Source organism: Oryx dammah, unplaced genomic scaffold (genome assembly GCF_014754425.2).
Source record: "Oryx dammah isolate SB20612 unplaced genomic scaffold, SCBI_Odam_1.1 HiC_scaffold_29, whole genome shotgun sequence".
In the NCBI taxonomy this organism is placed as follows: domain Eukaryota; kingdom Metazoa; phylum Chordata; class Mammalia; order Artiodactyla; family Bovidae; genus Oryx; species Oryx dammah.
Window position 1 is genome coordinate 19,837,069 of NW_024070213.1, and position 144,179 is coordinate 19,981,247.

Below are 144,179 nucleotides of genomic sequence, written 5' to 3' on the forward strand. Positions count from 1 at the left end.
CAGCACAAAATAACAGCAGTAACTTCAGGTGGGACTCACTGAAACTCCTAGCATTGTCCTTCAATCAAAGAAGCCCAAGATGGACACACTAAACTTCATTACACCCACTCCTTAAGAAAACAGAATAAAAAAAAGATTAAAGAACAAACACACATAACACATACACAGCATGAATACATAAAGCGTTTATTTATTTACTTCCTGGCTGCTTAAAGGTGTTACTTAGGAAACCACACATTTTACCCATCCGTTCCTGACGATATTAATTTCGTCAGCTAGAGGCTTAGCACACAGCTGCTAGTCACACCTTCAAACCTCAATGGCTTATCTTTTCACAGCAGCAGGCTGTTCTTCCTGTCCCAGCCTAAAGTGAAGGTTTCAGGAATAACCACCAGCTCCCAGGAAAAGATGTTCTGCATCACTCTTATGGGAGGAGTAACTTCACCTGGCCATGTTCCCCCTTCCATGGTTATTTGTCCTAATGCCTAAACTTTATGCCACTGAGCCATATGACATTTCCTGGCTCTTACAGTAAAAACTCAAAAGTTTCCTGTTTCCCTAACTAGCTACTTTATTAGTCCTTCTTATCTTTACAGTAAAAGCTATTCTGAGTTAAAATCTTCTATTGTCCCAGCTAGGTTCCAGCCATGAACTGAACAGAAATTTTCCTTCCTCCAACTGCTAACAAAATGAGAGGAACACCTCACGAAATTAAGCATGAAAAAATCATGGCCAAAAAAAGAAAACCCAAAAGACGGATTTTGGATAACTATTCAGATTCTTTGCCACTTATGACCAACCTAGATAGCATATTCAAAAGCAGAGACATTACTTTGCCGACTAAGGTCCATCAAGTCAAGGCTATGCTTTTTCCAGTAGTCATGTATGGATGTGAGAGTTGGACTGTGAAGAAGGCTGAGAGCCAAAGAATTGATGCTTTTGAACTGTGGTGTTGGAGAAGACTCTTGAGAGTCCCTTGGACTGAAAGGAGATCCAACCAGTCCATTCTGAAGGAGATCAACCCTGGGATTTCTTTGGAAGGAATGATGCTAAAGCCAAAACTCCAATACTTTGGCCACCTCATGAGAAGAGTTGACTCATTGGAAAAGACTTTGACGCTGGGAGGGATTGGGGGCAGGAGAAGGGGACGACCGAGGATGAGATGGCTGGATGGCATCACTGACTCAAAGGATGCGAGTCTGAGTGAACTCCAGGAGTTTGGTGATGGACAGGGAGGCCTGGCGTGCTGCGATTCATGGGATTGCAGAGAGTCGGACAAGACTGGGTACTGAACTGAACTGAACTGAACTGAAGGGATTAAAGTCTATTCACAAGTTGAAAGGGAAAATAGTTCCATGAAGCAGTGCCATAATAAAGAACTTTAATTCTTCAGTGTTCTTGCTACTCTATTACATGGCTTGGACTATAGGCTCACCCTCAAGTCATTTGTTTATTTAATCTCATTGTCATATAATGCTGCATGTGTGGTAAGTTACCTCAGTTGTGTCAATTCTTTGCGATCCTATGGCTAGTAGTCCATCTGTCCATGGGAATTTCCAGGCAAGAATACTGGAATGGGTTGCCATTTCTTTTTCCAGGGGATCTTCCCAACCCAGGGGTCAAACCCACACGTCCTGTATTGACAGGCGGATTCTTTACCACTGAGCAACCAGGGAAGCCTGGGGGAAGTTATGAATGAGGACAGAGTTAACACGTTAAAGACTTTCTCATCCAAGGACTAATTCTCCCCAGTCTTGCTCAGTCCTGAGTGGATTGCCTTATTCAACAGGACCCACAGAGTGAATATTTTGAGGAGCAACCAAAAATTGTGGGCCCACAGGAGTTTTCTCCTTTTCTCCTTGAAGTTGACACCCAGTGTAACATGGTTTTATACTGCACATTCATCAGGGTCTATACCTTGAATAGAAATGCTTGTTTTCATCTAAGCAACCTGAAGGGGATGACAGCACAGTCTTTCACAGTGGTGGTTTGGAGACCAGGTGACTTTCCAAGGCAAACCAGAAGAGGATACGCATTTTAATGCACTCCACAGTAAACAAGCTACCAAGCCGTGCTCCAGAGCTACACTATCCAAAGGGTGGCCACCAGCCTCATTTGGCTATCTCAATCTATTAAAAATTAAATAGCACCAATTATGCCTGTTATTTCACCTGTAAATGGAAAATCCAACAAGAGGACATGACACATACTTATTACAGTAAAGGGAAAATGTTATAGAACCTAAATTGGCATATATGGGTCTTTTAAGTTTTCTATGTTTGAAATTTTTCATAATAAAACGTTGGAAAACATTACTTTTAATTAACATGACTCTAAATTCAGTCATGTTAGCCACATCTCAACTACTCAGTAGCCACGTGTAGTATCCAGTGGCTACCCTACTGGACTGCTCATATTGAGAGCATCTCTATTATTGCACAGAAGTTTACCAGAGTTGCTCTAGTCTAGCTGCTCCAGAGCCCTGGCGAGCTGTCAGACCCCAGTTCTTCCACCCAAAGGTCCCTAGAGGGGACCTGACTCATCTTTGGGCAAACTGGATGATGACTGCCAGGACTGCATCCTTTCGGAGTGAAGGTGCAGATGGAAAAGTAACAGAATACCAGGTTACGAGTTACTAACAGGCAAAGTAATCAAGTCTATCAGAAAGAGGTTGAAGGGAACTGGGAAATATGACTGGGACTTGTGTTCATTGGGAGTGAGGATGTAAATACAGACACACACAAACGCACACACACACGGAAGTCCAAACTTTAAATAATTTGTAGAGCTGAGAACTCATTTATTTCCCACAGATATACAAAATATGTGGATTGTGAAATATGGGAATAGGCACATAATAAAAGATGTGTCTAACTTTGGATACTGACTTTACCTTTGTAACCTTGAGGAAATCACTGCTTGCACAAAAACATTGAAATGTGAATAACCCCTAAGGAATTTGTGACAAACATAAAAAATCCAAAAGCTTCTATAAACAACTTTTATGAGCACCAAAAAATTAAATTCGGTCAGGTGTGGCAGAAACAAGGGGAGATCTACAATTGCTTTTAAACAGATGGGAATCTGGCTATATGTTTCTACATAAAAGACCTGTCATAGGATACACCTTCTAGAACAATTTTCATCTTTAAAATGAATCAGAGATCTGGCCTCCGGAAGGACCAAAAGCACTCTCCATCCAGGCTGTGATGTTTTATTGGAGCAAAATTTCAACAAAAGGTGGCTTTTATTTACAGAGTTTAATGTGTGCGCTGACTGCTTAACCCACTTGGACTCAAGTGAAGATAACAGTTAAGCCTGCTTAGATATTGTCTTGTTTTCAATTTGCATACAAAAAAGTTTGCTTCACATTCATAAAACCCCCAATATTATAAATGAACAAATCCTCCCTCACCCATCCCTTAATTAAATATAAACCCAGTTTCAAAAAACATATAGTTTAGATTGGTTTAATCTTGAAATGTAATCCAATAAGACTAAACACTAAACACTTCAGGTCTTGTACCAAATAGTAAAATACTCGAAGGCCTTCAGGATCCCTAAAATTTAAAAGATAAAAGTTAGTTTTTTATTCCAACAATGAAACAACATAATAATATAAATTAATTCTTAAAACAGAGACCAAAAACCAAAAAAAATTAAAGGAACTGAGGAGAAAGGATTTTCTGATAACTATTAATATAACTGATGTACTGGACAATTTCTATCTTTATCTTTTCTCTGAACTTTTCTCTGAAATTCCTATCTCTCTTTTACACTGAAACCAGTTAAGCAAACAAGTTAAGTTATTATAAGTTACACTGATAAGGAAAACAACACTAGGAGAACATTTTGAGGGGAAAGAGTGGAAAGGAGTAGTAGGAGGCAGAGAGCTTTTTCGGATAATAGTAAGAGGTATCTGTCACACAGAGCTTGGGAAGGCACACATGGCTACAGCCATACTTAAGCTGTATCGGGATTTTCTCCATTTCTTTCAAGTATTAAACCCAAGGAGGCAAATGATGTCATATGGAACTAATAAGGCTGAGAAATTCAAGAAGGATTTCTTTTAAACTCTGTGGGGCTGCATCCAGACTAATTTTGGGAATCAGTAAAATACACTGTTAACTTCTTTGATAACAAGTCTTCACTAATATAAAAATGAGGATTACATATACATAATAAATTGCTACAGGATACAATTAATCTCATCAAACTGGCTATGGTTCTAAAATAAGCCTCTCTAATAAATCATGTCAATTTAGTCAAAATGCTTTAACTTTTATTAATGCTTTTAATACTCACTTTGACTGATTGACATCAATAAGAGAACCTATTTTTGATGTGGTAAAAGAAATGTGTTCATCTCCAATTACAATTTCAAGCTCCTGAAAAAAATAAAACAGAGAAATGTAGTTAGTGTAAAAATTCACCTCTTAAAACCAAGAGGTCCTGATTTTAGCTGCAAGTTTTCTAGCCATAATAGAGGAGGGGGTAAAAATAAAAAAGAAACAATTTGTTAACTATAAATTATGTCTGTAAAGTAAAAATCTCAACTGCTCAGAGTTCCCCAGTATTAGGATGAATCAAGAACTGCTTTCCAGAGGTCTGATAAAGATGCTATCAAATGAATGAGACTTCAGAGTCACACAGAAACGTTTCTTATGATGTCAATAAAAACTAAGAATAGGGGTTTAAGCCTATTTTTAATATAATAAATACAAATACATTTATCCTTTCTACCAGGCTCTACAAATAAACTGCATAATGCTAATAATAGCACTATTTAGCACCTACTGTGTATCAGGCCTGCTGATAGGAACTTTAAAAACATGTTCTTTGTAATCCCCAAAACTGGGCTAATAAAGCCTGTCTTTCTCAGGTCAGCTTTATTGCTTGATTTTACAAATGTAAAGCCCAAGACTCAAAAGCAAGACAAAAAAAAACCTGTTTGTATTTACAACCACTAATATGTGATGGTACTAATATTTAACTCTTGGATAGTAAAACTGAAAGATTTGTGTACAAAATTAAGTATAAATTTTTCTCCACATTTTATCTGCAAATCTAAAATGAAAAATTAAGAGGCTATGTCTATATTAAGTTTTCATTTTAAATTAACAGATGCCATTAAAGACATTCCCAGATCTGTATTTGATCAGAAAAGATCTAATTATGCGCCTTTATGGCACACACACAGAATGGATAATTAACTAAGACTCTCAAGCAATCAAAATCTTTGACCTACAGATCCAAGAGACAACTTCAAGGGCAGAAGTAATCCTCCCCATTATCCAAAACACATGAACACATGATCAAGTGGGTAGATGAAACACTGCTCTCTCCTTGAGTCTAAGAGATATATAAAAGGTTTGCTGCTGTTGTTTCTGATTTTTAATGCCTATATATATATATGTGTCTGTGTGTGTCTAAAACAAATGGAGATTTAAATTTACTTCTTAAAAGTGTTCACAGTGAATACAATAAATACTGTTAACTATTACCTTTGCTTTCCTAAATAATGTTTCTTTAAATAGAAGCGTTAAGTTACTGCTACAGAGCATCAGCATCTATTCTCCACATTTTCTTCTAGTCAAAGAAGTTGTTATAGAGTATAATCCTCAGGAACACACACAAGCGAAATTAAGTGTTTCTTCCTCCTGCAGTCATATCTCATTCTTCCAGCAGTTGAAAAGACCCAATTCAGAAATCAAACTGTCTTTCTACAGAGTGAAATCAGGCCTTCAGAGCTCTTCAGCAGCCCTTTGAGAAATATCAATTTTTCTGAAGGGAATATGACAGGCAAAGGCAATGGTCAGTTTGAACAAAGAAACCAATCAAATCTCTCTCTGGAGTGTAAAGAAGCAAATAAGAATTTTCAAAGTTATATATCTGGAGAAAGCGAATTTTACATAGTGAGAATCCTAATTCTCGAATTTAACAAACATTTGTGTTTTTTCCTACCTATTTTTATTATTTATTATCACTGGGCTTCCCAAGTGGTGCCAGTGGTAAAGAATCTGCCTGCCAGTGCAGGAGATGCAAGAAACACAGCTTTGACTTTGATCCCTGGGTCGGGAAGATCCCCTGGAGGAGGAAATGGCAACCCACTCCAGTATTCTTGCCTGGAAAATCCCATGGACAGAGGAGCCTGGTGGATTTCAGTTCATGGGATCGAAAAGAGTCAGACAGGACTGAGCACACATGCAGGCAAGAACTCATTAGTTCTTATAAAAGTACTTAACCTATAATGGAAATTAATTCTGATACTGTGAAAACACCCTAAGGTTAGCTGCGGTGGCTGCAGAGAAGACTGTTCAGAAAGATGTCTAAACTGACTCCTGTATTACTAGGAGGTAGCTCACAAATTGATGCAAAGTGAAATACAATTATAAACCATTTACCAAGTGCCTACTAGATGAAAAAAATCCAAGATTCAATAAGGATCTATTCTAGATAAATAAGGAGAACCACAACAATTCTATTAATAATGTTTACAATTTATGAGTTTAAAGCATTATTAAATACAAACCTGCCGACCAACCCTGTCAGGGGGAGGCCACAAAGCATCGTCTTCTTTTGTAATTTCACTGTCATCAATAATTCTCTTCAGTTCTTCCATGACACTCTTGTGTACATAAGCCTGAAAGCAAGTAATAAGAATGTCAGGGTCTATGTCTTGACACAACTTAGACAGAAATAATAAAACGGAGTTACAAACCCTGAGTATTCAAATAGAATATTAAAGAAAAATTTAATTCTGATTCTAAAAGGAGAGAATCATTCATCCTTCTTATTGCTTTTTCTTCTCTCTTGCCCTTTCCTTTAAAACATATTTTTCCCTCTTTGTATCATTATTCCCTCCTTAAAACCTTGCATCAAATATCTCTGAGTGGTTAACACAAAATTTATGACGTGAACGGTGTCAAATGCAAATACACATCACAGTGCGGGGAACTCTTTCTTACACCTAACTTTTGAGGCTTTCATTTAAAATGCATCCAATGTTTAAAACATTATTGTCAATTAATTTTAAATAATGAGCAGACTAAAAAGACCAAGTTAATTAATTATAAAATGAATTAACTGATATGCTCAAATGTAGGACTACAACTTAATATATTCAGATTGATTCTTTTGCTGTTATAGATGCTACAAAGAATCCTTTTTCAATCTATAAATCAGCCTCTTCTCTATAGCCTTGAATGTGAATGTGAATGTGAAGTCGTTCAGTCATGTCCAACTCTTTGCGACCCCATGGACTGTAGCCTACCAGGATCCTCTGTCCATGGGATTTTCCGGGCAATAGTACTGGAGTGGATTGCCATTTCCTTCTCCAAAGGATCTTCCCAACCCAGGGATCGAACCCAGGTCTCCCGCATTGTAGACAGACACTTTACCGTCTGAGCCACCAGGGAAGTCTTACGTGTACTTTAAATAGGTAAGTAAAAACACAGACATGAGGAAAACCAGGCTTAACACAAAAAATTAGACATCTGAAAAGAACGTACCTCCTTTCTGATCATGACATCATTTTTATAATTGCTGTTGTTGGCATATCTAAGTTTTCCTGTAGGAAGTACAAAAAAATTCAAGCTATAACAGCAAAAACTGCTAAAAAAATAATAAAGTAATGACATCATAAGCAATTTTGAAGGTAAAATCTACATTATACTACTACTTTTATTAATATTTGCTCCCTCCTGGCATAAGATCAATGCTGGATATGCATTTGCTGTTACGCTGGCTGAAGTTGAAGCCAATCAACTGTTTATACTTCATGCCTTCAATATAATTTCATATAATAAGAGGGTCATTTTCAAAACCCATTTTCTTAAGCAACATCATGATTTAAACAGGGAATCTCAAAAAAGAACTAATGTTTCTTCTAAAGTTTACCTTACTTTATTGTGTGATTGTCTTATTTATGTCTTACTGGTGCTGAGTTACCCAGAGCATTTAATCTAATCTGTGAAACAACCCTAAAAAGTAGGTTTCATTCTCTCACCTATTCACAGTTAAGAAAAACAGAAAGTTAAGTAACTTGCTCAGTCACACAAGATTCAGACTTAAATCTACTTTGTACCAATATACACGCCTTTCTAATGATTTCAAAATGTTCTCATTTATTTTCCTTCAATTCAATGTATTATGGTAATGCTACTATTTTAGAACTGTAATTAAGCAGCAATACAAACTACATGCTGCTTTCAAATAAAAACTGGCTAGTTTGTTTTCTGATTTACATTGAATGTTGATATACTCCCTGATGTACGCTTCTCCTCATGGCTGGTCAGTTGCCTAGGTACAGCTGTAACGTGATGCAGATCCTCTAAAATGATAGGTTATCTTAATAAGGTCAATCTCTAAGGAACTGCTGTCTTTGGGTCTCATTATTACTGATAGAAAGGTTATGAAACAGTGGTGGCAGATGAGAACTACTGTTCTGAAATGAAACTTCCCTGAAAATACTCAATCGAAGATTAAGAAGCCTCTTATCCTTAACCATCAGAAGGCAGATAGAATGAAAACCATAATCACAGAAAACTAATCAAACTGATCACATGGACCACAGCCTTGTCTAATTCAATGAAACTATGAACCATGCCGTGTAGGGCCACCCAAGACAGATAGGTCATGGTAGAGATTTCTGACAAAACATGGTCCACTGGAGAAGTGAATGGCAAACCACTTCAGTATTCTTGTCTCAAGAACCCCACGAACAGTATGAAAAGGCAAAAAGATATGACACATGAAAGATGAACTCCCCAGGTCGGTAGGTGCCCAATATGCTACTGGAGAAGAGTGGAGAAATAACTCCAGAAAGAATGAAGAGACAGAGCCAAAGTGAAAACAACTCCCAGTTGTGGATGTGACTGGTGATGGAAGTGAAGTCCGATGCTGTAAAGAACAAGACTGCATAGGAACCTGGAATGTTAGGTCCACAAATCACAGTAAATTGAAAGTAGTCAAACAGGAGATGGCAAGAGTGAACACTGACATTTTAGAAATCAGTGAACTAAAATAGACTGGAATGGGTGAATTTAACTCAGATGACCAGTGTATGTACTACTGTAGGCAAGAATTGCTCAGAAGAAATGGAGCAGCCCCCACAGTCAACAAAACAGGCCAAAATGCAGAACTTGGGTGCAATCTCAAAAATGACAGAATGATTTCTGTTTGTTTCCAGGCAAATCATTCAATATCACAGCAATCCAAGTCTACGGCCCAACCACAAATGGTGAAGAACGTGAAGTTGAATGGTTCTAGGAAGACCTACAAGACCTTCTAGAACTAACACCCAAAAAAGATATCCCTTTCATCATAGGGGTCTGGAATGCAAAAGTAGGAAGTCAAGAGACACCTGGAGTAACAGGCAAGTTTGGCCTTGGAATGCAAAACGAAGCAGGGCAAAGCCTAACAGAGTTTTGCCAAGAGAACACACTGGTCATAGCAAACACCCTCTTCCAACAACACAAGAGAAGACTCTACACATGGACATCACCAGATGGTCAATACTGAAACTGGAATGATTATATTCTTTGCAGCCAAAGAAGAGAAGCTCTATACAGTCAGCAAAAACAAGACTGGGAGCTGACTTAAATTGAAGAAAGTAGGGAAAACTACTAGACCATTCAGGTATGACCTAAATCAAATCCCTTATGATTATACAGTGGAAGTAAGAAATAGATTCAAGGGATTAGATCTGATACACAGAGTGCCTGAAAAACTATGGTCAGAAGTTTGTGACATTGTACAGGAGGCAGTGATCAAGACCATCCCCAAGAAAAAGAAATACAAAAAAGGCAAAATGGTTGTCTGAGGAGGCCTTACAAATAGCTGAGAAAAGAAGAGAAGCTAAAGGCAGAGGAGAAAAGGAAAGATATACTCATTTGAATGCAGAGTTCTTCCATAGCAAGAAGAGATAAGAAAGCCTTCCTCAGTGATCAATGCAAAGAAATAGAGGAAAATAATAGAATGGGAAAGACTAGAGATCTCTTCAAGAAAATCAGAGATACTAAGGGAACATTTCATGCAAAGATGGGCACAATAGAGGACAGAAATGGTATGGACCTAACAGAAGCAGAAGATATTAAGAAGAGGTGGCAAGAATACACAGAAGAACTATATAAAAAAGTTCTTCATGACCCAGATAACCACAATGGTATGATCACTCACCTAGAGCCAGACATCCTGGAGTGCAAAGTCAAGTGGGCCTTAGGAAGCATCACTATGAACAAAGCTAGTGGAGGTGATGGAATTCCGGCTGGGCTACTTCAAATCCTAAAAGATGAGGCTGTGAAAGTGCTGCACTCAATATGCCAGCAAATTGGGAAAACTCAGCAGTGGCCACAGGACTGGAAAAGGTCAGCTTTCATTCCCATCCCAAAGAAAGGCAACGCCAAAGAATGTTCAAACTACTGCACAATTGCAATCATCTCACATGTTAGCAAAGTAATGCTCAAAATTCTCTAAGCCAGGCTTCAACAGTACATAAACATATACTTCTGCTTTATGGACTACGCCAAAGCCTTTGACAGTGTGGATCACAATAAACTGTGGAAAATTCCTCAAAAGATGGGAATACCAGACCACCTGACCTGCCTTCTGAGAAATCTGTATGCAGGTCAAGAAGCAATAGTTAAAACCAGACATGGAACAACAGACTGGTTCTAAATTGGTAAAGGAGTACATCAAGGCTGTATATCGTCACCCTGCTTATTTAACTTCTATGTAGAGTACATCATGCGAAATGCCAGGCTGGATAAAGCACAAACTGGAATCAAGACTGCCGGAAGAAATATCAATAACCTTAGATATTCAGATGATGGCACTCTTAGGGCAAAAAAGCAAAGAACTAAAGAGCCTTTTGATGAAAGTGAAAGAGGAGTGAAAAAGTTGGCTTAAAATTCAACATTCAAAAACTAAGATCATGGCACCTGGTCCCATCACTTCATGGCAAATAGATGGGGAAACACTGGAAACAGTGGCTGACTTATTTTTCTGGGCTCCAAAATCACTGCAGAGGTGACCGCAGCCATGAAATTAAAAGACACTTACTCCTTGGAAGAAAACTCCTGACCAACCTAGACAGCACATTAAAAAGCAGAGACATTACTTTGCTGACAAAGATTCCTCTAGTCAAAGCTATGGTTTTTCCAGTAGTCATGTATGGATATGAGAGTTGCACTATAAAGTAAGTTGAGTGTGGAAGAATTGATGCTTTTGAATTGTGGTGTTGGGAGAAGACTCTTGAGAGTCCCTTGGACTGCAAGGAGATCCAACCAGTCCATCCTAAAGGAAATCAGTCCTGAATATTCATTGGAAGAGACTCTGATGCTGGGAAAGACTGAAGGCAGGAGAAGGGAGCAACAGAGAATGAGATGGTTGGATGGCATCACTGTCTCGATGGACATGAGTTTGAACTTGGCTTCCAGGAGTTGGTGATGGACAGGGAAGCCTGATCTGCTGCAGTCCATGGGGTCGCCAAGAGTTGGAGAGACTGAACTGAACTGAAGATTAAGAAAAGACTGTTTAATCCATGTGACTGGCTAAAATTGACCAGCTAAAAGCTGTTCACAAGCCAAGACCCTGAAGACAGTATAAACCCAAGGATTGAACCCAGGTCTCCCACATTGTAGGCAGATGCTTTACCATCTGAGCCACCAGGGAAGTCCAAAGAAAGAAAAGATAAAGAGAATTCAAGTAAATTTGGCTCATGAGCTAAATTTAGAAACGACCTGAGGGGAACCAGGAAGATTAGGGATGATTAAGGTTCCTAAATAATTGCAGAATGTAGTTACCCTGACTTCTACCTGACGTATCTGATATTCTTCCCTTTTCCTAGTATGTGAACCTCCCCTAATTTTTCTTTCATGCCCTCCCAGAACTTTGTCCAACTGCTTTACACTTAGTTTTATGTTTATGTCATCCACCAAGATATAACTCCTTGAGGGGAATGAAAACGTCTTATGCACTACTGTACCCTCAATTTTTGTTTTTACGTGTTGCCCAGCATATAATATGCATTCAAAAAAAACAGTCTATGCAGCTGGACTACTGTTGTCACAATAACAGTTCAATATACAGTACAACTATCTAAAGAGAATTAGTTGTCAAGATGTAGAATTTGCTGCATATTTCTTGGGCAACTGGCAGCTTCACCTCACCCCGGCCAGGAGGGCGCTCAGGAGTCTGACGCCTTTTTTCCCAGAAACCAAGAAAATACGTCCTCTCATTCCAATACTCATCTCAATGGTCGCCTTCTCAAAAAAGATTTCCGACTCTTTCATGCAGAACTAACCACGCCCCCTTTTTATAGTCTTAATGCAGCCAATAGCGAACAACTGTATTTAAGCACCCGAAAGACATCATTACACTCGTTTTTCTACACGTTGGGCTTCCCGCCTTCAGAGCATTTTGCTTTTCTGCCTTCCATACAGTGCCTGAAAGAGTAAATTAATTCAGGATGAATGGGCCGTCTGAAATTTACCATTTACAGGAAGATTTTAAGTGTTCATGGGTCCACAGCGTGGTGGGGATGTTGTCAAAAAATGTCCAAGTATTAGGTTGATTAACTAGAAGGCCTTTACGGTCCCTTCCGGTGAACTGATTCTAGAATTCTGATTACTATAGCTTGAACTTTAGGATCAAAGGTAGCATAGGCTTTTCTGAAATAACTGACATCGATTAATTCTCTTTTATTCCCCCAAACCAATGCAAGCTTCCTACATTTTTAAGCTCCTGGACCCCACTGTACACTCGCGAGCCCGAGCAAGCTCACCCACCCACCCTGCCTCCTTCGCGGCCTCTCCGCCTGGCTTCTCCCCTGCTCATCATCACTCCCAGTTGCGGCAGTCGCCGCTCCTCCGCTCACCGTCCGGCCGAAACTCAAACTCCAGAAACTCGTGTCCAAATTTGCCCTTGTGCCCTACGTAGTAGCGTAGGTAGAAATCGCTGGCCATAGACATCTTTGTCCCCGAAAAGCCCGCCGAAGGACCAGCCGACGTGACTCCCGGCGCCTGGCAGTGACGTCAGTCGCCCAAGGGTTACACGTCACAGCGGGCGCGCCCCTTCAGCCTCTCTCGGCCCGAGAAAAGCGGGTGGGAGCTAGGGTGCGGTGGGGCAGGGTTGCAAAGGCATGAACTCTGCTTTACTAAGGCCATATTATTTTCAAAATTAGTTAGATCATATTATATTGGGAAAGCACAAGTGATAAAATATGAAAGCATTTGTTATGCCCTCCGAACTAAGTTCTGAGTTGCTCTAAGTTCTAAATTAAAAGTCGCTCTGACTTTTGGGGTCTCATGGCATCCTGTGAGGTGGGTGTGGCCTTATTCCCCAGGTTAGTGGGATGAGTCAAGATAAAAGCCCAGAATCAGAATGCAGATCTGCAGTACAGCCATTTCTCTTGCTAGACTTCTAACACAGGCCTCTCCCCTTTGGACAATGATGGCTCGTTTTCTGGCATCTAGAAGCCAGATGAGACGAAGTAGAAAGAATCCATCAAGACAGGCTGTATGAAAATTTGAAGAGCACATTGAAGCAAAATCTCTTGACAGTCATGATACGAAAAAAATTTCTATCAATAATAAAACGTTCAGTTACTGGAGTTTCGGCAGTTTGATCACAGGTCAAGTGGTTTAGCACACATTTCTTACGCTATAGAGTTATACTGGGGAAATGAAATAGCGCTCATCTGGAGTGGGTTTTGAAGGATGGGGAAAGACAAGCTGAGCTTTACACAAAGCCTGTTTTGTTTTGTTTTTTACTCTTCGGTTATATTGATTACCTTTCTTTTATCGACACACAGAATAATCCTGCTTGTGGATACCCTTTAACCTTCAGTGGGATTTGGTAAAGAGTGGCAGTCAGAAGACTGGGATTTATGCCCATTACTTATCTCTACCCAACTTCGTTTAAGACCCTATCTTTAAGCCGTTTTATTGGTCAACCAAATGAATAGACTACAGTCAACTTTGTCAAGCTCAAAGAACTGTTGAAAGGACCAGATGAGATAATGTATGTGAAATGAGATTTAAAATTTATGAAACAACATATGAATTATAATGGGCATTTCCTATGTGCCAGAAATGGTTGGGCACTGGTAATAAAAATAGTCCTTTGTGCTTGTGGTCTAGAAAACGAACATGTAGATACATATTAGTCCATGAAAGCAAATGCTATAAGAAAGTTTTGTTTGTTTAATGCTGGTAATATTGCAGAGGACTCAAGTTACTTTATTGGGGAAGAGGGGAAGTAGAAGAAAGGGGAAGTATCAGGGAAGATTTGTGACAAGATGCTATTTGAATTGGATCTTGTTGGATAAATTCAGTATATGTTCGGAGGGATGGAAAAGCAAACAGCCTGAGCAAAGGCACAGCGGTGTTAAAATGCATGACTTGGGAAAGCCAAGAAATTCGGTATCATTAGAACACAAAAGTTCATGGAAGTGGAATAACCAGAAAAACAGGCTGAGCAGGTTATGTGAAGTATTAGCAATTGTATAAGTGTCAATATGGAAACCCATATTAACCACTGTATAAATGCTAATATAGAAAAATTATTTGATTCCAATATTTAGTTCAGTTCAGTCGTTCAGTCGTGTCCGACTCTTTGCGACCCCACGAATCGCAGCACGCCAGGCCACCCTGTCCATCACCATCTCCTGGAGTTCACTCAGACTCACGCCCATTGAGTCCGTGATGCCATCCAGCCATCTCATCCTTGGTCGTCCCCTTCTCCTCCTGCTCCCAATCCCTCCCAGCATCAAAGTCTTTTCCAATGAGTCAACTCTTCACATCAGGTGGCCAAAGTACTGGAGCTTCAGCTTTAGCATCATTCCTTCCAAAGAAATCCCAGGGCTGATCTCCTTCAGAATGGACTGGTTGGATCTCCTTGCAGTCCAAGGGACTCTCAAGAGTCTTCTCCAACACCACAGTTCAAAAGTGTCAATTCTTCGGCGCTCAGCCTTCTTCACAGTCCAACTCTCACATCCATACATGACCACAGGAAAAAGCATAGCCTTGACTAGACGGACCTTAGTCGGCAAAGTAATGTCTCTGCTTTTGAATATACTATCTAGGTTGGTCATAACTTTTCTTCCAAGGAGATTCCAATATAGGCTGCTATTATAGAAAATATACAAGAAACATACAGCACCATCCCTCACCTCTTGGGTGACTGACCTCTCCAGTTTTGTCCAGACCAAGGAGTTTCCTGGGATGTGGGACTTTCAGTCTTAAGACGTGGAATTTCCCAGGCAAACTGGGATGAGTCAGTCACTGTGCTTATCACAAAAATGATCTACAGAAACTTGACCACAATATTCTATAGTATCTCTGGAAATATAGGCAGTAATCCATTTGGTTTGTTTTTTGTAGGAAACCCTGTGCAATCTTTGGATTCCCTAATGCTTTTCCTTCCAGCTGTTGGCACATGTGCCAGAGTTCATGCTTACCTAGAGACAGCTACAGACAACAGATCTGTGACTGTGTAAACAGAGCTTATGGCATGCACAGTGTTAAGATTTTTATCTGTAACTCTTGACTGACTTTATCTCCTAAACAGAAATCTGAGCTCAAGACTAATCCTCTCTGTTATTAAGATGAAGTGTGAAAATATACTTAATTAAATCCTTCTTATAATTAGCCGCAACAACCACCACAAAAAAAGTCGAATTGTGTATCTCTTGTATCATGATAAAAATTGGAATGTGATAAAGCATTTGTGTATTGTGGTCTTGGATGATATACTTCAGAGTAAAAATGTTCTGAATGGCTATTGAGCACTTGAAATGTGGCTAGTGAGACTGAGGAACTGAATTTTTTATTTTTAAATCTTATTTTAGTAGTGTAAACTTAATATTAAATAGCCAGACATGTCTAGTGCCTACCTTGGACAATATATAAGAGCCAGTTCATAGGCTTCTGCATGGGCTGGAAGTAATGAAAATATTTTTGGATCACAGAAATTTCAATTTCAGTGGCTGTAGGCGTCAAACTAGAGCATACTTACTAGTAATAGCACAGTTTATTTATGAAAATAAATGTTTGGGCTCCTGAAATTAAGTCAAATAAAGAACTATTTCCGTCTTTGCTAATGCAATCTATCTGTGATCAGCTTCAAAAACCTGTGAAGTAATTAAGAAATAAACATTTTATTTTCCAACTCCAGCTGAAATTAAGGCTTAGTGATTTAATAAAATACACAATATACATTTATAAAATAATGATTTCCCACTAGAGTTTTTAAGTTATTTATTTTCAGCTTCATGGTGACAAATCAAGTCAGAGGGCTATGGTCAGAGATGATTATTTCTTATAAGTGTTAATTTAGTCTTTTAAAATGTTCCACTTTTTCCAGTGTCTAAAATTCTCTCTTCCTTTGATCTCTTAGGTCTGCTCTGTCCTCACATACCTTTTTTGCCTTTTGCCCCACTATTTAAAATTATCAAATCGTTCATACTTACAATCTCCAGATATATGTTCTGACTTTTCTACCCTTTCTGGAAAGGGTAGTTTTTTGTCCTCATTCCTTTATCAGTAGCTTTTGAATAGTTTTGGTTTTGTATTTACAAAAAAAATTAAATAAAGCTTTTAAGGCTAACTCATCCCATTAAATGGAGAAGGCAATGGCATCCCACTCCAGCACTCTTGCCTGGAAAATCCCATGGACAGAGGAGCCTGGTAGGCTGCAGTCCATGGGGTCGCTAAGAGTCAGACACGACTGAGCGACTTCACTTTCACTTTTCACTTTCATGCATTGGAGAAGGAAATGACAACCCACTCCAGTGTTCTTGCCTGGAGAATCCCAGGGATTGGGGGAGCCTGGTGGGCTGCCGTCTCTGGGGTCGCACAGAGTCGGACACTACTGAAGCGACTTAGCAGCAGCAGCATCCCATTAAAAGGATCAAAGTGGTAAATCCAGAATATTATATGCTCTAAAACAGTATTCTAAGGTGATTGAAATGTCTTTAAATGTAAAAATGACTACGGTCTATTTCAGTCTTTATTCCATCCACCACCTTCCTCTCTTCTCTTCTGTAGTAACTTCTCTCTTTCAACCATGTATGTCTTTTAGAGCACTCAGTGGTGTTACTTTTTTAAAATAAGAGAACCATCATTGTGCAGAAACACCACAACTTCCACACCATTGTTTTTCAAACATGTTCATATATAGTGAGCACTTGAAGGTATTGCTAAATTATTAAGACATGGTGATATATTCAATTCCATTATTCAAACTAATTATTTTTCACGCATATAACATTATTATATGCTTCTAACACATAGCATAACCACTGACTCTTATATCCAAAACAAGTAAAGCCAGTCTGCTAAATTAAGCATAATGGCTTATTTTCTCAGTTTTCTGTTGTATTTGACACATTTATTTTTTAAATGAGTCATGGTAGAGCAAAAAGTTTAGTAACAGCTGTTGTTCAGTTGCCCCATCATGCCTGACTCTTCGAGTACCCATGGAATCATGCCAGGTTTCCCTGTCCCTCACCATCTTCTGGAGTTTGCCCAAGTTCATGTCCATTGCATCGGTGATGCCATTTAGCCATCTCATCCTCTGTTGCCCTCTTCTCCTTCTGCCTTCAATCTTTCCTAGCATCAAGGTCTTTTTCAATGAGTTGGCTGGTTAAGGTTAAGATTTAGAAGATTCTATTTACTTTTTCCATTTATCGAGCAGTCAATCCTAAATGAAATCAGTCCTGAAAAATTTGAAAGGACTGATGTTGAAGCTGAAACTCCAATATTTTGGCCACCTGATGCAAAGAACTGACTCATTTGGAAAGACCCTGATGCTGGGAAAGATTGAAGGCAGGAGGAGAAGGGGACGACAAAGGATGAGATGGTTGGATGGCATCACTGACTCAATGGACATGAGTTTGAGTAGATTGCGGGAGTTGGTGATGGACAGGGAGGCCTGGTGTGCTGCAGTTCATGGGGTTGCAAAGAATTGGACACGACTGAGCAACTGAACTGAACTGATTTACTTTTTATTTAAAATGGTGAAAAATATTATTATTCAAATTTAATCTAAGTGTTCAGTTGTGTCCAACTCTTTGCAACCTCCATGGACTCCAGGCTCTTCTGTCCATGGGATTCTTCAGGCACAAAATACCTAAATAAAGTGTTGTGCAAAAACATGATTTGAGAACTCTGGTTCAGATTATTCTGTTAAGTTACATTGTCAAGTTTCAGTGGGACATGATTTCCAGGTCAGCATTTGCTCAGTTCCTAGCTATGTTAGAATTGTTTTTTAACCATAAAGGATAAATTGGAAAAGAAAGACTGAGAGAGGAGGAAATCAAAACAATAAAACAAATCCTAACACGGATTCAACTTGATTAAATGGTAGACATTAAAATTCTCTTTTCTATTCATTACCTTGGAAATACCTGATTTGAATGATAAGTCAAATATGCCAGAAATATAACTGTCCTTTTGGAAAAATTCTGGCCAATTGAGGGTAAAGTCCAGTTTCCTTTGAATAAACAATTACTCTATCCAGTTTTCCAGATCTATATCCAGAAAAACAAATCACGTTGAAAATAGCAATTGTCTGTTTCTTTGCCATCTACCAAAATAAACATTAACATAAAATGTGAAATAATTAGCAAAATATTTTAAAAATAAATTTATTTCACCTTTATCTTACCCTTTTAAATTTATACTGCATTTATTTTATACTGTGTATATTTTACACCTCTACATAAATTAATATACTTTTATTAGGATCAAGTGTTCAAAATATTGTTCCTAATAAAGATATGTAATTAAAAAAAAAATGGAGGCATCAGTTTACTACTAAATAAGTGACTTGAGTCATTCAGGTTTGTCTTTATTTTCTCCACAGAGACTAACTTTCAGCTTTGTATGTGGTATACAATGAACAACTATTTGCAGAATTAATATTTTGTTCCTCTTATATATTTTTAAAATTATACTTTTCCATTGAGTCTATTTTTGTAAATGGTGGGTATTTTGTGAATTATTCTCTCCTGGATCATCTAACTTATTCCCAGAATTTTGGTAGAGTTGAATTTTATTATTTCTAAATTACCCGTGATGGATGAGTATCAAGTACTACTTTGAATATTGTTGCTAAAGGCAAATTCATTATTTCCCCTGGGGAAGAAAAATACAGTGTGAAAGAGCAATGCTCCGTTTCATCAGCATCACTCCCCTCCTGCCTCACGGTGCCTCCTTGCAGTTCCTCAAACTGCTTTTTTTCTTGCCTCAGTGTTTTCATGTAAATAATCCTTCTCCTGGAAAGCTCTTCTCTTCACTGTCAGGCTTACTCACCCCATTCCTAAGGTCTCATTTTAAATGCCACTTTTTTCAGCAAAGGCCCCACTTTTTACTCCCTTCCGCTTACCCTGTACTTTTTCTTCACAGCACTTACCGTGGTCTGTAATGCACAAATACACATTCTTCTTCTTGTCTTGGACTGCAGAACACCAGGCCTCCCTGTCCTTCACCATCTCCACACCACACGTTATGCATACAAACATGTATATAATGTCCCTTTGCTTTCTAGACTCTAATCCAACACTGTTTCTTTTATCCAGCATCTAGCACAGTGTCTGGCACAGGTGCCCTTAACAATCAATTCTTTGAAAATGTTGAATAAATATTTTGTAAATTAGACATAAGGGAACAGCTGAGAACAATGACATTCCATAGGAGTTCATTGTTTTGTGCTGAGCCATTCTACCTCCCTTCTCCCTATTGCTACTTACCACTTATTAAAATTCTGACTAGTCATTGTAGTATTCCTACAGGTGCAAGAATTGCTATGCAGTTGGGTGACTCCATCAGGATTGTGTAAACTTTTTCAACTGCCAGTCAGCTTTCCTATAGCAGCCTTGAATGTCTCTTCAAGAGTACCTGATATATTCTTTAAAATCACAGACCATGTGTTCAACTGAATTGTCATCATCATGATAGCTCCAGTATGTTGAAATAGTGGGAGGTGACTGCCATCATCCAGACACTCACACAAAAATAATGACTTCCTCATTTCAGTCATGTGGTATTTGTACTCAGGCTTCTCCGGATGGTTCAGTGATAAAGAATTCGCCTGCTAATGCAGGAGATGTGGGTTTGCCCCTGCGTCGAGAAGATCCCCTGGGGAAGGAACCCATTCCAGTATTCTTGCCTGGGAAAACCCCGTGGACAGAGGAGCCTGGGGGGCTACAGTCCATGAAGTCACAAAAGACTCAGACAGAACTAAACAACAACAATTTGTACTATACCATCATCTTTAAGTGTGCCCGGCCTTGCAATGTGACTGACAGACCAAGGTTCTCTTCTTGGTCACCACAGATGTTAAATGAAAAATACATGAAGGAGAACCTAGGATAGTAAAGGGGTGGGTAAGGAAATTAATATTTATTATCATATAGTATGTGTCACATGTGGTACAAATAACACCCTTTCATTCCATTCTCACAACAACCCTGTGAAGTAAGTATCATCACATTTTTACACATGAGGAATCTTCTTCTGACAATGTAGACTGTCTCTTGAATTTTCCTGTTGACGTTAATTCACATTTATTTACTTTCATCCTCCTTATTGTCAAGATTTTGGCAACTGTATAACCCAAAACGTATATTTTCACTCAATAAATATTAATTTAATGAAATAAGTTTCACAGTACATCATTGAATGATTGAAAATCAGAACCTACCATCTTTCTATCTCAGGTTACATCTTTTTCTAGCACTCCTTGAAGACATCCTGAGCTAATGAGCACCCTTGCTGGTTTCCATATTTCCCATTTATTAAGTACATACACAGTCAATTCATCATCAGCCCTATTGGACCCTCTGAGTTCAGTCTCCATAGTCTCATTTGCCATTGTGCAGTCACCCAGTCATGCCCAGCTCTTTGTGATCCCATGAACTGCAGCACGCCAGGCTTCCCTGTCCTTCACTGTCTTTCTGACTTTGCTCACTCATGGCCATTGAGTCAGAGATACCAAGCAACCATCTCATCCTCTGTCACCCCATTCTCGTCCTGCCCTCAACCTTTCCCAGCATCAGGGTCTTTTCCAATGAGTCGGCTCTTCGCATCAAGTGGCCAAAGTACTGGGGCTTCAGCTTCAGCATCAGTCCTTCCAATAAATATTCAGGGTTGATTTCCCTATTCTAACAGGGACCAGAAAGCCAGCCTGATGGATGATGCATAACCAATGCTCTTAATCATGAAGTCACTCCTCCAGCTTCTAGTTAGAATAGTACCAACAGGATTTACCTATCTCAGAATTAGATAAAAGGGGACTGTATTTCTCCATATAAGGTGAGCTTATACTTTAGGGAGAGCTCAGAAATCTTCCTTAATGGTTCTCCTTCATCCCTGCATGAATGGACCAGAAATGAAAAACTATATGACCTTCCCCCCTCCTTTCTCTGTGAAGGATGGACCTTGGTCCTCATCTATACTCCTGAGCAAATAGAACCTTTCGTTTTCTTCTCATCAATTTCTTTATCAACTTTCTCTTCCCTCATTTGATTCCAATTTTCTGGACCTTACTATAGTCTAGATAAAGGCACGTTTCGAAGGAAACAAGCCTGTGGTAGGAGGGACCAACTTATCTATGCCATGTTGCAACAAAGATTGCAAATTTGTAAAACCTCCCTTGCATGGACACTGTCCAACCCATCTACCCTGTGTCTTCAGAATTGGGACTACAGAAATGAAACTGCATTTCTCCGTCTCAAGGGTACATGGTGAGGGCAGTCTCATCCAGCATCATTTCAGGCTTCTAGGGAAATGTGTAGGGGAAGATTCAAGATCCATGTCCCATTTCTCCCTTTAACTCCCACTAGAAAGTCTTTGTTCTTGGAGGAACTGGTTTCAAGAGTATACGATCTCCCCAAAGTGGGTATTGTCCCAGGACCTTCATAAGATGCTGTAGCAGTAGGAGATACTCTCCACGCTGATACCTGCCACAGCTGCGTACAGTTCAGGTACCACCAACTCCGGTACTTGCAACACAGCCTTGTCATTTGCACTTTGAGCAGCAGTTTCGAGATACGAGTGTAGCTTTCTAAGTGAGGGGCGACTGTCCTCACTCCAGCGCCAGCAGGACTTCATGAGACCATACCTGAAAGGGGAACAAGAGAAACTGACTTCCTTGACAAGGCAAATGTTTGAAAAACATGCTTCTTCGCTTACAAATCTTAACAAAAGAACCCTACAATTCTGTAATCTGTTCATCACCTGTCCCATACTCTTCCCAGAGAATACTATTCCTTCTCACCTTCCTACATACTGAATCTCTTAATATCTTAACCTTTTTTTATAATAGGAATGACTGATGATTTTTTTCTACTGTAACTTTTATTATGGAAAACATTGAACACACATAAGTGTAGAGAATAGTTATACTAGTCACACGAATAGTATACTAGTTAATACTAGTCAATAGTTATACTATGGGCTTCCCTAGTGGCTCAGTCAACAAAGAATCATTTTTTTTTACATGAATGCAAAGTTTTTTACATGAATATGAATTCGCATGAGTTCCTTTATTCACTAGAATCTTCTAATCTATTTCATTACCTTATTCTTTTTCTTTTCCTTTTTTTAAAAATTTGGGAATAATTGTTTTATGGACTTCCCTCAGGGCACAGATGGTAAAGACTCCAATACAGAAGACCTGGATTCGATCTCTGGGTCAGGAAGATCCCGTGGAGGAGGGCATGGCTACCCACTCCAGTGTTCTTGCCTGAAGAATTCCATGGTCAGAGGAGCCTGCTGGGCTACAGTCCATGGGGTCAATGACATGTTGGTTTCTGCTCTATTACAACCAGTATGACAAAACAGTTTTGTTGTTTTTTCTATTGCCAAAAACTCTTTCAGAAGTTGAGTGTTTTCATCCTACATATTTTGAATTTACATCATTCCAGACCACTGCTGTAACTTATCTACCAGTATGAGCTACATTACAACAGGGGAAAATAAGAAGATTTGGAATAATATGATTCATACTAATTTCAGATACTGTAATCAGATAGTTCTTTCCATTAGTCCAGGTCATTTTCTCCCTTTATTATTTAGCTTCCCCAGGAAATGGCCTTAGATAGATGTATTTACCACCTTCAATATGTCTGTTTCAATCCAGTTTCTAGAGAATGTGCAACACAGTCTGTTATCAAACACTCTTTATCAAGTCTCATTACCACCCAAGAACAGCAGTTTCCTACCATTCATCTTATAAAGTCAGCATCCTACGCCCCAGCTTCTTCCCACACAGGCCTTGCTTAACAGGAGCCCTCTCCTCCTCCTAAGACAACATCTAGCTATGCCCCAGACATGGTTAGTAACACCCAGCTTTTTCTTTGCTTATGCTCTGCCCGAGACATTAATATCCTCTCCTTGGTTATTCTTTGCTAATGGTATAAGTAGGAATTTTCAATTCCTTCCCTTATAACCTGTGTTTCTCATACTCTTTAATGTTGTACCATTAGACTTTGTGTAACATGTTATATTACTCTACTAATACTGATAACATTTAGCAAGAACATACTTATTATAAAAGGCATGGTGTGCTTAGTTGAGTATTCAGTCATGTCTGACTTTGCAACCCCACAGATTGTGGCCCACCAAGCTCCTCTGTCCATGGGATTTTCTAGGCAAGAATACTAGAGTGGGTTGCCATTTCCTCCTCCAGGGGATCTTTTCGACCCAAGGACCCAACCTGAGATCCTGTGTCTCCTAAATTGCAAGCAGATTCTTTACCCACTGAGACATCAGGGAAGCCCAAAAGGCATGGAAGGGAAACTTAACATGCATTATTTCATTGCAGCCTCACAATTACTTTGAGGTAGAACTATCATTTTACCTGTTTTAAGCTAAGTAAACAATGTAACATATAGGACTTAAGACTGAAATGTGTCTTTTTGACTATGACATGAATCTGAGTTTTTAACCAGTCTACTCATTGCTTCACACTTTCTGTTGATTTTCATGTTCTTTCAGGTATTTCTCATCCAAATATTACATGGTTCAAGATCAGGTACTTTTTCAATTAAATGTCTCTGCCTTTCCCCAGTATCAAGGACAGCCACACACACATACATACATAGCCTACAAGAAATATTTGTCAATAATTTCATTCCAGTATACCCAGCCAGTATCATCACTATCCTATGTGTATATAAGTAAATACAGTTATGACTTTTAGCATTTTTAATATGCCTGATACAATTACTGTTTGTATTTGTGGGAAACTCAGGTGCTAGAAAGTTACCTTTTCAGTATTGAAGAATTTACAAAATAACGGCAATTTAAATAAAAATGTATATCAATATATTATCTCCTGCTTTCTTAAAAATAATCTAAGCCTTTCTTATAGTCTATCATAACCTGCTTTGTACTTTATTGTTTATGAAATTCTGCATGTAATTTTTACTTTTCTGCTTCTATGTTAGTTCACCAACTGTCCCTTTCTGCTGGCAATTTGATATCTTCCTTCTGCTGTCTAATTTCTTCTCACTGTCTTTCTTCTGATGGGCTTCCAACATGCTTAGAACCAGGAAAAATTTTTTTAAGTTAGATATCAAATAAGAACCAGTGAGTAACTGTGGATTTTATGACAATTATATTAGAACTGAAGATGGTAGTCTCTGAGACTGACATTTATATAGCTAAAACAGTGCTGTACCTGCCCAGGATTTCGTCTGTTTTAAAGATTCCAGAGGAACTAAACTTTAACAATGTTAGCAAATCTAAATTTATAATATAGCATTCAGTGGCTGCCTCCATATTGTATATGTGTGTGTTTGTGTTTGTGCATGTATACACACACACACACATACACACACACAAATGTAAAGACACATATACACATATATATGAGCAGATGTATTTTCTGCATAGGTTTGGTTTAAGGTTGTACCTTAGCACATAGAGGACAGCTGAGGATCATATGAGCCACTTTACAAAGGGCATGACTGATAAAGAGTAAAAAAGATTTTAAAAGCCACTTACATGGTGTGTGTGCAGCTACTGGGTCTCTCCATGATTTGCCCTCTTTGGAGATGCTGTAGGATATTGGTAGGAGGGACTTCAGGATATGGAGGTGCCCCTGTTGGTATGGAAAGTGACGAGTAAGACAACTTTAGAGTCTTCTAGATTATAAACTAGAACCAACACTATTCTCCATCCACCTGGGCTAATCACCTACAAAAGTAGGAAACCTAATAGGCATAATATAGTTGATCCCTGGTGAACAGATAAGGGTATAACTTGGAGAATTTTGGAGAAAGGAGATGTTGGGGGAGGGAGACCTGATAATTTAGGAAAATGGCAAGTCTTCAGGAATGTAACAAAATAAAGCCGAACGAGAAATAAGATCTGCCCTCTACTTCTCAAACAAGACAAAGTGCTGCAGTTTCTCAGTCAAATGGATTAATAAATCTAAAGACAACATTTTTATATTTATGCAAGATCAGCCTAGGGGTTTCCCAGGTGGCGCTAGTGGTAAAGAATCTGCCTTCCATTGCAGGAAACTCAAAAGAGATGTGGTTTTGATCTCTGGGTGGGGAAGATCCCCTGGAGAAGGAAATGGCAACCCTCTCCAGCAAGAATTTGCCTGAAAAATTCCATGGACAGAGGAACCTGGCAGGCAACAGTCCATGGGGTTGCAAAGAGTTGGACACGACTGAGCAACTGAGCACACACAAGGTCATCCTTGGAATACTGCTTGGATTTTAAAATATGCCATGGAATTGTTAAAGTCTTTGGGGAAAGAAAGAGGAAGGAGGGAGACAGATAAGGAGGGAATCATGACTTTATAAGACTATCCCAAAAATCAAGCTTGGATTCTGAAAATGTGTCAGCTCAGTTCGATCTTCAGCAATTGTGCTGAAACCTCTTCTCACAGCAAATGCCATCTACCACACAAATAAACATCCTTGCATATTTCTATAGGGGTGCACACTACTTTGGGGACTCTCCTTACCTAGAGTCACCATCTCGTACAGCAGGATCCCAAAAGACCAGCTGTAAAAGAAACAAAGCTGTTTACTTCATTTTTATTTCTGCCTTTCATAAAGATAGCTCACTTAAATACCAGAGACCTTCAGTAAGAAACCCATGACACCAATACAGTATACTAACACATATATATAGAATTTAGAAAGATGGTAATGATAACCCTGTATGCAAGACAGCAAAAGAGACACAGATGTATCGAACAGTCTTTTGGACTCTGGGAGAGGGAGAAGGTGGGATGATTTGGGAGAACGGCATTGAAACATGTATAATATCATATAAGAAGTGAATCTCCAGTCTAGGTTCGATGCAGGATACAGGATGCTTGGAGCTAGTGCACTGGGATGACCCAGAGGGATGGTATGGGGAGGGAGGTGGGAGGGGGGTTCAGGATTGGGAACACGTGTACACCCGTGGCAGATTCATGTTGATGTGTGGCAAAACCAATACAATATTGTAAAGTAAACATAATAATAATAAAATTAAATTTTTTAAAAAAACCATGACACTGGCAGTTAATGGAAATCAAGGGTGATTGGTACAATAAGCAATATAGTTATGCCACTAGAAAATATTTCTGTCCAGTCCCCTTAGAATCTAATTTGCTTGAGAGCTTGATTTATGTCTCCTTTCTACACATTAATAGATATTTACTATTATTTGTTAAATATTACATATGAATAGATATTATACATTAATAGGTATTTACAAATTAATAGATATTTACTCTTATTTGTTAAACGCCATGAGTGCTTATGCAAATGCAAACATATTCACTCAAACATATAAAAATTCCCCTGTGCATCTTTTTCATCTTTTTTATTCCTTCCTGCTGAAATCCCAGCTTTTATTCTTAGTTCAAGGCCAAGCAGGGTTTATCATTTATCTACTATTTCCTCAGTAGATCTAACTGCCCTAACCTAGGTAAAACATTAACAGAGCAAGTTTTATACATAAATGGAGTAAGTAGTTGCCTAAACAATATGATTTGAGAGGCATATGTTTCATTATTCTACAGCATCATTGTGAAATGAGCAGTATCTCCCAAGGGAGTTTATTACTTCCACACCTCTATTGAAAAGCAGATATCAGTGAAACAGCAATGAAATGAAAAGCAGTGTCTTAACAGAGTCACCACATTAACTGATGTTCTAAATTTCCTCTGAAGCTCCTAACATTCAAGGGTGGTAAGATATTTTGTTTTATACCTACCTGCTCCTCCAAGCAGATGAGTCATATGGTTACCAAAAGTCAATTGTAATTCTTTGCAATCCTGTTTATGCCAATCATACATGTAACTATAACTACGCAATCAATTAAATACTATGTAGATTGATTAAATATACATGCCAAAAGCCTAAGCTCCCTGAAAACTAGGTTGAATGCTTGGAAAACATTCTCTAAAATCAAGCTGCTAACAAGAGAGTGTTGTCGAAATGTGTGAGTGAGACAACTGTAGAAAACTGGGGGAAAATTAACAATAAATGCCTGCAGTCACACTGCATCACAGTTGTTTTATACAAGAAATACAACATGTAACTTCATTTAGCATAGCACGTGTAGCCTCTTGGCCTCCCTCTGAAAGACTGATAAATAAATATCCATTTATATGTTTTAAGTTAAAATAAACTGAGTATATAAATACATATATACATGGGCTTCCCTGGTGGCACAGTGATAAAGAACCTGCCTGCCAATGCAGCAGAGGTAAGAGATAGGATTTGATCCCTGGGTCAGGAGGAACCCCTGGAGGAGGAACAGGCTACCCAACTCCAGTATTCTTGCCTGGAAAATTTCATGGACAGAGGATCCTGTCAGTCAGATACAACTGAAGAGACTTAGTACAACACATACATATATATATGTATATGTATGTAAATATATACATTTTTTCTTTTTATTTTAATAGCTCTTAGTTTAAACTTTTGATTAAGTGGATCTGCCTCTTTCAGATAAAACTAGATAAAGAGATAAAACTCTACCAAATCAAATCCTCAGATATTGGTGTGAATATTCATTTTTCATTTTTTCTCCTAATTAAGGCTTCTGATCTAACACAGAGGGAATACTTCAGGAGGCACTAAAAAGGATTGCAGATAGCTGCCAAATATGAGCTCTGCCACATAACACACATTTTTGCTTGAGAGTCTGTCTGACTTCAAAGCAGAGACTTCATGCATAGACTTAATTGACAATAGACCCAGTCATGTTCACAGGCAGGAGGACACTGAAATCAAGAAAGGCGGAACTCTACGGGGCAGGAACAAACCGTACATGTCTCCTTTGATGCCAGCTGGTTTCAGCAGAAGCCGTTCTGGGGCAAGCCACTTGAGAGGTATGACGCGAGTGGAGGAGATGGCCCCTCGGGAGTGAACTTCATAAGCCAGGCCCAGCCCACAGAGCTTAGCAGTGAGGTCACACTGGATTAGAATATTCCTGGCTGCCACATCGCCATGAAACAGACGCTTCTCCTGGAGAAATTCCTGTCAACGTGAGGTCGAAATGGATCAGCTCTCTGAGGTCATGGCTTGGGTCCCAGATAAAATGAAGCAGATCCTCGAAAAGACATTTTCTACCCTGAACAAGCTGCATTAATAATGGCATATCCGTTCTCCCTCAAACTCCCTCCCATCCAGGCTGCCACATAACACTGAGAGTTCCCTGTGCTCTACAGTAGGTCCTTGTTGGTTATCCATTTTAAATATAGCAATATGTATTTATATGGCTGAGTCCCTTGTCCACCTGAAACTATCACAACATTGTTTATCAGTTATACTGCAATACAAAATAAAAAGTTTAATAATAAAAAAAATTAACATGTCACATCCACACAGGTACTAAGTGGCAGTGACCAGAACCTAATATTCTAATTCATAAGAAGCACAATACTTATAATGAATCAGACATGTTGGCATTGTGTTTAAGATCAACAAACTGATACCAGAAATTCATTCTTTAAAAAAAAAATAAAAACTTTATTTTTTTATGAGTTGTTTTAGGGTGAAAACAATGTTGAGTGGAAAATCCAGAGCACTCACACCTCCTGCCCCTTAGTTTCCTCTATTATTAACAACTTGCACCACTGTGATACATTTGTTACAACTGATGAACCTATGTGCTCAGTTGCTTAGTTGTGACTCTTTGCAACCCCATGGACTGTAGCCCACCAGGCTCCTCTGTCCATGGGATTTCCCAGACAAGAATACTGGAGTGGTTCACCATTTCTTCCTCCAGGAGATCTTCCAGATACAGGGATCAAACCCAAGTCTCTTCTTGCATTTTCTGCTTTGGGAGGCGGATTCTTTATGACTGTTCCATTTGGGAAGCCCTATGTGCTTAGTCACTCAGTTGGGTCTGACTCTTTTTGATTCCATGGACTGTAGCCCTCCAGGCTCTTCTGTCCATGGGATTCTCCAGGCAAGGATACGGGAGTGGGTTGCCATGCCCTCCTCCAGGGGATCTTCCTAACTCAGGAATTGAACCAGGGTCTCCTGAAATGCAGGCAGATTGCTTACCAGCTGAGTTACCAGGGAAGCCCTATACAGGTACACTGTTTTCAACTGGAGTCCAGAGCTTACAAATAAGCGCACTTTTTGTGTTGTACATTCTCTGGGTCTGACATTGATCCATACATTTTTGAAACATTGATATACCCTTTTTATATTTGAAGACAAATTTATTAGTAAATATACTAGCTTTGCTTTAAACAAACAAACCAAAAATAGCAAACTGAGCAAATAAGCCAAATAATATTCATACTGGGTTTGGAAAATAAAATCTCATATTCTGAATCCAGCCCTGGCCTGATTTCACATTTTTCTAAAATGCTGGGCTGGAGGAAGGACAAGCTGCAATCAAGATTGCTGGGAGAAATATCAATAACCTCAGATATGCAGATGACACCACCCTTATGGCAGAAAGTGAAGAGGAACTAAAAAGCCTCTTGATGAAAGTGAAAGAGGAGAGTGAAAAAGTTGGCTTAAAGCTCAACATTCAGAAAATTAAGATCATGGCATCTGGTCCGATCACTTCATGGGAAATAGATGGGGAAATAGTAGAAACAATGGCTGACTTTATTTTTCTGGGCTCCAAAATCACTGCAGATGATGATTGCAGCCATGAAATTAAAAGATAACTTGGAAGGAAGGTTATGACCATCTTAGATAGCATATTGAAAAGCAGAGACATTACTTTGCCAACAAAGGTCCATCTAGTCAAGGCTATGGTTTTTCCAGTGGTCATGTATGGATGTGAGAGTTGGACTATAAAGAAAGTTGAGCACCGAAGAATCAATGCTTTTGAACTTGGTGTTGGAGAAGGCTCTTGAGAGTCCCTTGGACTGCCAGGAGATCCAACCAGTCCATCTTAAAGGAGATCAGTCCTGGGTGTTCATTGGAAGGACTGATGTTGAAGCTGAAATTCCAATACTTTGGCCACCTGATGCAAAGAGCTGACTCATTGGAAAAGACCCTGATGCTGGGAAAGGTTGAGGGCAGGAGGAGAAGGGGACGACAGAGGATAAGATGGTTGGATGGCATCACCAAGTCGATGGACATGGGCTTGGGTAGACTCCAGGAGTTGGTGATGGACAGGGAGGCCTGGCGTGATGCGGTTCATGGGGTCGCAAAGAGTCGGACACGCCTGAGCGACTGAAATGAACTGAACTGAACTGAGAGACCAGCTAGACAAGGAAAAGAGAAGTAGGTTTAAAATACGTAGTAGCAGTCTCCCAAACTGGTCTGCAAGATCAAATCAGTCAATCCTAAAGGAAATCAACCTTGAATATTCATTGGAAGGACTGATGCTGAAGCTGAAACTCCAATACTTTAGTCACCTGATGGGAAGAGCCAACTCATTGGAAAAGCCTCTGATGCTGGGAAAGATTGAAGGCAAAAGGAGAAGAGGGCAGCAGAGGATGAGATGGTTAGATAGCTTCACCAACTCAATGGACATGAATCTGAGCAAACTCTGGGAGACAACGAAGCATGGGGAAGCCTGGCATGTTGCAGGCCATGGGGTCACAAAGAGTCAGATACAACTTAGTGTCTGCACAACAACGATGCATAGCAAAACTGTCACAATAGCAAATTAATATACAATTTTACATCATCTCATTTTGTCCCTAAAGTAACTAGATGAGGTAAGTTAGGGAAGTAGCTTTCTGATAAAATAAATGATTACACAAGGCCACATAGATATTAAGTGACCAGAGCCAGGTATTCTAATTCATAGAAAATATTACAAATTCTACTAATACTTTTTAGTCCAGAAGTAAAAACCCACTCCAGTGTTCTTGACTGCAAAATCCCATGAACAGGGGATCCTGAAGGGCTGCAGTCCATGGGGTCACAAAGTTGGACACAACTGAGCTACTGAGCATACATGCAAATCAGAACTACCTGAAAGCTTTATAAACTGATAAGGATTTAACTCTAAATATACTTAACCAAAATATAGGAAGAGGAGCCTGGTAATCCATATTCTTAAGAAGTTTCAAAATTATTCCAGCACAGCCAAGAAGGTGTTTGAGAACCACTGCACCTGGATGACATTGATAAGACATGTGGGATCCTAGTTCCTTGGCCAGGGATCAGACTCATGCCCCTTGCATTAGAAGTGCAGAGTCAACCACCAGACTACTAGGGAAGCCCTTATTTAGGTTAGTTTAAAATAAAGAAATGATCTCATCTTCACCCCTTTCTTATTCCTCCTCTTCCACTTGTTCTTTGTTCCTTTTCAAGTATATGCAATTCCTGTCACATTCAGTATTACAGCAAGTCTCCTGCCTAACACATTCTGAGCTAGTATTTCTTGCTCTTCAGGTATAAATTATAAACATCCTTCTGGCTCTGTAGCCTTTCACCCATTCTTTTTCTCTTCCCAAATCTTCTACCAATTTATCTTTTCCTCTTTTACATCTGGCAACAGTATATATAGGGAAGGATGAGAAGGGGGCAGGAGAGGATGGGGTGACTAGATAGCATCACCAACTCAATAGACATGAGTTTGAGCAAACTCTGGGAGATAGTGGAAGACACGGGAGCCTGGCCGGCTACAGTCCATACAGCTGCAAACAGTCAGACATGACTGAGTGAACAACATGTGGACATATAGCTCTTGGCCCTGGTGCTTTTACCTTTAAGACTGAGAAGCCTTTCAAAACCCTTCTTGGGACTACCCTGGTGGTCCAGTAGTTAAGATTCTGTGCTTCCCGGGGCACAGGTTTGATCCCTGGTAGGGGAACTAAGATCCTGCATGCCTCATGGTGTGGCCAAAAAATACTTCTTTTTTAATAAACAATAAAAGAAATAAAACCCTTCCTGTTTCTTCTAGAAACCCTAAATCAACCACTTTCTACCTAGAGTGACAAATCCTGAATTATATTATCTAAATAATTTCATAAAGAGAAAACTGAAAACTATTTAGTGATGCTTGAGTTTCTGCCCCCTAACTTCCACCAGATTTTGCTTATAATATATACCCCATTTGAGAACATAAATATAAGAAATATGACATTAAATACCAGGCTAACAACAAAGATCACTGCCATCTGTTGTCACTTCTCCAAGCCTTACCAAAGCCAAAAGGACCTGCTTCCCAATGTGATATATTTGTTTCTCTGTGAGGTCATAGGGAAGACCATCCATGGTCATCACATCCTAAAGAGATAAAGAAAAAGGCTTTACATCAAAATGACATGAACAGATCTAAAGGGAAAAATAGGGAAAGAAATATTCTTAAATGCAGTTACTGAAGCTAGGGCAAAGACACAAAAATATAAGGACTTGGGAATTCCCTTGGCAGTCCAGTGGTTAGGAACCCACACTTTTACTGCAAAGGGGCTGGGTTTGATCCCTTGTCGGGGAAGTTAGCTTCCACTAACCACATGGCTCGGCCAAAAATAAATAAATAAAAATTTAAAAACTAAAAATGTACAAAAGCTAAAAGATTCAAGGAGAGATGGCATGAGAGATTCCCAGGTATGCAAAAAAGTGCCATGATTTACTGGACCAGGAAGACAATAAAGAATGTAGGTGAACAGCAGAATGAAGGAAGAACAGAATTTGTCAGGCTAATTGGTATGTGGACAGCTAATTGACCAGGTCAAGCCTTTCTTCCTAGTCAGGCTAATTGGTATGTGCACAGCTAATTAACCAGGTCAAACCTTTCTTGCTAACACCTCTGCCCCCCCACTCACCCGGCGACAGGTCCAGAGAAAGCTGAGCAGGTCTCCCTGGGCCGCATCCTCCATTACCATGTAGACCGGCAGCCTGTCTGTGCAACAGCCTTCCAGGTGTACCAGGTTTTTGTGCTTCCCCAAGTATTGATAGAATTGGATTCGTCCTAAGAAATCCTGCACCTCTTGAAGCCCAGTTGGTTCTGTGGAGGACAGAAGAACCATGGGGAATGAGCAGTCAGAGTGCCAATAAAGTGGGAAGTATGAGGCAGGAAGCAACCTCAGAGACGGTAAATTTCAAGGCCTCAAAGGTGAATGAGCGCAGACCAAGAGTAAACAGAAAGGGGATCAATTAGATGACCTTCGATGTCACTGTTCTTTTATCAAAGGTAACATAGAACCACAGTTCTTCAGAACTAGTTAGGCTTTCCTCTGCCTAATAGACAACTGTTCTGCTTACATTAAACTATTATCACACATACTATACTATTTTCTTGTTGTTTAGTCACTAAGTTATGTCTGATTCTTTTGGGACCTCATAGACTGTAGTCCACCAACCTCCTCTGTCTATGGGATCCTGTAGGCAAGAATACTGGAATGGGTTGCCATTTCGTTCTCCAGGGGATCTTCCTGACCTAAGGATGGAACCTGTTTCTCCTGCATTGCAGATGGATTCTTTACTGCTGAGCTACATGGAAGCCCCTGACTATAACATCAGCTAAGTTGCTCAGTCATGTCCGACTCTGCGACCCCATGAATCACAGCATGCCAGGCCTCCCTGTCCATCACCAACTCCTGGAGTTCACTCAAACTCATATCCATCGAGTTGGTGATGCCATCCAGCCATCTCATCCTCTGTCATCCCCTTCTCGTCCTGCCCCCAAACCCTCCCAGCATTAGGGTCTTTTCCAATGAGTCAACTCTTCGCATGAGGTAGCCAAAGTACTGGAGTTTCAGCTTCAGCATCAGTCCTTCCAATGAACACCCAGGACTGATCTCCTTTAGGAAGGACTGGTTGGATCTCCTTGCAGTCCAAGGGACTCTCAAGAGTCTTCTCCAACACCAAGTTCAAAACCATCAATTCTTCGGCGCTCAGCTTTCTTCACAGTCCAACTCTCACATCCATACATGACCACAGGAAAAACCATAGCCTTGACTAGACAGACCTTTGTTGGCAAAGTAACGTCTTTGCTTTTGAATATGCTATCTAGGTTGGTCATAACTTTCCTTCCAAGGAGTAAGCGTCTTTTAATTTCATGGCTGCAATCACCATCTGCAGTGATTTTGGAGCCCAGAAAAATAAAGTTTGACACTATTTCCACTGTTTCCCCATCTATTTGCCATGAAGTGATGGGACCAAATGCCATGATCTTAATTTTCTGAATGTTGAGCTTTAAGCCAACTTTTTCACTCTCCTCTTTCACTTTCAAGAGGCTTTTTAGTTCCTCTTCACTTTCTGCCATAAGGGTGGTGTCATCTGCATATCTGAGGTTATTGATATTTCTCCCGGCAATCTTGATTCCAGCTTGTGCTTCTTCCAGCCCAGCGTTTCTCATGATATACTCTTCATAGAAGTTAAATAAGCAGGGTGACAATATACAGCCTTGACATACTCCTTTTCCTATTTGGAACCAGTCTGTTGTTCCATGTCCAGTTCTAACTGTTGCTTCCTGACCTGCATATAGGTTTCTCAGGAGGCAGGATAGGTGGTCTGGTATTCCCATCTCTTTCAGAATTTTCCACAGTTTATTGTGATCCACACAGTCAAAGGCTTTGGCATAGTCAATAAAGCAGAAATAGATGTTTTTCTGGAACTCTCTTGCTTTTCCCATGATCCAGCGAATGTTGGCAATTTGATCCCTGGTTCCTCTGACTTTTCTAAAATCAGCTTGAACATCTGGAAGTTCACAGTTCACGTACTGCTGAAACCTGGCTTGGAGAATTTTGAGCATTACTTTACTAGCATGTGAGATGAGTGCAATTGTGCGGTAGTTTGAGCATTCTTTGGCATTGCCTTTCTTTGGGATTGGAATGAAAACTGACCTTTTCCAGTCCTGTGGCCACTGCTGAGTTTTCCAAATTTGCTGGCATATTGAGTGCAGCACTTTCACAGCATCATCTTTCAGGATTTGAAATAGCTCAACTGGGATTCCATCACCTCTTCTAGCTTTGTTCGTACTGATGCTTTCTAAGGCCCACTTGACTTCACATTCCAGGAAGTCTGGCTTTAGGTGAGTGATCACACCATCATGATTATCTTGGTTATGAAGCTCTTTTTTGTACAGTTCTGTGTATTCTTGCCACCTCTATTTAGTATCTTCTGCTTCTGTTAGGTCCATACCATTTCTGTCCTTTATCGAGCCCATCTTTGCATGAAATGTTCCCTTGGTATCTCTAATTTTCTTGAAGAGAACTCTAGTCTTCCCCATTCTGTTGTTTTCCTCTATTTCTTTGCACTGATCCCTGAAGAAGGCTTTCTTATCTCTCCTTGCTATTCTTTGGAACTCGGCATTCAGATGCTTATATCTTTTCTTTTCTCCTTTGCTTTTCACTTCTCTTCTTTTCACAGCTATTTTTAAGGCTTACTCTGACAGCCATTTTACTTTTTCACATTTCTTTTCCATGGGGATGGTCTTGATCCCTGTCTCCTGTACAATGTCATGAACCTCAGTCCATAGTTCATCAGGCACTGTGTCTATCAGATCTAGTTCCTTCAATCTATTTCTCACTTCCACTGTATAATCATAAGGGGTTTGATTTAGGTCATACCTGAATGGTCTAGTGGTTTTCCCCACTTTCTTCAATTTAAGTCTGAATTTGGCAATAAGGAGTTCATGATCTGAGCCACAGTCAGCTCCTAGTCTTGTTTTTGCTGACTGTATAGAGTTTCTCCATCTTTGGCTACAAAGAATATAATCAATCTGATTTCGGTGTTGACCATCTGGTGATGTCCATGTGTAGAGTCTTCTCTTGTGTTGTTGGAAGAGGCTGTTTTCTATGACGAGTGCATTCTCTTGGGAAAACTCTATTAGCCTTTGCCCTGTTTCATTTTGTACTCCAAGGCCAAACTTCCCTGTTACTCCAGGTGTCTCTTGACTTCCTACTTTTGCATTCCACTCCCCTATGATGAAAGGGACATCTTTTTTGGGTGTTAGTTCTAAAAGGTATGGTAGGTCTTCATAGAACCATTCAACTTCAGCTTCTTCAGTGTTACTGTTTGGGGCATAGGCTTGGATTACCATAATATTGAATGGTTTGCCTAGGAAATGAACAGAGATCATTCTGTCATTTTTGAGATTACACCAGGTACTGCATTTCAGACTCTTTTGTTGACCATGATGGCTACTCCATTTCTTCTAAGGGATTCCTGCCCACAGTAGTAGATATAATGGTCATCTGCATTATATTCACCCATTCCAGTCTATCTAGTTTATGACTATAACCTAGATATTAATATTTTGTTGAATGAATAGAAAACTAATGGTTGATATGTATATAGGTTCAAACTTCATAATTCTCATTTGATGTGTAAAGAATGACTTACTGACAGAGCTTTACATATTTGAAGAATAAGGAATCCAGGATGGTGTGCAGGTTACAAATATGTGTGACTATTATACAGATTAAGCTGAGGTGACAATCTTCTCCCAAACCTCAATATCCTAACCCAAGAAAAGATCTGTATTCCACTGCTTTCTTAAAGCACTCTGCTTCTGTTTTGTTTGCTTGTTTTCTGGAGAAATTGTTTTTTTGTTTGCTGGAGAAATTGTTTATTGTTCCTTCTGCTTTTAATTACATTCGATAAAAATAGCAATGATAAAAAGTGGTATCACACATTAAAATATTATCACTTCTAGACCTTTTGATTATGATTCTGGCTAATCCTATCTTTGTTCTGTTTTATGTACCCATCATTACTGGTCCACATCATATCAGTCCAAAAGAAAATGAAGTATCTGGAAAAGAAATCAAATAGTCAAGAAAAATGAAGAAACAACCTCAAAATCCTCATCCAAGAAATATTCAATAGGCAAAAAGTTAGTTTTAACAGCCTTGATAGGCAAGGTTGAGCTAGGGAAAAACCCAAAGAAGAACTTTTCAGTTCTTGAGTTTTTACTTTCTATTCCCTTCTTATGGTGGGCCAGCTGTGCTCACAACTATCTGCTGATTAACATCCTAACGTCTCAAAATCCTGTTTAGCATTCCCTGCTGAGCGTTCATAGTAAAAATGTTAAAGGAGGAAAAGAAGTGCAATACTCCTCCTTTTACCTTTTAAAGTCTTGAGGACCACACTCTTGGGCTTCGCAGGGTTCCCAGTGTGTATCATGGTGCGATAGATGGCCCCATAGCTACCACTGTGGATTTGCTCCAGAACTTCAGAGAATTGCTCCCGGGGCAGCTGCAGCTTAGCCAGGACTTGTGCAGAAGTTCGCAGAAGGCTTTCCACCGAGGTCTCCTCAAGTGGTACAAACACAGTTCCCCCAGGTCCTGCTGCTTCCTGGCTTAGGTTCCCAGATGGGGGCACATGGGCAGCACCTAAAACAAAGAGGTGACACCAACCAGCTTTGTCCTGGCCCCAGGGACTCCAGGAAATCAGAACCTCAAACAAACCAGCAAGAAGTCCCTTCAGAAATGGTCTCTCTTGGGTCAATGTGAGGTACCTTCAGGTGCTTCTCAATGAACCAGCATCAACACAAACCTTGTAGAATATATGCCATAATCCCATTACTTCTAAGGCAACTCAAGATGGACCTCTGAACACTGGTAAAGACATGTCTGTTCAGTCTTTCTCAGAATTCCAGTTCAGTATGAGTAGAGTCTAGAGACAATTCAAAAAGCTACTGAATACGTCTTCAAACCACGGACACCTAAAGGTGGTGATAACGGTGAGGGGAACTATCATTTAAATCAATGAAGTGACTTTCAAGGGTGAAACAGAGGTACGGATAAGTACTCAACTCTAAGCTAAAGTTATTCTTCTTCCCTCAAGTTGTCCCCAAAATCAAATTATTCCACATTTCCCAGAGTCTCAGTCAAGAAAGTCTTAGATTTCCCTAGCAGTCCAGTGGTTATGGGCTTCCCTTGTAGCTCAGTCGGTAAAGAATCTGCCTGCAATGCAGGAGACCTGGGTTAGATTCCTGGGTGGGGAAGATCCCCTGGAGAAGGAAATGGCAACCCACTCCAGTATTCTTGCCTGGAAAATCCCATGGACAGATAGGCTACATAAAGTCCATGGAGTTGCAAAGAGTGGGACACGAGTTAGTGACTAAACAACAACAACATTGAAATCGGTGAGCCTGGAACCAAGTGAGATGATAAGAGGGTTATAGGAGATGAGGCTAGAGAAGACTCTGATCATGTTAGGCCACTGAAAGAATTTAATCTATTTTTCATTTTAAGATGAGAAGCTACTGGAGGTTTCATGCAGAGAATTAACAGGGCTCACTTAGGCCTTAAAAGAATCATTCCACTGCTCTGAGAAGAACAGACCGTGAAAGGATACAGGCAGAAGCAGGGAAACTAGATAACGGTATATTACAATTTTTTATGAGAGGTGAGGGTGACTTGAGTCTATTTTGAAAGTTCAGTTACACAGGATTTGCTAATAGATTGGATACAGAATGTGAGAGAAAGAGGAGGCAAGGACATGTTCAGATTTCATTTAGACTTCATTTTACATTGAACACATAGCGAGCTGGGCTTGCCATTTATTATGACAGGGAAGACTATGAAGAGGAAATTGTGAGGGAATTTCAGGACTTCTGTTTTACATATGCTATATATTTTAACTGTGGTGCTGGAGAAGACTCTTGAGAGTCCCTTGGACTGCAAGGAGATCAAATCAATTAATCCTAAAGGAAATCAATCCTGAATATTCATTGGAAGGACTGTTGCTGAAGCTGAAGCTCCAATTCTTTGGCCACTTGATACGAACAGCCGACTCATTGGAAAAGACCCTGATGCTGGGAAAGATTAAATGCAAAAGGAGAAGGGGGTGACAGAGGATGAGATGGTTAGATAGCATCACCAACTTAATGGACATAAACTTGAGCAGACTTGGGGAGATAGTAGAGGACAGGGAAGCCTGGTGTGCTGCAGTCCATGGGGTCACAAAAAGTTGGACACAACTTAAGTGACTCAACAACAACAACAACAAATAAGAAAATTAGGATACAATTTAGAGAAGGAGAAGGGATCCACCACTCTAGAGATTCATATTGCTGTCAGGATTTTTTTCCCTTCTTTTTTCTGAGTTTTCCATTCAAGCTGACTCTCTTTCATCATATGCTCAGTGATATTCCAGAATAGCATGTTATCATCTTCTACCTCATGCTTCAAAGACTATTATGGGACTTCCCTGCTGGTCCAGTGTTTAAGAATTTGCCTACCAATGGAGGGGATATGGGTTCAATCCCTGACCCAGGAAGATTCCACATGTCACAGGGCAACTAAGCCCGTGCACCACAACTTCTGAGCCTGAGTGCCCTACAGCCCATGTTCCACAACAAGAGAAGCCACCAGAGTAAGTCCATGCACCACGATGAAGGGTAATCCTTGCTGGCCAAAACTAGAGAAAGCCAGGAGCAGCAGTGAAGACCAGAACAACCGTAAATAAATAAATTTTTTAAAATCATCAAGGAAAAAAAAACTATTATTAAGGCTACTCCTTTACATCAGAAATTCCAGAAGCACAAAATAGAGGTGAAATGTATTATAGAGTAAAATGTCATCCTTCAAAGCTCATTACAAAGTCTTTGGCTTTATCCCCAGGCTGCCTCCCCAGAAATTTGGAAATTTCTTGTTATATGAATATAAGAAATTCATATATTGAATTTCAACTCATGACATTCCTAAGAAAGGCTCGCCTGTTGCTCTCAACTCTACAGGAGGGGGACCCATACCCTCTATCTCATCAGAGTCCTTGAGATTTGAGCTCACTGAAGCTTGGGTCTTCTTTCCTACCATCTCCATCTTTCCCAAGTCACTGCCCAACCTGTTTGAATCTTACCTCGAGGTCCTGGAGACTGCTGGGCTCTCTGTCCTCTGATAAAAAGCCACAGGATGACGCCAAGGAGGATGAAGAAGGTACCAACTAGGAGGGTTGGGATGATGATGATTTCATACTGCTGTTCCCGGATAACTAGGTAGGAGATCAAGCAAGAAGAGATTGAAGAAGCCCCCTAACTGGACTCCCCCTCCCCTGAGTCTTCAGCTCACCATATGTGACATGATTATCTCTTCCTTTTGATCCCTCTACCGTAATTAAGATCAGCTTCCTGATCTGAATCCCTATGCCCCTGTTTCTCAGCCCAGCAAGTATACCCTGTGCCTCCTCTCTCATTTTTCCTGCTGAGATGAAAATGCAGTACATCTTTATCTCCAATTGCCACTCTACCCCACCCTGCCCCCTCCTTCAAAGAAAATGCTCCCTAGCGCCAATTGCTTTCTCACTACTCTCTTCATTTTATTAGAAATCAAATGATCTTTCTTCCAGAATCTCTTCAGATCTTGTGCATGCGGGCTAAGTCACTTTAGCTGTGTCTGACTCTGTGCGACCCTATGGACTGTAGCCCACCAGGCTCCTCTGTCCATGGGATTCTCCAGGCAAGAATGCTGGAGTGGATTTGTCATGCCCTTCTCAAGGGAATCTTCCCAACTCAGGGATCAAACCTGTGTCTCTCAGGTCTCTTGCCTTGGCAGGTGGGTTGTTTACCTCTAGAGCCACCTGGGAAGCTTTGTTCTGAAGCCCTCTTCAGATGTTAATCTCCATCAAAAATCAGAGGGCGGATCTCGGTATCACTTGTACTTACTACACAACTTGTCACTGAGACTGCATTCCAACAGCATCCGCATCACGCCCCTCTCATTTCCCATCACAACGCAGTGGTCCACTCCAGCGCTTGACCCCTTGAGGATGCACAGGGCACCACTGAGAATGATTCCCAAGGATTGAGTTGTTTTGACAAAAATAAAATGGAGCACACACAGAACTTTAAAACACCTCTCCAGATCACTGGTTATTAAGTATCGGGCCACCTGGAACTCTCTGAGCCACCAATTCATCTCTATCTATCTATCTGATATTCAAACGGGAAGAAATTGTTTCTTCCTGCCATTTGCATTTTATACAGCTAATCCAGCCTTGATCTGGTCTGATCCCTTCATGCCGTTGTTTCTCAAATTATTTTAAAGGCTCCCCTCCTGCCCGAGTCTCCCGCTCTGATGATCAAGTTCACAAATGATGTAAAATTGTGGTTCATGGGAACAGATGTGGGAAAGATTTATCTCCCTAGCAGTCCTTAAGCAGGTCTAATTTTCTTTTTCTGTGTATCTCCTAATTTTTTAAACAAAACACTTTATTTCATTTTTACACAAACCTAATTCAGACCATGAACAAATAGTTGGTGGATTTCAAGAGATGAGTTATACACTTGCTTTCCTTCTCTGACATAACCCTCCACTGCATTCTCACTACTAATGAGCAGATAGCAGCTATGAATAAAACTATTTAGCTTTGCAGCTCTCGAAGCTTCCTCTGTTCTTCATATAAATATAGACACAGACACTCATTCTTACCAGGGTATGGGTTAAAGAAAGTGTCAGTGCTAAGCTCTCTTCTCTCTTTTTTTTAAACAAAAAGGAAATATATTCATGATTCAAAAATAAAACTACAAAATGGTATACCATGAAAATCTCTTTTCTACCCCGTCTTTCTCCATCTACCCAGTTCCCAATTCCTCTTCAAGTAGACTATAGTTACCAGTTTCTTGTTAACCTGGCCAGAGATTCTTTATATGGTTATACTCTACACAATCAGCATATGCTGTGTTTAGTCATTTAGTCATTTCCAACTCTTTGTGACCCCATGGATTGTAGCCTGCCAGGATCCTCTGTTCAAGAAGATTCTCCAGGCAAGAAAACTGGAGTGGGTTGCCATGCCCTCCTCCAGGGGATCTTCCCGACCCAGGGATCGAACCAACTTCTCTTACATCTCCTGCATTAGCAGGTGGGTTCTTTACCTCTAGTGCCATCTAAGAAACCTTATTATTGATACTAATAACCACTAATACCTTATTGAGGCAGAGTGTCTCAGTTCTGGAAACACATATGCAAAGAAACCTCCCAGCCAGTTGAATCTTCTTTTCACTCTTCCTGGAGCTCCATGAGTTTTCCTGAGGGAATGAAAATTAAACAATTTCCTTACAACTCAGAAGGCAGACAGGTGTGTGACTGGTTGACAGAAGCCTAAGTCAACAGAGGAGTAGCCAGGAGGAACATCCCAGAGAGAAAAGGAAAGTTTGATTGTCTTATCTGTGGGTTTGCACATAACGAGGGATCTATGAAGTTAATGAATTGTAAGATAGCAAAGTCCCTCTGATCTAGTTTGTGAGGCAAAAAGGCAAGGTAAGAGTTCCCACAATTCCACAAGACCACATGAAAGGGAAAACACTCTGTAAGAAACAGCAAGCCTTGAAAAAGGATGGAGAGAACAAGGTCCTAAAAATAAAACATTAGCTCAGCCAGGACAATCAAACATAATTTGAAAATGTCATTCTGATTCTTATTTTCCTTTCCACTTACTTCCTTTTCGGTGCATTATCAGAGGTAATTATTTTTATTCAGGGAGCAGCCAGTTAAACGAGTTTGACTCTAGGAAGTCAGTCCTGTGAGTACCTCTCTTACCACGCACAGGAGAAAGAAAGGGGCAAGTGACAGCCAGCTCCAGCTTGTGAGCTCTGCCCAGAAACCAAACTACACACCCACTGACACATACTTGAGCACAAAACATAAAGTCCTGTGTAAGTGTCCCCACATAGAGTTGCTCAGGGTGGAAACCCTCAGTGACAACACATAGCCACGCACACCTATGTCCAAAGACCCAAGTCCATGCTCAAACCCTTTCACTTAGACGTCACACTTATACAGAGCATTCACCTTTGGACGCAACGTGACCTTCTATTTCATTTCCAGAGCAAGGTTCTCATGATCAGTTTTATTTCATCAGCCCTTTGTGGGCTTCCCTGGTGGCTCAGAGATTAAAGCATCTGCCTGCAATGCGGGAGACCTGGGTTCATTCCCTGGATCGGGAAGATCCCCTGGAGAAGGAAATAGCAACCCACTCCAGTATTCTTGCCTAGAGAATCCCTTGAACAGAGAAGCCTGGCAGGCTATAGTTGTTGGGGTCACAAGGAGTTGGACACAACTGAGTGACTTAGTTCGGCACACATAGCACAGAATTTAAAGACATGGCTTAATAACAGGTAGCAATCCGATGAACCTGGACACTGGAGCAAGGAGATAAACTTATATTCTGTTGTTATTTAGTCACTAAGTTATGTCTGATTCTTTGAGACCCCATGGATTGTAGCCCTCCAGGCTCCTCTTTCCATGGGAATTTCCCAGGCAAGAATACTGGAATGGTTTGCCATTTCCTTCTCCAGAGGATCATCCTCACCCAGGGATTGAACCTGCATCTCCTTCATTGGCAGGCAGATACTTTACCAGTCAGCCATCATGGAAGCCCAACAGGATATATAGAGAAAGATATATACACACACATATATATATATGTATATATATTGGATCATGGGAAAGAGCACCTACTTGGATTCCCTTCAGTGGCTCCCTTCAGTTACCTTTTACTTAAAGGACTATCCATTTTGTTGCAACTGATGGAATTCCATTCTTTTTAATGGCTGAGTAATTATTTTATTGAAGATATATAAGCCTGCGTTTCTGCAAACAAAGTACCCTTGTTTCACTCGAGACTTGGGTCCCCCGTGTCCTTCTTTTCATCGACTCCAGTCCCCAGGTCCTGGTCTGTAAAGACCATAACAAAATAGGAATTGGCTCACAAGGCTATGGAGGCTAAGAAGTCCTACAATCTGCCACCTGCAAGTTGAAAACCAGGAAATCTGAGACCATAATTCAACCTGAAGCTGGAGGCCAGAAAACAGGGGTTACAGGGTCTGAACTCCAGATTCTCCTTATGCCAATATCGCATGGTCTTAATCACTGAAACTTTGTAGGATGTTTTAAAGTAATTAAGTTGTGCGGATTCCCTGATGGTCCAGTAGTTAAGACTCAGCATTTTCACTACTAAGGGTCTGGATTCAATCCCTAGTCAGAGAACTAAGATCCTATAACCTGCTCAGTGTGGCTTCCCCTCAAAAAAAATTCAAATTATTAACTGAGTCCTACAGCTTTGTTCTCTCTTTGAAGATTGCTCTGGATACTTTCAATCTCTTGTGTTTCTTTTTAAATGAATTTTAGAATCAACCTGACCATCCCTAAAAAAAAGGCCATCTGGAATTTTGGCAGAGACTACATTGACTGTATCTATCAACTTAGGAAGATTGTCGTCTTAACAATATTAAGTCTTCCTACTTCCTATGGGATGTCTTTCCATTTATTCTGTTCTTGCTTCATTCCCTTCAATGATATTTTGGAATTTTCAGTGTACCAGTCTCATTTGCTATCAATAGCATTTATAGTTCCGTGGCCTTGAGAGGATAATTAGAATCTGTGCATGATTGGGAGATACCACTGAATGTTCTGTCTCTGAGAAAATCAGTTCTAGAACAGGTTGGACAATACATGCCTCCTAGAGGCTGGCCAGACATGCCATATATAAGATAATAGAAGCCCACTACTGATCTTTCGCATGTCTGGATAATTACACCGACTATAGAGCACCACTTCTGTGGCTCTCAATGTTAGAACCCAGTTTCTTTCTTTCTTTTTTTTTTTTCTTGACTGTCCTGAGTTGGTGTAAATTTCTTAGGATGCCATGAATCGGTGGGACTAGAGAGGGTATCCAAAGAATCACACCTCTAAATTCCTACCAAAAGGGACTTTAGACCACCTTCCAATGCAGGGGGTGCAGGTTTGTTCCCTGGTCAGAGAGCTAGATTCCATATGCCACAACTAAGTTTGCTTGCCACAACTAAAGGTTCCATGTGCCACAACTTGGTGACATTGGTGAAGACCTGGTGAAGCCAAATAAACAAACAGATATTTTTTAAATGAATAAACAAATTGCTTTCCAGATGTTTGTACAATAAGCTCTTTACAATGATTACACTTTGGCCAGAGAAATATATACTATACAAAATAAATGTATATAATTTTTAAAGAATGTACACCGGGTATATGCATATATACGCATATATCCATGAAAGCCTACAGGAAACCTTACCACACAGAGCCTACCAAAGCACTCAGATCATAAAATTCTTATATTCACTTGTAACAATAATATTTCTCTCTACATCATTTTTGTCTCTGCCATTCTCTCTGAATGCTGCTGCTGCTAAGTCACTTCAGTTGTGTCCTACCCTGTGCGACCCCAGAGACAGCAGCCCACCAGGCTCCCCCGTCCCTGGGATTCTCCAGGCAAGAACACTGGAGGGGGTTGCGATACTAATATATAAACTCCCTGGTGGTTCAGTGGTAAAGAATCTGCTTGCCAGTGCAAGAGATGCAGTTTCGATCCCAGGGTTGGGAAGATCCCATGAAGAAAGAAATGGCAACACATTCCAGTATTCTTGCCTGGAGAATCCCATGGACAGAGGAGCCTGGCGGGCTACAGTCCATGGGGCCACAAAGAGTGAGAGACGACTTAGCGACTAAACAATATTCAATGATCACCTGACCGCCTGCCCATTCTGTGTCAAGAGGTACAAAACCTCCTGGGATGACCCTTCCTATGGGTCCAATACTAACCCACCTGACTATTAGAAGAATGTTCTAAATCTGTGACCAAACTCTGTCTCCTTCAACTATATCTCACTATGTTAAAAGAAAAATGTTGGCTACTGCTTCATCTCTTAATCGGACTGTAAAATCCTTAGGGATATAAAACACTCCTATATGCCTTATGCTTTCATGCCATTGCCTCTCAAATTATTTTTAAAGGCTCCCCTCCCATCCACGACTCCAGCTCCAGGGCTCTAGTAAATGTTGACAGCACCTGTCTGAACAACAGTGGTCAGTGGTTTATGGGGGAAAACTCTACCTCCCCTACAGTCCTTGAAAGTGGAAGTGTTAGTCGCTCAGTTGTGTCTGACTCTTTGTGACCCCATGAACTGTAGCCTGCCACCCTCCACTGTCCATGGAATTCTCTAGGCACGAATACTGTAGTAGGTTAAGGTGGTCTAGTTTTCTTTGACTGTTTCTCATTTCTTTTCTAAACAAAACATTTAATCTCATTTTTAATATTTATTTACTTATTTATTTGGCTGCTCCAGGTCTTAGTTGTGGCACTCAGGATCTTTATTTGTGGCATGTGGGATCTAGTTCCCTGACCAGGGATCAAACCTGGAACCCCTGCATTGGGATTGCTGAGTCTTAGCCGCTGGACCACCAGGGAAATCCTTAACTTCATTTTTATGCAAAGTAATTCAGATAATGAATAAAGAGCTGGAAGACTTCAAGCTCTCTCTTCAGTGCCATGTATTGTTAAATGCAGGGCATTGGAATCAAGGGTCCAGTGAGGCTGTGAAACTGTTAATTCTGATAATTGTATTTGATGATTGGAAAATATGTAGATAGCCTGCCTACAGTTTACACATACCTATGGTGCCAAATCTCCCAGGCAGGACTCTAATCAAAACAACATTACTGCTTTTGTGGTTATCTTTCCTTGTTTTTTCTCTTTTCATTTACTTCTGAATTTCTATTAGCATATTAAAAAGTGTAGTTTGGGACTTCCTTGGGGGTCCAGTGGTTAAGAATCCACCTTCCACCATGGGGGGTGTGGGAAGCGGAGTAGGGAGGGAGCTTCCCTCGTGGCTCAGTGATAAAGCACCTGCTGCCAATGCAGGAGACGCTGGTTTGATCCTATAGGATCCTATGGAGCCTGTCCCCTACAGCCAGGGAGCTGCAGCTACTGAGCCCACACACCTAGAGCCTGTGCTCTGCAACAAGAGAAGCCACCACAATGAGAAAGAAGCCCACACACCGCAGCTAAGGAGTAGCCCCTACTTGCTGCAACTGGAGAAAAGCCTGCACAGCACAAAGACCCAACACAGTCAAAAATACATACATTCCTTAAATTATTTTTTAACAAATCTATCTTCTAATGCAGAAGATACCAGCTCAATCCCTGGTCTGGGAACTAAGATCCCATATGCTGTGTGAAATGGCCAAAAAAAAAAAAAAAAAAATTCCCCCCTTGAAGGGAAAAACTTTCCCTCCAAAGTTTTTCCTTGAAGGGAAAAATTTTCCCTCCTCTAAAGGGAGGAACAGAGCTATGAAGAAGGAGATACAAATAGGAAGAGAATAAGAGTAAAATGGGAAGTGAAATCCACCCCAAATGTTTGCAAGACTATAGTCTAGAGACCATAAAAGTTAATAATCACAACTGATATTGAACTAAACATTCATATTAATTCTCCCAACTCATACACACTTATAATCCAAGTACAATGCATATCTGTTTTATTACATGCAGAGACAGTTTATTTGCAGCAATAACACAACTCTCACTGGTGACATTTCTGTTCAGTTAGTACAGTAATGTCACAGATACAATCAGCAGTTCACTCATGAATGTCCAGAAGAAACTCTTCTTACCAAAATATATCTACGAATAAAACTTTAAAAATTCAACACATGCTCCTATACTCTGTCTGCCTACATGTTGTGAGAAATTCCTTAACAGACTGTATGACACTTGGTTCCACCTCATAAGGGGTTAAATCTGTTATGCCAGCCTCGCCCTCAAGCTTACCACCTGCATTTCAATGCAAGTGGATCTGCCAATCACATTCTTTCCATACAGACAAGTGACCTGTGGCCTATAGACAAGTGACCCACTGAGTTAAGGGTGTTGTTAACAACTGTAGGCTATGGGGCAGAAGGTGTGTGCTCAGGCTAAGTCACTTCAGTTGTATCAGACTCTGTGAGCCTATGGACTATAGCCACCCAGTTCCTCTATCTATGGGATTTCCTTGGCAAGAATATTGGAGTGGGTTGCCATGCCCTCCTCCAGACGGTCTTCCCAAACCCAGAGATAGAACTCAATCTCTTTTGTCTTTTGCACTGGCAGATGAGTTCTTTACCAATAGTGCCACCTGTGAAGGCAAGGGGCAGAAGACAAAAAGATCCAAAGTGAGGAAGATAAAATATATGGAGATGACACCCTGAGATGGGGACCATATGCCTTCTGGTTCAGTCGTTCAGCCTTCCTGTCTCTTCCGCATCCCCCTCACCCCAAGCTGTCTAGCCAAAAATAATTCACTTAATAAATGGAGTGGCCACGTTAAGCTAAAATCAAGACAGAAGAGAACTGCTCAAATCTAGAGGATTCCAGAGTTACTTTATCTTCCTGCTTACTTTAACTGAGCAGTCCTTCCCGTTTTCAGGGCCAATAGCATACTGATGAAGTACAAAGTGCATGTATCAGGCTGGCACTTTCACACTAGGAGGAAACTGAGGTTCAGAGAGATTAAGTTCTGAATTAGCCTGGGTTAAAAACAAAAAAAGCAAGTAAGTAAACTTCCAAGAAAGGTTTCATACGTAGGTTTTTTTGTTTGTTTTTGTTGTTGTTGTTGTTGTTGTTTTTCCTTTTGGCCATGCTGCTTGCAGGATCTTAGTTCCCAGACCAACGATGGAACCCGCACCCCCTCAGCAGTGAAAGTGCAGAGCCCTAACCACTGGACAACCAGGGAATTCCCCAGGCCCCAACCCTTTACTACAAACCCAGTGTTCTTTAACCTGCTTCATGACACGTATGTTCTTATTACTCAAATGGACAAGACACATAGTATCACGAACGAGTTATGTCAAAATCCAAAGCAATCATGGAAACCACAATGCTGAAACTAAATTTCACCAACAAATACACCATAAGTTGGAAAGCATGTGTGAGCAGAATCTGCCTCTGTGTTCTTCCCTGTTACCTAGGAGCATGTCTGCATATCTGTCTTCAGAATGCATTTGGAAAATAAGTATAAATCAGAATTTGCTTCCTCGGTCCAAGCCATTTCCCAGCCAAGAGTACTGGAGTGGGTTGCCATTTCCTTCTCTAGGGGACCTTCGCAACCCAGGGAATCAAACCCAGGTCTCTTGCATTGCAGGCAGATTCGTCGCCATCTGAGTCACCAGGGAAGCCCAAATTTGCTTCCAGTACTCACCAAATGATGGAATCCGGGATCATTTGCTTTGTTTGTTCATTTTCCTGGATCTGAGCCCAAGCCTATTTCTATCTTCCGTTTTAGGGAGAAGGACCTGAATTCAGACTTCCACTGTTAGCCCCGGAGAGGTTGGGGTAGGGAGTCAGGAAGGGGCCAGAACCCCGAGGGGACACAGCACACAAATCATTCAAGACTTCAAGACGCCCTGCCAGGTATCAGAGAACCTCAGGCTCCAACACTCTCTTGACGCCCACTCTGGAGAGGATGAATGGACAGAAGAGCTCACTGAGCAGCGGCTCTCTTTAAGCCCTGAGACTTGCACAGATAACCCGCCCTTCTGCCCAGGGATATCTCCTGGTGATGAGGCGGAGAGCAAAGGAGTTACTACCACATCATTCACCCTCCGGTTCTTCTCAGATAGGAAGGATTGTGACTCTTCTGCTCTCCACCCTCCTCCTAGAGACCTGGGGCTTGAAATGCCCTTTGAACTGTAAAAAAAAAAAAAAAAAGAGGCTCCATCATGCTGCCTGAAAGTCCTGACCACATTCAAACAAATTCTTTTTACAGTAAGACAGAGCATTATCAGCTTTTCTTGCTTCCTTTAAATCTGGACTTTTCACCTCTTTGGGAATTCCTGAAATACATGTGATATACAGTAGAGATGAGAAGTTCTAAACTTTATCTTGGCTCCTCCTGAAAACTCCCTCATAGGGGAAGAAATGGAATCCAAGATAGGGAGCCCTGGGACACCTAGGGAAATCAAACAGCATCAGATTTAAAATATCATTACCAATACGAACACATTTTATGTCCTTTCAAGTGTTATATAAATTCAAGAGGTTTTTATTATAATTATCATTTTACTTATGACATTCCTGATTTCATAACCCTCCATCTACTACATGCAAACCTCAAAAGTCCAAAAATAATATATCTTAAAATATATGCTGGTTATTTTCTCTTCCTGGGATTACTGTTGTTGTTCGGACGCTAAATCATGCCCTGCTCTTTGAGATCCCATGGATTATGGCCCGCCAGGTTCCTCTGTCCATGGGATTCCCCAGGCAAGAATACTGGAGTGGGTTGCCTTCTCCAGGGGATCTTCCCGAGCCAGGGGTTGAACCAGCATTTTCTGCACTGCAGGCAGATTCTTTAATGCTGTATCCCAAGCACAGAATAAGGGTTACTGATAAGAAAGAAGAGCCAAGAACACACAACCACCGCCTGCTCTCAGCACAGAGCTACCTCTGACCCATCCGTGTTCACTTTTCCTACCTGATGGACACACCAAAGATGCCCGTACCTGCTGCTGTGGGCTTGTTTCACACACCTGGCTTCCACTGCTATCAGTCACACTGCATTTCCAAGGACCAGTCCCCACTTAGGTGTTCACCCTGCTTGGTTTTTCCTTTTAAAAAAGGGGCTCCCAGGTGTCAACTACAAATTGGCACTTACCAAGAGCGCTGCCAACGACTGAACAACAAAGGCATTTGCCGTCTGCCTCTACGGAGACTGAAGCCCATGCTGCTATAGGTGCTGACCTTCACCAGCCCCTGAGGAAGTTAGGGTGGAGGGAGGCACTCTGTGCTCCAGGGAATCTGGTGGGACAGGTCTTTCGATAGTTGGATGCTTTTAGGAACAGATTTTATGATCTCAATCCTTGCATCTCCTCATATCTAGAAGTGAAGTGAAGTGAAGTGAAGTCCCTCAGTCGTGTCCTACTCTTTGCGACCCCATGGACTGTAGCATACTGGGCTCCTCTGTCCATGGGATTCTCCAGGCAAGAATACTGGAGTGGGTTGCCATCTTCTCCAGGGGAACTTCCCGACCCAGGGATCAAACCCGGGTCTCCCGCATTGGAGGCAGACGCTTTAACCTCTGAGCCACCGGGGAAGCCCTCATATCTAGAGAAGCACTAAATCCCTTCAGGGTGACATCAGATCCTCATGACTAACAAAAAGTGTAGTTGCTCAGTCGTGTCCAACTCTTTGCGACCCCACAGACTGTAGCCTACCAGGCTTCTCTGTCCATGGGATTTTCCAGGCAATAGTACTGGAGTGGATTGCCATTTCCTTCTCCAGACTAACAAAAAACCTTTTGTAAAAGGAGTGCTTCATGGTATTGAACTCCTCCTTCACCAAAACCTTATATATTTACTTTCTCCCACTGCCGCTTTGGAGCAGTCTCTCAGAGCTATCTGAGATGCTGCCTCCCTGGCTGCAGTCCTCATTTTGCCCCAGTAAAACTTAACTCACAGCTCTCAAGTTGTATATCTTTTTTTTAGTCGACACGGAACTTTAAATATCTTTTGGCAGTTTTCCCCCATAAGCAAGGAGATCTGTTTTGTTGTCCTATCTTTATAGCCCACAACCCTCTGTAGAGAAAAAGGCAGAAAAAAATGCAGTCTACAAGATTGCAGGAACACACACACACACACGTACAGTTTCTCATTCTCTAATAAATGAGTCCCAGTCCCAGGCAGGCACAATCAGGGAGTCAGCTCAGCTGCGTTGTAAACTAAATGCTGTGTCACACAGGGTGTGTCCTCCTAAGGACTCTAGACATAGAAGAGAATTTCAGGGAAACAATAACAAAGGCCTGGCAAGATGAAATAGGCACCTGTGGGAAAACATCACTGTCTCATTCTGCAAGGAAATTCAACCAGTCCATCCTAAAGGAAATCAGTCCTGAATATTCATTGGAAGGACTGATGCTGAAGCTGAAACTCCAGTACTTTGGCCACCTGATACGAAGAACTGACTCATTGGAAAAGACCCTGATGCTGGGAAAGATTGAAGGTGGCAGGAGAAGGGGACGACAGAGGATGAGATGCTTGGATGGGGAGCGTCAGCACTGACTCTAGTGCAATGATTACAGAGGCAGAGGTTTTGATTTCTAGTTCTGTGTTGGTAGATGACTCACTGAGCATATCGCCTGACCTTGTCATTCCTTCTCATCCTAATTTTGGAACCAGGACACCTGCTTCTCTCCTCCGGGCAGTAAAGAATTACAGACAGCAGGAGGAAGTGAATGACACCAGAAAAGGGTCAGGCCAGCTAAGAAGTCCACACACATAGTCTCTCCCCCTCAACTCTCTAATTCCGAAGGCTCGCTTGCAACTGCATCTTGCGACCCACATCATGGTAGCCCCACCAGTTTTCATTTCTGTCCCTACCTCTGCCTGTAATTTCCTATGGGGTAATCAGAAAGAGCTTCCCCAGTGGCTCCATGGTAAAGAATCCATCTGCTAATGCAGGAGACTTGAGTTCGATCCCTGGGTCAGGAAGATCCCCTGGAGACAGGAATGGCAACCCACTCCAGTATTCTTGCCTAAGAAATCCCATAGATTGAGGAACCTAGTGGGCCACAGTCCGAATTGCTTGCTGATGGCATTATGTTTTCCACCTGGGAGAAAGCTAAGTTGGAACTTTTGGAAACAAAGTTAATATATCATCTGCATCCAACTGTGGCAAGTAGAAGGAACACAGGGACCAAGGTCAGGGATGCAGGATAAATTTATCTCAACCTTTTAATGTCTTGGTTTTCTAATTTTAATCTGAGATTATCATGAGCACTTACCTCAGAGGATTCTAGTGAGAATTGATGAGAATGTGAAAGTGTTCTTCAAAGGAACAAACTGTGCCATTTGCAGAGACTAATACGGACCTAGAGACTGTCACACAAAGTGAAGTCAGAAAGAGAAAAATGGCATTGTTTATTAAAACATATATGTGGAATCTAGAAAAACAGTACAGATGAACATATCTGCAAAGCAGAAATAGAGACACGGACGTAGAGAACAAACGGACTCTGGGCAGGGTTGTGGGGGTGGGGCAGTGGGTGGGAAGGGCTGGGATGAATTGGGAAATTGAGACTGATTTATATAAGGAGCCTGGTAAGCTGCAGTCCATGGGGTAGCTAAAAGTCAGACATGACTGAGCAACTTGACTTTCACTTTTCACTTTCATGCATTGGAGAAGGAAATGGCAACCCACTCCAGTGTTTTTGCCTGGAGAATCCCTGGGACAGGGGAGCCTGGTGGGCTGCTGTCTATGGGGTCGCACAGAGTCAGAGACTACTGAAGTGACTTAGCAGTAGCAGTAGCAGTATATAAACTACTATGTATAAAATATACAACTAACATTAATTTATTGTACAGCACAGGGAACTCTACTCAGTGCTCTGCAGTGACTTAAGTGGGAAGACAATCTAAAAAAAGGGGGATATAAGTATACCTCTAGCTGATTCACTTTGCTGCGCAGAAGAAAATAACACATTGTAAAGCAACTATACTCCAGTAAATTTTATGGCAAAAACCACCACAATATTGTAAAGTAATTCGCCTCCAATTAAAATTTAAAAAAAAAAACAAACCTGATGCTAAAAAGGTAAGTAATAAAGCTTCTAAAGTTAAAAAAAAAAAAGGTAATAGTTACACCTTCCTCTTCCAGCAAGAATTCATGTGTGTTTACTTTGCATACATAATTACTTTTGGATACATAATTACTTTTATGTAATTATATAGACATAATTACTTTTCAGACCAAAGGTTCCAACTCAGTGTTCCTAAATAACACATTCTACCTGACAGTCTCTAACTCTAATTTCTACTTCCCCACCACAATGATCTCAAGACAGTGTGGCTTTCCTTCAAAGCACTGGCATAAATGTGGATATATTCCCTTTCCTCTAACACAGGCACCATATAATGAAAGTGCTGAATGACTTCCTTAGTTTTGCTCTTTCCTTCTCCAGGGGATCTTCCCAACCCAGGGATCTTCCCAACTCAGGAATCAAACCCAGGTCTCCTACATCGCAGGCAGATTCTTTGCAGTCTGAGCCACCAAGGAAGCTAATGGGGGATAGTTCATTTCAGTACCTCAGTCATGTCCAACTCTTTGCAACCCCATGGCCTGCAGCACACCAGACCTCCCTGTCCATCACCAACTCCCAGAGTTTACTCAAACTCATCTCCATTGGTTGGTGATGCCATCCAACCATCTCTTCCTCTGTCATCTCCTTCTCCTCCTGCCTTCAATTTGTCCCAGCATCACTGTCTTCCAATGAGTCAGTTCTTCACATCAGATGACCAAAGTATTGGAGTTTCAGCTTCAGCATCAATCCTTCCAATGAACATTCAGGACTAATTTCCTTTAGGATGGACTGGTTGGATCTCCTTGCAGTCCAAGGGACTCTCAAGAGTCTTCTTCAACATTACAGTTCAAAAGCATCAATTCTTCAGCACTCAACTACCTTTATAGTCCGACTCTCACAACCACACATGACTACTGGAAAAACCATAGCTTTGACTAGACAGACCTTTCTTGGCAGGATAATGGAAGATAGTTGGAAAATAAATTCAGTGAGCAAAAACTGCAGAACCACTGTGTGTGTTCACGACTGTGGGTGTGGATAAGGAAAGTATGTAGGCATGTATTTTATTAAATAGCGGTGAACAATTCTATTGGCTTGTTATCTTAATATAGCCTCAGTGCAGCCCCACAGTGGCCCCACCTCAGCTGTGCTTCCCGCTCTGAACTTACATACATGAGAAAGGTGCTTTGTTTTGCGTCTTTGCTTGAAGTCATTTATATCTTCCACAATAAAGGCCCAAAAGGCATACCCATAGGCTTTGGCTACCTTTCAGTATTTTTATTACAAGTCTCAGAAGTATAGCCCAGTGAATTTTGAAATCCAATATACACATATTGTTGTTGGTTATTTGCTCAGTCATGTCTGACTCTTTGCAACTCCATGAACTGTAGCCCCCCAGGCTCCTCTGTCCGTGGGATTTCTCAGGCAGGAATACTGGAATGGGTTGCCAGTCCATACTCCAGGGGATCTTCGCAACCCAGGGATCGAACCCCTGTCTCCTGCATTGGCAGGAGTGTTCTTTACCATTGAGCCATCAGGGAAACTCCAATGTACCCGTTTCTGCCATTAATTAGCTGTGTTCTCTTGAGCAATCTCTTTTTTTTCATCTGTTAAACTGAGTTTATAGTATTATCTATCTCCAAGAATCACTGTAAGAATTAAATGATACTTAGAACAATACATAGCACATAACAAATAATAGTTATTACTAATTATTCCTATAATAATTATAGAAATAAAATATTCCCATAATAATTACTACTATTATTCTTCAAATTATGATATCTACAAATGATTTCTCCTTTTGGATAAGATTTTCATCCTAGGCAGTATTAATATAATGACATAATACCACAATTAGAATATTTATATGTCTATGGATCAAAGGAATGAGAAAATTACTTCCTGAAATTTAAATTTAATATGGGCTTCCCTGGTTTACAGAAGGGACTTCCCTGGTGGTCCAGTGGCTAAGACTCCGTACTTCCAACGCAGGGTGTCTGGGTTCAATCTCTAGTCAGGGAACTAGATCCATATGCCACAACTAAGAGTTCATATGCTGCACCGGAGAGCTGACACAGCCAAATAAATAAACAAATATTTTTAAAAATATCCTTACAGTAAATATTACCTAGGTTTCTACTACAACTTTCTCATCTTCCTTCTGAGAAGTACCTACTTTTTATAAATGTTAAATTTTCAACTCTCCTGCTCTCTTTTATAAATTGCTTCATGGTCTTAAATTTAAATATCATATACTTAGAATAAAAGTAAATAAAACAAATTTCAGATTTCCTTTTCCAGACTCTAACACCCCAAATTTAAAACCAGTGTGATCAAAGAAACTTTGTAAAAGTTTCAAGGCCCAAGATGATCCATCAATTAAGTCAGAATCAAGAAACAGTCTCGGGAATGGGAGCCGAGTGCTGGGATCTGTTAAAGCTCCAAAAGTTGATTCCAACATGGAGCCAATTTCAGGGACTTTGCCTTAAACCTTCATCACCTTCCTTTCTTATTTAATACAGAAGAAATCCACCAGTCTCTAATTTAATAATAAAGTTCTAGATTGGCTGCTGTGTTTATCATCCTCTTTCTCTCTCTCTCTTTGGCCAAATTTTATCACTTCCCTGTGTTTTAATTCCTAATCTATAACATCATGGATTATTATTATCTTTGCACTATCTAATCAGAGACATTCTGATAAATGAGATAAAATATGTGAAAGGACTTTTTAAAGTTTTAGAATAAAAGGATTTCAGAAACCCAAGGTAGAATTATTCCCCTCCCAACACACACACACACACACACACACACACACATACATATACACATACACAGACATATATACATACATACACATATACACATATACATATTCATATATACACACATGTACACACGCATACATACACATATACACACACATACACACATGCCCACTGCCATCTCTTCTGAAGAATCCTGGCTTCCCATCGGTTACTTTTTTATAGTAAGAACTGGGGATCTGTTAAGCCTTGTTTATATATTCCAGAGAACTTCAAGATAACTCTGCTCACTGCCCCATCATTTACTAGTCATACTTTTTCTCCTTTCATATATCACTGGGTCTTCTCTGATGGCGTGGTGGTGAAAAATTTGCCTGCCAATGCAGGGGCCATAAGAGACCATGGTTCAATCCCTGGGTCAGGAAGATCCCCTGGTATAGGAAATGGCAACTCACTCCAGTATTTTGCCTGGAGGAGTCCATGGACAGAAGGGCCTGGTGGGCTACAGTCCTTGTAGTCGCAGAGTTGGACACAACCAAGCAGGCACTCATGCATCTTTCCCTCAAAATGGCTATGTAAACCAGTCCTTCTACTAGAATCTCTATTTGCTGTCAATAGATTGAGATCCATAGGAAAATCAAGAAATGTAAGTGTACCTCCACAAAGATGCAGAAAGCAGTTTAAAGCAAAGTGATGCAAATATTGCCTGAAACACCTGCTACCGTCCTGGGTTGCTGATTCGTCCTGGGAATAAAAATGTGGCAGTGACATGAACTTTACTTGATCTTATTTTGCTTGATCTTACTTTTTGAAATGAAAGAGCAAAAGATGGGACTTCCCTGGTGGTCCAATGGCTAAGACTCTGAGCTCGCAATGTAGGGGGCCCAGGTTTGATCCCACACGCCACAACTAAAAATCCTGCATGCCTCGACTATAACCTGATGCAGGCAAATAAATATATAAAAATAAATATTTTTAAAAAGAGCAAAAAAAGACTAAAACAAAGACAGGACAAGAGAACAAAAATCATGAGGTTTGTGTCTACGCTCAAGAGGAAAACCCTCAGAATTTTTGCCTAACATTTATTTAATTGAACAACAAAAATACATTAAGTACTGTTCATCATCCCTTGCTCTGATTTCCTCCATTTGAGCTTCCCAGGCGTCACTGTGGTAAAGAATATGCCTGCAATGTGGGAGACCTGGGTTCGATCCCTGGGTCAGGAAGATCACCTGGAGGAGGAAATGGCAACCGACTCCAGTAGTCTTGCTTGGAAAATCTCACAGACAGAAGAACCTAGCGGGCTACAGCCCATAGGGTAGCAAAGAGTCAGACACCACTGAGCACACAACGTATTTTTGGACCTTTTTCCAGAACCCAGGTAAGGAGATTCAGTTTAGGCATTCCACATTATCTCCCTCCTTTCCCCTTACTCCTTGGAAGAAAAGTTATGACCAACCTAGATAGTATATTCAAAAGCAGAGACATTACTTTGCTGACTAAGGTCCGTCTAGTCAAGGTTATGGTTTTTCCTGTGGTCATGTATGGATGTGAGAGTTGGACTGTGAAGAAGGCTGAGCACTGAAGAATTGATGCTTTTGAACTGTGGTGTTGGAGAAGACTCTTGAGAGTCCCTTGGACTGCAAGGAGATCCAACCAGTCCATTCTGAAGGAGATCAGCCCTGGGATTTCTTTGGAAGGAATGATGCTAAAGCTGAGGCTCCAGTACTTTGGCCACCTCATGCAAAGAATTGACTCATTGGAAAAGACTCTGATGCTGGGAGGGATTGGGGGCAGGAGGAGAAGGGGACGACCGAGGATGAGATGGTTGGATGGCATCACAGACTTGATGGACATGAGTCTGAGTGAACTCCGGGAGATGGTGATGGACAGGGAGGCCTGGTGAGCTGCAATTCATGAGGTCGCAAAGAGTCGGACACGACTGAGTGACTGAACTGAACTGAACTTCCCGATAAACCCAGACTCTTTCCCTGAGTGAGCATGGAGCGGAGTTCAGACAATAAACCAAGTGAAGCAATTCACTCTGGACTCCACCCTTAACTGATACAAATCAACACAGCTTTCTTGACACTGGTTTCTGCTTCCCATTACTGCCTGGTACGTTTCATGGCATATAGTTAAAATGACAAACACTTACACAGTGCTCACCACCTGTCAGGCACTGTTCTAAACACTTTACACATAGATGAAGGAACTGTGTCACAGAGAAGTTAAGTAACTTGCTCTAGATCACACAGCTGCTGCTAAATCACTTCAGTCGTGTCCGACTCTGTGCGACCCCATAGATGGCAGCCCATCAGGCTTCCCCATCCCTGGGATTCTCCAGGCAAGAACACTGGAGTGGGTTGCCATTTCCTTCTCCAATGCATGAAAGTGAAAAGTGAAAGTAAAGTCGTTCAGTCGTGTCCGACTCTAACAACCCCATGGACTGCAGCCTACTAGGCTCCTCCGTCCATGGGATTTTCCAGGCCATTGCCTTCTCCAGATCACACAGCTAGTTAGCAGGGATTTGGAACTTCAGCCCAGGTTGTGTGATTTTAGAATCAGTGCTTTTACATTACACTGTATGCTGCTCCCCTAACAGATTCTCAAAAATAATTTTTTAAAGAATTAAAATTGCCTTTAATATTGCTTTTGTGGGGTTTTGGGGAAAAAAAGTTTACAAAGCATAAAATGCACCCTTTCAATGTATACAATTTAGTGGTTTTTTGGTATATTCACAAAGTTGTACAACCATCACTGCTATCTAGTTTTAGACTATTTTCATCACATCCCTTAAAAAAAAACCCTGTCCTAGAGGCTTCCTTGGTGGCACAGTGTTAAAGAATCTGCCTGCCAATGCAGGAGACACCAGTTTGATCCCTGGTCCAGGAAGATCCCACGTGCCGAGGAACAACTAAGCCCATGCGCCACAACTGTTGAGCCTGTGCTGTGGAGCCCGAGAGCCGCAACTACTGAACCGACGCACTCTAACTACTGAAGCTGGAGCACCCTAGAGCCGGTGCTCCACAACAGAAGTCACCGCAGTTAGGAGCCCGTGCATGCAATGAAGAATAGCCTCCCGATTGCCACAACTAGAGAAAAACCTGTGTAGCAATGAAGACCCAGTGCAGCCAAAAATAAACTGAAAAAATAGATAAAAACCTGTACCAAGAACAGCCACTTCCCAGTGCCCACCTCCCCACCACAAGCTCCTGAGCAATCACTAATCTATCTCTCATCTTTATGGATTTGCCTATTTTGGATATCTCATATAAATTGAATCATATAATCTGTGACCTGTGTTTGGCTTTAGCAAGTTTCCAAGTTTCATCCTTTGTATTAATGATGGTTCTCTGGAGAAACAACTAATAGGATATATATATGTATATATATATATGAGGAAATTTATCCTATATTTAATATTTATATACATGAGGAAATTTATTATAGGAATTGGCTTGTAAGGCTATCTGCCATCTGCAAGTTGGAAAGTCAGGAAATCTGGGACAATAATTCAACTTGAGGCTGGAGGCCTGAAAACAGGGATCCCAGGGTCTGAAGTCCAGATTCTCCTTATGCCTATAGTGCATGGCCTTAATCACTGCAGCTTTGTAGTACTTTTTAAAATAATTAATTCTGGGGACTTCCCTGGAGGTTCAGCGGTTAAGACTCAGTGCTTTCACTGCCAAGGGCTGAGGTTCAATCCCTGGTCAGGGAACTAAGATCCTGCAAGTTTTTATATACCTTACCTACAGAAATCACTGCTCCCCAGACACTCAAAATTTGTTTAGTTAATGTTGAAATAAAAATCACAAAGGTGCAGCACCTAATATCACCGTGAAACCACACAACTCAGAGTCCTGGGATAGGACTCTCTGCTGGATTTTCAACCAGCACAGAGTCCTATCCCAGGGTTCAGTGAACTTTGTCTGAAGGATTTATATCACACACTATCTGAATATATATAACCCACAACCTGTGGCCTGCTGATACTATCAAAGTTTTATTGCTCTTCTGTTTGTAGATAATCTAAGCTCATACCTTTAAATCGGCTTGCCTCTATTCCCCAGCTCATGTTAATCAGTCAATTAAAAATAATTTTAATAGCAACCCAAAGAGGTGGGAAGGGGTTCAAGAATGAGAGGATATATGTATACTTATGGCTGATTCACGTTGTTGTACAGCAGAAACCAACAAAACATTGTAAAGCAATGATCCTCCAATTAAAAAGAATTTTTAATTTTTTTAATTTTTTAATATAAATCTATTTATTTTAATTGGAGGTTAATTACTTTACAATATTGTATTGGGTTTGCCATACATCGACATGAATCTGCCACAGGTATACACGCGAACATCCTGAACACCCCCTCCCTCCTCCCTCCCCGTACCATCCCTCTGGGCCAAAGAACTAAATAGACACTTCTCCAAAGAATTTTTTAAAAAAATTAAAAAATAGCAGCCCAAGATGAGAAGATCTAGAAAGATCAAGGTAATGGTGGTGAAGAGGAGGTGCTTTACAGATAATGATAAAATCACATTTCATTTATCTGCATTTTTTTCCAATCCTGAAAACTTGGAGTGTTCTTCAAAGTTATCTTCAGTTTTACGAAAGAAAGCCACTTCAGGATGACCCATGACCGTTTTAACAACTTCATAGTGCCTGTGGAAAATAAGGTCTAAGTGCAAAGGTGACTCATCTCGGGTCAGAAAATAAATCAGAGATCTGATTGGATATGGGACATTCTGATCATGAATCCATTATTACTTTTAATGAACATGAGTGAGGACAAGAAAAACAGGGTGAGACTTTGAATTTAGCGTTAAGGGAGCTATTTGGGCCTCAAGAAGGAATATAGGTTTACGTATGGCTGATTCATCTTGCTATGCAGTAGAAGCTAACACAAAACTGTGAAGCAACTCTACTGCAATAAAAATTAATTAATAAAAATAAAAGAAGGGATGCAAATATGCCAAGTTCAACCCTCAGTGTCAAAAAATCATTCTCTTCCCACACTGTAATTGAAGAAACCAGCACTGTGTCTCCTGGGCCACTTTAGACACACCTCCCTGCTAAAGAAACTCTAAAAAGAGCAGACCTGCCTTCCATTTCTTATTCTGCTTTACAAGAACACTATGAGATGCAACATGAATTCCACAAATGAATTCTAAACATGTACTATCAGAAGAGCCTTCTGAAAGCAATTAAAAAAACCTAGCCTCCGTAACTAGCTCATGAGGAAATAGGTGCAGGGTTCAGGTTTTTTCCAACAACTAATTAGCACTTGAGCTAAGACTAGCGTTCTGTGCCTTGAACGTCCATCTGGTTCTCTTTCATTATAATTTTCCACCCTTCAAAAGGCTGACTGGGTATTGGTTCTCTTTTTATCCAGTTCTGTATGGATGAGGATAAGGAAGAAGAGGATCATAGTTGTTAGAATTCATCAAGTGCCTACAGTTTCATAGTTTCTTCTGCCTGTCAAGCCTTTAGGTTGTATACGTGTCTGAATTAACCTCAGAAAACCTACTGCATACATTTCTGAGGTTGAAGAGACTTTACATTCCAGTTGTATTTTCACTGCTGGCACTGCAGGGCTTTAAGAATGTTCCAGTGAACATAACATTCTGCTTATTTATTCCCCCACCAAAACTCATTTTGATTCATACTAAGAGCTCAGCCCCAAAGAACAGTAAAGGGGTCAGAGACTGGGACCCATGGGGAAAGACCACGGAGGTAGCAGAGCAGCTTCAAACCAGACTGGTTGGATATGTGCTGTTTGCTTATAAATCTGATGGAGAGCAAGGCAGTCAAGACAGATTTTCAGCATTCCCTTAGCTCCCTGCCCCCTTCCTTGAACCACAAGCCTAGCGTGTCACTTCTACTCAGATAAACAAGCCCTTCCCCGCTGCTATAGCCTCTAACTAGTCTGAGGCAGCACTGACTTTGGGCTCTAGCTGGTGGGGCGTCACACAGCACTTTCTCAAGGGGCAATGGACACTTGCTCTGTCTGGGCTAAGCCGACCCCATCCAACTTAAAAGTGACTTTGGAGAAGCTGATCCTAAGGACACAAACTCGGGGTATTTTGGTCTACAATGGGTCTTGAAAACTGATTACTATCAGGAAAAAAAAAAAAAGAGAGAGAGAAATTGCTTAGGGTCATCTTCTCTAAACTCCAAATTATCATCTTTGGCAAATATTTTTCATCATTCAGGTGACAGCATAATATGAATATAACATCTATGGTGTCTCCCAGAGTTGTTCAACACAACAGCCCATGTGTACCTAACAAGACAGTACATTTGGTTAAATCATTCAAAACTGATGCTCTGGTGAAACCTAATAATTTTGAAGTTTTCTCCAGGAAGTTAACAGACTTCAAATATGAGTATTATATATGGATTACTGAGATTTTTCTATGGCCACAGTGTATGTGGTTCAGTGTAAAGAATCCACCTTTCAAGCAGGAGACACGGATTCGATTCCTGGGTCAGGAAGATTCCCTGGAGAAGGAAATGGCAATTTGCTCCAGTATTCATACCAGATCCCACGGACAGAGGAGCTTGGCGGGCTATAGTCCATGGGATCTCAGAGTTGGATACAGATGAGCAACTGCTGCTAAGTTGCTTCAGTCGTGTCTGACTCTGTGCGACCCCATAGATGGCAGCCCACCAGGCTCCCCTGACCCTGGGATTCTACAGGCAAGAACACTGGAGTGGGTTGCCATTTCCTTCTCCAATGCATGAAAGTGAAAAGTGAAAGTGAAGATGCTCAGTCATATCCAACTCTTAGCGACCCCATGGACTGCAGCCCACCAGGCTCCTCCGTCCATGGGATTTTCCAGGCAAGAGTACTGGAGTGGGGTGCCATTGCCTTCTCTGAAATGAGCAACTAAACAACAACAATGGACCTTTGAAGCACTTTTTTCCCTTAAACTTTAGCATCCCCTACAATTTCTTAGTAGAATTCTAATATAACCCAGAATTACATACATACAATAATTTTAATTTAGATCAATGTTCTGAAAACAGCACCATATTTCTACATATTTTGTTAACTGACAAAATACATGTTATGTGCATACACACTGTTATGTGTGTAAAAATAGGGTAGTTTACTATGACTGAAGGTGTAAGATGTTAACAGCTGTATAAGAAAAAAAATTAAAGCAAGATTTCTTCTTGTTTATCATTCTTACCAGTAATTTAGTCCATAAAAGTATAAAACTGTAGGTATAAAAAAATTCAGTCACTGTCTTCAAGTTGCTATGATCACTCAGTTGCTAAGAATTGGCTTTATTGAGGGATTTCCTTAGCAATTTTGTGGCTAAGATCCCACACTTACTGTACGTGGGGACAGGTTTGATCCCTGGTTGGGGATGGAAGATCTGACTCTTTGTGACCCCATGGACAGTAGCCTGCACCAGCCTCCTCCATCCGTGGGATTTTCTAGGCAAGAGTACTGGAGTGGGTTGCCGTTTCCTTCTCCACACATGTTGCATGGTATAGCCAAAAAAATACCGAACAAATCAGGAACTGGTTTTATTGAGGTGGTGAGGCCTAGAGGGCGGAGTAAAAGAACCTGAACTCACCTCCTATCACTGGGACACCAAAATTACAACTATTTACAGAACAACTATAGATAGAAATGACCTGAGGAAGAGCAGGAAAGGTTTTTGACAACTAAACCTATAAGAAGGACGATGAGTAGCAGAAGTCAAGACCCACGCCTGCAGCTGCTACCCCACAAACTGGAGGATAGTAACTATTACAGAAGCTCTTGCCAAGCAGTGGGGTTCCGAGTCCCACACTAGGCTCCCAAGCGTAGGATTCCTGAACCACTGGAAAGATAAGTACCCAGAATATCTGGCTTCGAAGGTCAGTAGGGATTCCCTGGTAGCTCAGCTGGTAAAGAATCGGCCTGCAAGGCAGGAGACCCCGGTTTGATTCCTGGGTCAGGAAGACCCGCTGGAGAAGGGATAGGCTACCCACTCAAGTATTCTTGGGCTTCCCTAGTGTCTCAGCTAGTAAAGAATCTGCCTGTAATGCGGGAGACCTGAGTTCAGTCCCTGGGTTGGGAAGATCCCCTGGAGAAGGGAAAGGCTACCCACTCCATATTCTGGCCTGGAGAATTCCATGGACTGTATAGTCCGTGGGGTTGCAAAGAGTCAGACACAACTGAGCGACTTTTATTTCACTTTCATGGCTTCCCTGGTGGCACAGATGGTAAAGAATCAGCCTGCAATGCAGAAGACCCAGGTTCAATTCCTGGGTTTCGAAGATCCCCTGGAGAAGAGAAGGGCTACCCACTGCAATATTCTTGCCTGGAGAATTCCATGGACAGAGGAGCCTGGCTGGCTACAGTCCATGGGGTTGAAAAGAGTTGGACATGACTAAGTGACTAACACACAAATGCTGTTTTAGTTTATATAAACAAACACAGAGAATTAGACAAAATGAGGTTACAGAGGCATACACTCCAAATAAAGAAACAAAATAAAACACCAGAAGAAGAACAAAACTAAATGGAGATAAGCAACATATATCCAACAGGTTAGGGTAATGATCATCAACAATAATAGGAGAACTTTAACACCCTGCTTACATCAATGGACAGATCATCTAAGCAGAGAATCAATAAGGAGGGAGTGTGCAAAAAAGGAAACCCTTCTACATGGTTGATGGGAATGTAAACTGGTACAAATACTATGGAGAATAGTATGGAGTTTCCTCAAAAAATAAAAATAGAATTACCGTATGATCCAGCAATTCCACTCCAGGGTATTTTTCTGAAGAAAAAAATACTAATTCAAAAAGATATACACACCCCATATTAATTACAACATTGTTCATAATAGCCAAGGTATGGAAATAGCCTAAGTGTCCATAAATAGTGTATGGAAGTGAAAGTGAAAGTCATTCAGTTGTGTCTGACCCTTTGTGACCCCATGGATTATACAGCTCATGGATTTTTCCAGGCCAGAATACTGGAGTGGGTAGCCTTTCGTTTCTCCAGGGGATCTTCCCAACCCAGAGATTGAACCCAGGTCTCCCGCATTGCAGGTGGATTCTTTACCAGCTGAGCTACAAGGAAAGCCCAAGAATACTTGAGTGGGTAGCCTATCCCTTCTCCAGTGGATCTTCCCAATCCAGGAATCAAACTGGGGTCTCCTGCATTGCAGGCAGATTCTTTACCAGCTGAGCTATAAGGGAAGGCCTAAATAGGTGGATGGATAAAGAATATGTAAGATAGATACACAGACAGATATAGAGAATGGAATATTACTCTGTCATGAAAAGAATGAAATCTTACCATTTATGACAACATTAATGGATACAGAAGGTATCATGGTTAGTGAAATAAATCATACAGAGAAAGACAAATACCATATGATTTCACTTATATGTGAAATCTGGAAAAGAAAGCAAATGACTAAACCTAGCAAAACAGAAATAGACTCACAGATACAGACAAAAACAGGTAGTGGCCAAAGGGGAAGAGGGTGAGGTGATGGATGAAATAGGTGAGACTTCCAGTTATAAAATAAATGAGTCATGTGGATGAAATACATAACATGGAGAATATAGTCAATAATATTGTAATAACTTTGTATGATAACTAGACATTGTATTGATCTTTTTGAAATGCATAGAATTATGAAATTACGATTTTGTCCACCTGGAACTAACATAGTGTTGTAGGTCAATTATACTTTAATTAAAAAGAAAAAGAATTAGCTGTGTTGGCAACTGGCTACCTCAATGCCAAAAAGGGTTATTATTATAAATTAGAAAACGAATTAAGTGCAGATTAGGTGTGGCGGCCGAGAAGGCAATGGCAACCCACTCCAGTACGCTTGCCTGGAAAATCCCATGGACGGAGGAACCTGGTAGGCTGCAGCCCATGGGGTCGCTGAGGGTCAGACACCACTGAGAAACTTCACTTTCACTTTTCACTTTCATGCATTGGAGAAAGAAATGGCAACCCACTCCAGTGTTCTTGCCTGGAGAATCCCAGGGACCGGGGAGCCTGGTGGGCTGCCATCTCTGGGGTCGCACAGAGTCGGAAACGACTGAAGTGACAGCAGCAGCAGCAGGTGTGGAAGGGGCAAACGTAATGCTTAAAATCTGAGATAGAACTTAGACTGATGAGGGTTAAATAAACCATGAGCATCAAGGAAACCCTTGTTCCCTGGAATCTCACTTTTTAGAAGTGACTTCCACAGCATGGTATAGCTAGAGTATACATTGCTCAGTTCACCTGGAGTTGTAGGCAGGAGAAAGTTGCAGAGAAGACCCCCCGAGCTTAGGAGTGTAAGAGTAACTTTAGGAAATTGAGCTGAAGTCAAGGCATGGATAGGAACCCCTTCACTTCATCCCCACTTCCTTCTCCTTATCCAGAGCTGACAGTCTCTGCAGCTCAATTCTAACCTATTCTCCTCATGATCATTCTGGTTAGGAAACTCAAAGAAATTATAAGAAATTCAAAAATAAAAGACTCATTTTTTAAATCAAAGAATCTCCCAAGATTTGCCAGTCTATCTCAACTCTTCATTTTCTAAAACAGAAAGAAAGTAATAACAATAAAACAATAAAGCACACTGATGTAAGTACCTTGTTCTTGGCTAACAAAAAGAGTGCCAGTGCTTAAAACAGATTTCAGGTCCTTGGACTCTTTCCATTCTACACAAGACTCTTTCCATGCTACACAGGTATTTGTGTAATATCTCCTTTTCCTTTGTGTACACTTATTCCCTTCTACTTTTATCTTCTGCAGATGATAGGCTAATATAAAGACTGAATACCTCACCTACTTATTCAGTAATCAGTTTGCCTACAGTCATCAGTGTCTTTCCAAGCAGATAGTAATTTCCTTGATGGCGTACTCAGCTTCTTTACGGCCTTTTATCGCATGCATGCATGCATGCTAAGTCGCTTCAGTCGTGTATGACTCTTTTCGACCCTATGGACTGTAGCCTGCCAGGCTCTTCTGTCCATGGGGATTCTCCAGGCAAGAATACTGGAGTGGGTTGCCATGCCCTCCTGACCCAGGGATCAGACCCACATCTCGTGGCTTCTGCATTGCAGGCAGATTCTTTACCACTGAGCCACCAGAGAAGCCCATGCCCGTTTATTAGCACAGCCCAGAAGCAGACATCGAGCAGTAGCCTGGTGGGGAGCTAGAAGAGAAGCATGAAAGTCTTCATGAGAACAAGAATTTGGTGAATTTCAGTGTGGGTGTGTTACACATTACAGTAGCTTAATGCCCTTATCACCACAACTACCAATAGCTGACAGTAACTAGGGGGAAGAAAGCTTGGTCTCAAATGTGTGAACAGCTCAGATGAGGAGAGGATTCATAACAGGAATCCATAATCACAGAAATAAAAGGGTAAGAAAGGAGACAAAATGGGAATGAGGTTGAGAGACTGATGGAAAGGACCAACAAATTAAGAAAAAAGAGGAACTTCCCTGGTGGTCCAGTGGTTAAGAATCCACCTTCCAGTGCACTGGGTGTGTGTTCAATCCCTGGTCAAGGAACTAAGCTCCCACATGCCTCGATGCCAAAAAGTCAAAACATAAAGCAGAAGCAATATTATAACAAATTCAATAAAGATGTAAACATATGGTCCACATTTTAAAAAATCTTTAAAAAAAAAAGAAAAAGGAAAGACAAAGATGGCATCAAGATGGCAGAATAGGAGGAAGTGGAGAGCACCCCCACCCCCCCATGAACACGTCTAAAATTCATCTACATATGGAACAATTCTCACTGAAAACCAGAGACTGACAGAAACCAAGTTCCTGCACAACCAAGGCTGTAAGAAAGATGCACACTTAATCCAATAAGAAAAGAAAAGTGATCAGGTCAGGACTTGGGAGGAAAAGGAAGATCACACAGGTGGAGAGCCATGCTGGGGAGTGGGCAGTTCAAGCCACATATTGGGCACCCCAGTCCTGGGGTCCTCTGTGGGGGAGATGGATCCCCCTGGCAGGTGGGAAGACCACCAGGACCAACAGGAGAGCTGTGGGAAACCTGGACTTACTCATGAGGAGCACACGTGCGCTGGCCTGCCCCCACAGGGGGAGTGGAGGTGCAGTACCCCAGTTTTCCCGAGACAGCCTGGGCGCACGCCCCAGCTGACGCGGGGAGAGCGGGCCAGCCCGCACTTACCCTGGGTCATAGCGTGACACCAGATCTGGGTGGCCATGACCAGGAAGAAAGCAACACAGAGGAGACCTGGGTGGGGCAGAGGCTGGGCGAGGCAGCAGGAAGCCATTGTCAGAGCTTATTCCGCAGCACCTCAGAAGCAGCCCAGATCTTTGAGGTGGCCAACCCACCACAGCTCCTGCCTGCCCGCCAAGTCATTTCAGTCATGTCCAACTCTTCGTGACCCCAGGGACTGAGCCTGCCAGGCTCCTCTGTCCATGGGATTCTCCAGGCAAGAATACTGGAGTGGGTTGCCATGCCCTCCTCCAGGGGATCTTTCCAACCCAGGGATCGAGCCTGAGGCTCCTGCATTGCAGGCGGATTCTTTACCACTGAGCCACCAGGGAAGCCCCCACCCCAGCTCACTCCCCAGTAAATACCTCAGGTCCCTGAGAGCCCTGCCCGCCCTGAGGTGACGCTTCACAACAGGGATGGGCAGTGATCAGCCATGAGGGACAGAGGGGACTGAACCCAAAGCTACATCTGAGCAGAGTGAGGGAGGCGACTGCAGGCACGGCAGAGGCAGCACGTGAGACAACCCGGATCTCTGTCTGTGGCTGGAATGAGTGGACAGACCCCGCGGACCCCCTTGCTTCAACATTACTCCCTGTAGGACAAGGGTCCCAGAAAAAAGAGAGGGGAAAACACACACTTAGAGGAAACAGAGGGGCTTCCCTAGTGGCTCAGCGGCAAAGAATCTACTTACCAATGCAGGAGACACGGGTTCAACCCCTGGTCCAGGAAGATCCCACATGTTGTGGAGCAATTAAGCCCGCGTGCCGCCTCTACAGAGCCTGTGATTAAAACCCAGGAGCCCCGATGACTGAGCTCATGTCCCGCAGCTACTGAAGCCCATGCTCCCTAGAGCCCTTGCTCTGCACAAGAAAAGCATCGCAATGAGAAGCCTAAGCACCACAGCAAAGACCAGCCCTGCTTGCTGCAACCAGAGGAAAGCCAGTGGCAACAGAGAGACAGTACAGCCAAAACACATAAATAAACAACCTTTAAAAAATAAAAACAAGGAAACCAAGCCAGCTTGGCCCAGCCCCCAGGAATTCTGCTTCAGCAACTTGGAATTTCATGGCCACTGGGAAGAGGGGAAGTCCCCGCTCACACCAGCTTGAGCTCTTGCCCCTACATGTCCAGCCTGACCTCCTATCAAGATGGCAGCTTCCAGCACACCCTGAGGAAAGATGTGATTACATGCACATTAAATCCAGCTCTCCCACCAAAGGCACAGGGCACACACAGTCTACACAGAGATGCTCCCACACAAGAACACCCCTTTAAGACTGCAAGAGGTAACTATTTCACCTGAACTTAGGTCAGAGAAAGTTAAACCAAAAAAAAAAAAAAAAAAAAAAGAGGGCAGAGGAACTGCTCTCAACTGAAACAGCAAGAAAAACATCCTGAAAAAATGTAATAAAACAGAAATAAACAATTATCAGAGAAAGAATTCAAAGCCTTAGTAATAAGAATGTTAACTAAATTAGGGAAGAGAATAAATGAACACAGTGAAAATTTTAACTAGAAAATATTTTCAAAAACTCTAAAAAATGGAGAACTCAATAACAAATAAAAAGCACAGTAGAAAGAATAAATAGCAGATTAAGTGATACGGAAGAATGCATAAGAGATCTGTAAGATAGGGTAATGGAAATCACTTGATCATAAAAGCAAAACGAGAAGCAAATTTTAAAAAATAAAATCAACCTAAGAGATCTCTTGGATAAGATTAAGTGCACCAATATTTGTATTAAAGGGCTTCCAGAGAGAGAAGAGAGAGGGAAAGGGATCAAAACTCATTTATAATCATTTCAAAAAGAATAAAACACTTAGGAATAAATCTGTCTACGGAGACAAAAGAAGTATACTCCAAAAACTATAAGATGCTGATGAAGGAAACTGAAGATAACACAAACAGATGAAAAGCTATATCGTGTTCCTGAACTGGAAGAATCTATATTGTTAAAATTACCATACTAACCAAGGCAATTTACATATTCAATGCAATCTCTGCCAAAATATCAATGGCATTTTTTACAGCTGTTGTTCACCAAGTCATGTCCAACTCTTTGTGACCCCAGGGACTGCAGCACACCAGGCCTCCTAGTCCTTCACCATCTCCTGGAGTTTGCCCAGGTTCATGTCCATTGATTGGTGATGCCATCAAACCATTTATCATGGAAGTAGACCAAATAATTAAGAAATTGTTATAGAAACACAAAAGAGCCCAAATAACCAATCTTGAGAAAGAAGAACAGACCTGGAAGAGTCACTCTCCCTGACTTTAGACTAGACAACAAGTCTATAGTAATCAAAATAGTATGGTATCATTGACTCAGTGGACATGAACTTGGGCAAACTTTGGGAGATAGTGAGGGACAAGGAGGCCTGGCCTGCTGCAGTCCATGGGGGGTCACAAAGAATCAGACACTGAATAACAACAACAACATAAAGTGACTGAATAACAATAACGACATAAAGCAGTGAGATCAGAACATTTCCTTACACAAGAATAAATCCAAAATGGCTTAAAGACCAAAATGTAAGACCTGAAATCATAAAATTTCTAAAAGAGAACATAGGTAGAACACTCTTTGACACAAATTATAACAATGTTCTCTTGGATCATTCTCCTAAGACAAAAGAAAAAAAAGAAAAAAAAGAAAAAAAGAAATAAAAGCAAAAAACCCAAATGGAATCTAATTGAACTTAGAGGCTTTTGCACAGCAAAAGGAAGCACCAAAACACAAAAAGACAATGTATGGAACGGAAGAAAATGTTTAAAAATGATACAACTAACAAAGGCTTAATATCCAAAATATACAAACAGCTCATACAATTCAATATTTAAAATAACCCAATCAAAAAATGGTCAGAAGACCTAAATAGACATTTTTTCAAAGACATACAGACTGCTAAGAGGCATGTGAAAAGATGCCCAACAACACTAATCAACAGGAAAATGCAAATCAAAATCACTGTCACCTCATACCTGTCAGAATGGCTGTAAATAACAAATGTTGGAAAGGATGTAGAAAAAAGGGAACTCTTGTACACTCTTGGAATCAAAAATTATTGTAGCTGCTATGGAAACAATATGGATGTTCCTCAAAAAACTAAACATACAACGACCCTCTTGTTGTTTAGTCACTGAGTCATGTCTGACTATTTTGTGACTCCATGGACTGCAGCCTGCCAGGCTCCTCTGTCCATGGGATTTCCCAGGCAAGAATACTGAAGTGGATTTCTATTTGTTTCTCCCAGGGATCTTCCCAATCCAGGGATCTAACCCGCCTCTCCATTTGCAGGTGGATTCTTTACCACTAAGCAACCTGGCAAGCCCTAGAACCACCATATTACCCAGCAATTCCACTCCTGGGTGTCTCTCTGGAAACACAAAAACACTAATTTGAAAAGATTCATGTAACCCAGTGTTCAAGGCAACATTATGTATGATATACAAAGTATATTGCAATAGAAGCAACCCAAGTGGCAATTAACAGATAAGTGGATAAAAAAAAGACATGGCATGAATATATATATATATAGCTGAGTAATTGTACTCAGCCATAAAAAAGAATGAAATTCTGCCATTTGCAGCAACATAGATGAACCCAGAGAATATTATGCATAGTGAAATAAGTCAGACAAAGACAAATACTGTATTCACACTTACTTGTGGAATATAAAAAATAAATGAATGTATATAGCAAAACAAAACAGACCCACAGATATGAAAACAAACTAGTAGTTACTAGTGGGGAAAGAGAAGGGAGAAAGGGCAAGACAGGAGTAGAGGATTAAGAGACACAAACTACTCAGTATAAAATAGATAAGCGTATTGTACGGCACAAGGAGTTATAGCCATTATTTTGTAATAACTTTTAATGGAGTGAATGAAACCTATAATAATACTATAAAGAATCAACCACTATGCTGCACGTCTGATACTAATATAGTATTTTAAATCACCTACACTTCAGTACAAAGAAAAAGAGAAAAGAAGAAAACCGAAATTCCGGTAAACGAAGAATAGCATATCACACTATACAGTTTTTAAGTGTGATTACAGATATTATCTCATTTAAATATCACAACAACTCCAAGAGATAATTACCATTCTTAATTATGCTTAGCAGCAGATGAGGAGCTGAGCTGAGCCCAAAGGCGGGCTGAACGACCTTACTGTCCTGTGACAGGTAATTCTTGTACTTGACTTTTTCTTTCTATCTCCCCTCTCGCGATGGCCTCCTCTCCAGGAATACACAGAGACCCCTCATCCCTTCGCTTTCTGGCTGCCTCTCTCCCTGCCCAAATTGCTGAAAATTGCCAAAATTCTGTCTTAAATAAACGACAGAAGCTAAAACTCGCGAGATGCCTGTTCCGAAGAAATACAGATTCATTCACCTGGTGGTTGCTATTTGTTCACATAAAATACAAACAGCCACCCACAGCCATCCCCCTTTCGGCCGCCTCCCTCTTTTTCTTCCCAAAACAGCGAAGTCCACCCCTGACTGCATCACTACCATCCTCCTCTCACCCTTCATACCCCCAAGCCGTTTCCACTACCTTGTCCCTCCTCCGGTTCCTCCTCCGGTCACTCTGTATTTCAGATGAAACTGGCTCAGCCAGGGAAGGGGAAAAAAAAAAAACCCTCGTTTTGCGTAGGGCAAGTTGTGCCGGCCTCAAGGAAATGCTTTTCAGTCCCTCCTTCCCACCGTGGGGCGTGGCCGCGGGCAAAGGATGGAGTTTGGGCGGGCTCCCCACAAAAGGAAAAGTCTGCGGGCACTGAGGTTTCCGGGCCTCACCACACCTGAACCAGCGGGAAACCTCTGCCGAAATTGTAAAAGCTGGACTGGTTGCTGATCAGCTTATTCGTTTCCTTCTCAAGCGATTGCTAGACAGTCAGGTGTAGAAGACCTGCTTGGCCAGGTGAAAATGCAGTCACCATAAGGCGCAACAGCGCCACCTTCTGTGCGACTCAATAACAGTTGCCTTCGGTGCTCAAAATGGCCAGGATTTGACCTTGGGCTCCGGGACAATTCGCAACCCCAAACCTTTATTGAGTGCCCCAGTTAATACTGACCATGAGGCATTAGACAGGGAATAATTGAACATAAAAATCTGAGGAGTAAGTAGTCAATCATTCACAAATGCTTTTAAAATAATCTATGTGCTGGGTTCTCCTCTAGGGATACAGTGATGAGCCACCTACTTAGGTTACTGGCCCACAAGGAATTTACAATCATAGGAGACCCTGAAGAAAATACTCAGCTGGGAGAACTCCAAACTTGATACTAGCACCGAATACAAGTTCTACTCAAGATATATAGGCCACATAGTGTATAGATGACTTGCTGGCTCAGCATTGTTAGCAAACCAAGCAGAAATTGGGCATCCTTAGAACAGAAAGAATTTGGGTACCATGTGATGTCGAGCGTTTGAAGACTGGGGTACTTCAGTTCTCTGGAATCTTTGCTATTGATGGTTTTATTTCCTTCAGAGCTCTTTTAAAATAGGAAGAACTGTACTGCATGCCACTGAATTGTACATTTAAGAATGGGTGGTGGTGAATTTATGTTATGTGAATTTTACCCCAATTTAAAAAAATGAAAGAATGAAGTCTCCTTAGTCAAATTTTCTTCCCATCCTTTACGTCATAACTGATGAATAAAAGCCAAATGAACAAATCTGAGCTTTATATTATGGCCTCTTCTACTCTGCTTCCCCGTGGACCCTGATCTCCTCAAAGTAGAGACTGTGGCATACTCATTTTTGTAATTCCTGCAACACCTGAGTATCTTGCTGAATACCCATTTTGATACACAGAATTCTGTTTAAAAATCTCCTTTTCGTAAAGGAGTCACCATAGTCACAAAAGTTATAACCTCTAAGACCTAGAAAAAAATTTAAATATATATAGACAGAACAAAGGGGCATTCAAAAACGTATACTCTAATGTTAATGAACAATTCAATAAATGGTGAATTTTTAAATTTTCTGAGATAGAGGAAACTCTGGAAATAATGCTCAGATATATGAAAACACCAACATACATACTAAATAGAAAATCCTCAGTAAACAAAAGATATAAGCAGGAGGTATTCACGTGTGATTGGTTCCACACATTTACTCGTGAGTAAGGTGACTGGATCATTCTTATTTTGCTCTTCTCTCCAAGTGTCCATTTTCTTATAATTTCCATTATTACCTCCGTCTCACAGTTCTGGCCCTCTTACTCATCTCCAGCAATCTTCAGTTCATCCATCCTTGCTAAGTCGCTTTAGCCATGTCCGACTCTGTGCGACCCCATAGACGGCAGCCCACCAGGCTCCCCCATCCCTGGAATTCTCCAGGCAAGAACACTGGAGTGGGTTGCCATTTCCTTCTCCAACGCATGAAAGTGAAAAGTGAAAGGGAAGTTGCTCAGTTGTGTCGGACCCTTAGCATGGACTGCAGCCTACCAGGCTCCTCCATCCATGGGATTTTCCAGGCAAGAGTACTGGAGTGGGGTGCCACTGCCTTCTCCTCATCCACCCTTACCAGATGGTTATTTCTACCTCACCATTAATTCAATCAGCATTTTAAAATGTATTTATTTATTTATTGTTGGCTGCACTGGGTCTTTGTTGCTACATGCAGACTTTCTCTAGTGGTGAGCGGGGCCACTCTTTTGTTGGGGTGGATGGGCTTCTCACGGCAGTTGCTTCTCCTGTGGCAAAGCACAGACTCTAGGCACGCCGGCTTCAGTAGCTGTGGCCCACTGACTCTGTTGCTCTGAGGCACGTGGGATCGTCCCAGACCAGGGACTGAACAGTCCCCTGCATTGGCAGGCGGATTCTTATCCACTATACCACCAGGGAAATCCCAGTCAGCATTTATTGAATGCCCGTTTTCTGCTCTGCCAGCGTTTATTGAGTGTTAAGTATTGAACAGGCTTTCCTCGTAGCTCAGCTGGTAAAGAATCTTCCTACAATGAAGGAGACCTCAGTTCAATTCCTGGGTCAGCAAGATCTGCTGGAGAAGGGTAGATCTACCCACTCCAGTATTCTTGGGCTTCCCTGGTGGCTCAGCTGGCAAAGAATCCACCTGTAATGCAGGAGACCTGGGTTTGATTTGAAATTAAATTCTATCTTAATTGATAAAAATTTAGTCATTGAAGAAAAGGACGTGCACTCATCTTCTCCTGAGAGAACTCCAAAGTTGCAACTCTCTGCTGAACAAGCATCGACAAGAAAATTTTGGATCCCACTAAAAAGAGATACCCCATGTCCAAGGACAAAGGAGACACACATCAAGAGAGTAGAAGGGATGAAATCACATTTAGAATCAAACCTCATACCTGCCAGAGATGCTCAGGGGGCTCAAGCACACCAGGAGCCAGGGATCCCACAGAGACTGAGCCAGACCTGCCTTTGTGTGTTTGTATGGGTCAGCAGCAGCCTGCTGTGGAGACAGGGGCTCCGGATGCAGCAGACTTGGGTCATACAGTGTGTGGCATCAGCCCTTTTAGAGGAGGTTACCATTAGCCCCAACATAGAGCCACCGAGCAGACGACACACGAGTGAGTGCATGAGTGAAGTCGCTCAGTCGTGTCCGACTCTTTGTGACCCCATGGACTGTAGCCTATCAGGCTCCTCCGTCCATGGGATTTTCCAGGCAAGAGTGCTGGAGTGGATTGCTATTTCCTTCTCCAGACGACCCATGAACTGCAGAACAATTATACCAAGTAAATTCTCACACTGTTGAGAAAGTTCTAGGACCAACAACAGATTTCCCAACCTGGGGAGCTGGCAAAGGGGCTGAGAACCCCCAGGGAATATGACTTTGGAGGCCAGTGGAATTTGACTACAGAACTTCCACAGGACTGGGGACACAGACTCTTGGAGGGCACAGACAAAACCCTGTGCACACCAGGAGCCAGGAGAAAGGAGCAGTGTCCGCACAAGAGACTGAGCCAGACTTGCCTGTGAGTGTCCAAGAGTCTCTGGCACAGGTGTGAGTCAACAGTGGCCTGCTGCAGGGTCAGAGGCACTGAACACAACAGTGCGTGGAGAGTCCTTTTGAAGAAGGTCACCATTATCTTCATACCATAGGCCTCAGGCCAAACAACAGAGGGGAAAAACAGCCCCTCCCATCAAGAGAAAATAGCATTAAAGATTTACTGAGCATGACCCTGCCCTTCAGAACAAGACCCAGTTTCCCCCAGAGTTAGTCTTCCCATCAGGAAACTTCCATAAGTCTCTTATCCTTCTCCATCAGAAGGCAGACAGAATGGAAACCGCAATCACAGAAAACTAATCAAACTGATCACATGGACCAAAGCCTTGTGTATCTCAGTGAAACTATGAGCTATGCCATGTAGGGCCACCCAAGACGGACGGGTCATGGTGGAGAGTTCTGACAAAACATGGTCCACAGGAGAAAGGAGTGGAAAACCACTTCAGTATTCTTGCCTTGAGAACCCCATGAACAGTATGAGAAGGCAAAAAGTTATGACACCAAAAGGTGAACTCCCCAGGTCAGTTGGTGCCCAGTATGCTACTGGAGAAGAGTGGAGACATAACTCCAGAAAGAATGAAGAGCCAGAGCCAAAGAGAAAACAATGCCCAGTTGTGGATGTGGCTGGTGATGGAAGTAAAGATTGATGCTGTACAGAACAACATTGCATAGGAACCTGGAATGTTAGGTCCACAAATCACAGTAAATTGAAAGTGATCAAACAGGAGATGGCAAGAGTGAACATCGACATTTTAGAAATCAGTGAACTAAGATGGACTGGAATGGATTTAATTCCTATGACCATTGTATGTACTACGGTAGGCAAGAATCGCTTAGAAGAAATGAAGTGGCCCTCATAGTCAAAAAAATAGTCCAAAATGCAGTACTTGGGGGCAATCTCAAAAATGACAGAATGATTTCTGTTCATTTCCAAGACAAACTATTCAATATCACAGTAATCCAAGTCTATGCCCCAACCACTAATGCTGAAGAAGCTGAAGTTGAACGATTCTATGAGGTACCTATAAGACTTTCTAGAACTAACACCAGAAAAAAGATGTTCTTTTCAGCATAAGGGACTGGAATGCAAATGTAGAAAGTCAAGAGATACCTAGAGTAACAGGTAAGTTTGGCCTTGGAGTACAAAATGAAGCAAGGCAAAGACTAACAGTTTTACCAAGAGAATGCACTGGTCATAGCAAACACCCTCTTCCAACAACACAAGAGATGACTCTACACATGGACATCACCAGATGGTCAATACTGAAATCAGATTGCTTATATTCTTTGCAGTCGAAGATGGAGAAGCTCTATACAGTCAGCAAAAACAACACCAGGAGCTGCCTGTGGCTCTGATCATGAACTCTTTATTGCTAAATTCAGACTTAAATTGAAGAAAGTAGGAAAAATCACTACTCAGTTCAGTTCAGTTGCTCAGTTGTGTCTGACTCTTTGAGACCCCATGAATTGCAGCACACCAGGCCTCCCTGTCCATCACCAACTCCCAGAGTTCACTCAAACTCAGGTCCATCGAGTGGGTGATGCCATCCACCATCTCATCCTCGGTCGTCCCCTTTTCCTCCTGCTCCCAATCCCTCCCAGCATCAGAGTCTTTTCCAATGAGTCACCTCGTCGCATGAGGTGGCCAAAGTACTGGAGTTTCAGCTTTAGCATCATTCCTTCCAAAGAACACCCAGGACTGATCTCCTTTAGAATGGACTGGTTGGATCTCCTTACAGTCCAAGGGACTCTCAAGAGTCTTCTCCAATACCAAAGTCCAAAAGCATCAATTCTTCAGCACTCAGCTTTCTTCACAGTCCAACTCCCTAACTACTCAGGTATGACCTCAATCAAATCCCTTATGATTATACAGTGGAAGTGAGAAATAAATTCAAGGGATTAGATCTGATAGACAGAGTGCCTGAGGATCTATGGATGGAGGTTTGTGACATTTGTGACAGGAGGCAGTGATCAAGACCATCCCCAAGAAAAAGAAATGCAAAAAGACAAAATGATTGAGGAGATCTTACAAACAGCTGAGAAAAGAAGAGAAGCAAAAGGCAAAGGAGAAAAGGAAAGAAATGTCTATCTGAATGCAGAGTTCCAAAGAATAGCAAGGAGAGATAAGAAGGCCTTCCTCAGTGGTCAATGCAAAGAAATAGGGGAAAATAATAGAATGGGAAAGATTAGAGATCTCTTCAAGAAAATTATTGATACCAAGGGAACATTTCATGCAGAGATGGGCACAATAAAGAACAGAAGTGGTATGGACCTAACAGAAGCAGAAGATAGAAGAGGTGGCAACAATATCCAGAAGAACTATACAAAAAAGATCTGCATGACCCAGATAACCATGATGGTGTGATCACTCACCTAGAGCCAGACTTCCTGGAATGTGAAGTCAAGTGGGCCTTAAGAAGCATCACTACGAACAAAGTGGAAGTAATGGAATTCCAGTTGAGCTATTTCAAATCCTGAAAGATGATGCTGTGAAAGTGCTGCACTCAATATGCCAGCAAATTTGGAAAACTCAGCAGTGGCCACAGGACTGGAAAGAGTCAGTTTTCATTCCAATCCCGAAGAAAGGCAATACCAAAAAATGTACAAACTACTTCACAATTGCACTCATCTCACATGCTAGCAAAGAATTGCTCAAAATTCTCCAAGCCAGGCTTCAACAGTATGTGAACCGAGAACTTCCAGATGTTCAAGCTGGATTTAGAAAAGGCAGAGGAATCAGAGATCAAATCGCCAACATCCACTGGATCATCGAAAAAGCAAGAGAGTTCCAGAAAAACATCTACTTCTGCTTTATTGACTACACCAAAGCCTTTGACTGTGTGGATCACGTCAAACTGTGGAAAATTCTTCAAGAAATGGGAATACCAGACCACCTTACCTGCCTCCTGAATAATCTGTGTGCAGGTCAAGAAGCGACAGTTATAACCAGACATGGAAAAATAGACTGGTTCCAAATTGGAAAAGGAGTATGTCAAGACTGTATATTCTCACTCTACTTATTTAGCTTGTGTGCAGAGTACATCATGTGAAATGTGGGGCTGGATGAAGCATAAGCTGGAATCAGGATTGCCGGGAGAAATATCAATAACCTCAGATATGCAGATAATACCACCCTTATGGCAGAAAGTGAAGAACAAAAGAGCCTCTTGATGAAAGTGAAAGAGGAGAGTGAAAAAGCTGGCTTAAAACTCAGTATTCAAAATACCAAGATCATTGCATCTGGTCCTATCACTTCATGGCAAATAGATGGGGAAACAATGAAAACAGTGATAGATTTATTTTCTTGGGCTTCAGAATCACCGAAGATGGTGGCTGCAGCCATAAAATTAAGAGACACTTGCTCCTTAGAAGAAAAGCTGTGACCAATCTAGACAGCTTATTAAAAAGCAGAGACATTACTTTGCTGACAAAGATCTGTCTAGTCAAAAGTATGGTTTTTCCAGTAGTCATGTATGGATGTGAGAGTTGGACCATAAAGAAAGCTGAGGGCCGAAGAATGGATGTTTTTGAACTGTGGTGTTGGAAAGGACTCTTGAGAGTCCCTTCAACTTCAAGGAGATCCAACCAGTCAATCCTAAAGGAAATCAGTCCTGAATATTCGTTGGAAAGACTAATGCTGAAGCTGAAGCTCCAGTACTTTGGCCACTTGATGCGAAGAACTGACTCATTGGAGAAGATCCTAATGCTGGGCAAGACTGAAGGCAGGAAGAGAAGGGGACCACCAAGGATGAGATGGTTGGATGGCATCATTGACTCGATCGACATGCGTTTGAGCAAGCACCGGGAGTTGGGGATGGACAGGGAAGCCTGGCATTCTGCAGTCCACGGGGTTGCAAAGAGTCAGACACGACTGAGTGGCTGAACTGAACTGAAGTATTAAACAATGGGAAGTCACACTGCAATATACACCAGGGGCTTCTTCATTCTGCAGTTTAGTCCATACACATCTCTACAAGATCCTCTAAATTCCTATAACAGCACTCATGCACATGTCATTTAGTGTATTCTGTCTGATTCTATGACTGAGGAATTCCAGTTTGAAGACTGGTGGAATGGACCTCCTGAAATCTATTTACATGAGACAGGGAGAAAGCCCTAGAAAATTATAAGGAAAGAGAGCAAGAAGGCTTTATCCAATGAAAATAGATCAATGTTCAGTCCTGTGTCTGTGTCCTTTGGCCAAGACCTCATAACTTAGCCAAAGGAAAGGCAACTGTGAATACAACTGTAAAGAGTCATTTTACAAAACAGGAAAAAAAAAAAGGTAAAAATGCTCTCATAGACCTTGGGTCTATCTATAGACATTGCTAGACATAGCTCCAAACATTGCTTTGGAGCTGTTTCAGGGAAAGTTAACAGAAAAGTGAGGCAAATGGATTCTTCCTACTTTATCTGAAAACAATCCATCTTCACCACAGGAGGGCAGCAGAGGGCAGCACACAGCCTCACAGGCCCTGAGGCTTATGGAGAAGATTTGCATGGCACGTGCAAGCAGAGCAATGCTGATGGAAGCTATAAACAGAATTGGCAAGAGACTCGCTGTGGCGATGCCTCACACCTAAGTGAAGTGTCTTGGGCATTGGAAGAAGGGCTTCCCTAGTAGTTCAGTCAGTAAAGCATCCACCTGCAATGCAGAATACCTGGGTTCAATCCCTGGATCAAGAAGATCCCCTGGAGGGGGAAATGGCAACCCACTCCTGTATCCTTGCCTGGAAAATTCCATGGACAGAGGAGCCTGGCAGGCTATATAGTCCATGGGGTCACAAAGAGTCGGATGCAACTAACACACACAGGCATTGAAAGAATGGCAGGTGCATGCTCAGTTGCTCAGTCATGTCCAACTCCTTGTGACCCCATGGACTGTAGCCCACCAGGCTTCTCTATCCATGGGACTTTCCAGGCAAAAACACTCAAGTGGGCTGCCGTTTAATCCTCCAGGGGATCTTCCTGACCCGGGGATCAAATCTGCATCCCCTATCCTGGCAGACAGATTCTTTACCACTGAGCCACCTGGGAACAGAAGATGTTGCCAGCCAAAATCTGTCACTCACCATCTGGCTCTACAAGGATGAAGCCCCTGACCACAGCAGTCCCCTGACCTTCCACACACCTGAAAGGAGTCCAGGGGAGACCAGGAATGAGGCTCTCCATGCTCTGGAAAAAACTAACAAACAGGACTCACATAGTTAGATATTTTCAGATGATTTTATGAGCCCAGTTTCTTGCATCTTCTGTTATCTAGAAAAGCGCTAAAATCATTGAGACACTTGCTGCTCGTGATTAGCAGCAACCCTCTGCCAAAATGTGTGCTTGATTGCGTGGAACCCCTGCCCCTTCACTAGTATCTTATTTGTACTGACCTTCCTTTCTAATTCTTCAGAACAATGAAGACTGTAGCCCAGGAGACAGCTCCATCTACTGGCTGGCTGATAGCAGGACGAGCTGAAACTAGGTATTAGGACAGCAGACCCATAGCACAGGAAGAGAGAGATGTTATTCCTTTAAGAAGCCACTGGGAAGGGCTTCCCTTGTGGCTCAGCCGGTAAAAAAAAAAAAAAAAAGCCACTGGGAGGAAAACTGTCCAGGGGAGCCACCCACCCAAACTCGTCCTTAAGAAGAAAATGTGTAATAGTAAGCCACTGAAATGTAAGATGGTGTGTTACAGCAGCTAGAACTAACTACCCTGAGGAACGCAGACATGTTAATGCCATTTTTCATTTCAGGCTTCCACATCATTACATGTTTCCACATCATACCCTTCTTAAAGGAATACTTTCCACACTATAGGAACAGGGGGAGAGCTCATGTTACCCACGTGGGTTTCAGTTCCCTTAGAAGTTCCCATCTCCCATCCTGAAAATCAGGATGATTCTGGATCTAGCGTATCAGCTAAAATGAAATGCTTTCAACCTGAGGAAATCACAAAGGTGATAAAGTCTTTACCACTTCCTCTGGCAAGATCACCTGGTTTTCAGAGACTTCTGTCAGCACCTGCTTCCTTTCTAGACTTTTCCTATTAAGACATTGATGCCTATATATACATATATATTACCTATTACATATATATATATTACCTATTACATATATATATATATATGATACCTATATAAAATGATTATATATATATATAAAGTCATTCCTGTAAAGTTAAGAGATGTTTTCCTCTTTTAAACCACAGCCAAGTACTACTCTGGGATTTAGTGTGTCAGTTCTAAGATTGGTAGCTCAGATGGTAAAGCGTCTGCCTACAATGCAGGAGACCCAGGTTCAATATCTGGGTCAGGAAGATCCCCTGGAGAAGGAAATGGCAACCCACTCTAGTATTCTTGCCTGGAGAATTCCATGGACCGAGGAGCCTGGTAGGCTACAGTCCATGGGGTCGCAAAGAGTTGGACATGACTGAGCAACTTCATTTCACTTCTAAGATTCAGAGACTTCCCTGGCGGCTCAAATAGCAAAGAACCTGCCTGAAGTACAGGAGACCTGGGTTCAATCCTTGGGTCAGGAAGATCCCCTGGAGAAGGAAATGGCAGCCCACTCCAGTATTCTTGACTGGAGAATTCCGTACACAGAAGAGCCTGGTGGGCTATAGTCCATGGGGTGAGTCGGACAAGACTGAGCAACTAACACACAAAGTTAAGAGATGTTTTCCTCTTTTCAACCACAACCAAGTCCTACTCTGGGATTCAATGTGTGAAATTCTAAGATTCAGAGAACGTTATTACTTCAAAATCTCTAAGTATTAGTCGTTACACATACATCTCTTTACTCCCCCAAGGGCAAAAGTACTTTTGAAAACTGCATCTGTGCAATAAGCCTGGGAACCTCAATGATGTGGATGCAATTCATTCGTGAAGAAACCTGGCATCACTCGGCACAGAGTGGGCATTTAAATATTTTGAGGGGTAAGCTACTTTCCCAGTAGGTGCTGTTTCAAACAGGGAAAACTCTGGAGCTTCAAGTTAATACCAATCATAGCTAATTTGTTAATTGCAGTATGACAGCCTCTGATTTAATCTCTAGCTGTGCTTCCACCCAGGCACCACGTATCTCTTGGCAAAGAAATTCAACTCCCTGATTTTGTGCTGTAAAAGGATGTAGGCCCATCCTTATATCACATTCAGTTTTTCTTGTCTTCTGTACCACCAACCAGTGTGTTTTAGGGCTGTAGTTAAACACACTATTGAAGTTTAGACGTTTTCCTCCAATTCTTTGCATTTGTTACTTTTTTTCTCTAGAATAGCTATAACTCTGATGGACGGTGTTTAGAGCTAAGGGTGTTAGAATGATAAAGTGTTTATAACTGCAGTTTTTAGGAACCTTCAGTACCCGATAACAGAAGACTTCACTAACACACAAACTCAGTGGGTCTTTTGTGGGTTTGTGCCTCTAGAACAGTGGATGACTCAAACCCAGACTCAGGAGGCACCTGATTTAAGGAATAAATCATTTGATAGGCACAGCGGATCTGAGAAGTGACTACATAGAGTTGACTACATAAGAGTTGACGTGTACTGCAGGGCTGTACTCTTGCCTGGAAAATCCCATGGACAGGGAGCCTGGTAGGCTACAGTCCATGGGGTCACGAAGAGTCGGACACGACTGAGCGACTTCACTTTCACTTTTCACTTTCATGCATTGGAGAAGGAAATGGCAGCTCACTCCAGTGTTCTTGCCTGGAGAATCCCAGGGACGGGGGAGCCTGGTGGGCTGCCGTCTATGGGGTCGCACAGAGTCAGACACGACTGAAGCGACTTAGCAGCAGCAGCAGCAGCAGCGCTGTAGTGTTTGTCCACTTGGGGGCGCCATCTACTCCCTGGGGGAAGAAATCTGTAGTTCGGCTGCAAAGAGGAGCCCTTCCTCTTTTCCGAAAGACACAGGTAGACAATTAGGACACAGCAGTTGGTGTGGAAAGCCAAGCCGTTACAGTTAGAAGTTCAAAGATGTTAGGACTACTAACCCCTTCAATAATTTAAAGGAAGTTGTTAACTGAAATGTCATCAACCACCTCAACAAGGATGACTCAGGAGCTGAGAGCACCAAGCATGCCTAGAGCTGAGCTCACATGTGAACCTGTTCATTCCCCAAAGAATCCCATTTCCTCTGCTCTCAGCTCAGGCCCCTACATTTATTAAATAGCACAAATCCACCTGTACACTTGGCTTTGAGCTTACAATTCAGTGAATGAAGTAAGGAAAAAAGACAAAAACATGTGCCTAGATAGAAAAACATTCTCCAGTTATACGTCTTTCCTTTCAAGGGTAAAAATTTTATTTTTGCGGAACTTCGTACTGCACATTTTCCAAGAGAGTTACATAAGAAAGCAAAATGTTACCCTCCCCTTATCCTAGAAATAAATAAGAAGGGAATAAAATTTCTTTTTTAAATCATGACACTTGGAAGTTTAGCACCAGCATCCAAAATGAACAGAAAAGGAAAAAAAAAAAAAGCATTTACTATATATTTCAGATTTCTTTGGTTGGGAGGGGTCTCCCCATGTGGTATTAATAATTCTTCTTTCAATTCATATTACCAAAACAGTAAAAACCAGGAGAAAAAAATATAAACCTAGTGGCTGCTGAAACTGGGGAGGTCGCTCTCTTGTTGTGTGCAGGCATTCCCAGGATCTCAGCTGCTGGAAAAAATGGCTGACATTTTCCTCGTGTAGTTGTCTGTTTTGTAAAGAAGTGTAGTCAACATTCTAATGTCCACATCTTGGTTATTAATCTTCCACTTTATTGCTTGGACGTTTCTTTGGTGTTCGTAAGGTCGTGGTCTGCTTTTTGCTTTATTTTTTGAATGGTCATTGATTAAGTCACCTGGAAAATATTCACATCAGACTTATTAAAGAGTGACAAGATGACCAAGAGTTAAAGAATAAAAAGACAAAAATTACCTGTTTTTTATGCAGTTCAAAAAATAATTTGAACTCAAAAGCTCAAAACAAAATCTTCCATGTGTACCTTTTAGAGATTTGTAAACTGAAACATGAATTTAATGGAAACTTTCTAATAAAACATTTTTATAAACAAGAACACTCAGTGCATAATGGTAAAAATTCTGTAAAATTATAAAAAAGAAAATTATCATCATGGAGCCTTTTCAAATAAATGATACTATAACATTAATAATTCTTCATAATCAGTTTAGTGGTTACACAGTATCTCCTAATATGGATATATCTCAATATTTAACCACTTCTCCAATACTAGATCATAATAGAAATTTTCCCCCTATATTTTGGATTATTTCCTTTGGAACAATACCTAGAAATAATGTTACTAAAAGGTTATGGCCAAATGATTAATATATAATCCTGTCAATTATTTCAAGCAACTCTGAATATGGAATTTATTTCTATGATAAATTGCCCATGCTACCTAGAGATAAAACAGAATATTTTCAGCATAGCACTTGTCTATCTTGTGACAGGCTAATTTAAATCCAAACCTCTGCATATAAAAGCAGATGGCATTTAAAATGTAGAAACTTTAAATGATCTTAAAATTTTATGAAATATTAATTTTTTGAAAAAATAACACTACTACTATAAGCTTAAAACCCTTTTAACTAAAAGTTACTTCCTTATTTATTTCACGAAAAGGGCAACAACCAAGAAATACTAAAAAATCAAATTCTCAGGACTTATTAGATGAAAAACCCAGAATGAAACCAACTATGGCTTATACAGTCTTTTAAGACTTGCTCAATCAGTCTTTCCAGTATATTTCTACCTATACAAATATAATTTCCAAGATTTTTAGCAAGAAGACAGAAAAAAAGCAGGAAGTAATAATGAAGAAAAACAAGCTAACTTTATGGAGAGGTTATTCTTCGCCACACCCTGCTTCGGTAGTTCATACGTGTGATATCACTACGTCTGTCTTTGTAATACCCAGACCAGTCAATATCCCTATTTTACCCGCAGCAGACAGAACTGTAGCAGAGGATAAATAAACTGCTCAAGAGCATTCAAGCAAATGAGGAGCAGATGCTGCACTGGACATTTAACCCAAGTGCTCTCAAGCACTACACATAAATAATGCTGGCTATCAAAGGGAAATGGGAAGGAAAAAATAATTCCTGTTTGTTCCACAGATCACAGTCTTCTGTTATTAAAATGAAGCCTTATCAGGCGCATTGGGCTTCCTGCTGGCTCAGTGGTAAAGAATCCGCCTGTCAAGCAGGAGGGTTTGATCCCAGGGTTGGGAAGATCCCCTGGAGAACAAAATGGCAATCCACTCCAGTTTCTTGCCTGGGAAACTGCATGGACAGAGGAGCCTGGCAGGCTAGCCCAAAAAGTCTGAAGCCACAAAGCACACAGGCACTTTAAAATTATCAAACTGGCCACTAGGTGTCACAAGAGTAAAACTTTCAAAAAATCCACGGTGTTAATAGTTGACAACTATCTAGAAAAATGACTTTGACATTCATTAACTCTGTCTGCACGTTTATGTCTCCAAAACCAAGCAAAATAAGATCAGCTTCAGAGATATTTCACCACCGAAACAACTCTTTTTCAGAATCCTGATGGAGATAAGAGGCTGGCCCAAATGAACTGCAGGGTTGGTTTAGACTGCTCCGTGCTACCGTGAGAAATCAGCGCTGTTTAAAGAGAACGTCAGTTCCGCGGGGGCCGCCTACCTGCAGATGGTGAAGGTGCCTGGGGAGCCGGCTGTTACTCTGCACTGCTCTGCTCAGGAGCTGGAGCGGGGTTCTCAGATGGTGCTTCACCTGCCTTGGTCTGAAACACACAATAAAACCACAAACCGGAAATGAACCAATGTCCACAGCAGTGGAGAGTTCAAGACTGAAAGGTTTCACAAGTAGGGATCTTCCTGCCTGCAGAGGTAAATCACTGTGCAAATTCTTAACTACTCTTAAAGTTGGAGTCAAAAGTTAGAACCACCGAAGAATGGCTTCCAAACGGCAACTAAACACCATCACTCTTCACAGCTGAGAGTCATAAAAAATATATAGTCACTTTCAACACATGCTGAGAGGCAGGTTCCTCTTTATAAACACTGTCCTTTGTTTGGAGAGCTTTAACCAGTCCATTCTAAAGGAGATCAGCCCTGGGTGTTCTTTGGAAGGAATGATGCTAAAGCTGAAACTCCAGTACTTTGGCCACCTCATGCAAAGAGTTGACTCATTGGAAAAGACTCTGATGCTGGGAGGGATTGGGGGCAGGAGGAGAAGGGGACGACAGAGGATGAGATGGCTGGATGGCATCATGGACTTGATGGACGTGAGTCTGAGTGAACTCCGGGAGATGGTGATGGACAGGGAGGCCTGGCGTGCTGCGATTCATGGGTTCGCAAAGAGTCGGACACTACTGAGTGAACTGAACTGAACCATTCTGACTAGAGTGTTAATTGGTTGAATGCAAATATCCGGTTTGCGATATGGGCAAGGCATTCTCTCTCTCTCTCACCCTCTCTGTGTATATACATACCTTTATGAAAATGTTATTATACATAAATATACATATATGATACATATTTTTTAGCCTCAGTTTTCAGACTATGAAACCATTCTTAGAAGGGAATACTAAAGGTTGACACAGTCCAGGGTGGTCTGGCAGCGTCTCCTCTGACTAGCTGGCCTCACCTCTTTGCCATCCTGTGAAGGAGCATTAGGGGGACGGGGGCGACGCCGATAGTTATAGGGGCGCTGGTATCCACGGCGAGCAGGTGGCTGGTTTGGACCATTGGCCGCTTGTTGATTCTCCTTATCTTCAGCCTCTCCGACAGCTGGGGCAGGTCGTGGGCGAGGAGGGCCCCTGGAGCAGAGAAAAGAGAACATGTACAATTGGAAAGGGCCTTTGAGAACAGCAGGTTTTGTCTTTAAAGGTTTAAAAAGTCAAGGGATCAAGACTTACTCCTAGAATTATGCAAGGCTAGAATGAAAAGGTTGGCTTAAAGCTCAACCTTCGGAAAACTAAGATCATGGCATCTGGTCCCATCACTTGATGGCAAATAGATGGGTAGACAGTGTCAGACTTTATTTGGTGGGGGGGGCTCCAAAATCACTGCAGATGGTGACTGTAGCCATGAAATTAAAAGATGCTTACTCCTTGGAAGGAAAGTTATGACCAACCTAGATAGCATATTCAAAAGCAGAGACATTACTTTGCCAACAAAGGTCCATCTAGTCAAGGCTATGGTTTTTCCAGTGGTCATGTATGGATGTGAGAGTTGGACTGTGAAGAAAGCTGAGCACCAAAGAATTGATGCTTTTGAACTGTAGTGCTGGAGAAGACTCTTGAGAGTCCCTTGGACTGCAAGAAGATCCAATCAGTCCATTCTGAAGGAGATCAGTCCTGGATGTTCATTAGAAGGACTGATGCTAAAGCTGAAACTCCAGTACTTTGGCCACTTCATGCGAAGAACTGACTCACTGGAAAAAAACCCTGATGCTGGGAAGGATTAAGGGCAGGAGGAGAAGGGGACGACAGAGGATGAGATGGCTGGATGGCATCACAGACTCGATGGACATGAGTTTGAGTAAACTCCGGGAGTTGGTGATGGACAGGGAGGCCTGGCGTGCTGCGATTCATGGGGTTGCAAAGAGTCAGACACGACTGAGCGACTGACCTGAACTGAATGTGGCAAATGGAACAAAAGGATGATGAGATTTAAAAAAATTCAATCATTTTCCTCCTTCATCTGAACACTATTTGCAGTGAACAAACACCTACAGAACATAGGTTCTGGTCCTACCAGGCACTGTGGGTGCAAAAATTAAGAGAAGTGCCTGGTATCTGCCCTCTGTGGACAGCCTGCCTTGAAGACGTGGAGACTAAGGGGATTTGACACAGCAAGAAAACTAACATTAGTCGTTGTGTGCTAAGGCCTGTGCTCTATGCTTTCATGTTAATTATCTCATTTAATTTCAAGGCTATTTCTGTGAGTTTAAGATTTAGAGTGAGAAAACCAAGAGGCTTAAAGGTGAGTATTTGATTGAATCACATTGAATTGCTGCTTTTATAGGTCAAAAAGGTCGAATACAATCTTCCCAAGGTCACACACAGCTAGAGATTGACAAAATTGGGATCCACAGGATCTTTTTCCTGTTTTCCTTAAGACATTTTTACGAAGCTTCCTTTATTTCCAAAGTCATTAGTAGTGAATCATTAGAATGACAGCATCTAAAATTACAAGGAATCTTGTGAGAAAAAAGAATGTAGAATGCTGCCAATCAGGAGAGCTCGAGTAATATCCTTACTCTCCCGTCAATAATCCCATTTTGCCAAACTTCAAGGGGGTATGGACGTCATTCATGAATGAAGCTCTTCAAGGACAGGGCAAAGGAACAGGGAGCTTACAATATAAAAAGCTTATAATGAATCTTAGGGAGTCTAGCCAATTTGGTTTTCACAAGGGATAAAGCAGAAATAAAACAACACTCCTTTCACTACTCTTAAAATCCTTGGTAGTAGTAATAATCAATTTATCGAGGGCTTACTATCTATCAGGCAACATTCTGATTATCTTAAATGCCTTAGAGTGCATCTAACCTTACTGACAACTGTGGACTATTCCTTATTGTCCATTTTATAAACCTGGTGACTCCGTCTAAGCGGAGTCCTGAAACTTATGAGAAGGAGATACAGCTACAGATGAGCTGCTAGTCATAGGGTGGGAATTTAAACACAGACAACTGGATCTGTAGTTAGCTGATTCAACCCCTGCATTAGACCGCTTCATTATCAGAACATTCAGTAGGGCAAGTCCCCTATGAGCGGCAAACTTTCAAAGACGCAAATGCGCTTGCCCCCCATCTCCTGTTGCTGACGGTCCTTCAGTTCCACCATATCCCACCTCCTCTCCCTCCTCCAGTCAGTAACTCTTCTTGCCTGATCACTGGTCACTTCTTGCCAGCCCGTGTGTGCCAGCTGTTGTACTGACTGGACTACTGTACTTTCAAGGTACTGTAATATAAGATTAAAAGTGTTTTTTAAATTTTTTTTAAAATTTTTTATTGAAGGATAATTGCTTTACAGAATTTTGTTGTTTTCTGTCAAACCTCAACATGAATCAGCCATAGGTGTATACATATATCCCCTCCTTTTGAACCTCCCTCTCATCTCCCTCCCCATCCCAACCCTCTAGGTTGATACAGAACCCCTGTTTGAGTTTCCTGAGCCACACAGCAAATTCCCATTGGCTATCTGTTTTACAAATGGTGATGTAAGTTTCCATGTCACTCTTGTCATACATCTCACCCTCTCCTCCCCTCTCCCCATGTCCATAATTCTATTCTCTATGTCTGTTTCTCCACTGCTGCCCTGTAAATAAATTGTTTTTTATGTACACGTTATTTGCATGACAACTATTATAAACCTATTATAGTACAGTACTGTCTAGCTGATTGTGTTAGGTGGGTACCTAGGCTAACTTTTTATGACTTATGAACGAAGCATGCTGGACTTACAAGCATGCTCTTGGAACAGAACTCATTGGCATGTAGGGGACTTACTGTATCACACATACGTGTTGGCAGCCAATCCTTCCTCCATTTGTAGAGCTACCACTGAATAACATATCAGTTAATTTCTGTTGCTCTCATCTCATTAAATATAATAAAATAAAAATTAAGTATGAATCTACATCATGTGAAAGTTATCAGAAACAAAGAATGCTTTGGTAGAGGGATAACTAGAAATTTTAGTTGTTACGGAACAGGGGAAATGACACATAGCCATCTAAAAATACATGTACTGCAGAGCCCCACCAAACCTTGGACATATGGTCAAAGCAGTTACATCTCCTCATTACATAATAAATCCAAAACAAACAGACCTGCAACAACCCCAACCACCCTACTGTCACTGGCAAGTTCTTCAATTGGTCATTAGTCAGCAGGCGACGTCACCTACCTCCGGTACCTTGCGCGGTAAGTTGGATTCCGATGGACTGGTCCCTGAAGTTGCGCTCCTTCTGGGACCCCATCCTTCATCTCACCAATCTCACTGGCCTGGAGGGAGGCAAGGAGAGCTGAAGTGAGTGTCAGAACGCAGGATATGAGAGACACAGCACACAGTTGCATTGAAAAAAACTTTAAAGGAAAAAAATAAAAGGCTTCATTTACAAAGCTGGGGAATCTCCTATCAGTGAACCATGTACTGATTAAATGTACGTGAACGACAGGAAAGAAAGACAGACTCAGTCCCACTAGACAGTCTTTTCCTGATCCCAGTGCAACTAAATTTATTTTATAACATTAAACATGTTAAAATGTCCCATTTGTCTCCTGAAAGAAAACCTTTATTGCAAAAGGAAATGTAATGATATACTACATTAGAGCAATGAGAATCCTCAGTCGGTCTGAGAATTTCAAACTCAGACCCACTCATTCTACAAACGGGGTACCCCTTTGATACAGTAATGGTTTCTACATTCAAAGGTCACCCCACACCTTTTAACCACACATTTACCTCTGATTCCTTTTTTTTACAATTTTTTCCTTTTATCTGTTTGCATATTTAATTGAAGTATAACAATAAATAATAAAAAATACTTCCTTGAGAAATTTATTTGAAGCTGGAGGAATTAATTTATTACAGAACTTCCAAAGGAAGAAAGAACAAAAAACTAACCAACCAACCAACCCATCCAAAATCTCTGAATTTCTTCATAATATAGACACATCTCAATGTGCTTTTACCCACTCAAAGGTAATAGCCCTTCCTTCTCCATATTTCACTAAGAAAAGAGAACCAATCAAAGAAGAATCTCTATATTCTTTCGCCATCAAATCTACCACCCTACACTTACATGTGCTTTTTCTTCTCTCACTCAACTGATTAAGTGGTCCATGCCCACAGACAAAGCCAATCCTTCTCTCTGGCCTATGAGGGCACTTGAACTCTCAATCCTCCTCTCCTCCATCAGCTCCATCCAGGCATATAAACATGCTGAAATAACATCCATCTTTTCCAACTGTGTTCTTTAAATTATCACAAAGTAACAGGGTGGTTGAGAGTATAGACTCGAAACCTCAGACTCCATTTGATTTCGTCAGTTGTCCCAATAATGTCATTTACAATAAAAAGACTCACTTAGAGCCATGCCCTGAATTTAGCTGTCTCTGTAACTGGAACAGTTCTCCAGTCTTTACTTGCCTTTCATGATCTTGACACTTTCAAATGTTACAAGGCAGTTATTTTGCAAAATACTCCTCATTCGGGGTTGTTTAGGGTCTCCACGTGATTGAATTACACATCCTTGGAAGGGAAGCCACAACAGTGCTCTGGATTTTTCTCACTGCATCCTGTTGGCTGGCGTATGGTGTCAATTCCTACTTAATTCCTACTGTTACTGACAGTGTTCACTCTGAGAAGAACCCCGGGGGAAGTTTACGCTTTTCCCCTTTGCAATGTATGAGGATTTTGTGAAAAAAGTACTTTCAAAAGCCAGTAAATGTTTCATTCTTCATCAAATTCAATATATTTGTTTACATCTGTAAACTTTTATATTTGTTAATATCTTATATAGAAAACTCCTGGTTTTCTACTTTATTCAATGAGCTGTAATCTGTTACTATCATTACTGGCCAATGGGAGCCCTGTCCAGCTGGCTTGTGTCCTCTGGATGTGACTCCAGCATTCTTTGAGTACTTCCTTGATTTCTGGCACAACAAGATGTTCTAGGCTCATATTGTACTTTCTCTGGCCTGGCTCTGAAATTGGCTGGTTCTCCAAAAGGGCTTCTATTTTTTATTGGAAAATGGTATTCACAATGAAAAATTGGGGGCCAGGCATGCTCAGTGCTATTAAGGTGTCACTGATCTGAGGCCATTTCAGTAGGCAGAAATAATACACAAACACAAATACATACCACACATACATACACCGTAAGTTACATGTGTGTGATGTGTGTCTATGTATGGCATATTTGATCTGCCCACCAAATGACTTTAGGTTGTTGGTGAAGGAAGGGAGGCCAGGAGAGAATTCAATGTAAAAACATAATCAAATCAAACAAAAACCTTGCCCTGACCCTACATCCTCCACCAGCCACCGCCCCATTTCTCTGAGCTCCTCTACAACATACATACATACAGAGGCAGAAGACCCCCTCTGCCAGCACAGACACTTCCTCAAAGGGGACTATAATACCTCCACTTTGCTCTTTCTTGAATTCAGAGACTTTTGTCCTCACATACCACTAACCTCCAAGTTACCAAACCTACTAACCTAGCCCCAGTCTCCCTTCCTCCCTTCCTCAATAGCACTTAACACAGCACTTCCTTCCAGGACATTCTCTCCCCATCTGCTCCTTCCCATTGTCCTCTACCAGACTCCTTGTCTCCCTAATCCTTAACTGCTTAATCCGAAACTCAGTCCTTGGCTCAGTTTTCTACCTATACTCGTTGTATCAGTCCTTCTCTCCCTGGCCCAGGCCTTTACCTATGTTTTGATGTCTCCACAGATGCACCTACAGTCTCGTCTACCCTCCAGGCTCCCTTTGGCCTTTGTATCGTACTTGCCATTCCCTCCACCCTTCGTGCCTTTCCTGGTGTGTGAACGCCTTGTTCCCTTGCCTCTTTTAGGTCACTTTTGAAACATCCCCAAAGACTGTCTCCCACCTCTTCTAAAATCACACCTTCTTAACTCAAGCCACTCTATCTCTTGCCTCTTTTATTTTTCTGCCAAGTTGACTTCTCTCCCCTTGCAGGTGATATTTAATGTGTCCAGAAGATCTCCAAATGCCTTCTGTCTCTCTGCCCAAACCTGGTCTTCCTTCACAAGGTATCCTTTACTCCTAACACCACACGTTCACTCCATCATCAGATGCTGTCACTTCCTAAATGTGACCACTCCTCACACCTCCACTGATAGCACTCTTAATTCCTGCCCTGACTGCCCCTCCATAGGGCAAATGAGGGAGCTGGTCTCCCTAATTCTGCTGCTGCCTCCTGTGGTCCAGCCTCCTTAAACTGTCTGGTGATTTCTCAAATATGTTTCCTCCCCTGTTTAGACCCCTCAACTAGCTTTTCATCACACTGAGGATAGGTCAACAATTCTTAGTATGGTCTATAGTAGGCATGCCTAATATGCCTTGATGCTACCTTAATCTAACCTCTTACCCCTCTATTCACCCATAACATCTCAACCACATGAGTCTCCCTTACTTCTCTGAACAAGCAAAGCTACTTCTTCTTCAGGAACTTCGATTCAAACACACACACACAGAAACAGAAAGGAACATATATAAAGGATGAACATGTACTAGAATGACAGAACAGGAGGAGACTGGACAGACCGAGTTTAAACCAAAGTCTACCACCCATGTAACCTTAGGTAAAAGTTGCTAATTTCTTAAACTACTCAAATCCCTTCACTTGTAACAACAACAACAAAAATATGGACACCACTGCCAATTCCATAAAGCTGTAGGGAAAACTAAGAACTGATTTCAAACATCTGTCTCTCAGTGGAGGCCAAACAATGCTGCTCCTTTCCCTCTGTCATATAATTCTCTTCTCGGAGATGACAAACAGTTGATATCAGCTCAGTAACCGCCATGACTTATTTGCCAAATATCGAGAATTATTATCTTTGAAAAAGGGAAGTCATTTGGACACGGCTAGATCACGCTATACGACATCCTCGATACACAGTTCAGTTCAGTTCAGTTCAGTTCAGTCGCTCAGTCATGTCCGACTCCTTGCGACCCCATGAAGTGCAGCACGCCAGGCCTCCCTGTCCATCACTAACTCCAGGAGTTCACCCAAACTCATGTCCATCGAGTCCGTGATGCCATCCAGCCATCTCATCCTCTGTCGTCCCCTTCTCTTCCTGCCCCCAATCCCTCCCAGCATCAGAGTCTTTTCCAATGAGTCAACTCTTCGCATAAGGTGGCCAAGGTATTGGAGTTTCAGCTTCAGCATCAGTCCTTCCAAGACAACTAAAATGCAGTTGCCCGAATATGCACACATTTTCAAAATTAGTTTTCAACCTGCTTTTCTGCGTGGCACACAAGAATCCCTTTGCTCTGAACCTCCTATTCCTAAGGTGAAATATACTTTTCTTTCAACCAATATTGAAGATACTCATCATATACTCAAAAAAATATGCTACATATGTATATGCTAAACATGAAGGAGGATTATTTTAGGAAGGCACTACTGACTCCCTAAAAATAAATGTGTGTCGTAGTCTCCCTGACTCTTCCTGTCCTCATTTCCTAGAGGCCCAGGCTGCTGCCCTAAAGAAACCTACTATGCCTCATGTACCCAATCTCTCCATATACGTAAGGCTACTTGCTATTTTTAGCACATTTGTCAGGGACAGCTGTTAAAGAGTAGAAGGGCAGAAAAAAAACAAGAAGCAATGTAGGAAGAACACAGTCATGCATGATAGGATAGGAAAAGGGCAGCAAAGAACAGACTGGACACAATGTTCAGTCAAAACACTCAGTGGACAAACAAAAACCAAGGACACTAAGAGGAAGAAGGTGTAAGCTAGTGGTACCAAAAATGAGGTCCTCTCCCAAGATTTCCAAGTTTCCTGGGAACTGCAAAGTTGGTGAAAGGCTTATTAACTACAAGTCAAGTTCACAATATTTGTATCAGTATTTTGCAGTAAAAAAAGAAAAAAGAGACAATCAATCTCCACTTTCATATGAGGTTTTCTTAATCATCAACATTATCTCATCTAAATTAAGGACTTTATAGACACCCTCCACCCTGAGTTGTCACACACTACAGTCTTTATCTTGGATTTTATCATCACAGCCCCAAGGTGGAGGCAACTATCCCCATTTAAGGGATGGACAAGTTAATCTCACAAGGTCACAGTAAGGAGCAGAGATAAGCCTCAAACCCAGGCCTGACTGACTTCAGAGTTCAGCTCCTAGACACCCTCACCTGTCCCTACTTTATGTCTTTCATTTTTTCTATAAACTTGAGACTGTACCTTGTCCACCAGGGTCCCTGGGTATAGGCAAGGCTCAAGGCTCATGTGGTCGTGCGTTTAGAAATGAGACTAGAAGTACCGGTCTCAGAAAGCAGACTAGTCTGCCTGGGTTAAGTAGCGTCAGAATCGGGAAGCCAAAAGCAAGGTTTGATTTCCGGCCGCTGGTATTGGAAGAGGAGGAGGAAGAGTAGGCAGAAGGACGGAGGGGTGAGGAACTGCCGGAGAGAAGTCCCAGGTGCTGGTTTACCTGCATTCTGCTGGGATGGGGGAAGACCCGGGAGCGGCGGTCAAAGGTCTGTCCCACGTGGTAAGGCGGGAAGCGCCGCCGGTACTGGGGGCGGTACTGGGGGCGGCGCGGCTGACTCCGGGCCCCAGAGAACTGCCCGGCAGCGGCGGGGGCCTCCAGTCCTTCACTGCTGCCGCTCCCTTCCTCCTCCTCCTCCCCAGCGTACTAGCGAAGCAAAGAAACAGAGGTTCAGAGGAGGTATCGGCAGGGAAAGAAGCAAAGAATACCATTTAGGCTGAGTATCAACGAAAGGAAAAAAAAAAAATTCTCCCCCAAAGGAACGATCCCTTCTAGTATATCGACAAGAATGCATTTACCTCGGATCATCAGGTGATGACCTGAGATAAGCTACATTAAGATTAAAGCAGATCTGTGCAGATAAAATACCAAGAAGCGGAAAAGCAACTGTAATTATTCGTTAAAGAATTTAGTTCGCATCTAGTTAGAATTGGTCAGTATCAGCTGACTAACCACCCAAAAAACATTTACACAGTTTAGAATATTTGGCTGCACCGAATGTGTCTCCCCAACACTGGCCATCCACTGGGGCAAAGTAAAGAAAAATATATTTTGTATATTTTGTGGTTGGTCCTAAGTGGTTTGCTTCCTGGAGCGGTTGGGTTCTCAAAGTGTGGATGGGGGGTCTCTGAAATCCTTCCTAGGGGGTCATCAAGGTCACACTATTCTCATAAGGCTGGCAGGATGCTGTCTTTTCCCATCTCATTCTTTCCTGAGTTGGGGGCAGGAGAGGGGTTGGATCTCCCAGAAGCTACCGTGACACATGGTCCCTCACAGCCCCAAGGCAGAAGGAGCTGTAAGAATCCAGCTGTCTTTTATTAAACTGACATCAGTAATTGGCAAAAACCTAAAGCAACACCACTCTTTTCACTCAATTAAAAAATAGCTTTCGTTTTAAAAAAAGTTATTTGTATTTACAAGTAATAGCTTATTTTAAAATAAATTAAATCTCTTAAATTCTGCTTTACTTTCTAATACAATAAATATTAATAGATATAAATATACATAAAAACTCTGGGATCCCATAATTAAGCATATAAATGGGTCCAAAAACCAGAAGGTTTGAGAACCACTGACTTATGGCATACCTCTCTTTATTTGTTTAGGGATAAAGTTTTAATTGCACTTTAATACCTAGTAGCAAGTAATAAATACAGTTTCTGAATATAACAAAATTTATGAACACAAGGAACTATTGAATCCTTTTATCTTTTTCCTGTATTTAAACTACCATTTCACATACTAACATTTTATATCAAAAAAATATAAGCAAACAGCTAAACATCCCTTAAAGAATTTTTTATTTCAAATCTTACTTTAAAGGGGGATTGCAATGCCAAAGGTAGTCTTAAGTAAAGCAACTATAGTTTTTAAAAAATGAACAAATTTAGAATGAAGAAAATTAAATGACTGATGTTGGGGGTGAGACTATTTAAGATTTAGAACTCTCCAGAAAACCAAGCCCACGTGAGCAACGAAATTCTCAAAGAGGAAAAGCTTCAAGTATAGCCTCAACTAGTCTAATTTCAGAAAATCCAAGTTAACGCTATACTTTATAAAATCTGTATCAGATACAATCTCCAACGATTTAAAGGCATATTAGCATAGAAAATGTTCCCCCAAATAGTGTGACTGAATAAACTGTAAATTTTCTCTTTAGGTTTCTCTGTATCTGAGTTTTCTATAGACAAATCTTTCATTAAGATTAGTTTTACAAAATAACAACAATGGCACCACCATTGCCAAACACACTCAGGAAGCCGTCAGGACCTAGAAGACATCACAACAGAAAACCTTCATTTATGTTTATTTTCAGAATTTTGATAATTTTGTTTCTAAACATCACACACATGGCTTCAGAATTTCGAGCTGAGGAGAAACATTTTTGAAGGAAAATTTTTCACTAAAGGCTTTTTACCACTTGTACTTCTGAGGTAACCTAGAAATCAAAACAATTACAACTAGTGTTCCATGAATCTGGTGAACTGAAAGAGTTAACACGATGTAGTAGATGCTATGGTAGCCTATTCCTCCTGTCTCTGACAGTTTATTATTAAAAATTAAACAGGATAAGCAAAACATGAGTAAGAGAAATACAGGAAGAAAAACAAGATACCATATGGAATCTGATAAAAACCAATTTGGGCTGCATGTTTAAGATGACACAATGAAGAGAGGAAACATTTAGGTAAGCAGAAAAATACTATTTTATCCAAGTGTAGAGATATAAACCATTCTCAGTCTGCAAATACTTCATTCTGGTGAGATTTTTTTCAAAAGTTTTCCCTGGATGATGCACACAGCCACAATCCTGTGTTCACAAAGCATCTTGAGTTTTATTCCAGAGTACCAATCCCTGGTACTAATTCTAGAAACATCAAAAAATGACTCATATCTAAGAGGTTCCTCAGGACCTCAAGTTGGATGCCTCAAGAATACTTTAAACTGAGCCTTCTCCAGCTAGACTTGGTTGTAAACCCTTTCACTTAGACTGGTACCAATCTACAGGACTAAAAATCCAGAGACTTTAATTGTTGCTTAACTTTGAAATAATGGGAAATGCTATCCTAAATAAAATAGCTACATAATTGAGACAAATCACTTAATATTTCTGTGGCCAGCACTGTCCATCACTTACTCCACAGCTGTTCTTCACTATTCCTTGCCAAGGAAAGGCTGACTTTCTTAAAAGAGACAGGGTCAGCGACAAGGGATGAACACCAGATGTAAGCCAATCTGAGAAATCCCAGGCCCCTTCCCCCTACCCCACCCAGTGGATGTCACATGGTTTGGTTCTAGCTGATAAAGGAGCCAAAAGAAGAGAAAACCTTTCTGACAACCTTGGCATGGCCCAAGTTAAGCCTTCTTGTTACATGATAATTAAATGGCTGTTACTTGCAGCCAAATGCAAACAAACTGATAAAATTGCTGAATGGCAAAAATAAGACCGCATAAGACCAGTGGGGATGAATTCTGAACACGAAAAATTTCCCATCCAAAAAAATCACTGTGTTTCCAGGAGAAGATACAGCTTTTATGTGCTTCAAATATACACAGTTAATTTTAGATGCGCACATTTCTTGGGTCACTGATGATGAAAGAGACAACGTACATTGCGGGGCGGTCCACGGCGCCGGCCGTAGTAGCCGCGTCTGTAGCGGCGCCGGTCAGCAGCATATCGGCTTCCTTCCACTGGAACGCCATCCGGGCCGGTCACGTTGGCTGCTTCTGCACCCTGAGAAAGGAAGAAAGCAAAGACAGCCTTCGAGTCAGAAAGAAGCCAAACGACCCGAAAGCACCGCCTTAGACAGCCAGAGGGTTTAAGACTGGCAGGAGGTACTAGAAGTTCCTACGGGTGACCTCAAAAACACACCCTCGTTTTAATAAGGTGAGCAAGATGCTTGATGTCCTGATTTAAATGCATACAGCATGATACCTGACACAACACTGTTTATCAACTATGCTGCAATGTAAAGTAAAAAGTTAAAAAAATAATGGATGTATATACAGCTTGCGTGCTTCCACAAAGATATATTTATCTTTAAGAAACGTAAAACTGGTAAATATAAAGCAACTGGAGCAAAGGAATGCTAGACCAGGAAGAATATTCTTCACTGGAAATAACTGAGATAATGTTCTCTTCCTAGAAAATACAGAAACCTGTTGCTCTGTGAGGTACCAAGAGAATCCACTCATGGGCTCACGTGGTCTGTCCAGCACTGAGCTAGTGAGAGAGAAATTCCTCCCAGCGTGGCAGTGGCAGGAATGAAGGGCTGCTGACTCAGCTCCTGCTTTCATACACAGTGTCCACAAAAGTAGTCCCTCTTCAAATCTTATTGTCGAAACAGACATAGCCTTCAGATTCTCTACGGACAAGCGGACAAAGTAATGCTTCAAAAATATAAAAAGTTCAGGAAAAGGAGATTCAAAAGAGTGAAACCCCACTCTGTGTCCATTTGTATAACCTCCCATGCTGAAAACACACAGAGGTAAAATTAACCTGGCTAGATAAAATTTTAATAGTTGGATGGGACGTTAGGGATTGTTACAGGTCTGCATTTGCTGGTAGATAACTCTGAAAGATCTGCAAGATACTCTGGGATCACATTGGTAAAGGTCACTTAAATTTTTATATGAGATGAAATAAAGTGTTTCTCTTTTAAAACAGGAAACAGTTTGAGAGTTGCTAAGAATAGGAACTACAGAATGAATGGTGTGTATATCAGAAGAGCAATCATCTGGGAGTGAACTAGTCAGCTTACAATTTAAAAATAAAGCATAAAAGACATTACTAATATTATAATTAAACATATCACAGCATTAAAAACCTGTCGATGCACATCAAAATGATCCTTTTAGCTTCCTGAGTTAGTCTTCATCTGAAGATAGCGGTTATACAGTCTGTCAAGATGCCTCTGGCTTTTCAAAACCCAAGCCAAAGAGAAAACATAATGATTATTTTTGATTTTATTCTTAAAACAAAAAGGTATCTTTCACCCCAAAATAGCCTTTATCAATTTTTAATACTAAAAATCTACCTTAATTTTAAAATTTTTATTTATGTATTTATTTTTGGCTGCCTTGGATCTTCATCACTGTGCATGAGCTTTCTCTAGTTGCAGCAAGCAGCGGCTAAGCTCTAGTTGTACATGGGCTTCTCGTTGCTGTGGCTTCTCTTGCTGCAGGGTATGGGCTCTAGGAGGGTGTGCGGCTTCAGTAGTTTCAGCTCCAGGGCTCTAGAGTACAGGCTCAATAGCTGTGGTGCATAGGTCGTTTCTCTGCAGCATATGGGATCTTCCCAGATCAGAGATCGAACCCATGTCTCCTGCACTGGCAGGTGGATTCTTTAGCACCAAGCCACCAGGAAATCCCTGTTTGAATTTTAAATTTCACTTGAAAATACATTTGGTACCAAAATAAGAATTGTCATTTTAAATCTTCAGAAATTAGCTTTTCCTTCCATGATTTAAATAGGGTTCATCATTTATTAAAATGGAAATTAAAATATCCTTTTATACTGCATCAAACAATGCATATGATAGTCAATAATCAGAAACACTTTTACTTAAAGAATTGCTTCTTTCTGTCATAGTAAAAATCCAAAGTACTGTTAACTCATAAAGGACTGAGAGACCATTTACTAAGCGAGAAAATATTGCCAGCACCCTGGATACCCAACCACAATCTCCTCTCACCTTCTCTCCTTCAACCACATCAAACTCTACGGTTTCTCCATCTCCTACACTGCGCAGGTATTTCCTTGGGTTATTTTTCTTGATGGCAGTCTGTCAAGATTAAAAAAACATTCTGAATGAAGTATAGGTCAAAGTTGGCCACAGAGTTCATCCCTTTCAAGTTTACTGGCTCTACTGAAGAAATCGTTGATCTAACGTTGTTGTTTAGTCGCTAAGTCACGTCCGACTCTTTGCGATCTCATGAACTGCAGTGCACAACGCTCCTCTGTCCATGGTGTTTCCCAGGAAAGAATACTGGAGTGGGTAGTGATTTCCTCCTCTAGGCACCTTCCTGACCCAGGGATGGAACCTGTGTCTCCTGCATGGGCAGGTGGGTTCTTTACCACTATTCTATTCTATTCTCCCAACTAACCTGCATCTCCAAAACAAGAACAACGAAACAAAAAAACACTATACAACTATGTTCCACATTACTTTCTTGATTTCATGTTATCCTTCAAAATTCATCTTGGTAGGTGGGTTAAACGGAAAGTGCAGTTATACTAATGAACTAATTGTGATACTGGATAGATGCGTTTCCTCACACTATAAAGTGTCTTGGGTCAGACTCTATTTTCCATCATTGTGGGGGCTTTGGGATGGGGGACGCCTCCATAAAATCTTACACATGCACATAAACACAGAAATATGGGGATAGAGATTTCAGTGAACAAGAGAAACCGTTAACTTCACAAGAAATTTTAAAAATCCAAGGGGGGATAAATATTTCTGACAATATATGAAAATACCTCAAGAACAAGACGCTGCTGACAACCTTCTCCTCTCCCATTTTACAGATGAGGAAACCAACTGGAGGCTGATAAGTGATTTATTTGAGTTTATAGAAATACAGCCTAGGGGAAAGAGGCGGGTGGGTAAGGGAAGTGTATACCCCTGTACTATAACTGTGTGATATTTATTCAAATTTTTCTCATCACATCATTCAGATGTCAGCTCATCCCTATGTGCTCCCTGATAAATAACATTGAAAGGTTAATGATGTTATCCTGCAGTGAACATGGGCACCTAAATACCTGCTTATAAACAGGCTTCTCTTTTTCAATCAATGGAAGGAAGAAAATAATTCCTGCAATGAATTCCATTTCGTCGGCTGGTATCTCTAAACAGTTAAAGGGGCTCTGGGTTTCTGTGGAACTAGGTCAGCCTTATTTTATAAAGCGATTAGGCATGTGTAATCTAGCCCTTCCCTTACTCTGAGTAGGAGGGAGGGAAAAAAAAAAAGAATGAGCCAGTAGGGCAGAGACCTCACCCACTGAGGAAAAAGGCAGTTCAGGACAGGATATACACGCAGGCCGCCTGAACACTCAGCCAGTCCAAAAACAGCCCCTCCCTACCGGCTTGTTCCCTTTTTCCTGTTAAACTGGGCAAGCCTCAGCACACCAAGGTGACTCACCGCCCAGCCTCACGGGGGGCTGGAATCAGTTCACACACTCACAGGCCAGTGAGGCTGGCCCCTGGCACAGAACTTGTCAAGTCCCTTTACGCCATCAGTCACCAGAAGGCAGAGTTCTTACCCCAAATGTCTCTATTACCCGCTAGGTGTTATAAGCAACACTCCCTTTTGGTCTGTTCTGACTTTAAAAGTCATTGTGTCTGAACAAAGTAATCCACTCCAGATACCCAGGCACAACTGGAATACAACTGATAGAAACCACAACGGGATCACTTCTTCTGACATAGCACTCTCTCCAGTCACCAAACTCTACCCCATTGTGCAGAGGATCCTAAACAGCAGGAAAACACAGAAAACCAGACGCTTGACAGAGCCCTGGAGGTGAATGTGCTGGTATTGGTACCTGTCTCTGTACTTCTCTGTTGTTATTCACTAAGAACCACACATATGTGAGACAATTCACTGAAAATTAACCACACAAAAAGAAAACTAAGTGCACATCATGCTTTTAATCTCTTTTGCCAAGAAAGTCCAGGATACAGAATAACATCCTAGGTCAATAATGTAGAAAAAGACTGAGCTTCCTGTACAGAGAAGTCCATGTTTTCCGTATTTTACACTTTTTCTACATCTCCTTTGAATACAGGGGACTACAGGCCTATTTGATCTGGACATATGCTAAGCAGGACAGAGGAGGGGACTGGCCTGGGAGCTGGAGTCTCCTTATGTCTTGGCTCTTGCTTGTGCTCAGTCGCTAAGTCGTGTCCAGCTTTTCTGTATCCCACGGACCGTAGCCCACCAAGCTCCTCTGCTCATGGGACTTCCCAGGCAAGAATACTGAAGTGGGTTGCCATTTCTTTCTCCAAGGGATCTTCCCCACCCAGGGATTGAACCCGAGTCTCTTGCATTGGCAGGTGGATTCTTTACCCCTGAGCCTCCTGCAAAGCTCCCATGTTTTGGATACACACACTCCAGCCATCTGCTTCGCTGTGCTATTTACCCAAGTTCAAGTTGCTCTGATGGAGGAGGATTTAACCAGTACCCACCCAGGCGAAGGTAAGGTGGGGCCCAGCCAAACACAAGGAGGAAACACAGTCAGGCGCACAGCCTGCTAAGATGGAAATAGAAGTGCTTTAGCTGAAGACTGGAAGGCTCTAAAAATTAGCATGTGGTCTGATTATTACTTCATTAAGCTCAAAAAATAAAACTGTCTGAAAACAGTTAATGTGATGGACAAGAAGAGCTTAAGTGCTAATCTTAAAATGTGGAACTGGGCCCTCTTGCCAAAATAAAACCCCAGAAGGAGTTTCAAGCAGTACAGCAACGTACAGGGCTTCACTCTGGGAAAGGGATAATAATAGCAGATTACAGACGCCCCTCTCCTCAGAGAGCAAACATCACAGTTATCGTCCCTCTTACCTGATGTACAAATACATCTTCTTTGGTGTCATTTCTGTTGGAAGACAAAAAGCTCACAGTTAAAAGAACTAGGTAAGTGGGAAAACGTACAACAGTTTAGAGCCTAGGACTTCAAAACACAACATAGATATCTGTCTGTCCTCTAAACTCAGATGCCTCAAGTCAGTCCTCCTTAAAAACTTCTAAACCCAAAAGGGACCCACCTTACTCTTCCATATGACAATGGTGCCTAGCTTCATGCACACAGAGTCAACCTACCGAAACACCCGTTTCCTCTCATCTCTCTCTAAATCACATGGTATGTAACCAGAGCCCGAGGTTTCCCTCCCAGCAAAAGCAAAGCAAGATAGTTAAAAGGACAGGGCACAGCTGTGAACTAGGCTCCCCTTGCACTGAAACCTAAAACAACCCCCCTCCACCACCACCCTACCCTAAACCCCCACCCCACCCCCACTGCCCACCAAAACATACAAGGAAGAAATTAGAGGAATTTTTCTTTTTTTTTTTTAAGAAGGCGGGGTCCTAGCTAGGAGGACTAGAGAAAATGATGGTATCATATAAAGACATCAGAACACCCTCACCGCTTGCAGCTGTGTTCTCATTCCTATATGCTTAGAAGTTACCATGGTTTAAAGAAAACACTGTGGTTTCTACACAGGACTTGGACCAGACCTGGGTTACAGATCCAGCTCAATTACTCACTAGTTGTGTGACCTGAGGAAAGTTGCTTAACCAGTCTAGGATTCCACTGCTCCATCTGTGAAATTGTGGATACCCATTCAATTATCTTAAGGCCCTTCCCCTTTCTCTATTGTCCCCACTGCCACTGTTTTATCTTTTAATGACTAGATTATATAAAATAAGTTATTTATCTGTGTTTTAGAAATGCATTGCAATTAATGTTAAATGATCAGCAGCTTAGAAATGAGAGTATTTACACAGCTCAGAAATCTGAAAACTATACAAGCCATTAATAAAGTATGGGAAAAGACCAACAGCAGGTGCCACAGCATAAGGACATATTTAAATAAAACACGCAGAGATACACACACATACCGATTTATAAATCCATATCCATTTCTGACGTTGAACCATTTGACAGTGCCAAGGACTTTGGTGGCTAAAATAGGATTAAGCAGATAAATTAGTATCTGACCTACAAAGAGATAAAGCTCATACCACTAAGGTCTTGATAGCATTATTTAAAGCCTAAATATACCTGAGGAAACCATTAAAAGCTTAACTTTAGAGTTTATCGAGAGAAGAAAATGGAGGAAGTGAAGTTGTCACAGGTTGTCACAGGGAACTACTCTTCAGAAGACTAAACCTTTCTTCCTTGGGAAATGCTTCAGTGAAGTCCTGAGATAAGGTGTTGTCATAAGTCTACATGATTCTGCAGTGATTAAAATTGGGAAACACTGTTTAAGGGGGAAAATGAAAATATGCTCTGTAAAGTTTTACAGCAGAAAAACGTTCCAAGTGCTGAACGCAGCTCTCGATGAAAGTGACTACAGACACACGAGCAAGGTGAGCCCTGAGACCTGACGCATCCCTCTCACACTGAAACAGTCGGCAAACTCCACATAGTGAAAGAGTAGCTCCTTGTTAATAGCTGATCTACAGAGACCTGAAGAAACTTGTCTTGATGCCAGATGGGGGCCCATCAGAGGAGTCCAGAGTAATAATAGAAGTGAGGCGGGCTCAGGCCAGTTCTGTTCTTACCGCCCCGAGACATGACGCAACAGGCCTTTTCAAACCTGCGATGAGTTTGGGATTCTGTTTCGTTGTTTATCCTGCTCTCTTCATTTGGTGGGAATCAAACCAAACTGATTTTGGTTTCTCCTATAAACCAAATTCTTATCAGCATTTTCTTATAACCCTCGCAATGTGATTGCTGACTCTACTCGCCCTTGTGATAGGACCATTTCTGTACAATGTAAGATCTTAACAGAACTCAAGAGAAGAAATCTAAACCAATAGTATGGTCATGGAACTTGTACTTCACAGATTTATGTTTATTTTAGCCATTTATGATTTTAGATGACTCCTCTGAATCAACTGTGAATACCAAATCCAGTACCTCTATGAAATGCCCCGGTCTAAATTCAGGAAAAGCATAAAGCAATTATCAAAACTCAGTGAGACAAGAAATGTGGCAATAGAGTACCTTTAAAAAAGAATAAAGCTTAGGAGAGAATAAAAGTAACAATTAACCACAAACAATATTTTTAATTTCCAAGGAAAAATAATAAAGATTCAGCTTTTAAACAAGAAGAAAACAGTAATTAGAGCTTACTTTGCTGTGGGCAGGGTTAGTTCTGAGTTTTGCTACATGAATATGCTTGGGGAAGTAGTTTATTTAGCTCTATTTGTAAAAAGAAAACACAAACAAAAAAATCTTTTGCCTTCAAAGTCATTTGGCCCACCATTTACTGAGCAATCTGCAGTTCTTATGCCAACTAAGGAAGATCTCTCTCCAATAAAGAGACTAAACTATTAATACCTTCGGTTTTAGGGCATTTTAATTAGAGCAACAGGGCAAAGAGGCATATATATATATTTTAGATCTAAATGTACACAGAAGACTGGTTTTGATCAATCATATGCTTTTAAATCTCACATTATTTCAAATGATATGCTTTTTGTCTCATTTGCCCCAAAATTAATGAACTAGAAAAACATAAGGAAAATGTAAAGGTAGGAACTCTTTTTGATTCATTTTCATATAGTTAATGTTTACAGGCACTGTCAAAGGCATAATTGTGATTAGAAAAGCAACACTAATAAGAAGAAAGATGAAAGTGATTTTCAAGGATAACTTCAATCCAGGTTATTTTTATTCCCACTTTAGTTTTTAAAAATTTCCTAATTTCACAAAAATTTCCAGTGACCTCACAAGGCCAAACACAGTCATCCATTCTTCTTGGTTTAAGCCCATAAACTCACTTCGCATACACAGAGCTGGATGGGGAAAGGAGGACGACCAACAAGCTTCCATGAGGTTCATTAAGTCTTCCTTCAGTCATATCGACTACTTCCCCTGGCCTGTGGCTATACGCTGAAGTTTAGAACCACTTCTAAGAACTAGAATGCGAGAATCCCAAACCAGAATTCCATTTCAGTCAGCGCTGCACCTGGCATATTGTAGGCACCATGTGTCTGCTTGGCCAAGGACAGGAGATGGCAGAACATACTGGACAGAGACAGCGTTGAAATGTCAGGCAGAAAGCTGTCCTTGTTGCTGAGATTTGGGAGTGACAGCGAAAAGACCCCAAACCTACAACCTCACCACCAGGCATGTGCTGGGACTGTCAGAGCAGTTGGTGGCTGAGTAAATTAATTTATCTAGTTCCTTCATCTTTAAAGATATCTACTGCAGTTTTAAATTCAGTTTTAGATTCAAGAAAGATACAGGGATCCAGTGAAAGACAGAAATTTCCTTTATATGAAAACAAATCAAATTAAGAACATATCCTAACACTGCTTCGGATAAACCAAGGTTGTCTCTCTTGACATATGGCATGGGAAGTGTTCCAAGAAACACTTGTTGAAAACAATATCACAATACAACCTGAACTAGACTGGAGCAACTTTTAGCCTAGAGAAATGAAGGCTATTTTGTTTCTTAACCTGCACATGTTACATTTAGCAGCTCCTTTGACAGTAACTGAGTAAAATCTAACCCTAAAAAAAAAAAAAAAAAGAACACAGGCCTCTCAAGGCAGGAAAAATAGGATCCTATTAAACTTTCTTCACATGATTCCTCCAAGTTTCTGCCTATAAAATTTTCTTTCTAGAAAATTGGGCAGGCAAGGCTCACAGAAAGCAAACATGCCCCATACAAAATACTGAAAATTTCTCAGAAGCATCTTACACCATCTCTTAACCTTCCCTGGTTTAAAAAAAAAAAAAAAAAGAGGGAATGAGATATACAGCACACACCCTTTAGAGACCTTATTCCCCACCCACTGCCTAGGCCTCACACAGGGCGTTAACGTTACTGAATGAGGACGCTGAGATACGTGACAAAACCAACAATAACTAGACATCCTATGTAACGTTCTGCCCCCGGGACCTGAACATCTCCTCTTCCGACTCCCCTTCCTAAGCTACAAGTCCCCAAGATAACGAGGCTGCGAACTAACGTCATCTCCTCACTTCCGACCAAGTTTTTTCAGCTGCTGCACCAAGCGCTTTCCCACAATCCGGGAAGATGAGAGTGATTGGTAAACACCAAGTGGTTCTTGCAGCAGCGGGCAGGGCGAGGGAGGGGGACGCGGGACCGAGACCCAAGTTTCCCCGGAGAAGGATTGCAACACCCCTCCGCCAGCATGTGGCCGACAGAAGCCTGGCCTCGTTCCCTCGCCCCCGTGAGAAGGGCGTCTGGGACGGACACCTGAGCCTTCCCAGCAAGAAGACTTTCCACCACCACCAACTCCCCCACCCCTGCCCTGTCTGCTCCGAGCGCCTTCCTCTTCCCTCCAAGGAAATGCTCTCCTCGCCCAGATCCTAAGCGAGGACTCCAAAGTTCCCATGCCACGTGGGTGCCTGTCCCATCCCTACATCCACTTCCATCCCACCCTGGATCCTCTTTCCCGAATGCCGCTTCTTTCTCCTCCGCACCCAGGGATGCGTCGCCACGGGACTGCGCGACAGCGCCCTCCTAGGGTACCCAGTTAAGACCCCCAACTTGCGAACCCAGGAGCGCTCGGGCGGCCGGGAGCGCCGCGCCCTGGTCCGGCAGCGCCTGCGGGATGGGCGGCCGTCCGCCCCGGGGTGGGTGGGTGGGGGGACCCCACGTCCCCGGGGACCTCGCTCCATCCCGCCCAGACAGGCGGCTGGAGTTGCCCACACGTGCTCGGCGGCCCGGGCCCCAGCCCGGAGCGCCACCCGCCCCCCCGATCCTCCCCGCCTGACTCACCGAGAACTTTCTTCTCCGCGTCCTCGCTGCCCACGGCGGCCGAAGAGGCGGGGGCCGCGGTGCCCGGGGCCGCGTCCCCACCGGGGTTGCCCGAGACCAGGGCGGCCGGGGCAGGGGCCGGGGGAGCGCCGCCGCCCGCCGGGCTCTTGGGCGCAGGGTCCTGGGGGGCCGCCTCCGCCGGAGCCTGCGGGAGGGCGGCGGCGGTGGTGATGGGGGCGCTGCTGCTGGGAGCGGCGGCGGCGGTGCTGGTGGTGCTGGTGGCCTCGCCCGCCTCGCTCATGCCGCCTCCTCCGCTGTCCCTCGGGCACCTCGGTGGCGGTTGGTCGGCGGTTGGCGCGGCTGGGGGCGCGGCGGCCGGGGGCTCGCTCTCCCGGAGGCCGGGCTGGGTGGGGGTGTCTCGCGGCGGAGGCGGCTCGCGCTCTTGGGCTGCGCGCTCGCTCCGGGGCTCCGCGCTCGGTCTTACTGCCCCAAAAATGGCCCCGCACGAGTTCTTCTAGGCGGCGCGCGGGCCCGGGGAGGGGAAAGGGTGGGGAGGGTTGGCTCCGGAGTTGGGGCATCGACTTCATTAGCATTTAAAGGCGCCCGCTGCCCTTTTTCCCGCCCCTTCGCCGCTCGGGCCGGGATGGGGCGCAGGAAAGGAAAGCAAGGGTGCGCCGGGGCTTGGCCCGCTGCTCCGGAGTTTTCCGCGCAGCGCGCGCTGCCGCCCCGCTTGGTTGGAGCAGGGGCCGCAGGGCTCCCCTGCCTCGCCACGTCTTCCAGGAGGGGCACACTGGGGCATCCAAGAGACGCGGCGCTTCTCTCTCCCCAAATGCACGCTTTTAAGTCCTTTCTAGTGAAACCGTTCAACATTTCTGAAGCACCACACACTGTTTCTGATACAGCAATGAAGAACTGGAATAATGCCGTCTTCAGGCTATTTGGCTACTTCTTCCTGAAAGAGAAGTTATGGATGACTTGTCTATGAGCCTCAAGTGAGGAAATTGAAGTCCAGCCCTCGGCGAATTCATGTAAACGTCAGTTTACAGCAATGTAAGGGCTTACCTGGTGGCTCAGGCGGTAAAGAATCTACCTGCAGTGCGGGAGACATGGGTTCTCTCCCTGGGCTGGAAAGATACCCTGGAGGAGGGCATGGTAACCTACTCCAGTATTCTTGCCTGGAGAATCCCCATGGACAGAGGAGCCTGGTCGCAAAGAGTCGGACGCGACTGAGAGACTAAGCACACACAGGGCAACAAACATCGAGCTGTTAATATGCATAGAATAATGCTAAACTTGGAGGGAGACTAAATCCACACCCCACTTTCTGCTCGAATTGCCTCTGCCAGCTAGTGAAAACTTAAGCAGTCGAGCCCTCTTAGCCTCGGGGGCTAAGAGGAGGACCACAGAGAAGCAGATCACTCAATAAACGATATTTTCAGTTTAAGGAGTCCACCTGATCTTCAGAGAATGGAACTGGATTATGCGAAACACAAGCCAAAGGGCCTGTACTCAAGAACCATTGGAATACAGGGCTGTTAGGTGTTCTTTGCCTCCAGGATCCAGACAGCCCTAGGTATACACTCGAGTGCTGCTCTTAAATTATGGAGTCAACTTGGACTAGACATTCAATGTTCCGGAGTCAATTTCCTGCTTTATGAGGCTTTCTCCAAGGTACCCTGGAAAGTAGATGGGATTATCATATGTAACTCCAGTGTCTGGTCCAACAAAATCTCCTTTTAGTTCTCCATTCTCCTAAACTATTTACCTTCTCCCCTCCCCTGGGAATTGTGTATCATATGGCTACATAAGGAGGCTAGCAACCAAGTATAATTCCATATTGCAGTTTCCACTGGTTAGCAGAGTACCTAGCAGCAAAGTAGAACACAGGAAATGTTGACTAAATGAAAACAAAAGACCACACTTTCCAGACTCAGATGCTTATCAGCACATTCATTGTCAATAATTATAAAACTATCCTGACCAACCTAGATAGCATATTCAAAAGCAGAGACATTACTTTGCCGACTAAGGTCCGTCTAGTCAAGGCTATGGTTTTTCCTGTGGTCATGTATGGATGTGAGAGTTGGACTGTGAAGAAAGCTGAGCGCGGAAGAATAGATGCTTTTGAACTGTGGTGTTGGAGAAGACTCTTGAGAGTCCCTTGGACTGCAAGGAGATCCAACCAGTCCATTCTGAAGGAGATCAGCCCTGGGATTTCTTTGGAGGGAATGATGTTGAAGCTGAAACTCCAGTCCTTTGTCCACCTCATGTGAAGAGTTGACTCATTGGAAAAGACTCTGATGCTGGGAGGGATTGGGGGCAGGAGGAGAAAGGGACGACAGAGATGGCTGGATGGCATCACTGACTCGAGGGACCTGAGTCTGAGTGAACTCCAGAAGTTGGTGATGGACAGGGAGGCCTGTCGTACTGCAATTTATGGGGTTGCAGAGAGTCGGACATGACTAAGCGACTGAACTGAACTGATCCTGCCTTATTACTTTCTTACTCCATCCGTGAAAAAACATAAAAGTTAAACTTGACAGGGAAAAAAAGCAAAATATGGAATATTTGACTTTTCGATGTAACTCACCTATATTTTTAAAATTATAAAGATGTAAATGCTAGATTCATGTTTTAGTTGGACTACAATATGGATCATACAGTGATGTTATCTATATGCAGATGTGTTAAAAAAATTGCTGATCCAATTCTAAGTGTGATTAAATTATTTCTTAATTTTAAAGAGTGAGTCTTAATTACAGTTAGATAATATGCATGACTTTGTTCTGGTGAGGACTGGCCATTGACTTTCTTATCTAACAAGATGATTATCACTGCTATGCAGAACTGGATTGCAAGGGGGGGAAGTGATCTAATAGTCAAATCCTTAAAATATTATATATATATGTATATGTATATCTACCATTGGAAAATAATTCATAATTAACAGGTGTGGTCTCCAACCTCTGGAAGACCCTAAAATAATTACAGATGCATCCTGGGATTTCCTAGAATTTTGTGCTGGAATGGCTCCCAAAACTACCCATCATTTTCATCCAAAAAAAGCAATGAGCAGCTGGGAGTTCTTGGTACTGTGCTAAATAAATCTAGAGAGAATTAATTAGAGCAAACATGATCTGTGTTGTTTTAATAATCATAACAAGAAAGCAACTTTGATGTAGACGCACACGGAGTCTTCCATTTCTTCACTTACTCATGAACTCATGCGCTTGCTCATTAGCACATACTTACTGAATGACACACTGTGTGTCAAAGTGCTACACTATGAGTATCTGATGTTGATCAATATGAAGCTTACACTGTGTTTTTTTTTTTCATGTGAAATCATTTTTTTCACTATCATTTACACCAAAAAAAAATCATGTCTGAAATTTGAAATTAAGTGGAACAATGAAAAAGAATCATAATCTAATTGTTTGACAGCAATCATTTTTAAGCTATGACTGGTTTGGTCATGAAGACAAAAGGCACTCTGTTTTAGTAAGAAGGGAGTTAGTGCGTCCACAACTGCTGGAAGGGCTGTGGGAGAGAAAGTCAGAGGATTCCGTGGTGGATCTCAGACTCCAGCCCCACCAACGTGGTGCTTCTCAAAAGGTTTCCTGAGACCACTGGAGCCACAGGATCTCTGGGAGGCCCCCAAACTCTCTGGACTAGAGCCAGGTTTCATGAGACTTAAAGTTTACATGATTTAGAGAGCTATCTCTGAGAATAAATAAATGAAAGTATGAACACAAAATTGCTAGCCACTTCCAGAGTCTTAGAAAGAGCCCATGCAAGAAAAGAGCCCTGAAGTTTAAACTTCATTAGCTTCATCATGAGTCCACCTGCACCAGTTATCTCAGTCGGCAAAGGAGATGCTGGGATTTCTCAAGAAGTTTAAGCAGCTTTGCACCTCCACCTGCTCATAAGTCTTTCTGTAACTGACTGGGGAAAAAAAAAAAAAGATATCTTCTTCTGCCCTCTAAATATTAAATGAGTGCCTCTCATGGAGAGTTTCTGGAGATTCTGGGAAACGTTGTCCTGCCTTTCACGGGGCTTGAGGATGATGCTGAGTTGACAAGAGACCACCCAGCACATCACCCTAAGGAAGACAGTGCAGCTAATTGACTAAAGAGATGAAGGAGAGTTTAAACCTCTTCTTGGGCTCTAAAATCACTGCGGATGGTGACTGCAGCCATGAAATCAGAAGACATTTGCTTCTTGGCAGGAAAGTTATGACAAATCTAGACAACATTGAAAAGCAGAGACATTATTCTGCAGAAAAAGGTCCACATAGTCAAGCAATGGTCTTCTCCAGTGGTCACATGAGAGCTGGACCGTAAAGAAGGCTGACTGCTTAAGAATTGATGCCTTTGAGTTGTGGTGCTGGAGAAGACTCCTGAGAGTCCCTTGGACAGCAAGGAGATTAAATTGGTCAATCTTAAGGGAAATCAACCCTGAATACTTGTTGGAAGGACTAATGCTGAAGCTGAAACTCCAGTATTTTGGTCATCTGATGTGAACAACTGACTCATTGGAAAAGTCCGTGATGCTGGGAAAGATTGAGGGCAAAAAGAGAAGAGGGTGTCAGAGGATGGGATGACTGGATGGCATCACTGAAACAATTGACATGAACTTGGACAAGCTTTGGGAGGTGGTGAGGGACAGAGAGGCCTGTCTTGCTGCAGTCCATGGGATCACAGAGTTGGACATGACTAGGTGATTGAACAACAACAACAAACCCTTCAAGAGACTAAAGTTTAGATATGGAAGCATTGCTATATGGGGCATATCTAAAACTGGAAAGTGTGAATTATTAATTAATCAACACTCATTGATTAATAAATCAATACAAAATTTGGCATAAAAATGTAGAGGACACTTTGCTATGAAAGTGAAATTATTACACGTGAAATTATCCCATTGTTAATTAACTATACTCCAATATAAAATAAAAAGTTAAAAATGGTTTTTAAAAGTAGGGGAATAAGAGAGCAAATGTTTTTATTTTCTCAAGCAATGTTCATGGGAATGGGTACCCTGATTATAAGTCTGTCATCCACCAATAATGCATTCAATGCATGTATTGATTAGTCACATTAGGAGCCAAGGATACCGTGCAGATTAAAACAGATTGGCCATGTAGTCAAGGAGCTTATGATCTAGACCAGTACTGTCCAACTGAAATATAATTTGAGCCCCAAATATGAGCCACATATGTAATTTGAAGATTTCTGGCAGCCACAACACATAAAAATAAACAGATTAAATTAATTTTAATACATTTCACTTAACCCAATATATCCAAAATACATATTATCATTCCAACATTTAATACATATAAAAATTATTAATGATATATTTTCTTTTTATCTTGTGGTACTATCTTCAAACTTTGGTGTGTATTTTAAACTTACAGCATGTCTCAATTTGTACTTGCCACATCTAAAGTGTTCGACGTGGCTAGTGGCTACTCTATGCCTCTAGAAGAGTTACACAAGTCCTCTAGACAGCTAGAAGTTTAGCCTGACCATTCTCCAGCAGCCCATCATGGAAAATGTCCTGGTCCTACAGAATCAGTCTGTGGTAATCCATTAAGATGACTCTACCTATAACACTCACTTGAGCTTCCTTATGATGTGTCCCAGAGGACTTACATGAACCATAATTCTGTATGGTAGTCATAAGCTCTAAAGTGTGTAAGTAAAATCATAGTATCCATTCCATGTCACTACTGACTCTACAAAATACACTCTCCTTCTTTAACTTTAATGTATATGGGTATAACAAAGTAAAGATATATTGTGGGCTTTCTTCATTTTCTTTACGAGAACTAAGAATAGATGTGAGATTGATAGCGGCTTAACTCTCTCCTGTGGGACACTGGGTTTAGGATTTGGAAAGTGTTGCACTTCTAGATCTAAGATTATTGAGAGGGGAGAAGCAATTCTTGATAACTCTAAATAAAAAGCAGCTTTTAAAGCATCTGATTAGTTTAGCATCTCTTGATTTTATATAAAAGTTCCAGTTTCTAAAAGACTTCATTGTGTTGATTTTGTTTCCATTGTTTTTTTCCTACACTATTTAGCTGTTCCTAGTGTTTCTCTAATGACTAGCAAATTGGTATACTTTTGGTTGAAGAACTTGAAAAAATTGTCTGATAGATAAATAAGAATTGCAAAGAAATTTTACCAGTTACACAACTCCATCCATTTTACAAGTGAGACTCAGAGAGATTAACCAGCTTTCTCAAACTCACTTAATGGCAAAGCTACAACCCAAACCTGAGTCTCCTTATACTCCATCCAGTGCTCTTTCCACAGCGTATATAATTCTGGTTGAAAAAAATCCCCTGGTCTGGTGAGAGTAAAGGTATTTCAACTCTCCTCTTTGATAAAGTACACAGTGATTGGAATCTGGTAAAATGTAAGAAAAATGCAGAGAAACCTGTAACCACTCTGATCTCACCTCAGCAACAGAAAACTGAGCAGGGCCCTCTGGACACTGGAAGATGTTCATGTCTTCTCAATTAGGAGTCCTGGATAGGAAACCAAGAAGCTGTGTGCAATTTTATTTTCTAGCGTATTGAAACTAACTCTCTGAAACAATTAATACAACATATCCTCCTTTTCCTGAAAAAGTTTCCTTCTGTCTTTTTCTACATACTACTTCTCTCTCTCTTTTCTCCTGTTTTAATCTTTCTCTGTTTATTTTCATCTCTTCATTACTTCCCTTTATATCCTCACTTGTTTAGGAATTAAATTTCATGGGATATCTATCTAGTCTAAATTCTTATCTAGAAACTCTAATATGTTATGTTTTTTTGGTGGAGATGATAACTCTGGGAAATAAATTTTCAATGAGCAAAAGAAAAAACCGCCAATAGATCTCTTTCAATTTTTGCTATTCAAAATTCTTTCTGCACTCCTCTTTAATCTGAAATCTTCTCCTAAGTCAGACTTCTATTTTATCTTTATTATTAACATACCTAATTGCTCACATTATGATCCATTTAGTACTCATTTCCTAGTGCCATCTGCTTAGTTTGATTTTGGTACTTCTCCAACATGGCAATTTTAGAGTATCCGTATCAGTTCAGTCACTCAGTCATGTCCGACTTTTTGTGACCCCATGGACTGCAGCATATTAGGTTTCCTTGTCTATCACCAACACCCAGAGCTTTCTCAAACTCATGTCCAGTGTGTTGGTGATGCCATCCAACCATCTCATCCTCTGTTGTCCCCTTTTCCTGCTGCCCTCAATCTTTCCCAGCATCAGGGTCTTTTCCAGTGAGTCAGTTCTTCACATCAGGTGGCCAAAGTATTGGAGCTTCAGCTTCAGCATCAGTTCTTCCAATGAATATTTGGGACTGATATCCTTTAGGATGAAATGGTTGGATCTCCTTGCTGTCCAAAGGACTCTCAAGAATCTTCTCCAACACCACAGTTCAAAAGCATCAATTCTTCAGTGCTCAGCTTTCTTTATAGTCCAACTCTCACATGCATACATGACAACTGGAAAACCATAGCTTTGATTAGACTGATCTTTCTTGGCAAAATAATGTCTCTGCTTTTTAATATGCTGTTTAGGATAATCATAACTTTTCTTCCAAGTAGCAAGCGTATTTTAATTTTATGACTGCAGTCACCATCTGCACTGATTTTGGAGCCCCCCAGATAAAGTCTGTCACTGTGTCCATTGTTTCCCCATCTATTTGCCATGAAATGATGGGACTGGATGCCATGATCTTAGTTTTCTGAATGTTGAGGTTTTTTCTTCTTCTTTTTTAAAATTTATTTATTTAACTTTAAAATACTGTATTGGTTTTGCCATACATCAACATGAATCCGCCACGGGTGTACACGTGTTCCCAATCCTGAACCCCCCTCCCATCTCCTTCCCCATACCATCTCTCTGGGTCATCCCAGTGCACCAGCCCCAAGCATCCTGTATCCTGCATGAAACCTAGACTGGCGATTCATCTCTTATATGATATTATACATGTTTCAATGCCATTCACCCAAATCATCCCACCCTCTCCCTCTCCCACAGAGTCCAAAAGACTGTTCTATAAATCTGTGTCTCTTTTGCTGTCTCACATACAGGATTATCATTACCATCTTTCTAAATTCCATATATATGCATTAGTATACTGTATTCGTGCTTTTCTTTCTGGCTTACTTCACTCTGTATAATAGGCTCCAGTTTCATCCACCTCATTAGAACTGATTCAAATGTATTCTTTTTAATGGCTGAGTAATACTGCATTGTGTACATGTACCACAGCTTTCTTATCCATTCATCTGCTGATGGACATCTAGGTTGAGTTTTAAGCCAACTTTTTCCCTCTCCTCTTTCACTTTCATCAAGAGGTTCTTTAATTCTTCTTGGCTTTCTGCTATAAGGGTGGTATCATCTGAGTATCTGAGGTTATTGATACTTCTCCCAGCATTTTGGATTCCAGCTTGTGCTTTATCCAGCCCAGCATTTCACATGATGTATTCTGCATATAAGCTAAATAAACAGGGTGACAATATACAGATTTAAGGTACTCCTTTCCCAATTCGGAAGATTGCTGGGAGAAATATCAATAACCTCAGATATGCAGACGACATCACTCTTATGGCAGAAAGCAAAGAGGAACTAAAAAGCCTCTTGATGAAAGTGAAAGAGGAGAGTGAAAAAATTGGCTTAAAGCTCAACATTCAGAAAATGAAGATCATGGCATCTGGTCCCATCACTTCATGGGAAATAGATGGGGAAACAGTGGAAACAGTGTCAGACTTGATTTTTTCAGGCTCCAAAATCACTGCAGATGGTGACTGCAGCCATGAAATTAAAAGACACTTACTCCTTGGAAGAAAAGTTATGACCAACCTAGATAGCATATTCAAAAGCAGAGACATTACTTTGCCGACTAAGGTCCGTCTAGTCAAGGCTATGGTTTTTCCAGTAGTCATGTATGGATGGGAGAGTTGGACTGTGAAGAAGGCTGAGCGCCGAGGAATTGATGCTTTTGAATTGTGGTGTTGGAGAAGACTCTTGAGAGTCCCTTAGACTGCAAGGAGATCCAACCAGTCCATTCTGAAGGAGATCAGCCCTGGGATTTCTTTGGAAGGACTGATGCTAAAGCTGAAACTCCAGTCCTTTGTCCACCTCATGTGAAGAGTTGACTCATTGGAAAAGACTCTGATGCTGGGAGGGATTGGGGGCAGGAGGAGAAGGGGACGACAGAGGATGAGATGGCTGGAGGGCATCATTGACTCAATGGACACGAATCTTAGTGAACTCCAGGAGTTGGTGATGGACAGGGAGGCCTGGTGTGCTGTGATTCATGGGGTCGCAAAGAGTCGGACACTACTGAGCGGTTGAACTGAAATGATTTGGAACGAATCTGCTGTTTCATGTCCGGTTCTAACTGTTGCTTCTTGATCTGCATACAGATTTCTCAGGAGGCAGGTCTGGTGGTCTGGTATTCCCATCTCTTGAAGAATTTTCCATAGTTTGTTGTGACCCACACAGTTAAAGGCTTTGGCATAGTCAATAAAGTGGAAGTAGATGTTTTTCTGGAACTCTCTTGCTTTTTCCATGATCCAGCAGATGTTGGCAATTTGATCTCTGGTTCCTCTGCCTTTTCTAAATCCAGCTTGAATATCTGGAAGTTCTTGGTTCACATACTGTTGAAGCCTGGCTTGGAGAATTTTGAACATTACTTTGCTAGTGTGTGAGATGAGTGCAATTGTTTCATAGTTTGAGTATTCTTAGGCATAGCCTTTCTTTGGTATTGGAATGAACACTGACCTTTTCCAGTCCTGTGGCCACTGCTAAGTTTTCCAAATTTGCTGGCATATTGAGTGCAGCACTTTCACAGCATCATCTTTTAGGATTTGAAATAGCTTAGCTGGAATTCCATCACTTCCACTAGTTTTGTTCATAGTGATGCTTTCTAAGGCCCACTTGACTTCACATTCCAGGATGTCTGGTTCTAGGTGAGCAATCACACCATCATGGTTATCTGGGTCATGAAGATCTTTTTTGTACAGTTCTATGTATTCTTGCCACCTCTTCTTAATATCTTCTGCTTCTGTTAGGTCCATACCATTTTTGTCCTTTATTGTGCCCATATTTGCATGAAATGTTCCCTTGGTATCAATAATTTTCTTAAAGAGATCTCTAGTCCTTCCTATTCTGTTGTTTTCCTCTGTTTCTTTGCATTGATCCCTGAGGAAGGCTTTCTTATCTCTCCTTACTGTTCTTTGGAAATTTGCATTCAGATGGGTATATCTTTCCTTTTCTCCATTGCCTTTAGCTTCTCTTCTTTTCTCAGCTATTTGTAAGGCCTCAGACAACCGTTTTGCCTTTTTGCATTTCTTTCTCTTGGAGATGGCTTTTTTTTTTTTTTTCTTGGAGATGGTTTTGATCACTGACTCCTATACAATGTCATGAACCTCTGTCCATAGTTCTTTAAGCACTCAGTTTAGCAGATCTAATCCCTTGAATCTATTTGTCACTTCCACTGTATAATCGTAATGTGGTCCACTGAAGAAGGGAATGGAAAACCATTCAGTATTTTTGCCTTGAGAACCCCATAGCCAGGAGCTGACTGTGGCTCAGATTATGACTTTAGGGGAGAAACTAAGAATAAAATAATTTGGGAAGGTAAAGAAGAAACTAGTTCCTAATAAGATTTCAAGAGAGAAAAATTAGTCAAGTCCCTTCAAGGGACTTCTGTATGACAAGGGTATAATATTGAGAAAAATATATGTATACATATATATATACAAACACACATATATACATATGTAATATATATACATATATATGCAAAAATTACCATAGTTCAGTTCAGTCGCTCAGTTGTGTCTGATTCTTTGCGACCCCATGAATTGCAGCACTCCAGGCCTCCCTGTCCATCACCAACTCCCGGAGTTTACCCAAATTCATGTCCATCGAGTCGGTGATGCCATCCAGCATTCTCATGCTCTGTCGTCCCCTTCTTCTCCTGCCCTCAATCCCTCCCAGCATCAGGGTCTTTTTCAGTGAATCAACTCTTCGCATGAGGTGGCCAAAGAATTGGAGTTTCAACTTTAGCATCAATCCTTCCAAAGAACACCCAGGACTGATCTCCTTCAGAATGGACTGGTTGGATCTCCTTGCAGTCCAAGGGACTCTCAAGAGCCTTCTCCAACACCACAGTTCAAAAGTGTCAATTCTTCGGCACTCAGCTTTCTTCACAGTCCAACTCTCACACCCATACATGACCACTGGAAAAACAATAGCCTTGACTAGATGGACTTTTGTTGGCAAAGTAATGTCTCTGCTTTTGAATATGCTATCTAGGTTGGTCATAACTTTCCTTCCATGGAATAAGTGCCTTTTAATTTCATGAAGTATCAATATTTGTTATATAGAAACAGATTCAAGTTCCATAATCTGTAACTATAATAAAATGAAATATTGTCCTAAAGCTAAAGTATAAAACCTGCCATTTAAAAAGATTGAGAAGGTGTGTCAGAGCCTGAGAAAATAGAAGAAAGTCATTCTCTTTTAATTTCATTAGTGTATAATAATGCTAGCAAGCTATTTCATTTCTTTAATGGAAATAAACTAAAAGAACCCATGTTAAGTTGTACCAAGAAGGATCTCAATTTAATAACATCTGTTAGGTGGTGAGAAATTCAATCATGAGACAAATTACTTTGAAGCAGCTCTGCTTGGAAAGGTTCTAAAGTCAGTCTTTACAGGCAGGTTGTTGTTTGGTGGTTGGATGAAGTCTTGTGTAAAACCCAGAGGGATTTTTAAAAATAATTTTTATTGGAGCCTAGTTGATTTACAATGTTGTGTTAGTTTCTGCTGTATAGCAAAGTGAGTTAGTTACACATGTACATATATCCACTTTTTTCAGATTATTTTCCTATATAGGTCATTACAGGTTATTGAGTAGAGTTTCCAGTTATCTATTTTATATATAGTAGTATGTATATATCAATCCCAATTTCCCGATTTATCCCTCCCCCCTTCCCACCTGGTCAATAAGTTCATTTGTACCATTTATTTTTAGATTCTCATATATGGTAACATATGGCATCATATGTTACTCTTATGGCAGAAAGTGAATAAGAACTAAAGAGCCTCTTGATGAAAGTGAAAGAGGAGAGTGAAAAAGTTGGCTTAAAGCTCAACATTCAGAAAACTAAAATCATGGTATCTGGTCCCATCACTTCATGGCAAATAGATGGGGAAACAGTGGAAACAGTGGCTGATTTTATTTTGGGGGGGGGCTCTAAAATCATTGCAGATGGTGATTGCAGCCATGAAAGTAAAAGACACTTAACTCCTTGGAAGGAAAGTTAGGACCAACCTAGACGGCATATTAAAAGGCAGAGACATTACTTTGCCAACAAAGGTCTGTCTAGGCCAGGCTATGGTTTTTCCAGTAGTCATGTATGGATGTGGGAGTTGGACTATCAAGAAAGCTGAGTGCTGAAGAATTGATGCTTTTGAACTATGGTGTTGGAGAAGGCTCTTGAGAGTCCCTTGGAGTGCAAGGAGATCCAACCAGTCTATCCTAAAGGAAATCAGTCCTGAATATTCATTGGAAGGACTGATGTTGAAGCTGAAGCTCCAATACTTTGGCCACCTGATGCGAAGAGCTGTCTCATTGGAAAAGACCCTGATGCTGGGAAAGATTGAGGGCAAGAGGAGAAGGGGATGACAGAGGATGAGTTGGTTGGATGGCATCACCGACTCAATGGACATGGGTTTAGGTAGACTCTGGCAGTTGGTGATGGACAGGGAGGCCTGGTATGGGGTCGCACAGAGTTGGACACGACATATGATTGAACTGAACTGATATGTTATTTGTCTTTCTCTGTCTGACATACTTTACTCAGTATGACAATCTTTAGATCTATCCACGTTGCTTCAAATGGCATTATTTCATCCTTTTTATGGCTGAGTGATATTCTATCATAGGCTTCCCTGGTGACTCAGCAGTGAGAGAATCCACGTGCCAATGCAGGAGACTCAAGTTCAACCCCTGAGTTGGGATGATCCTTTGGAAAAGGAAATGGCAACCTACTCCAGTATTCTTGCCTAGGAAATCCCATGGATAGAGAAGACAGTCCACGGGGTCACAAAGAGACACAACATAGTGACAAAATAGCAACAATATTCCATTGTGTATATATATATATATGTTACATCTTCTTTATCCACTCCTCTGTCAATGGACATTTGGCTTGCTTCCATGTTGGGAATAATGCAGCAACGAATGTGCATGTATCTTTTCAATTATGGTTTTCTCCAGATATATGCCCACGGGTGGGATTACTGGATCATACAGTAGGTCTATTTTTAGTTTTTTAAGGAACCTCCATACTGTTCTCCATAATGGTTGTACCATTTTACATTCCCACCAACAGTGTAGAAGGCTTCTGTTTTCTCCACACCAGAGGGGTGGTCTTAACTGGTACTTTAGTACCTGGATTTGACTGGAGCAAGAGTCTGCTCTAGATGGGAACATTCATGTCAATTCATCACTCAACTCAATTTGTCACTTCTCTTTGTAGTTTGGGGAGACTTACTGTGGCTGTTCAACAGGTATAACTGGACACACCTTAGCCTTAATTTCTGATCTCAGTGTATTCTCATCCCTCAAGATTAGCTGGCACTTTCCTGACCTCCTTTTTGGCTGAAACTCTTAAGCAAGCTGTACATGCCTACAGAAATAGGCCATAGCAGTGTTTGAAACAGAAGTCTGTTAAGAAAATGCTTGATTGGGATTACTGATGCCTTTGCCTCCAGGTGGGGGCCAAACTCCTATTGAGAGTAAGTTTTGCCATCAGAGGATCCCTCCCAACCTCCTCTCAAACAAAAACTAGAGAGAGAGAAAATAGCTCCTAGGTAGAGACTTATTCTCTTCACTTGACCCTTTCCAGTTGCCATTCTTTTAATTTCATTTGTCCTTAACTCTAGTCCAGTTCATGTTTGAATCCATCAAATTCTTGGATCTTTCTTTCATTTGTTATTTTCTGTAGTATTGAGGGTGACACACAGTTACTTAAATATTAAAAGGAGGCATCACTTATCTGGTAGCTATCGTGGTCTAGATACTAAACAGGGGCCTCATAGCTATTATTTCTAACCCTTACATCAGTTCTGCAAGATTAAGTTTCATGATCCTAATTTTACAGATGAGGAAACCAAAACTTAGAGTGGTTATGTGACTTGCCTAGGGTCATAGAGCTGGTAGATCACAGAACAGAGCTTCAGAGTCAGGTGTTTCAAAGTCCAAAGCCAAGAGCATCTTCTCAAATCTGCCTTGATGCTTCCTCGGGCCCTTTTCCACACACAGTGTGTGAGGCCACTAGCACTAGAAAGTTATCTAGCATTCGTTCAGAGATGTGAGTTTGTTTGAAAATTGTAGAGGAAGCCTTATCACCATTTTCTTACCTTTATCTTCTCAGATCCCTCCATTTCTATCCAACTTAAAGACTTAGGTTCATGGCACAAAGTGAGGAAGAGGAAAAGGTACATAGGAGTAAAATAAAGGATGAGACTATGGCTCTTCTTCTGTCTTTTTATACACCAGTTTTCTTTTTTTTAGTATACTGTTTTCTTGTTTCTGTCTTATGTGCTAGGATTAATCTCAATCTCCCCTTCTGCTATAGTACCCCAACACCATTTAAATTTTCAATTTGATTTATGTAAATTAAGTTGCATTTATTTACACTGCAATAAAAGAATCAGGGAGAATTCTGAAGAACTGGGTCAGTTTCCAGGATTTTCTTTTGCCTTATTCCAAAAAGAAAGCCAAGATTTTGGCTGTTAGCTCTATAGGACCAAAGACAGAAGCTGATCCAAGACCTCTCTTTCTATCATGAAAATTCAAACTGGCTAAAGATAATATTCTTGAGTATTTTGAAACATAAGGGGAGAAGGGCTAGTATCTTTGTAAAAAGATATGCAAAAGCAGAAGCCAAGGAAAGAAGATTCTTAAGCCTGGGAGAGGGATGTTAGGTTACTGTGAGTGACTGGGACCTCAACCTGCTCCCTCTAGTGCCCCCTAGGGCACTCCATCAAGTAGGGTTGTCTGTGTGGTGGGTACATTTGGATTGCATCATGTTCCTTGGCAGGCTTCCAAGTGGCATGGTGGTAAAAAATAAAATAAAATAAAAATCCGCTGGCCAATGCAGGAGACATAAGAGACGTGGGTTTGATCCCTGGGTCAGGAAGATCCCCTGGAGGAGGAAATGGCAACCCACTCCAGTATTCTTGCCTGGAGAATCTCATGGACAGAGGAGCCTGGTGGGCTACAGTCCACGGGATTGCAAAGAGTCGGACACAACTGGGCACACAGGCACCACCACCACACACCATGTTCTTTGGCATTCTCGACTCTGCTAAAGACTCCTGTGGACACTGTGGCATAGTGCCACAGGACCACCAGACTTGGGCATTCTCACAAGCTTGGGCAATGCTCATTTCAGCAGAAAGCATGAATAAGCTATGCTGTATGTAATAAGGGTCTTGATACAACTGCGCAACTAAGCACCACCTTTCTCATGCCTTTATCGATGGCTTCTACAGACTTCTTTGACCTCTGAATTCCAGTTGTGTTCAGCCATTGGGAGGCACTGGCAGGAGATCAGAGAAAGGGAGGAGAATAAATTGAAATATTTATTTCCAAGGATCCCTCCCTATGGGTTGACTGGGTCCCTTCACTGAAGACAGCAGATCCTGTCTGAGGGCCATTTCTTCTAGTTGCTCTCCTTGGGTTGGGTTCTAGTAACCATTTCTTCTCCTTGGCCCCTCTAACTCATGATTTTTAGAAGCTCCCTCATTTTTTCAGATTCTTTCTCCTTATAGGTTATTACAAAATATTGAGTATAGTTCCCAAGTAGTATCTTTGCTAAATCCTCCTCAGTGAATTACCTATGGTATCTTTTTCTTGCCAGGACCCTGACTAATACATTATGTGACTTTACTTGTTCACACGAGAGTGTGTGACTTTGTAACCCTTATATCATATGCTTTTTTTTTTTAATTAGAATTACCAAAATTCCTTATGCAGTCTACATCAGAGTCATGGGTAGATTATAACTTCTACCACTAAAGCCAAATCATTTTGAGATTTTAGCATTGAAAGTTCCACATCCTGTGACATGATTCTACCCAAGGCAAACAGGATGATTAATCAACCTGGTTAGGACTCTCATGTACAGTTAGGTGTGCACTCTCAGAAGTCCCTAGTGCTTTGTGTCTAGTGGACTGTGATGAGACAGAATTGAAAATTACTGCATAATTCTACATATAAGATTGTCCAGAAGGAGATGAAGGAACCTGGGGTAAATGCAACACTGCACAATAACAGTTCTGAGAAAATGTTTTAGTGGGGTGTGTATATAAGACACTCATTTCAGAATGAATTATTAAAAATTGAGCCACTTCTCACAGATAGAGGAACAGTGTGGTCAAAATTCAGAACACAAGGTAAAAATTATTCTCCAGACCTAGACATGGCATCAGAGGTGTGGCTTAACATATTGAAATGGATGAAACAGAGCTAGAACCAGTTAAGTTGTGATTATCAGCCACTGAGAATGTTTTTAGGAGATACAGTTTTCATCCCAAGAGAAAAGAGCTTTTCTTTTCTTTTCTACCTGTATCTACCTTGGATACAGTCCATGGAATTCTCCAGGCCAGAATACCGGAATGGGTAGCTGTTTCCTTCTCCAGGGAATCTTCCCAACCCAGGGATTGAACCCAGGTCTCCCACATTCTTTACCAGGTGAGCCACCAGGGAAGCCCTCACAGCTCAGTCTGTAAAGAATCTGCCAGCAGTGCGGTAGACCAGGGTTCAATTCCCTGAGTCTTCCTTGGTCAGGAAGACACCTTGGAGAAGGAAATGGTAACCCACTCCAGTACTCTTGCCTGGAGAATCTCATGGACAAAGGAGCCTAGCAGGCTACAGCCCATGGGTTCAAAAGAGTGGAACACGACTTATCGACTCAACCACCACCACCACCACCTTCGATACAGCTAATATTGAGATGATGGAGAGTTGAGAAAATGAACATGATTTATGGAATGTCTGAGGATGTCACCCTGATGAAGACATTTATGGTGTCAAGTAAAATGTTTCAGTGGCTGTGGTTGAAGGTACTTGAGAGCTGGTTTTGTGTGTGTGTGTTAGACGCTTAGTTGTGCCCTACTCTTTGTGACCCCATGGACTGTTCCTCTGTCCATGGGATTCTCCAGGCAAGAATACTGGAGTTGGTTGTCATTTCGTTCTCCAGGGGATCTTCCTTACCCAGGGATAGAACTCATATCTCTTGCATTGCAGGCAGATTCTTTACTGCATCAGCCGCTAGAGAAGCTAGATAGCTGGTTCCAGGGACTTAAATTCTGAGAATGAGGTAGGTAAACCTCCTAGAGTGTCGCCAGAAAGTTACGGAAAGCTGACTATGTTTATGGTAAGGGAGTTTAGAGGAGAGACTTTATTACAGAGGAGCCTTCCCTAAGAGCCTGGGGAAGAGAGGAAATGACTCAACACAGACGTGGGCACGAGCAAAGATGAGCATCATTCCCTGCACAAAGCTTAGCCTTATTGAGCTCAACTCCTTTCCAAACTTCCCCCAAATCAGGAAGCTGCTGTAAAGGGGGAAGAAGAAGCAGCTGGTTTTTTCCACAACAGGGAGGGAAATTTCAGGAATATGGGTACTTTTCAGTTGATTGGTCCAAATCATGTGAGAATGGGCTTCCCAGGTGGCACTTAAAGGTAAAGAATCCACAAGCCAATGAAGGAGATGCAAGAAATGTGTTTCAATCCCTAGGTAAGGAAGATCCTCTGGAGTAGGAAATGGCAACCCACTCCAATATTCTTGCCTGGAAAATTCCATGGACAAAGCAGCCTGGTGGGTCACAGTTCTTGGGGTCGCAAAGAATCAGGCACAACTGAGCACAGCAGAAGCAAATGCGAGAGTAGATAGATAGTTAACATGGCAGTTAAAATCTCTGAGTGTCAGGCACTTTCCAAAGTTGCAGAGAACTAGGGGCAGATATCTTTCTCCAGTTCTCCCTGAGAACCAGCTTCTATAAGGAGTGAAACTGGTGCTCCCACCAAACTGTCATTGATTTTAACCTGCCATCTATATGATGGCCAAAGGCACCCACTTAAAAGAGACTGGAACCAATAATGAGACTAACATTCCAGCATCTTTGGTATTAAGGATGGAGGTCTGTTGCGCACTTAGGCAGCATATTTATGATACAGAGAAGATTGGACTTCCCTGGTGGCTCAGTGGTAAAGAATCCAACTGCAATGCAGAAACCTGGATTTGGTCCCTAGGTCAGAAAGATCCCCTGGAGAAGGAAATGGCAACCAACTCTGTATTCTTGCCTGGGAAATTCCATTTACAGAGGAGCTTGGCAAGCTACAGTCTATGGAGTCGCAAAAGAGTCAGACAACACTTAGCGACTAAACAACAAAGGTTAGCATGGGTCCTACACAACAAACTTGTAAAGCAGTCCATATCTGTATGTAATGTGCAGCAAGGAGACATATTCAATAACATTATAGTAACTTTGCATGATTCATAATCTGTAATATTGAACCCCTATGTTGTACACCATAAACATGTGTATTGTAAGTCAAGTATAATGCAAGTTGTTTTTTTTTTTAAAGAATGGAAATCTGGAGCCATATTTGCTGGAATTTCAATCTTACAGGCTGTGCAACCTTGAGAAAGTTCACATCTGCAAGCTTCAGTTCCCTTTTCTGTAAAACGGGGTTAACAGTAGCACTGCTTTTATAAGGCTGTTGTGATGATTAAACAAGATAGGGTACACAAGTGTTAGAGTAATACCTGTCACAGGTAAACTATTCACTGCCTGTGAATCACAAACTGCCACCTAAGCTTTTCTGATCAGGCAATCTCTGAAGCTACAGCCAGTTTCCTTGCTTTGTTTCTAGGTCTTCTCTGTAAAAGTTTTATCCCCAGCTTCTTGTAGGTGGAGAGGTCCTAACCATTTCTGGTTTAGCACTGCCCAATTTGAATTGAATTTTGCCCAAATAAACTCTGAACATTTTTAATCAACCTCAGTGTATCTTTTAACAGTTCTGATGTCAGTTGTGGGATCTGAAGGAGACCGCCATCCCCACACACACCTACAATAGCCCTCGGGAGCAAAGAGCAGTAAGTAGGCACAGGTACGCGCTGAGCTCATTGCGTGTGTTAGTCACTACTCCCTGCTTTATTGGTAAGTGAAGAGAACTTACCTGGTAACAAAGAACAACCCATTTTCTGAGCACGTAGAGCTAATGCTATTTGATTCATAGGCACAGAAATTAGATCATTAGAAGGTGGAGTGAAGGGGTTTTAAGTCCAGAAAAAGAGGTGTCGTTGAATGTGACCTCCACTAACATAAGAGTGGTTGTGGGCAGGTCCATCCAAGATACATGAGCTCTGTAACATCTGCATTATGGGCTCTCAGACTCTCTTTACTGGTCTGTGTCTGAAATTGTCTTGGCTCCCTCTTAAACCCAAGTGGGTCCGGGGTTTAACTGAGTCTGTTTTAAACCAGACTGACTCCACTGTGAGGCCTCAGTTCAGTTCAGTTCAGTCACTCAGGTCCGACTCTGTGACCCCATGAATCGCAGCACACCAGGCCTCCCTGTCCATCACCAACTCCTGGAGTTCACTCAGACTCACATCCATCGAGTCAGTGATGCCATCCAGCCATCTCATCCTCTGTTGTCCCCTTCTCCTCCTGCCCCCAGTCCCTCCCAGCATCAGAGTCTTTTCCAATGAGTCAACTCTTCTCATGAGGTGGCCAAAGGACTGGAGTTTCAGCTTTAGCATCATTCCTTCCAAAGAAATCCCAGGGCTGATCTCCTTCAGAATGGACTGGTTGGATCTCCTTGCAGTCCAAGGACTCTCAAGAGTCTTCTCCAACACCACAGTTCAAAAGCATCAATTCTTTGGCACTCAGCTTTCTTCACAGTCCAACTCTCACATCCATACATGACTACGGGAAAAACCATAGCCTTGACTAGATGGACCTTAGTCAGCAAAGTAATGTCTCTGCTTTTGAATATGCTACCTGCAAGGTTGGTCATAACTTTTCTTCCAAGGAGTAAGCGTCTTTTAATTCCATGGCTGCAGTCACCATCTGCAGTGATTTTGGAGCCCCCCAAAATTAAGTCTGACACTGTTTCCACTGTTTCCCCATCTATTTCCCATGAAGTGATGGGACCAGATGCCATGATCTTCGTTTTCTAAATGTTGAGCTTTAAGTCAACTTTTTCACTCTCCTCTTTCACTTTCATCAAGAGGCTTTTTAGTTCCTCTTCACTTTCTGCCATAAGGGTGGTGTCATCTGCATATCTGAGGTTATTGATATTTCTCCCGGCAATCTTGATTCCAGCTTGTGCTTCCTCCAGCCCAGCGTTTCTCATGATGTATTCTGCATATAAGTTAAATAAGCAGGGTGAAAATATACAGCCTTGACATACTCCTTTTCCTATTTGGAACCAGTCTGTTGTTCCATATCCAGTTCTATCTGTGGCTTCCTGACCTGCATATAGGTTTCTCAAGAGGCAGGTCAGGTGATCTGGTATTCCCATCTCTTTCAGAATGTTCCACAGTTTCTTGTGATCTACACAGTCAAAGGCTTTGGCATAGTCAAAAACACAGAAATAGATGTTTTTTTCTGGAACTCTCTTGCTTTTTCCATGATCCAGCGGACATTGGCAATTTGATTTCTGGTTCCTCTGCTTTTTCTAAAACCAGCTTGAACATCTGGAAGTTCACGGCCATGTATTGCTAAAGCCTGGCTTGGAGAACTTTGAGCATTACTTTACTAGCGTATGAGATGAGTGAAATTGTGTGGTAGTTTGAGCAATCTTTGTTATTGCCTTTCTTTGGGATTGGAATGAAAACTACCCTTTTCCAGTCCTGAGGCCACTGCTGAGTTTTCCAAATTTGCTGGCATATTGAGTGCAGCACTTTCACAGCATCATCTTTCAGGATTTGAAAGAGCTCAACTGGCAGTCCATCACCTCCACTAGCTTTGTTTGTAGTGATACTTTCTAAGGCCCACTTGACTTCACATTCCAGGATGTCTGGCTCTAGGTGAGTGATCACACCATCATGATTATCTTGGTCGTGAAGCTCTTTTTTGTATAGTTCTTCTGTGTATTCTTGCCACCTCTTCTTAATATCTTCTGCTTCTGTTATGTCCATACCATTTCTGTCCTTTATCAAGCCCATCTTTGCATGAAATATTCCCTTGGTATCTCTAATTTTCTTGAAGAAATCTCTAGTCTTTCCCATTCTGTTGTTTTCCTCTGTTTCTTTGCGTTGATCACTGAGGAAGGCTTTCTTATCTCTTCTTGCTATTCTTTGGAACTCTGCATTCAGATGCTTATATCTTTCTTTTTCTCCTTTGCTTTTCACTTCTCTTCTTTTCACAGCTATTTGTAAGGCCTCCCCAGACAGCCATTTTGCTTTTTTGCATTTCTTTTCCATGGGGATGGTCTTGATCCCTGTCTCCTGTACAATGTCATGAACCTCATTCCATAGTTCATCAGGCACTCTATCTATCAGATCTAGGCCCTTAAATCTATTTCTCACTTCCACTGTGTCATTGTGAGGGATGTGATTTAGGTCATACCTGAATGGCCTAGTGGTTTTCCCTACTTTCTTCAATTTAAGTCTGAATTTGGCAATAAGGAGTTCATGATCTGAGTCACAGTCAGCTCCCAGTCTTGTTTTTGCTGACTGTATAGAGCTTCTCCATCTTTGGCTGCAAAGAATATAATCAATCTGATTTTGGTGCTGACCCTCTGGTGATGTCCATGTGTAGAGTCTTCTCTTGTGTTGTTGGAAGAGAGTGTTTGCTATGACCATTGTCTTCTCTTGGCAAAACTCTATTAGTCTTTGCCCTGCTTCATTCTGTATTCCAATGCCAAATTTGCCTGTTACTCCAGGTGTTTCTTGACTTCCTACTTTCGCAATCCAGTCCCCTATAATGAAAAGGACATCTTTTTTTGGTGTTAGTTCTAGAAAGTCTTGTAGGTCTTCATAGAACCATTCAATTTCAGCTTCTTCAGCATTAATGGTTGGGGCATAGACTTGGAATACTGTGATATTGAACAGTTTCCCTTGGAAACAGAGGTCATTCTGTCATTTTTGAGATTGCATCCAAGTACTGCATTTCAGACTCTTTTGTTGACCATGATGGCTACTCCATTTCTTCTAAGGGATTCTTGCCCACAGTAGTAGATATAATGATCATCTGAGTTAAATTCACCCATTCCAGTCCATTTTAGTTCACTGATCCCTAGAATGTCGATGTTTACTCTTGCCATCTCCTGTTTGACCACTTCCAATTTGCCTTCATTTATGGAGCTAACATTCCAGGTTCCTATGCAATATTGGTCTTTATAGCATCGGACCTTGCTTCTATCACCAGTCACATCCACAACTGGGTATTGTTTTTGCTTTGGCTTCATCCCTTCATTCTTTCTGGAGCTATTTCTCCACTGATCTCCAGTAGCATATTGGACTCCTACCGACCTGGGGAGTTCCTCTTTCAGTATCCTATAATTTTGCCTTTTCATACTGTTCATGGGATTCTCAAGGCAAGAATACTGAAGTGGTTTGCCATTCCCTTCTCCAGTGGACCACATTCTGTCAGTCCTCTCCACCATGACCCACCCATCTTGGGTGGCCCCACATGGCATGGCTTAGTTTCATCGAGTTAGACAAGGCCGTGGTCCATGTGATTAGATTGACTAGTTTTCTATGATTATGGTTTCAGTGTGTCTGCCCTCTGATGCCCTCTAGTAATGCCTACCATCTTACTTGGGTTATTTGGGTGAAGAGCTACCCACCTCCAAGGTGTGAGGCCTCAGATTAATTTAAAAATATATATTGTTTTTTTTTCAAGAGGAAGAAGAAAAAATGGGTTCCTTCAAGTCCAGAGTATCTGGGTCTCCTCCATCTGGGTCTCTGGCTAACTCTACGAATAAAAATTACTGGTCCAGAAGTTGTGTTTGTTTGAATAAGTAGGTTAATCTTATGAAAGATAATCTTGAATTATAGCAGCCACAGTGGAAAACTTTAAACCTAGATAAGCTTATCTGTTTATGAGATGCTCTAGAGAATAGTGATTCTCAGCCAAGAACCCAGAAGGGTGGCAGGGGTGGCGGCAGGGGGGAGCGATTATTTTTCTTCTCATACACTTTCTGGTCATTCAGAGGGAACTTCTCATATACTTTCTTGTCATTCAGAGGGAACTCTACTCATTCTGGAGCCTGGAGATGGGATCCTGGGGAAACCAGCAGAAACTGACAAGGGGCAAAAGTTCTTACCGAACTCAGCTTTCTGGATCTCTGTCTGTAGTGCTTGGTCAAGAGGAAGAGAGGGAGGTAGGTGGTCAGTTCTTGTGTGTGTGGGCAGCTCAACCAACAGGTTTGGGGCCCCAAGATTATGGCTGGATAGAAATGTGGATTGCACCCCACTTGCGGTGGCATCATACTGACTGTTGCCCACTCTCGTGGGAATTGTCTAAGCCTTTGCTTTCTTTTGGTTATCCTTGGGAGTGGTTCTGGATCTTGGAAGAGGTAACTTTCCAGGCTTCTTTAAGGATACCTCTTGTATTCATAAAAGGCTTATTGGTTTTAGTTGTGAGTCACTTTATGAGTATGCCCTTGGTTTAAAAGGAAAAAAAAACTTTAAGAAGTTCATTACAGCCAGAAATATTTAGTGTTTGTCCTGGCTAAACCAGACAATAAGATATTTGAAAGGATTTTTAAATTTTTTCTATAGTACTGTACTGTGCTTATTGATACTGTAAGTTTGCATCATCTGTTTACAAGATGAATCGTCCGTCAACATCTACGTCATTGTTGTCTAATCTGATACAAAATGTGGTAGATGTCTTATGTGTTACTAATACTGGACATCAACAATGAAATGATCATGTGAAATATAAAATGAGCTTTATGATCAGATGATGGAAACTGATATTCAGAGCTTGATAGAAACTTTTTAAGTTTTTTTTTTTTTTCCCAAGCTAAAATGGAACAATGTATTCAGGAGGAAAGAAAACACCCTGAAGTTATTGTGAAAGGATTTAGTAAAACAGTCCAAAGACACACAGCTCCATCTCTACAACATAGGATTCTTTTGGTTTCCATCTTTATTGGAAACCTTCTCCCTGATATAAAGAAATAAGTTGAATGTTTGAATCAGCCTCTTGCTACCTTTCAGGTTGCAACCCAATTCTTAGAGGAATTAGAAACAACTGTATTTTGTTTTACAATAATAGAAATGCAACACAATTCAAATCCCACCAATCCTTTCTTAAAAAAAAAAAAGAAAAAATCCCCAAACCTTTCCCATTCATCTTAGAAAGCTTGCAGATGCTGTAAAGGATCAGGACACTGGAAACAAAACTCTTTCTTGGAGAAAAAGTCTTTTCTTTGTGCCTTTGAGGTGTAAATTTTGACCCTGTCTTCTCTAGGAATCCAGAGCCATCTGTTTGAAATGCAAACTTCAGGGAGATGATCTTGATCTGAAAAAAAAATAAAAGGACCTGTCTCCTGGTTAAAATTTAAAAGTTAAAGCTGCAAGATCTTTGTATCCTTCTCTGTGTTTATATATTTATATAGATAGATAGATTAATTTTCTACCCGTAGAGGGTTTGCCAACATGAATTTGTCAAGGAGCTCTAGCTAATCAGCTTGGGGAAAAGTAAGTGCTTATACGAATCAAGTATGTCCTCTTAGAAACACAGAAAGTACTCAAATGTTTTTCAAATTCAAGCGATAAAGGACAATCTTTAATAAATAAAAGCTACTTTAAGTTTTGTTTATTTAGTTTAAGCAAACATGTCCTTAGAGCTGTCAACATCATAATGCAGACGTAAAATTTTCATTCTACTTAAGTTTATTAAAGTCAAAAAAGCTTATGTTATCACTGTTTCAGAATTGTCAGCAAAAAAGGTAAGACGGTTAGCTGTTAAATGTCCTGTGACATTTTCCAGAGTAATCTAAACATAATTGCTTAAAGATAGTTTCCAAAATATTTTCATTAGCTTGAAACTTTACACTGTGCTGTGCTGTGCTCAGTGAATTCAATCGTGTCCGACTCTTTGTGACCTCATGGACTCACGGACCCCATGGACAGGCTCCTCTGTCCATGGGATTCTGCAGGCAAGAATACTGGAGTGGGTTCCTGTGCCCTCCTCCAGGGTATCTTCCCCACCCAGGAATCAAACCCATATCTCTAGTGTCTCCTGCATTACAGACAGGTTCTTTCCCCACTGAGCCACCCAGGAAGCCCGTAGTTACACTGAGTTAAGTTAAATGATGGATAGTCTTTGAATATCTAGATCCTTTCCAAATAAAACACTGAAATGTTAAAAACTGAATATACATTTATCTACTTTGAGATTCTTACTATACAAGAATTAAAGATGTTTGGGTCTAATAGTAAACATATCTGCCACACTGAAAAGTTTACTGAAAAGACTCCATTTCTAGAAATTATTAACAGTATTTATAAGTTTGCCGGTGCACAGAATGCTGGTGTAACAACCAGTCCATTATTGCTTACCTTTCAGTTTTCACTAGAAAGTAAGGTTTCTAAGGGTTAAGAATGCCCATTGATACATTTAATTAAAAATACTAGAAGTAATAATAGTGAAAGAAAACAACTGTGTATAAAAAATAAGTCAGGAGGTATTTCCCTGGTGGTCCAGGAGCTAAGACTCCACACTTCCAATGCAGAGGGCCCAGGTCTGATCCCTGGCCAGGGAATTAGAACCCACATGCCTCAACTAAGAGTTCACATGCCGCAGCTAGAGATCCCATATGCCACAGCTAAGACTTGATGCAGCCAAATAAATAAAAATATTAAGAACAAAAAGTGGTAAGGAAAGTAGAATGTTTTTAGGATAAGGAAAGCTAAGAATAATGTCCTTTTTTTAAGAGAAAAAGGAAGAAAATTTGTTCAGAAGTAGCATGACTGGTTGTTAGAGAAAAGAAGGGACAATATAGGACAAAACGTAAATGGATAGAAAAAACTTCATAGAAGGTTTGTGGAAAAGGAATCCTGGAAATGAATTTTATGTGTGATAAACCTGGCTATGATTGGAATTATGTTTTTAAAGAATGAGCCTTAATATCAAAAGTTGTTGTTTAGTTGCTAAATCGTGTCTGACTCTTTGTGACCCCATGGGCTGCAGCATGCCAGGCTTCTCTGTCCTCCACTAACTTCTAGAGTTTGTTCAAATTCATACCAATTGAGTTGGTGATGCTATCTAACCATCTCATCCTTCGCCTCCCCCTTCTCCTTTTGCCTTCAATCTCTCCCAGCATTGGGATCTTTTCCAATGAGACAGCTCTTCACATAAGGTAGCCAAAGTATTGGTCAAAATATCAAAAGTACATGGGTACAAAATTAGTATACGTTTTTGTTTCTGGGCTTCCCTGGTTCAGATGGTAAAGAATCTGCCTGCAATGCAGGAGACCTGGGTTTGATCCCTGGGTCGGGAAGATCCCCTGGAGAAGGGAGTGAAGCAACCCACTCTAGTATTCTTGCCTGGGAAATCTCACGAACAGAGGAGCCTGGCAGGCTACAGCCCAAGGGGTCACAGAGTCAGACACGACTGAGCGATTAAAGCGTTGTCTGTTAAAAAGGCAGTTTTATTGGTAGACTATTTTCTCTGATTAAAAGATGTTGAAAGCTTTTTGTTTTTGTTTTGTTGCCTTTTGAATACTCAGCCTGGAAAGCAAAGATTCTGTGTTTTAACAAAATAATTTCCTGTGATTCTTGTTGTCTTTATTAGATCTTTGATTACCTTAGAAAATGAGTCTTCTCAATACTAAAAAAGCTAAATTTTGTTCACAGCTATGTAACTTTGCATGTTACTGCTGCTACTGCTAATTCTTGAGTAATATGTGCTGAATGCTGCTGCTCAGTCACTTCAGTCGTGTTCGACTCTGTGCGAACCCATAGACGGCAGCCCACCAGGCTCCCCCATCCCTGGGATTCTCTAGGCAAGAATACTGGAGTGGGATGCCATTTCCTTCTCCAATGCATGAAAGTGAAAAGTGAAAGTGAAGTCGCTCAGTCGTGTCTGACTCTTAGCGACCCCATGGACTGCAGCCTACCAGGCTCGTCCGCCCATAGGATTTTCCAGGCAAGAGTACTGGAGTGGGTTGCCATTGCCTTCTCCGATGTAACCTTCCATATTTGCCTTTAATATCTTCTATTGTCACTTTCACTAAATAGGTAATTAAGTATTATTTCATGACCTGTGATCCTATTTAATTGCATGTTCAGTCTTCTGTCTTTTTTTTTTTTTTTTTTTACGACTTCCCAAATCAAATCTAAACAGAGTCTTTTTGACCTCAAACTAACTTTGAGATTTCCCAGAGGGCCCCTGGAAATTCTTGAAAGGTTTGTGTCTCACTCTGTAAAGAAAATGCTAAACTAATTAGGTTTATTTGGATTTGGCATGTTAAATGACATGGGAAACATTGTCAAATAAGAAGTGATAATACATCTTAGGTTATATGTGTATGGATATAAGTTACTGATATAGGTATGTATTCCAGAAATTGAAGTTCAGAGAAATATATCAGTACCCTCATTGTCTAATTATTGTCTTAAATTATTGTATGCCATGAAAATAACTGAATTTTCTTATCAAATGAACTCCTATCAGATCTTGAACTTAGCCATTTTAGAAGTCTTTTGGTTATTTATAGACAGTTATTGTTTTATCCTTGTGCTTTTGCAGAAATGCTTTATCTTCAGAGAATCATGGAAAAAATTCAGACAAGAACTCTATAATACAGTTTCTGATACTGTAAGATCATGCCACAGAATTGGGTAAGAACTTTCAGAACTGTAATGGAAAAATTGGATTCAAGCAGGACAAGAATTAATAATACGAGACTGAATGAATTGATGAGGATGAATATAAAATTTAAATGACTTTATGCTAAAGTTGATAAGTGTGCAGTGGTTATTGTCATGTTAAGAGATTGTCATGATTCTTAGGAAATACACACTGAAAAGTTTAAGGGTAAAAGGCCATGATGTATGTAATTTATCCTGAAACCGTTCAGGCAAAAAGAGAGTTACAAAGCGAAAGGGCATAAAATGTTATTAAGTGAATCTGAGTGAAAGTATGTGGATTTTCTTATAGTTGCAACCTTTCTGAATGTCTGAAATATTATCTACTAAAAAAAGTTAAAATAATGTTTAAGACATGCTTTTTATCCTCTCTGGTTTTTAATATACATTTTCAATGTTTGTATATGTATATCACACACTCATATATTTTTCTGTCATTACAAATCAAATATATTTAAAATAATTTAAAATTTATTCATCTATTAACTGGTGTGGAAAAACCACAGAGATAGACACCACCAAGGAAAACTTGGAGTGGTCCTCGGGGGCGCACCAAGGAAGAGACGGTGCAGAAACAGACCTTAAGCATCTTTGTAACTGATTATGATTATTATGGCCACAGGGCAGGGTGGGGAAGGGGTCAAAATGAGAGTGATGAAGAGAGGAGCATGATGTGAGCATCTTAACATGTCCAAGCACCCAAATGAAAATCTACAATACATTACAGACAAATATAAATAATAACACATGATACATTTGACATATTGTGTCACTTATCCATCTTACTATGTGTCTGAGTTGTGATCTGTGTGGCGATTTAACTAAATTCCAGTTCAATTCAGTTCAGTTCAGTCGCTCAGTCATGTCCAACTCTCTGCGACCCCATGAATCACAGCACGCCAGGCCTCCCTGTCCATCACCAACTCCCAGAGTTCACCCAGACTCACGTCCATCGAGTCAGTGATGCCATCCAGCCGTCTCATCCTCTGTCGTCCCCTTCTCCTCCTGCCCCTAGTCCCTCCCAGCATCAGAGTCTTTTCCAATGAGTCAACTCTTCGCATGAGGTAGACAAAGTACTGGAGCTTCAGCTTCAGCATCATTCCTTCCAAAGAACACTCAGGTCTGATCTCTTTCAGAATGGACTGGTTGGATCTCCTTGCAGTCCAAGGGACTCTCAAGAGTCTTCTCCAACACCACAGTTCAAAAGCATCAATTCTTCAGTGCTCAGCTTTCTTCACAGCCCAACTCTCACATCCATACATGACCACTGGAAAACCCATAGCCTTGACTAGACAGACCTTTGTTGGCAAAGTAATGTCTCTGCTTTTGAATATGCTATCTAGGTTGGTCATAAATTTCCTTCCAAGGAGTAAGTGTCTTTTAATTTCATAATTGCAATCACCATCTGCAGTGATTTTGGAGCCCCCAAAAATACTAAAAAAAATTATCTTATTAATGTGTTCTGGCCAGTTACAGTGCTCTTGACCAAAAGGCAAAAGAGATTCTAAAATCTGCTTATAAAAAAGACTTTGTTGTTGGTTGTCAATCCATCAGAAAATAACCTTTAAATGGAGGTCTCTTCTTCCAATCTGGTAAACGTCATGACAGTGCTGACCCATTTCTCAGTATTGTTCTGAGAGTAGCTTGTAAAAGAGTGTGACAAGACTTCAATAACTTAGGAAACCTCATAAAACTAAGTTAGTAATGATAGGGCATCTCTGTTCCACACAGCACAGCAGTCTCTGAATATCAAGGGTAGAGTACAGGGGTGTTCTAAAGATCTACCTTCCAGAAGCAATAAAGAGCTTTATGCAATATTACATGTGAGCATCGTGACAGTCAAGGTATGTGTGTGTGCTTAGTCACTCAGTCATGTCTGACTCTTTGTGACCTCATGGACTGTAGTCTGCCAGGTTCCTTTGTCCATGGGGATTCTCTAGGCTAGAATACTGGAGCGGATAACCATTTCTTTCTCCAGGAGATATTCCCAACCCAGGAATGGAACCCAGGTCTCCTACATTTCAGGCAGATACTTCATGTCTGAGCTACCAGGGAAGCCCAAGAATACAGGAGTGGATAGCTATCCCTTCTCCAGGGAAACTTCCTGACCCACGAATTGAACAGGGGTCTCCTGCATTGTAGATGACTTCTTTACCAGCTGAGCTACCTGGGAAGCCCAGTAAAGGTATAAGTTACTATTATTATTTGGAGACATAATTCCTGGAGCAATATACAGGTGCCTAAGCAAAATCAAATGAAGAGTGAAACAAACAAACAAAAATCAAAAGAGCAATTCAAAGGCAGATGATCAAACAGCCGAGGAGGGTTGTTATCATTTAAATCATTGACAACACAACACAGACTACCTTATACTACAAAACAGACTCCTTTATAAAGCAGAGTCAGAGAAGATGAGCAACAGTGCCATAAAAGTTCAGGATCATATTCCCACCCCTACCCCAGGAGGAGAATCTAATAGCAGAAGGACTAAAAAATTATTCAAGCAAAGTAGGAAAAAGATGGAGACTAAGTTATGAAAACAAAATTTCCCCACATCTTAGTTTTCCCTAAGTAGGTCTGCCAACAAGGTCTTGATTTTAAAAAAAAGGTCACCAGATGAATTAGCCCATTAAAAAAAAGAAGAAGTGGTATATATATACATAATGAAATACTACTCAGCCATAAAAAAGAGTGAAATAATGCCATTTGCAGTAACATGGTTGGACCCAGAGGTTATCATACTAAATGAAGTAAGTCAGACGGAGAGTCAGACACACAGCATTATTGGATGGGTGAAATGTGCTAAGGGAGGAAAACTTACATGTTTTCACATACACCAAAAAATACATGAGAAAGGAAGGAAGGAAGAAGGCAACAAAAAGAAAAGAAAGGAGAAGGGAAAGGAGAAGAAATGGTTCTTCACTCTTGAGTTTAGAGCAGGAGGTTTCAAAGAGCAACCCTGTTTCAAAGAGTAACCACCATCTGGGAACTTTTAGAAATGCAAATTATAAAGTATAGACCCTAGACCGACCTAAAGAATCAGAAACTGGAGAAGGAGGTGCAGACAGCCTTTCTTGTTTTAAGAAGAAATCCAAGCGATTCTGAAGCGTGTTACAGTTTGAAAATCACTAAGATAGAGTATAAACTGCATTTAACTTAGCTTCGGATAGTACTGCGCATGTGTAATGAATTGGTACCTTTTCCTTTTCCTTTTACTAAATAGAATAAGTGTTGGTTGTTAACAACCTAAGAGTGTCACATTTTTTTCACTAACTTGGTTCTAATCAAGATATTAAATAGTTAGATCCATCTTATTATTTAAAGATCATTTTCCAGGAAAGATGCATTTGTTGTAAATGACTCCAAATTCAGTCAGTGACTCCAGCTGTAGTCAGTAATTCCACCTTTAGTCAGCCATCTTTCTGTATGTCAAATTTAAATGAAACTTTTGTCATGTTAAGTGTATTGCTATTTGATCTATGGTCAAAGTACATTTTAATTTTTACAATCCATTCTTGAAATGGGCAGGTTGAGGTACAGATATTGTATGTTTAAATTCAGAATTTTCTAATTTTGATCTTTAAGTATTTTGAAAAATCATTGAAATCTATGTCCCAAATTATGGTTTGATAGTTATCACCATCTACAGAGGGAAGTGTGAAAATGCCAAATGATTTAGAATTTCATCCTGATAGTCTTTCAGATTCTCCAGGAAGTTATTTAGCCAGTAATGACCTGTGTTTCTAGGATAGCTGCTTGGCTCAGAGCATCCTTCTTAGATAATCATCACCCTTCCGTAGTCCCACCAAGTTGGATTCTTTTTCTCAGAGGTTAGGAATCTGAACTGAAACATGTGAGCCAGTCTCTGCTAGTCCCTGGAGCTGAGGGTGTGTGAATGCAGGAGCTGTGGGGTCTAGAAAAAGAAGGGAAAGCCAGTTATACAGAGTGAAGTAAGTCAGAAAGAAGAGAAAGGCAAATACTGCGTATTAACACATACATATGGAATTTAGAAAGATGGTAATCATGATCCTACATGCAGGGCAGCAAAGGAGACACAGTGGGAGAAGGAGAGGGTGGGCTGATTTGAGGTAATAGCACTGAAACCTGTACATTACCGCATGTGAAATAGATGGCCAGTGCAACTTCAATGCACGAAGCAGGGCACCCAGAGCTAGTGCTCTGGGACAACTCAGTGGGACAGGATGCAGAGGGAGGTGGGAAGGGGGTTCAGGATGCGCAGGACACGTGGCTGACTCATGTTGATGTATGGCAAAAAAATCACAACATTGTAAATATCCTCCAATTAAAATAAATAAATTTGTAAAAAGGCAGTAGCCCAGACATGCCAAGGAAACCATGGGCTAGAGAAAGTAGAGAGAAAGAAAATGAGTATGCGAGTGATTGACATAATCCCTAACGATTTTCTTTTTCTTTCAGTTTTTATAAATGATTTTTTTAATGTGGACCATTTTTAAAGTCTTTGTTGAATTTGTTACAATACTGCTTCTGTTTTATTTTGAGCAGCAGGGCATGTGGGATCTTAGTGCCCCAACCAGGGATTGAACCTCCACCCCTGCACTGGAAGTCAAATTCTTAACTACTGGACTGCCAGGGAAGTCCCCTAATGGTTTTCTGGTTCTTGACTTTAACCTTCTATATCACCTAAAAAAAAAAAAAAAAACCACGTCTCTGATGCTGGGAAAAATTGAGGGCAAGAGGAGAAGAGGGATACAGAGGATGAGATAGTTGGATGGCATCATCAACTCAATGGACGTGAGTTTGAGCAAACTCTGGGATATAGTGACAGGACAGAGAAGCCTGCCATGCTGGAGTCCATGGGGTTGCAAGGAGTCAGACACCACTGACCGATTGAACAATGGAAAAAACCCACCTTTGGATTCTTTGAAATACATCTTTGTTCCACTGAAAAATCATCCCCTCCCCCCCACTTTCAGTCAAGTTTGAATGAAATTCTTTTACTTCTAACTCAAAGTACCTTGATTAAGATTACAGCAATGACAAAAATGTTCCTGCTCCATCAAAATGGCACGAAAGAAATATGAGTGACTCAAACATTAAATCGCTATAGTGATCAATACACTATTTAACAGTATCTGGGAAAGTTATCTGTACTGTCTTGTGCTAAAACAGAAATCAATCCTAAAGGAAATCAGTCCTGAGTATTCATTGGAAGGACTGATGCTGAAGCTGAATCTCCAATGTGTTGGCCACCTGATGTGAAGAACCAACTCACTGGAAAAGACCCTGATGCTGGGAAAGATTGAAAGCAGGAGGAGAAGGGTACCACAGAGGATGAGATGGCTGGATGGCATCACCGACTCATTCGACATGAGTTTGAGCAAACTCTGGGAGTTGGTGATGGACAGGGAAGCCTGACGTGCTGCAGTCCATGGGGTCGCAAAGAGTTGTCGGACATGACTGAGCGACTGAACTGAACTGTGCTAAAACGGAATCAAATCTTTTAAGAGCCCCTTTGTTATAAAGAAAAGGATCCCACATCTCATTTCTGTATCAGTGAAGGGTGGTTAGGAAGGAAAGTCCCTTTGTCAGTCAAATGGCTTTCTTCAGTTCTCCCTGGAACTGAAGTGTGGTGAAGGAACCCTGGACTTTGACCAGAGACACAAAATTCTGAATTCTGGCTGGATCACTTACTGTCTCTGCTACTTTAGATAATTTATTTCTCTCTTCCTCATTTCTTATGTAAAATGAGGACAAGGATGGTAAAACTCTCCTTCGCAGGACTGGGAGAAAGGACTGCAAAGGGAGTAGCTCCTAGTCAGTTCCCTCGTGGGAGTCGTCGTCACTGTTCTGCTGTTTGTACTGCCTTTGTTCTCCCAGCTTCTCGGGCCTCGGTGACATCATAAAGGCGGGGGAAGAGAAATATGTAAACACTAGCCATTGAAGAAGCATTTCTTAGAATTCAACTGTGAATTTACTTTTAACTCAGTGTTACTGCCACCCTGTGGATATCTTGGGTAATGACAATCTGAGCCTGTTGCTGCTGCTGCTAAGTCACTTCAGTCGTGTTGACTCTGTGCGACCCCATAGATGGCAGCCCATCAGGCTTCTCCGTCCCTGGGATTCTCCAGGCAAGAACACTGGAGTGGGTTGCCATTTCCTTCTCCAATGCATGAGTGAAAAGTGAAAGTGAAGTCACTCAGTCGTGTCCGACTCAGCGACCCCATGGACTGCAGCCTACCAGGCTCCTCCATCCATGGGATTTTCCAGGCAAGAGTACTGGAGTGAGGTGCCATTGCCTTCTCCGGAGCCGGTTACTTTAGTATTAATAAACCTCAGTTGTCAATGTGTGTC

At 41.5% G+C, this 144,179-nt stretch overlaps 3 protein-coding genes across 6 annotated transcripts; all 3 read right to left on the reverse strand.

Moving 5' to 3' along the window:
* Positions 1-2,763: 2,763 nt before the first annotated feature.
* On the reverse strand, positions 2,764-13,047 carry LOC120858841 (protein mago nashi homolog). Of its 2 annotated transcripts, none has more exons than XM_040235179.1 (5): positions 12,878-13,047; positions 7,512-7,570; positions 6,533-6,643; positions 4,306-4,388; positions 2,764-3,560 (listed from the first exon to the last, which is right to left on the reverse strand). In XM_040235179.1, the coding sequence occupies exons 1-5, from the start codon at positions 12,969-12,971 to the stop codon at positions 3,461-3,463; spliced, it is 447 nt and encodes a 148-aa protein (XP_040091113.1). In that variant the 5' UTR covers positions 12,972-13,047; the 3' UTR covers positions 2,764-3,460. The 2 variants fall into 2 exon arrangements, with proteins under 2 accessions (XP_040091113.1, XP_040091114.1); XM_040235180.1 differs by having other exon boundaries at positions 12,793-12,989.
* Positions 13,048-21,040: 7,993 nt separating this feature from the next.
* STYK1 (serine/threonine/tyrosine kinase 1) lies at positions 21,041-73,577 on the reverse strand. 2 transcript variants are annotated; one of them, XM_040235184.1, is made up of 11 exons: positions 73,261-73,577; positions 42,267-42,368; positions 41,007-41,125; positions 40,205-40,336; positions 37,465-37,731; positions 33,217-33,398; positions 32,594-32,677; positions 28,293-28,501; positions 25,987-26,027; positions 25,014-25,110; positions 21,041-22,125 (listed from the first exon to the last, which is right to left on the reverse strand). In XM_040235184.1, the coding sequence occupies exons 3-11, from the start codon at positions 41,068-41,070 to the stop codon at positions 21,921-21,923; spliced, it is 1,281 nt and encodes a 426-aa protein (XP_040091118.1). In that variant the 5' UTR covers positions 41,071-41,125; positions 42,267-42,368; positions 73,261-73,577; the 3' UTR covers positions 21,041-21,920. The 2 variants fall into 2 exon arrangements, with proteins under 2 accessions (XP_040091118.1, XP_040091117.1); XM_040235183.1 differs by having other exon boundaries at positions 41,007-41,103; positions 73,261-73,576.
* Positions 73,578-84,955: 11,378 nt separating this feature from the next.
* On the reverse strand, positions 84,956-110,431 carry YBX3 (Y-box binding protein 3). Of its 2 annotated transcripts, XM_040235185.1 has the most exons (10): positions 109,930-110,402; positions 106,065-106,128; positions 105,009-105,042; positions 102,137-102,226; positions 100,054-100,176; positions 96,885-97,088; positions 91,595-91,692; positions 88,324-88,495; positions 87,358-87,457; positions 84,956-85,532 (listed from the first exon to the last, which is right to left on the reverse strand). In XM_040235185.1, the coding sequence occupies exons 1-9, from the start codon at positions 110,207-110,209 to the stop codon at positions 87,392-87,394; spliced, it is 1,131 nt and encodes a 376-aa protein (XP_040091119.1). In that variant the 5' UTR covers positions 110,210-110,402; the 3' UTR covers positions 84,956-85,532; positions 87,358-87,391. The 2 variants fall into 2 exon arrangements, with proteins under 2 accessions (XP_040091119.1, XP_040091120.1); XM_040235186.1 differs by lacking the exon at positions 96,885-97,088 and having other exon boundaries at positions 109,930-110,431.
* Between the last annotated feature and the right edge of the window lie 33,748 nt (positions 110,432-144,179).

Bases quoted from the DNA above. Each gene is read 5' to 3' on its own strand.
- STYK1 (XM_040235184.1), bottom strand. From the start codon at position 41,070: ATGGGAAATGAGAGGGGCGTGATGCGGATGCTGTTGGAATGCAGTCTC. The intron at 37,732-40,204 runs GTAAGATTCAAA...TCTTTGTTTTAG, and splicing joins GCAGTCTCCAGGACCTCGAG to GTGCTGCCCATGTGCCCCCA. The intron at 25,111-25,986 runs GTAAGGAGAGTC...CCATACCAACAG, and splicing joins GTACGAGATGGTGACTCTAG to GGGCACCTCCATATCCTGAA.
- LOC120858841 (XM_040235179.1), bottom strand. From the start codon at position 12,971: ATGTCTATGGCCAGCGATTTCTACCTACGCTACTACGTAGGGCACAAG. The intron at 7,571-12,877 runs GTGAGCGGAGGA...TACTTCCTACAG, and splicing joins GTTTGAGTTTCGGCCGGACG to GAAAACTTAGATATGCCAAC. The intron at 3,561-4,305 runs GTGAGTATTAAA...TTTAAATTTTAG, and splicing joins ATTGATGTCAATCAGTCAAA to GGATCCTGAAGGCCTTCGAG.
- YBX3 (XM_040235185.1), bottom strand. From the start codon at position 110,209: ATGAGCGAGGCGGGCGAGGCCACCAGCACCACCAGCACCGCCGCCGCC. The intron at 100,177-102,136 runs GTGAGAGGAGAT...TTCCTTTCTCAG, and splicing joins ATGTGGTTGAAGGAGAGAAG to GGTGCAGAAGCAGCCAACGT. The intron at 91,693-96,884 runs GTAAACCAGCAC...GCCTCCCTCCAG, and splicing joins CCCATCCCAGCAGAATGCAG to GCCAGTGAGATTGGTGAGAT.